This window comes from Camellia sinensis, chromosome 6 (assembly GCF_055761805.1).
Source record: "Camellia sinensis isolate YWXY chromosome 6, ASM5576180v1, whole genome shotgun sequence".
Classification (NCBI taxonomy): Eukaryota; Viridiplantae; Streptophyta; class Magnoliopsida; order Ericales; family Theaceae; genus Camellia; species Camellia sinensis.
The window spans coordinates 66,414,752-66,558,930 of record NC_138966.1 but is presented as its reverse complement, the minus strand read 5'-3'; positions in this window follow the sequence as shown (position 1 = coordinate 66,558,930).

Genomic DNA, 144,179 nt, shown 5'->3' with positions numbered 1-144,179 from the left:
GATGAATACGGTTCATCCCTTGTCTCGCCGATGTTACGATATTTGATGATGAATACGGTTCATCCCTTGTCTCGCTGATGTTACGATATTTGATGATGAATACGGTTCATCCCTTGTCTCGCCGATGTTACGATATTTGATGATGAATACGGTTCATCCCTTGTCTCGCTGATGTTACGATATTTGATGATGAATACGGTTCATCACTTGCCTTGCTAAAGTTTTGGTGTGTTTCGTTTTGAAGGACCTCGGCTTTATTCATGTAAAACCTTTATTTTTAGTACCATTCACTGAGTTTTGTACTCACCCCTCTATATATATGTAGGTGATGAGCAGGACGGCGGCGACGCCTAGTTCGTTGGGATACTTGTTTTGGATTCGTGTATTTGTCGGCCTTACTTTGTATTTACGTCGGCGATGCCCTGTTTTGCATGTCGGCGAATTCTTGAAAATCATGCTTCTTGACTTGTATTAGCTGTATTTTGTATATGTCGGCTCGAGAAGCCTTTTGATCAAGATGTAACATGTATTTTTGTACCTTGTTGTATTTAGATTGTGAAGTTAATTGGAAATGTTTGGCACTGCTTTAATCTACGCACAGCTCTTATGGACCGCTTGTAATTGATTTATCGCTTCCGCATTTGTGAGCCCCCTATATTCGTACTCTGATTGTGTTAAGTTTTGAAAGGTTGGCCTTCGGTAATTACGGATTACTGGCCATCACGGCACCAAACTACTAGGGGCGGTTTGGGGTCGTGACAGAGTGGTATCAGAGCACAAGTTCCTCGGTATACGTTATTCACACACTTTGAGTCCTGAAGAGCATAGGATTTCCCTTAGAAAGATGTTAGAGTTGCATCATGGTATTTGTTATTTGAACGAAATGTGCATTGTCTTGATGTGTTTATTTGTTGCTTGCCTATGTGGTTATTTGCTTAATTGTTTTAAAATCATACTTTGCACACTCATAGTATCATGAGGAGAGGTAGACCACCACTTGGCCGAGATCAGCCCGAAGATAGAATGGACAGATTGGAAAGATTAGTTGAAGGTTTGGCCCGCGAGTTGAGGCAAACCAGACAGCAGTTCACTAGTGCTACGTCGACTCAAGCCGAGCAGACCAACGGCCGAAATGTAGTTCCACCTCCACCTCCGCCAGTGCCGCAAGTTCCCCAGCAACCCGCCTTATATGGGGATGGCACGATAGCTTTGATCAGAGAGTTCAAGAAAATGAGACCACCGAGATTTTCTGGGGGTATAGAGCCGATGAAGGCTGAGGCATGGGTTTTAGAAATGGAGAAGTTGTTCGAGATCTTCCCTAGCACCGACGCTCAGAAAGTGACGTTGGCAGCATTCACATTGGATGATGATGCTCGCAGATGGTGGATGATGGTTAGAGGGAGCAATCCAGATTTGACCTGGACCCGATTCTTAGAATTGTTTTACAAGAAACATTTTCCCCTAAGTGTTCGAAACCGCAAGGCTACCGAATTTCATACTCTGACGCAAGGCAACAGAACAGTGGCGGAATATGACCGCGCTTTTACTGAACTGGTAAGGTTTGTACCTCACATGACCAACGACGAATATATGAAGGCCAGGAAGTTCGAGTGTGGGCTTCGTGGACCGATTCAAGACAGGGTGAGTTTACTCGATATGCCGACTTATGCCGAAGTATTGGACAAAGCCATTCACGCCGAAGCTAATTTGAACCGATACCAGAGCTCGGGAGAAAACCAGCGAAAGAGACAGAACTACGACAATCGCCGAGGACAGCTGAACACTAAGAAGAGAACGAACATGGACAGTACTGGTAACCTAAGGCAGGAAGGGAGTGTTAAACCGACGTGTTCGGATTGTGGGAAACAGCATTTCGGGATCTGCCGACGAACGTCTGGAGCCTGTTATGAATGTGGCGAGATGGGCCATTATGTGAGGGATTGCCCCAAAACAAAGACTGATAACAACAAGAAAGGAGAAAATACCTCGGGTTCCGTTCAGAAAGGAAATGCTGGGAGAGTACAGATGAGACAGGGCAGAGTGTTTGCATTAGTACCAGGAGACACTCAGAATACTGAGGCAGTGGTGTCAGGTATTTTACTAATTTGCTCCCAAGATGCTTATGTGTTAATTGATTCGGGTTCTACTCATTCGTTTATATCTACCAAGTTTGCTGAGAAAATTAATAGAGAACTAGAGCCCCTTGATTATGTGTTGTCTGTATCTACTCCATCTGGGAGATCTATGTTTGTTGCATCCATTTACAGAGCATGTGTTGTTGTGATTGAGAATGTTGAATTGCTAGTAGATCTGATGCCTCTAGACATAGCTCATTTTGATATTATACTGGGAATGGATTGGTTAGTCGCGAACAATGCATCTATTAATTGTGTTTCGAAAGGTGTCACCTTGAGACCCCCAAACCTAACCGAGGTTACTTTCCAGGGTAAAGGGGTAGTGCCCCCACCATACTTGATTTCGTCCATTAAGGCCTGTAAGTTGATTCAGAAAGGGTGTCGAGGTTACTTGTGTAGTATACTGAGTGATCAGAATGGAAATGTTAACTTAGCCGACATCCCGATTGTTAGTGATTTCCCCGACATCTTTCCGGATGAATTGCCTGGCCACTTGACCGATAGAGAAATAGAGTTTACGGTCGATATTATATCGGGAACGCAGCCGATCTCCAAACCACCTTATAGAATGGCCCCCGCTGAACTTAGAGAATTGAAACTGCAATTGCAAGAGTTGTTAGATAAGGGATTTATTAGGCCGAGCACTTCACCATGGGGAGCACCTGTTCTATTTGTTAAAAAGAAGGATGGCACACTTCGTTTGTGTATCGACTATAGAGAACTTAATAAGGTCACCATTAAGAACAAGTACCCGTTACCTAGAATTGATGATTTGCTTGACCAGTTACAAGGAGCGCGAGTCTTTTCTAAGATCGACCTTAGGTCTGGTTACCATCAGCTTAAGGTTAAAGCCGAAGATGTCGAGAAGACTGCCTTTCGAACAAGATATGGCCACTACGAGTTTTTAGTAATGCCTTTTGGAGTGACTAATGCCCCTGCTGCATTTATGGATTTGATGAACAGAGTCTTCAAGCCGTATTTAGATGAGTTTGTAGTTGTCTTCATTGACGATATCTTGATCTATTCCAAGAGTAAGACTGAACACGAAAATCACTTGAGACTTGCCTTGCAGATTTTGAGAGAACGGAGATTGTATGCTAAGTTTAACAAGTGTGAGTTTTGGCTTCCTACTATCTCATTCTTAGGTCATGTGATTAGTGAAGAGGGTATCTCAGTTGATCCTAGCAAAATCGAAGCCGTAGTGAATTGGCCGAGACCGACTAATGTGTCCGAGATTCGTAGTTTTCTGGGTTTGGCAGGTTATTACAGAAAGTTTGTGAAAGATTTCTCCAGGATTGCAATTCCATTGACGCAACTGACTCAGAAGGGAACACTGTATGAATGGACTAAAGATCGGGAGTCAGCCTTCCAGGAACTGAAGACGAGGTTAGTTACAGCGCCAGTGCTCGTACTCCCAACAGGTAACGAAGAGTTTCATGTCTATAGTGATGCATCGCATAAGGGTTTGGGTTGTGTATTAATGCAGAAGGGTAAAGTTATAGCTTATGCATCTCGTCAGTTGAAACCTCATGAGAAAAACTATCCTACCCATGACTTAGAATTGGCGGCCGTGGTATTTGCTTTAAAGATTTGGCGTCACTATTTGTATGGAGCTACTTGTCAGGTTTTCACAGATCATAAGAGCTTAAAATATCTATTCACTCAGAAGGAACTGAATTTGAGGCAGAGAAGGTGGCTTGAGTTGTTAAAAGACTACGATATGCAAATTCAATATCACCCCGGTAAAGCCAACAGTGTAGCCGACGCTTTGAGCAGGAAGTCAGATGGAAATTTGGCGTGTTTAACCGTGATGTCAGCAGAACCGACTATCGTTAATGAAGTAAAGACAAGACAGATGGAGGATAACTTCCTCAAGAAAACTGCCGAGGAGATTGACACGAAGCCGAGACCAGGGTATACCATCGAAAACCAAGTACTCAAGTTTGAAGGAAGGTTATGTGTGGCCGACATTCCAGAGCTGAAGAAAAAGATTTTGCAGGAAGCTCATGGTTCCAAGTTTGCTGTCCACCCAGGGAACACCAAGATGTATCAAGATATGAAACAGACCTTCTGGTGGCCAAATATGAAGAGAGAAATAGCCGAGTTTGTGTCCCAGTGTTTACATTGTCAGCAAGTGAAGGCAGAACATCAAAGACCAGCAGGACTTCTTCAACCTTTGCCGATTCCTGAGTGGAAATGGGAGCACATCTCCATGGATTTTGTGATTGGGTTGCCGAGAACACCAAAGAGTATGGATTCAATTTGGGTTGTTGTGGATAGATTAACTAAGTCAGCACACTTTCTACCCGTTAAGGCTACCTTCAACGCCAATCAACTTGCCTTGCTATATGTGAACGAGATTATCAGACTTCATGGAGTGCCGATATCAATTGTTTCAGACCGAGATCCTAAATTTGTTTCTAGATTTTGGCAGAGTCTTCAGAGAGCTTTCGGAGCCGAGCTGAGGTTTAGTACAGCCTTTCATCCCCAGACAGATGGGCAGACAGAGAGGACAATTCAGACACTCGAAGATATGCTGAGACTTTGTGTATTGGATTTCCAAGAAAGTTGGGGAACACATTTGCCTTTAGTGGAATTCGCTTACAATAACAGTTACCAAGCTAGCATTGGCATGGCGCCGTATGAAGCCTTGTATGGAAGAAAATGTAGGTCGCCGATATGTTGGACCGAAGTCGGGGACAGAACTTTGCTTGGTCTCGAATTGATTCAAGTGACAACAGAAAAGATTAAACTTATCCAACAGAGGATTAAAACTGCCCAGAGCCGACAAAAGAGCTACGCCGATCAGAGAAGGAATGAGGTAGAGTTCGAAGTTGGGAATCATGTATTCCTGAAAGTCTCACCAATGAAAGGAGTTTCCAGATTTGGAAAGAAAGGTAAGTTAGCACCCCGCTATATTGGACCATTTGAAATTCTTGAGAGAATTAATTCCGTTGCCTACAGACTTGCTTTGCCGCCAGATTTGAGCCAAGTCCACAATGTGTTTCATGTTTCGATGTTGAGAAAGTACATCCGAGATCCACTGCATGTAATTGATCATTCTGAAATCGCAGTTAATGAGAATCTGGGCTACGAAGAAAGGCCAATGAGAATTATCGACCGACAAGTGAAGCAATTGAGGAACAGATCGATACCGATGGTAAAGGTCGAATGGAAGGAGCATTATGGCACAGAAGCCACGTGGGAAAAGGAAGAGGACATGAGAGTCCGTTATCCGGAGTTGTTCTGGGAACAAGGTAATCTAAGTTTGGGGACCAAACTTCTTTAAGGGGGGTAGGATGTGACAACCCTCACCTTGCTCTTGCCATATTTGCGTACATTCTTGCATGTTCTTGCCGCTTATGTTAATTTAAAGGTTTTATCTTGGCTTCATTTGCTTAAGTTGCTTGCATGATTTTGTTCCTTGCTTAGTGTGTGTGTGTAGCCGAGATCATCCTGAGCTTAGTCCGCCTTTGACCCTTTGTACTTAGAACCATCTTGAGATCTTGTTCAACCCCATCTTCACCTCGGGCATTCATTGCCGAGATGTTTTGCACTTGAACCTTGTCCGCAGGCAGGTATGGCCTAGGCCGAGATGTGGCGCACCCCGGCCAAGGTGTGGCACAGCTTAGTCAAGCGTCGTCCTCCCTAGCCGATGTTTTTCCATCCCGTTGTTGGATCCTTGTTTTGAGCCGATGTCATCTTGTTGCCGATGTGTCTTACCCGAGCTTGCTGCATAAGCTTTGTCAGAGGCTTGTCTTGTCCATCAATCACCTTTTTGGAGCTGAACCAACCCGGTAATGCCACGTGTCCGAGCTGTTTGTTAAGGCAGCCGACAGACCTTGAAACAAATCATTTCTTGTCTCAAATCTTTGTTTTAGAGAGAGAAGCTCTAGAGAGGAGGAAGAAGAGTTCTTGAGTGAGAGTAGTCTTCCAAGCTTGATCTTTGTGGCTTGAACCGTTAGATCCGAGTTTTGAGGTTAGAATCTTGATCTCCTTTGGTTGTTCTTGCTGAATATCTAGCTGCATTGCATGATCGGATCTGTTTTGCATGTCATGCATCGTTTTGAAGTTGGTTTTAGAAAGAGAAAATGGTTTTTCATGTGTTCTTGAACAAAGTCCCATTTTGATCGAAGAGTTTGGAACGAAAACCATGTTTTGTGTTTGTTCTTGCATGACCTTCTTGAATGGGTACTTAGGTCCATATATTTTGAACTCTTGGCATGAAACTCAGATTTTTGTAACAAGTTGTGAGCTTGCATCCATCTTTCAATGATCATGTTCTTCATATTCTTCAAAGGAAAAGGAAAACCCAGATTTTTCCTGATCTTGTTTAGCGGGACCTCGGCTTAGCCCGGGACTGTACCCAGTGTGTTTTCGAGAAACGGGAGCAGTGTGTAAGCTCCCAGCTTGTTTTGTTTTGTCTTTGACTTGGATCTGGCAAGAATGCCGAGATCATTTGCACGTATTTAGAGCTTGCTTTGAGAATGTGACTTGCCATGTGATTGTAGGTCCTTGATATTGCTTTGAGTTCGCACCTGAAGAACTAGGTGAGTGGTATTATTGATAAAGCTATGTTATACTCGTTTTGATAAATCTTGCTTGCTTGTTTGACGAAAGTATTTGATAGCATGAATAAATAGCTCTTGTTTGATGAGTCAAGTATACTCCTTGTTTTGATGCCATCTTTGGAAAGGATACGGTCCTTGTTAAATCGGGCTACGGGCCTAAGTAACACAAGTCCCTTGTGCTGGAGGACTCTAAACTTTCGCAGTACTATGTGTAAAGGATACGGTCCTTGTTAAATCGGGCTACGGGCCTAAGTAACACAAGTCCCTTGTGCTGGAGGACTCTAAACTTTCGCGGTACCAAGTGCACAAGTCCCTTGTATTGGAGGACTCTAATCTTTCGCAATACTTTTGACCAAACGATTACGGATCGTACAGCTTTTGTTATTTGATGATGAATACGGTTCATCCCTTGTCTCGCCGATGTTACGATATTTGATGATGAATACGGTTCATCCCTTGCTTGCCGATGTTATGATATTTGATGATGAATACGGTTCATCCCTTGCTTCGCCGATGTTATGATACTCGTGATATTTGATGATGAATACGGTTCATCCCTTGCTTCGCCGATGTTATGATACTCGTGATATTTGATGATGAATACGGTTCATCCCTTGCTTTGCCGATGTTATGATATTTGATGATGAATACGGTTCATCCCTTGTCTCGCCGATGTTACGATATTTGATGATGAATACGGTTCATCCCTTGTCTCGCCGATGTTACGATATTTGATGATGAATACGGTTCATCCCTTGTCTCGCTGATGTTACGATATTTGATGATGAATACGGTTCATCCCTTGTCTCGCCGATGTTACGATATTTGATGATGAATACGGTTCATCCCTTGTCTCGCTGATGTTACGATATTTGATGATGAATACGGTTCATCACTTGCCTTGCTAAAGTTTTGGTGTGTTTCGTTTTGAAGGACCTCGGCTTTATTCATGTAAAACCTTTATTTTTAGTACCATTCACTGAGTTTTGTACTCACCCCTCTATATATATGTAGGTGATGAGCAGGACGGCGGCGACGCCTAGTTCGTTGGGATACTTGTTTTGGATTCGTGTATTTGTCGGCCTTACTTTGTATTTACGTCGGCGATGCCCTGTTTTGCATGTCGGCGAATTCTTGAAAATCATGCTTCTTGACTTGTATTAGCTGTATTTTGTATATGTCGGCTCGAGAAGCCTTTTGATCAAGATGTAACATGTATTTTTGTACCTTGTTGTATTTAGATTGTGAAGTTAATTGGAAATGTTTGGCACTGCTTTAATCTACGCACAGCTCTTATGGACCGCTTGTAATTGATTTATCGCTTCCGCATTTGTGAGCCCCCTATATTCGTACTCTGATTGTGTTAAGTTTTGAAAGGTTGGCCTTCGGTAATTACGGATTACTGGCCATCACGGCACCAAACTACTAGGGGCGGTTTGGGGTCGTGACACCAACGACCGAAATGTAGTTCCGCCTCCACCTCCTCCAGTGCCGCAAGTTCCCCCACAGCCTGCCTTATATGGGGATGGCACGATAGCTTTGATTCGGGAGTTCAAGAAAATGAGACCACCGAGATTCTCTGGGGGTATAGAGCCGATGAAGGCTGAGGCATGGGTTTTAGAAATGGAAAAGTTGTTCGAGATCTTCCCTAGCACCGACGCTCAGAAAGTGACGTTGGCAGCATTCACATTAGATGACGACGCCCGCAGGTGGTGGATGATGGTTAGAGGGAGCAATCCAGATTTGACCTGGACCCGATTCTTAGAGTTGTTCTACAAGAAACATTTTCCCCTAAGTGTTCGAAACCGCAAGGCTACCGAATTTCATACTCTGACGCAGGGCAACAGAACAGTGGCGGAATATGACCGCGCTTTTACTGAATTGGTGAGGTTTGTACCTCACATGGCCAACGATGAATATATGAAGGCCAGGAAGTTCGAGTGTGGGCTTCGTGGACCGATTCAAGACCGGGTTAATTTGCTCGATATGCCGACTTATGCCGAAGTATTGGACAAAGCCATTCAGGCCGAAGCTAATTTGAATCGATACCAGAGCTCGTGAGAGAACCAACGAAAAAGGCAGAACTATGACAATCGCCGAGGACAGCTGGGCACCAAGAAGAGAACGAACATGGGCAGTACTAGTGACCTAAAGACAGGAATGGAGTGCTAAGCCGACGTGTTCGGACTGTGGGAAGCAACATTTCGGGATCTGTCGTCGGACGTCTGGAGCCTGCTATGAATGTGGCGAGATGGGCCATTATGTGAGAGATTGCCCCAAGACAAAGGCTGATAACAACAAGAAAGGTGAGAATACCTCGGGTTCCGTTCAGAAGGGAAATACTGGGAAAGGACAGATGAGACAGGGCAGAGTGTTTGCGTTAGTACCAGGAGACACTCAGAATGCTGAGACAGTAGTGTCAGGTATACTTCTAATTTGCTCCCAAGATGCTTATGTGTTGATTGATTCGGGTTCTACGCATTCGTTTATATCTACTAAGTTTGCCGAGAAAATTGATAGAGAACTAGAACCCCTTGGTTTCATATTATCTGTGTCTACTCCATCTGGGAGACCTATGATTGTTGTGTCCATTTATAGAGCGTGTGTTGTTGTGGTTGAGAATGTTGAACTGTTGGTAGATTTAATGCCTCTGAACATGATTCATTTTGATGTTATACTGGGAATGGATTGGTTAGTCGCAAATGATGCATCTATTAATTGTGTTTCGAAAAGTGTCACATTGAGACCCTCAAACCTAACCGAGGTTATTTTCCAGGGTAAAGGGATAGTGCCCCCACCTTACTTAATTTCGTCCATTAAGGCCTATAAGTTAATTCAGAAAGGGTGTCGAGGCTACTTGTGTAGTATACTGGGTGATTAGAATGGAAATGTTAATCTAGCCGACATCCCAGTGGTTAATGAATTCCCCGACGTCTTTCTAGACGAATTGCCTGGCCACCTAACCGATAGAGAAATAGAGTTCACTGTTGACATCATGTCGGGAACACAGCCGATCTCCAAAACACCTTATAGGATGGCCCCAGCTGAACTTAGAGAATTGAAACTGCAGTTACAAGAATTGTTGGACAAGGGATTTATTAGGCCGAGCACTTCACCATGGGGAGCACCTGTTTTATTTGTTAAGAAAAAGGATGGCACACTTCGCCTTTGCATCGATTATAGAGAACTTAATAAAGTCACTATCAAGAATAAGTACCCATTACCTAGGATTGATGATCTGCTTGACCAATTACAAGGAGCACGAGTCTTTTCTAAGATCGACCTTAAGTCTGGTTACCATCAGCTTAAAGTTAAAGCCGAAGATTGCTTTTCGGACAAGATATGGCCACTACGAGTTTTTAGTGATGCCTTTTGGAGTGACCAATGCCCCTGCTGCATTTATGGATTTAATGAACAGAGTCTTCAAGCCATGTTTAGATGAATTTGTAGTTGTTTTCATTGATGATATATTGATCTATTCCAAGAGTGAAGTTGAACATGAAAATCATTTGAGACTTGCCTTACAGATTTTGAGAAAACGGAAATTGTATGCTAAGTTTAACAAGTGCGAGTTTTGGCTTTCTACTATCTCATTCTTGGGTCATATGATTAATGAAGAAGGTATCTCAGTTGATCCTAGCAAAGTTGAAGCCGTAGTAAATTGGCCGAGGCCGACTAATGTATCTGAGATTCGTAGTTTTCTGGGTTTGGCAGGTTATTACAGAAAGTTTGTGAGAGATTTCTCAAGGATTGCAATTCCGTTGACGCAACTGACTAAGAAGGGGACACTGTATGAATGGACTAAAGATCGGGAGTCAGCCTTCCAGGAACTGAAGACGAGGTTAGTTACAGCACCAGTACTCGTACTTCCATCAGGTAATGAAGAGTTTCACGTCTATAGTGATGCATCGCATAAGGGTTTGGGTTGTGTGTTAATGCAAAAGGGTAAGGTTATGGCTTATGCATCTCGTCAGTTGAAACCTCATGAAAAGAACTATCCTACCCATGATTTAGAATTAGCGGCCGTGGTGTTTGCCTTGAAGATTTGGCGTCACTATTTGTATGGAGCTTTTTGTCAGGTTTTTACAGATCATAAGAGTTTAAAGTACCTATTCACACAGAAGGAATTGAATTTGAGACAGAGAAGGTGGCTTGAGTTGTTGAAGGACTATGATATGCAAATTTAATATCACCCGGGTAAAGCTAATAGTGTAGCCGACGCTTTGAGCAGAAAGTCAGATGGGAATTTGGCGTGTTTGACCATGATAACAATGGAGCCGACTATTGTTGATGAAGTAAAGACAAGACAGATGGAGGATAACTTCTTCAAGAAAATAACCGAGGAAATTGACACGAAGCCGAGATCAGGGTATACTATCGAAGAGCAAGTACTCAAGTTTGAGGGAAGGTTATGTGTGGCCGACATCCCAGAGTTGAAGAGGAAAATTTTGCAGGAAGCTCACGGTTCTAAGTTTGCTGTCCATCCAGGGAACACCAAAATGTATCAAGATGTGAAGCAGACCTTCTGGTGGCCAAATATGAAAAGAGAGATAGCCGAATTCATGTCCCAGTGTTTACATTGTCAGCAAGTGAAAGCAGAACATCAAAGACCAGCAGGACTTCTTCAACCTTTGCCGATTCCTGAGTGGAAATGAGAGCATATCTCCATGGATTTTGTGACTGGTTTGCTGAAGACACCGAAAGGTATGGATTCGATTTGGGTTGTTATTGATAGATTAACTAAGTCAGCACACTTTCTACCTGTTAAGACTACATTCAACGCCGATCAACTTGCCTTGTTATATGTGAACAAGATTGTCACGCCCCCAAACCGCCCCCAGTGGTTTGATGCCGTGATGGCCAGTAACCCGAGGTTACCGAAGGCCGGCTTACAAAAGATCACACACAATCAGAGTATGAAATAAGGGGCTCGCAAGTGCGGAAGCAATATATATACAAAAGTTTGAGTAGTCCATGAGAGCCGTGCATAAGTTCAATGGAATGACATACATTTTTTTCAACAAGTCTTAAAACTTAAATACAATAAGGAAATGAGTTACAAAAATACATCTTAACCAAAAGGCTTCTCAAGCCGACATATACAGTTTACACATGACACAAAGCTAAGAAGCATGATCTTCAAGACGTCACAAAATGCAAATCCAAAACACGTCGGCACAGCACTCAAAACACATCGGCAACACATCTAGGCCTCAATGCCTTCTTGCTCATCACCTACATATATATAGAGAGGGTGAGCTTGGATACTCAGTGAATGATATTAGAAATAAAGGTTTTGCATGATTAATATCCGAGATTCCTTCAAAAAGCATACATAGCGTATTTTACAAGCAACAAGAAAAATCAAGTTCGTTGCCGGTCTTTCAAATTCCTTGGATGTTAATAACATCTACATATTACAAGTGCGATGACATATCAAGACAAGAGTGCAGTTGCATTATAGTCCCCTGCAACTAAGGACTTTCAAAACAAGAGTGCAGTTGCATTATAGTCCCCTGCAACTAAGGACTTTCAAAACAAGAGTGCAGTTGCATTATAGTCCCCTGCAACTAAGGACTTTCAAGACAAGAGTGCAGTTGCATTATAGTCCCCTGCAACTAAGGACTTTCAAGACATGTCATCAAAACAAGATAGTGTTCGATATACAAATAGGGATAGTCATTCATGCTAAATCAAATACTTTTCGTCAAACAAAGCAAAACGAGATTTATCGAAACAAGTATAACATAGCTTTATTTAAAACACCACTCACATAGCTCTTCAAACGTCGGGATCGAGACAGTCCAAGTCCTACAAACACATGGCAAGGCCTATTGAATGCACTTTCAAACAAGCTTCATATGTATACAAATGATTTCGAAAAACATGCTGGGCACTAACCAGGTCTAGGCCGAGGTTCCACACCTCCTTGCCGAGGTGTGTCCCCGAGGGCCACATGCAAGAGAAAGAGGTCGGGAAATTCTAGGTTTCCCTCTGTTGATGAACATGAAGAACATGAGTACGAAAACATGAAGAACATGAATGTTCATTTACAACCTGTTAGTGACGAAATCTGGGATTTTCATGCTACGAGTTCGAAAACATGGACCTGGGCACCCGTACTTGAAGTTCTTGCGGAAATAAACACAACAACATGATTTTCTATGCAAGCTTTCGGATCAAAACAAGACTTTTTCTTCAAGAACGTATGAACATCATTTTCTCTTTCTAAAATTGGTTTCAAATCAATGCATGACATGCAGAATGGGTTCGATCATGCAATGCAACTAGATAAACACAAGGAACAACAAAAGTAAGTCAAGGATCTAACCTCAGTACACGAATCTAACGCTTCGATCTCTCGGAATCAAGCTTGAAGACTTACTTCTCACTCTAAAACTCCTTCTTCCTCCTAGAGCTTCTCTCTCTAAAAGGCAAGGTTAAGATACCAAATGATGAGTGTTCTCACTCAGTTCTGGGCTTAATCCCTCTGCTGGGACACGTGGTAGCGACTGGTTGGGTTTTCCCTGCAAAGGTGGCTGACAGACCAGACAAGGCATGGGGAAAGGGTGTTCAACAAGTAAAGCAGTATGGGCTCTCTGACGAGGCAAGGACGTCGGCTAATAACAAGGCGTATCTAACAAGCTACAGGGAATGGTACTCCGGCAAGGGGTGACATCGGCTAACAAAGGGCTTTGGTAACTAAGGTGACAGTGACCTCGGCTAGGAAAGACGACACTTGACTAAGCTGTGCCACATCTTGGCCTAGATGTGCCACACCTCGGTCTAGGTCGCACCACTCCAGGACGAGATCACTTGGGCGTAAAGGTAACATCTCGGCCAGTGCGTCAAAGCAAGGATGATGGTCAACAAAAGGGGTTCCAAGATACTTCTAGGCTGAGGATGACCTCGGCTCAGAATGGTCTAGGCGTAACATAACCTAGGCTTGGAATAACGTCGGCTAATCACAACTTGGGCAAGGCGTGGCCTAGGTTTCACATCAAGGAAGGGGCACGGCAAGCACACAACACTTAGACAATTCACAAAGGTATCGAAACAAGGCATGGATCTCACTCACTTAAGCAGAACAAGTCACAAACATTCACATGCAACTTAACAAGCCATTATCATACAGATGCTTATGAACATGATTAAGACATAAAATGTGGGTTCTTACAGAGATTGTCAGACTTCATGGAGTGCCGATGTCAATTGTGTCAGACCGGGATCCTAAATTTGTTTCTAGATTTTGGCGGAGTTTACAGAGGGCTTTTGGAGCCGAGCTGAGATTTAGTACAGCTTTTCATCCCCAGACAGATGGGCAGACTGAGAGGACAATTCAGACGCTTGAAGATATGCTTAGACTTTGTGTATTGGACTTCCTAGGGAGTTGGGGAACACATTTGCCCTTAGTAGAATTCGCTTACAATAACAGTTATCAAGCTAGCATTGGCATGGCGCCGTATGAGGCCTTGTACGGAAGAAAATGTAGGTCACCGATATGTTGGACCGAAGTTGGAGACAGAGCTCTGCTTGGTCCCGAATTGATTCAAGTGACAACAGAGAAGATTAAACTTATCCAACAGAGGATTAAAACTGCCCAGAGCCGACAAAAGAGCTACGCCGATCAGAGAAGGAATGAGTTAGAATTCGAAGTTGGAAACCATGTATTCCTGAAAGTTTCACCAATGAAAGGAGTTTCCAGATTTGGAAAGAAAGGTAAATCGGCACCACGATATATTGGACCGTTTGAAATTCTTGAGAGAATTAACCCCGTTGCCTACAAACTTGCTTTGCCGCCAGATCTGAGCCAAGTCCACAATGTGTTTCATGTTTCAATGTTGAGAAAGTACATCCGAGATCCGCTGCATATAATTGATCATTCCGAGATCACGGTTAATGAGGATTTGGGCTACGAGGAGAAGCCAGTGAGGATTATTGACAGACAAGTGAGGCAGTTGAGAAACAAATCAATACCGATGGTAAAGGTCGAATGGAAGGAACATTATGGCATAGAAGCCACGTGGGAAAAGGAAGAGGATATGAGAATCCGTTATCCGGAGTTGTTCAAGGAACAAGGTAATCTAAGTTTGGGGACCAAACTTCTTAAAGGGGGGTAGGATGTAACAACCATCACCTTACTCTTGTCATACTTGCATACATTCCTGCATGATCTTGCCTTGTTATGTTAATTGGAAGGATTTGTTTGCCTTGTTTTGTTTGTATTGCTTGCGTAGTTTTGCTCCTTGTTCGGTATGTGTGTGTGTGTGTGGCCGAGGTCATCTTGAGCTTAGTTTGCCTTTGAACCCTTGTACTTAGAACTGTTTGGAGACCTTGGTCGACCCCCACCTTCACCTCGGGCATTTATTGCCGAGATGTTTTGCATTTAGTGAACCTTGTCCTCAGGCAGGTATGGCCTAGGCCGAGATGTGGCACACCCCGGCCAAGGTGTGGCACAGCTTAGTCAAGTGTCGTCCTCCCTAGCCGATGTTTTGTTATCCTGTTGCCGGATCCTTGATTTGAGCCGATGTCATTTATTGCCGATGTGTCTTACCCGAGCTTGCTGCATACGCTTTGTCAGAGACTTGTCTTATCTATCAATCACCTTTTTGTGTTGAACCAACCCGGCAGCGCCACGTGTCCGAGCTGATTGTTAAGACAGCCGGCAGACTTAGAAACAAATCATTTTGGTCTCAAATCTTTGCCTTTTAGAGAGAGAAGCTCTAGAGAGAAGGAGGAGAAGTTCTTGAGTGAGAACTAGCGTTCCAAGCTTGATCTCCGTGGTTTGAACCGTTGGATTCGAGTTTTGAGGTTAGAACCTTGATCTACCTTGATTGTTGATATTGATCATCAAGCTGCATTGCATGATCGGATCTGTTTTGCATGTCATGCATCGATTTGAAGTTGGTTTTGAAAAGAGAAAATGGTTTTCGTGTGTTCTTGAAGAAAAGTCTCGTTTTGATCCGAAAGTTTGGAACTAAAGCCATGTTTTTGTGTTTGTTCTTGCATGACTTTCTTGTGTGGGTACCCAGGTCCATGTTTTGAACTCTTGGCATGAAACCTCAGATCTTTGTAACAAGTTTTGATCTTGCATCCATCTTTCTCATGATCATGTTCATCATGATCTGCATGTTCTTCAAAGGGAAAACCCAGGTTTTCCCGACTTTGCTTTTGAATAAGGCCAGCGGGACCACACCTCGGGAAGGATGTGTGGGACCTCGGCAAAGACCTGGTTGGTACCCAGTGTGTTTTCATGAGACGGGAGCAGTGTTTAAACTCCCAGCATGTTTTGTTTTGTTGTTGACTTGGATCTGGTGAGAATGCCGAGATCATTTGCATGCATATTAGGCTTGTTTCGAGAATGTGATTTGCCATGTGATTTGTAGGACCTTGATCTTCGCTTTGAGCCTACACCCGAGGAAAACTATGTGAGTGGTATTTCTAGTAAAGCTATGTTACACTTGTTTTGATGAATCTTGCTTTGTTTTGTTTTGACGAAAGTATTTGCTAAGCATGAATGAATAGCTCTGTTTTGATGTATCAAGTATAAGCTTCGTTTGATGTTAACCTTGGAAAGTCCCTTGTGCTGGAGGACTCTAAACTTTCGCAGCACTAAGCATAAGAGGATACGGTCCTTGTTAAATCGGGCTACGGGCCTAAGTAACACAAGTCCCTTGTGCTGGAGGACTCTAAACTTTCGCAGCCCTAAGTACAAAAGGATACGGTCCTTTCTTGAAAAGACTATATTGTTAAATCGGGCTACGGGCCTAAGTAACACAAGTCCCTTGTGCTGGAGGACTCTAAACTTTCGCAGCCCTAAGTACAAAAGGATACGGTCCTTTCTTGAAAAGACTATGTTGTTAAATCGGGCTACGGGCCTAAGTAACACAAGTCCCTTGTGCTGGAGGACTCTAAACTTTCGCAGCCCTAAGTATAAAAGGATACGGTCCTTTCTTGAAAAGACTATATGGTTAAATCGGGCTACGGGCCTAACACAAGTCCCTTGTGCTGGAGGACTATAAACTTTCGCAGTACCCTTGACTAAACGATTACGGATCGTACAACCCTTGTTTTGATGAGCTTGATGTGTTTTGCCGATGTCAGTAAGCATCCTTGAGACTTGTATGACTTGACAGATGAATACGGTTCATCCTTTGTTTGTTCGGAAAGCTTGAGACTTGTAAGATTCGATTGATGAATACGGTTCATCCCTTGTTTCGCCGATGTCAGTAAGCATCCCTTGATACTTGTAATATTTGATTGATGAATACGGTTCATCCCTTGTCTTGATGAAGTTTGATGCGTTGGTTTTGAAAGACTCCGGCTATATTCATGCAAACCTTTATTATTAGTACCATTCACTGAGTATCCAAGCTCACCCTCTCTATACATATGTAGGTGATGAGCAGGACGTCAGCGACGCCTAGACTGTTTTGAAAGCTTATTTGGACTCATGATTATGTCGGCTTTGTTTTGTATTTACGTCAGCAATGTCATTTATCTTTATGTCGGCAATTCTTGAAAATCATGCTTCTTGGCTTGTATTAACTGTATTTTGTATATGTCGGCTCAAGAAGCCTTTTGATCAAGATGTAACCCGTCTTTTACTTTGTTGTATTCAAGTTGTAAAGTTAATTGGAAATGTTTGACATTGCATTTGATCTATGCACAGCTCTTAAGGACCACTTGTATTTTAGATTATTGCTTCCGCATTTGTGAGCCCCGTTTATTATACTCTGATTGTGTTTTGTTTTGAAAGTTGGCCTTCGGTAATTACGGATTACTGGCCATCACGGCACCAAACTACTAGGGGCGGTTTGGGGTCGTGACAGTAAGTCACTTAGTAAATTCTCAGAAAATTCCTAATTAAATTCCCAAGAAATTCTTAGAAAATTATTCAGTAAATTCTCAATTAATTGCTCAGTAAATTCCTTGTAAATTCTCAGTAAATTATTTAGAAAATTTAAAGTAAATTTTTCATAATTTCACGGTAAATTACTCAATATAATCTCAATAAATAACTTATTGAATTCTCAGTAAATTACTCAGAAAATTCTCATTAAATTACTTAGTAAATTCTCTCTAAATTCCTAATTAAATTCTGAAGAAATTCCTAGAAATTTATTCAGTAAATTCTCAATTGATTACTCAGTAAATTCCTTGTAAATCCTCAGTAAATTATTTAGAAAATTCGAAGCAAATTTTTCACAATTTCACGGTAAATTACACAATAAAATCTAAGTAAATTACTCACTGAATTCTCAGTAAATTACTCAGAACATTACCCAATAAATCGCTAAGTAAATTACTCAGTAAATTTTGACAAAATCACTCAATAAATTCCCAGTAAATTACTCGGTAAATTACTCAGTAACTTCTCATTAAATTACTCAGAAAATTCTCAGAAATTAAAAAGTAAATTACTTAGAAAATTCTCAATAAATTCCCAGTAAATTCTCTGTAAATTACTTAGTAAATTCTCTGTAAATTACTAATTAAATTCCCAAGAAATTCTCCGTAAATTATTCAGTAAGTTCTCAATTAATTACTCAGTAAATTCCTAGTAAGTCCCCAGTAAATTACTTAGAAAATTCGAAGTAAATTTTTCATAATTTGACGGTAAATTACTCAATAAAATTTCAGTAAATTACTCAGAACATTACCCAGTAAATTGCCAAGTAAATTACTCAGTAAATTCTCTTTAAATTACGCAAAAAATTCTCAGTAAATTATAAAGTAAATTACTTAGAAAATTTCCAATAAATTCCCAGTAAATGCTTAGTAAATTACTTAGTAAATTCTCAATAAATTCCTAATTAAATTCCCAAGAAATTCTTAGAAAATTATTCAGTAAATTTTCAATTAATTACTCAGTAAATTCCTTATAAATCCTCAGTAAATTATTTAGAAAATTCGAAGTAAATTTTTCATAATTTCACGGTAAATTACTCAATAAAATCTATATAAATCACTCATTGAATTCTCAGTAAATTACTCAGAACATTACCTAGTAAATTGCTAAGTAAATTACTCAGTAAATTCCCAGTAAATCACTCAGTAAATTCCTAGTAAATTACTCAGTAAATTCTCATTAAATTACTTAGTAAATTCTCAGTAAATTCCTAATTAAATTCCCAAGAAATTTTCAGAAAATTATTCCGCAAATTCTCAATTAAGTACTCAGTAAATTCCTTGTAAATCCTCAGTAAATTATTTAGAAAATTCGAAGTAAATTTTTCATAATTTGACGGTAAATTACTCAATAAAATCTCAGTAAATTACTCATTAAATTCTTAGTAAATTACTCAAAACATTACCCATTAAATTGCTAAGTAAATTACTCCGTAAATTCCGAGTAAATCACTACGTAAATTTCCAGTAAATTACTCGGCAAATTACGCAGTAAATTCTCATTAAATTACTCAGAAAATTCTCAGTAAATTAAAATGTAAATTACTTACAAAATTCTCAATAAATTCCCTGTAAATTCTCAGTAATTACTTAGTAAATCCTCAGTAAATTACTAGTTAAATTCCCAAGAAATTCTCAGTAAATTATTCAGTAAATTCTCAATTAATTACTTAGTAAATTCCTAGTAAATCTTCAGCAAATTATTTAGAAAATTTGAAGTAAATTTTTCATAATTTCATGGTAAATTACTTAATAAAATCTCAGTAAATTTCTCATTGAATTCTCAGTAAATTACTCAATAAATTACCCAGTAAATTGCCAAGTAAATTACTTAGTAAATTTTCATTAAATTACTCAGAAAATTCTCAGTAAATGATAAAGTAAATTACTTAGAAAATTCTCAATAAATTCCCAGTAAATTCTCAGTAAGTCACTGAGTAAATTCTCAGAAAATTCCTAATTAAATTCCCAAGAAATTCTTAGAAAATTATTCAGTAAATTCTCAATTAATTACTCAGTAAATTCCTTGTAAATCCTCCATAAGTTATTTAGAAAATTCAAAGTAAATTTTTCATAATTTCATGGTAAATTACTCAATATAATCTCAATAAATAACTCAATGAATTCTCAGTAAATTACTAAGAACATTACCCAGTAAATTGCTAAGTCAATTACTCAGTAAATTCCGAGTAAATCACTCAGTAAATTACTCAGAAAATTCTCATTAAATTACTTAGTAAATTCTCAGTAAATTCCTAATTAAATTCTGAAGAAATTCGTAGAAAATTATTCAGTAAATTCCTTGTAAATGCTCAGTAAATTATTTAGAAAATTCGAAGCAAATTTTTCATAATTTCACGGTAAATTACACAATAAAATCTCAGCAAATTACTCACTGAATTCTTAGTAAATTACTCAGAACATTACCCAGTAAATCGCTAAGTAAATTACTCAGTAAATTCTGAATAAATCACTCAGTAAATTACTCGATAAATTACTGAGTAACTTCTCATTAAATTACTCAGAAAATTCTCAGTAAATTAAAAAGTAAATTACTTAGAAAATTCTCAATAAATTCCCAGTAAATTCTCAGTAAAATGCTTAGTAAATTCTCTGTAAATTACTAATTAAATTCCCAAGAAATTCTCAGTAAATTTGTAACGACCCTCATTTTGACTTGGTCTTACTTGCATACATTTATGGACGATAATATGTGCATTTGCAAATCTTGTCTTGTTTTGCTTAAATGATTGCTTGCATACTTTGTTCTTGCCTGGTGTGTTGCCGAGGTCGTCTTAAGCCTAGACACCTTTGAGACCTTTATCACTTAGAACTATCTTGGAACCCCTTTGGTTGACCCCCATCTTCTGTCACGACCCCAAACCGCCCCTAGTAGTTTGGTGCCGTGATGGCCAGTAATCTGTAATTACCGAAGGCCAACTTTCAAAAACTTAACACAATCAGAGTATAGATATAGGGGGCTCACAAATGCGGAAGCAATAAATCAAATACAAGTGGTCCATAAGAGCTGTGCATAGATCAAATGAAATGTCATTCATCCTACAATTAAGTTCACAAGTTGAATACAGCAAGGTAAAAGACGGATTACATCTTGATCAAAAGGCTTCTCGAGCCAACATATACAAAATACAGCAAATACAAGCCAAGAAGCATGATTTTCAAGATTCGCCGACATAAACGCAAAATAAAGCCGACATAAGCACGGATCCAAACAAGCTTTCAAAACAGTCTAGGCGTCGCCGACGTCCTGCTCATCACCTACATATATATAGAGAGGGTGAGCTTGGATACTCAGTGAATGGTACTAGAAATAAAGGTTTTGCATGAATATAGCCGAAGTCTTTCAAAACAAAACTCGTCAAAACTTTATCGAACGAGGGATGAACCGTATTCATTAATCAAGTATTACAACATCGGCGAAGCAAGAGATGAACCGTATTCATCAATCAAGTATTACAACATCGGCGAAGCAAGGGATGAACCGTATTCATCAATCAAGTATTACAACATCGGCGAAGCAAGGGATGAACCGTATTCATCAATCAAGTATTACAAGTATCAAGGGCTGTACGGTCCGTAATCGTTTAGTCAAAGGTACTGCTAAAGTTTATAGTCCTCCAGCACAAGGGACTTGTGTTACTTAGGCCCGTAGCCCGATTTAACACGGACCGTATCCTTTTACACTTAGTACTGCGAAAGTTTAAAGTCCTTCAGTACAAGGGACTTGTGTTACTTAGGCCCGTAGCCCGATTTAACAAGGACCGTATCCTTTTTACACTTAGTACTGCGAAAGTTTAAAGTCCTTCAGTACAAGGGACTTGTGTTACTTAGGCCCGTAGCCCGATTTAACAAGGACCGTATCCTTTTCAAAGATGGCATCAAAACAAGGATTATACTTGTCATATCAAAACAAGAGCTATTCATTCATGCTTAACAAAACACTTTTGCCAAAACAAAGCAAGCAAGATTTATCAAAACAAGTATAACATAGCTTTATCAATAATACCACTCACATAGTTCTCCTCGGGTGTAGGCTCAAAGCGAAGATCAAGGTCCTACAAATCACATGGTAGTCACATCTCAAAACAAGTTTCATAAGCGTGCAAATGATCTCAGCATTCTTGCCAGATACAAGTTGATAACAAAGCAAAACAAGCTGGGAGTCTAAACACTGCTCCCGTCTTATGGAAACACACTGGGCACCGTCTAGGATTAGGCCGAGGTCCCATCAAACAAAGTCGAAAAAAACCTAGGTTTCCCTTTGGAGAATATGAAGAACATGATCATTTGGAAGATGGATGCAAGTTCACAACTTGTTACAAAAATCTGAGTTTTATGCCAAGAGTTCAAAACATGGACCTGGGTACTCACGCAAGAAGGTCATGCAAGATCAAACACAAAACATGATTTTCGTTCCAAACTTTCGGATCAAAATGAGACTTTCTTCAAGAACACATGAAAAACCATTTTCTCTTTTCAAAACCAACTTCAAAACGGTGCATGACATGCAAAACAGATTCGATCATGCAATGCAGCTAGATGAACAACAACAATAATCAAAGTAGATCAAGATTCAAACCTCAAAACTCGGATCCCACGGTTCAAACCACGAAGATCAAGCTTGGAAGACTTACTCTCACTCAAGAACTTCTCTTCCTTCACTCTAGAGCTTCTCTCTCTAAGGGTAAAGATTTGAGGCATGAAAATGATGTGTTTCAAGGTCTGTCGGCTGTCTTAACAATCAGCTCGGACACGTGGCGCTACCGGGTTGGTTCAGCTCAAAAAGGTGATTGATTGATAAGACAAGTCTCTGACAAAGCGTATGCAGCAAGCTCGGTACAACACATCGGCAATGAACGATATCGGCTCGAATCAAGGATAAGGCAACGGGGTAACAAAACATCGGCTAGGGAGGACGACGCTTGACTAAGCTGTGCCACACCTTGGCCGGGGTGTGCCACATCTCGGCCTAGGCCATACCTGCCCAAGGACAAGGTTCACTAAGTGCGAAACATCTCGGCAATAAATGCCCGAGGTGAAGATGGGGGTCGACCAAGGTCTCAAAACAGTTCTAAGTACAAGGGTCAGGGTTGATCTAAACTCAGGATGACTTCGGCTACACGCCGAGCAAAGAACAAAATCATGCAAGCAGTACAAACAAAACAAGGCAAGCAAATCCTTCAGATTAACATAACAAGGCAAGATCATGCAGGAATGTAGGCAAATATGACAAGAGTAAGGTGAGGGTTGTTACATCCTCCCCCCCTTAAAGAAGTTTGGTCCCCAAACTTAAGTTACCTTGCTCTATGAACAACTCCGGATAACGGATTCTCACATCCTCTTCCTTTTCCCACGTGGCTTCTGTGCCATAATGTTCCTTCCATTCAACCTTTACCATCGGTATTGATTTGTTTCTCAACTGCCTCACTTGTCTGTCAATAATCCTCATTGGTTTCTCCTCGTAGCCCAAATCCTCATTAACTGTGACTTCGGAATGATCAATTACATGTAGTGGATCTCGGATGTACTTCCTCAACATCGAAGCATGAAACACATTGTGGACTTGGCTCAAATCTGGCGGCAAAGCAAGTCTGTAGGCAACGGGGTTAATTCTCTCAAGAATTTCAAATGGTCCAATATACCGTGGTGCCAATTTACCTTTCCTTCCAAATCTGGAAACCCCTTTCATTGGTGAGACTTTCAGGAATACATGATTCCCAACTTCGAATTCTAACTCATTCCTTCTCTGGTCGGCGTAGCTCTTTTGTCGGCTCTGGGCAGTTTTAATCCTCTGTTGGATAAGTTTAATCTTTTCTGTTGTCACTTGAACCAATTCGGGACCAAGTAGAGCTCCGTCTCCAACTTCGGTCCAACATATCGGCGACCTACATCTTTTTCCGTACAAAGCTTCATACGGCGCCATGCCAATGCTAACTTGATAACTGTTATTGTAAGCGAATTCCACTAAGGGCAAATGTGTTCCCTAACTTCCTTGGAAGTCCAATACACAAAGTCTAAGCATATCTTCAAGCGTCTGAATTGTCCTCTCAGTCTGCCCATCTGTCTGGGGATGAAAAGCTGTACTAAATCTCAGCTCGGCTCCAAAAGCCCTCTGTAAACTCTGCCAAAATCTAGAAACAAATTTAGGATCTCGGTCTGACACGATTGATATTGGTACTCCATGAAGTCTGACTATCTCGTTCACATATAACAAGGCAAGTTGATTGGCGTTGAATGTAGTCTTAACTGGTAGAAAGTGTGCTGACTTAGTTAATCTGTCAATAACAACCCAAATCGAATCCATACCTTTCGGTGTCTTCGGTAAACCAACCACAAAATCCATGGAGATGCGTTCCCATTTCCACTCAGGAATCGGCAAAGGTTGAAGAAGTCCTGCTGGTCTTTGATGTTCTGCTTTCACTTGTTGACAATGTAAACACTGGGACACGAATTCGGCTATCTCTCTCTTCATATTTGGCCACCAGAAGGTCTGCTTCACATCTTGATACATTTTGGTGTTCCCTGGATGGACGGCAAACTTAGAACCGTGAGCTTCCTGCAAAATTTTCCTTTTTAACTCTGGGATGTCGGCCACACATAACCTTCCTTCAAACTTGAGTACTTGGTTTTCGATGGTATACCCTGGTCTCGGCTTTGTGCCATTTTCCTCGGCTATTTTCTTGAGGAAGTTATCCTCCATCTGTCTTGTCTTTACCTCATCAACAATAGTCGGCTCCACTGTTATCATGGTCAAACACGCCAAACTTCCATCTGACTTTCTGCTCAGGGCGTCGGCTACACTGTTAGCTTTATCTGGGTGATATTGAATTCGCATATCGTAGTCTTTCAACAACTCAAGCTACCTTCTTTGTCTCAAATTCAATTCCTTCTGTGTGAGTAGGTACTTTAGACTCTTATGATCTGTAAAAATCTGACAAGTAGCTCCATACAAATAGTGGCGCCAAATCTTCAAAGCAAATACTACGGCCGCTAATTCTAAATCGTGGGTAGGATAGTTTTTCTCATGAGGTTTCAACTGACGGGATGCATATGCTATAACCCTACCCTTTTGCATTAATACACAACCCAGACCCTTATGCGATGCATCACTATAGACATGAAATTCCTCATTACCTGATGGTAGTACAAGTACTGGTGCTGTAACTAACCTCGTCTTTAGTTCCTGGAAAGCTGACTCCCGATCTTCAATCCATTCATACAGTGTTCCCTTCTTAGTCAATTGCGTCAATGGAATTGCAATCTTTGAGAAATCTTTGACAAACTTTCTGTAATATCCTGCCAAACCCAGAAAACTACGAATCTCGGATACATTAGTCGGCCTCGGCCAATTTACTACGGCTTCAACTTTGCTAGGATCCACTGAGATACCTTCTTCATTAATCACATGACCCAAGAATGAGATAGTAGAAAGCCAAAACTCACACTTGTTAAACTTAGCATACAATTTCCGTGTTCTCAAAATCTGTAAGGCAAGTCTCAAATGATTTTCATGTTCAACATCACTCTTGGAATAGATCAATATATCATCAATGAAAACAACTACAAATTCATCTAAATACGGTTTGAAGATTCTGTTCATTAAATCCATAAATGCAGCAGGGGCATTGGTTACTCCAAAAGGCATTACTAAAAACTCGTAGTGGCCATATCTTGTTCGAAAGGCAGTTTTCTCAACATCTTCGGCCTTAACTTTAAGCTGATGGTAACCAGACCTAAGGTCGATCTTGGAAAAGACTCGTGCTCCTTGTAATTGGTCAAGCAGATCATCAATCCTAGGTAATGGGTACTTGTTCTTGATGGTGACCTTATTAAGTTCTCTATAGTCAATGCAAAGACGGAGTGTGCCATCCTTTTTCTTAACAAATAAAACAGGTGCTCCCCATGGTGAAGTGCTCGGTCTAATGAATCCTTTATCTAACAATTCTTGCAATTGCAGTTTCAATTCTCTAAGTTCGGCTGTGGCCATCCTATAAGGTGTCTTGGAGATCGGCTGTGTTCCCGACATGATGTCAACAGTAAACTCTATTTCTCTATCGGTCAAGTGGCCAGGCAATTCGTCTGGGAAGACGTCGGGGAATTCATTAACGATCGGGATGTCGGCTAGGTTAACATTTCCATTCTGATCACCCAATATACTACACAAGTAACCTCGGCACCCCTTCCGAATTAACTTATAGGCCTTAATGGACGAAATCAAGTACGGTGGGGGCACTACCCCTCTACCCTGGAAAATAACCTCGGCTAGGTTTGGGGGTCTCAGTGTGACACTTTTCGAAACACAATTAATAGATGCATCGTTTGCGACTAACCAGTCCATTCCCAGTATAATATCAAAATGAGCTATGCCTAGAGGCATTAGATCTATTAACAATTCCACATTCTCAATCACAACAACACATGCTCTGTAAATGGATGCAACAATCATAGATCTCCCAGATGGAGTAGATACAGACAACACATAATCAAGGGGCTCTAGTTCTCTATTAATTTTCTCGGCAAACTTAGTAGATATAAACGAATGAGTAGAACCCGAATCAATCAACACATAAGCATCTTGGGAGCAAATTAGAAGTGTACTTGACACCACTGTCTCAGCATTCTGAGTGTCTCCTGGTACTAACGCAAATACTCTGCCCTGCCTCATCTGTCATTTCCCAGTGTTTCCCTTCTGAACAGAACCCGAGGTATTCTCACCCTTCTTGTTGTTATCAGCTTTTGCCTTAGGGCAATCTCTTACATAATGGCCCATCTCGCCACATTCATAGCAGGCTCCAGACGTTCGTCGACAGATCCTGAAATGTTGCTTTCCACAATCCGAACACATCGGTTTAGCACTCCCTTCCGGCCTTAGGTTACTAGTACTGCCCATGTTCGTCTTCTTCTTGGTGCCCAACTGTCCTCGGCGGTTGTCATAGTTCTGTCTCTTTCGGTGGTTCTCTCCCGGGCTCTGGTATCGATTTAGGTTAGCTTCGGCCTGAATGGCTTTGTCCAATACTTCGGCATAAGTCGGCAAATCGAGCAAATTAACCCAGTCTTGAATCGGTCCACGAAGCCCACACTTGAACTTCCTGGCCTTCATATAATCATCGTTGGCCATGTGAGGTACAAACCTTACCAATTCGGTAAAAGCGCGGTCATATTCCGCCACTGTTCTGTTGCCTTGCGTCAGGGTATGAAATTCGGTAGCCTTGCGGTTTCGAACACTTAAGGCAAAATGTTTCTTGTAGAACAACTCTAAGAATCGAGTCCAGGTAAGATCTGGGTGGCTCTCCCTAACCATCATCCACCACCTGCGAGCATCATCATCTAATGTAAATGCTGCCAACGTCACTTTCTGGGCGTCGGTGCTAGGGAAGATCTCGAACAATTTTTCCATTTCTAAAACCCATGCCTCAGCCTTCATCGGCTCTATACCCCCTGAGAATCTCGGTGGTTTCATTTTCTTAAACTCCCTGATCAAAGCTATCGTACCATCCCCATATAAGGCTGGTTGCGGGGGAACTTGCGGCACTGGAGGGGGTGGAGGCGGAACCACATTTCGGCCATTGGTCTGCTCGGCCTGAGTCGACGTAGCACTGGCGAACTGCTGTCTGGTTTGCCTCAACTCACGGGCCAAACCTTCAACTAATCTTTCCAGTCTATCCATTCTGTCTTCGGGCTGATCCTGGCCAATCGGAGGTCTACCTCTCCTCATGATGCTATGAGTATGCAAAGTGTGACTTTAAAACAAATAAGCAAATAACCACGTAGGCAAGTAGCAAATAAGTATATCAAGACAATGCACACGTCACTCAAACAATAAGTACCATGATGCAGCCCTAACATCTTTCTAGGGGAAATCCTATGCTCTTTAGGACTCAAGTGTGTGAATAGCGTATACCGAGGAACTTGTGCTTTGATACCATTCTGTCACGACCCCAAACCGCCCCTAGTAGTTTGGTGCCGTGATGGCCAGTAATCCGTAATTACCGAAGGCCAACTTTCAAAAACTTAACACAATCAGAGTATAGATATAGGGGGCTCACAAATGCAGAAGCAATAAATCAAATACAAGTGGTCCATAAGAGTTGTGCATAGATCAAATGAAATGTCATTCATCCTACAATTAAGTTCACAAGTTGAATACAGCAAGGTAAAAGACGGATTACATCTTGATCAAAAGGCTTCTCGAGCCGACATATACAAAATACAGCAAATACAAGCCAAGAAGCATGATTTTCAAGATTCGCCGACATAAATGCAAAATAAAGCCGACATAAGCACGGATCCAAACAAGCTTTCAAAACAGTCTAGGCGTCGCCGACGTCCTGCTCATCACCTACATATATATAGAGAGGGTGAGCTTGGATACTCAGTGAATGGTACTAGAAATAAAGGTTTTGCATGAATATAGCCGAAGTCTTTCAAAACAAAACTCGTCAAAACTTTATCGAACAAGGGATGAACCGTATTCATCAATCAAGTATTACAACATCGGCGAAGCAAGGGATGAACCGTATTCATCAATCAAGTATTACAACATCGGCGAAGCAAGGGATGAACCGTATTCATCAATCAAGTATTACAACATCGGCGAAGCAAGGGATGAACCGTATTCATCAATCAAGTATTACAAGTATCAAGGGCTGTACGGTCCGTAATCGTTTAGTCAAAGGTACTGCGAAAGTTTATAGTCCTCCAGCACAAGGGACTTGTGTTACTTAGGCCCGTAGCCCGATTTAACAAGGACCGTATCCTTTTACACTTAGTACTGCGAAAGTTTAAAGTCCTTCAGTACAAGGGACTTGTGTTACTTAGGCCCGTAGCCCGATTTAACAAGGACCGTATCCTTTTTACACTTAGTACTGCGAAAGTTTAAAGTCCTTCAATACAAGGGACTTGTGTTACTTAGGCCCGTAGCCCGATTTAACAAGGACCGTATCCTTTTCAAAGATGGCATCAAAACAAGGATTATACTTGTCATATCAAAACAAGAGCTATTCATTCATGCTTAACAAAACACTTTTGCCAAAACAAAGCAAGCAAGATTTATCAAAACAAGTATAACATAGCTTTATCAATAATACCACTCACATAGTTCTCCTCGGGTGTAGGCTCAAAGCGAAGATCAAGGTCCTACAAATCACATGGTAGTCACATCTCAAAACAAGTTTCATAAGCGTGCAAATGATCTCGGCATTCTTGCCAGATACAAGTTGATAACAAAGCAAAACAAGCTGGGAGTCTAAACACTGCTCCCGTCTTATGGAAACACACTGGGCACCGTCTAGGATTAGGCCGAGGTCCCATCAAACAAAGTCGAAAAAAACCTGGGTTTCCCTTTGGAGAATATGAAGAACATGATCATTTGGAAGATGGATGCAAGTTCACAACTTGTTACAAAAATCTGAGTTTTATGCCAAGAGTTCAAAACATGGACCTGGGTACTCACGCAAGAAGGTCATGCAAGATCAAACACAAAACATGATTTTCGTTCCAAACTTTCGGATCAAAATGAGACTTTCTTCAAGAACACATGAAAAACCATTTTCTCTTTTCAAAACCAACTTCAAAACGGTGCATGACATGCAAAATAGATTCGATCATGCAATGCAGCTAGATGATCAACAACAATAATCAAAGTAGATCAAGATTCAAACCTCAAAACTCGGATCCCACGTTTCAAACCATGAAGATCAAGCTTGGAAGACTTACTCTCACTCAAGAACTTCTCTTCCTTCACTCTAGAGCTTCTCTCTCTAAGGGTAAAGATTTGAGGCATGAAAATGATGTGTTTCAAGGTCTGCCGGCTGTCTTAACAATCAGCTCGGACACGTGGCGCTACCGGGTTGGTTCAGCTCAAAAAGGTGATTGATTGATAAGACAAGTCTCTGACAAAGTGTATGCAGCAAGCTTGGTACAACACATCGGCAATGAACGATATCGGCTCAAATCAAGGATAAGGCAACGGGGTAACAAAACATCGGCTAGGGAGGACGACGCTTGACTAAGCTGTGCCACACCTTGGCCGGGGTGTGCCATATCTCGGCCTAGGCCATACTTGCCCAAGGACAAGGTTCACTAAGTGCGAAACATCTCGGCAATAAATGCCCGAGGTGAAGATGGGGGTCGACCAAGGTCTCAAAACAGTTCTAAGTACAAGGGTCAGGGTTGATCTAAACTCAGGATTACATCTTCACTCTGGCATATTGGCCGAGATGTCACCATCTAGGCCGAGGTTCGCGTCGCCTAGGCCGAGATGTGCATCATCTAGGCCGAGATGTTAATATCTAGGCGTTCTAGATCCTTGATCCTTGCATTAGTGATTTTGTTCCTGGAATGGTATGACCTAGACCGAGGTGTGGCACATCTAGGCCAAGGTGTGGCACAGTTTAGTCAAGAGTCATCCTTCCAAGCTGATGTCCTTGCCCCTTGATTGCCGGGGTCTTGTTGTTAGCCGATGTCGTTACTTGCCGGTGTGTTCTTGCCGCCTAGCTTGTTGAGTACACTTTGTCTTGGTCTTGTCTTGTCATGTCAATCACCTTTTTGGATAGAACCAATCAGCCGATGCCACGTGTCCTGGCAGAGGGATTAAGTCAGTGATTGTCGTGAGGAGCATATCTTTTCGTATCAAATCTTGCCATTAGAGAGAGAAACTCTAGGAAGGAGAAGGAGAAGTTTGAGCAAGAGAGAGTGAACTTCCAAGCTTGATCGTTGGAGCTTGAGCCGTTATATTCAAGGTTTGAGGTTAGAATCTTAACCTACTCTTGTTGTTCTTATTGATCATCTAGCTGCATTGCACGATCAAACCCGTTCTGCATGTCATGCATTGATTTAAAGTTGGTTTTAGAAAGAGAAAATGGTTTTCATGTGTCACGACCCCAAACCGCCCCTAGTAGTTTGGTGCCGTGATGGCCAGTAATCCGTAATTACCGAAGGCCAACTTTTCAAAACTTAACACATTCAGAGTATGAATATAGGGGGCTCACAAATGCGGAAGCAATAAATTAAATACAAGTGGTCCATAAGAGCTGTGCGTAGATCAAAGCAATGCCATACATTCCAATTAACTTCACAACTTAAATACAACAAGGTAAAATTACATGTTACATCTTGATCAAAAGGCTTCTCGAGCCGACATATACAAAATACAGCTAATACAAGTCAAGAAGCATGATTTTCAAGATTTGCCGACATGCAAGGTAGGCATCGCCGACGTAAATGCAAAGCAAGCCGACATAAGTACAAAACCAAAACAAGCATCCAAACGATCTAGGCGTCGCCGCCGTCCTGCTCATCACCTACATATATATAGAGGGGTGAGTACAAAACTCAGTGAATGGTACTAAAAATAAAGGTTTTACATGAATAAAGCCGAGGTCCTTCAAAACGAAACACATCAAACTTAGCAAGGTAAGGGATGAACCGTATTCATCAATCAAACATTACAAGTATCCAAAGGTGTTTACTGACATAGGCAAAACAAGGGATGAACCGTATTCATCATACAAGTATCGTAACATCGGCAAAGCAAGGGATGAACCGTATTCATCATACAAGTATCGTAACATCGGCAAAGCGAGGGATGAACCGTATTCATCATACAAGTATCGTAACATCGGCAAAGCGAGGGATGAACCGTATTCATCATACAAGTATCGTAACATCGGCAAAGCGAGGGATGAACCGTATTCATCATACAAGTATCGTAACATCGGCAAAGCAAGGGATGAACCGTATTCATCATACAAGTATCATAACATCGGCAAAGCAAAGGATGAACCGTATTCATCATACAAGTATCAAGGGCTGTACGATCCGTAATCGTTTGGTCAAAAGTATTGCGAAAGTTTAGAGTCCTCCAATACAAGGGACTTGTGCACTTGGTACCGCGAAAGTTTAGAGTCCTCCAGTACAAGGGACTTGTGTTACTTAGGCCCGTAGCCCGATTTAACAAGGACCGTATCCTTTTATACTTAGTACTGCGAAAGTTTAAAGTCCTCCAGCACAAGGGACTTGTGTTACTTAGGCCCGTAGCCCGATTTAACAAGGACCGTATCCTTTTCAAAGGTGGCATCAACAAGGAGTATACTTGGCACATCAAACAAGAGCTATTTATTCATGCTAACAAAATACTTTGTCAAACAAGGCAAGCAAGGTTTATCAAAACAAGTATAACATAGCTTTATCAATAATACCACTCACCTAGTTCTTCAGGTGCAAACTCAAAGCAATATCAAGGACCTACAATCACATGGCAAGTCACATTCTCAAAGCAAGCTCTATATATACATGCAAATGATCTCGGCATTCATGCCAGATCTAAGTCAAGGACAAAACAAAACAAGCTGGGAGCTTACACACTACTCCCGTTTCTCGAAAACACACTGGGTACAGTCCCGGGCTAAGCCGAGGTCCGGCTAAACAAGGTCAGGAAAAATCTGGGTTTTCCTTTTCCTTTGAAGAATATGAAGAACATGATCATTTGAAAGATGGATGCAAGTTCACAACTTGTTACAAAAATCTGAGTTTTCATGCCAAGAGTTCAAAATATATGGACCTGGGTACCTATCAAAGAAAGGCATGCAAGAGCAAACACAAAACATGATTTTCGTTCCAAACTCCTCGATCAAAAGAGACCTTTTTCAAGAACACAGAAAGCCGTTTTCTCTTTCCAAAGCCAATCTTCAAAACGATGCATGACATGCAAAACAAATCCGATCATGCAATGCAGCTAGATATTCAGCAAGAACAATCAAAGGGGATCAAGATTCTAACCTCAAAACTCGGATCTAATGGTTCAAGCCACAAAGATCAAGCTTGGAAGACAACTCTCACTCAAGAACTCTTCTTCCTCCTTTCTAGAGCTTCTCTCTCTAAAACGAAGATTTGAGACAAGAAATGATTTGTTTCAAGGTCTGTCGGCTGCCTTAACAAACAGCTCGGACACGTGGCATTATCGGGTTGGTTCAGCTCCAAAAAGGTGATTGATAGACAAGACAGCCTCTGACAAAACGTATGCAGCAAGCTCGGGTAAGACACATCGGCAAAGAGATGACATCGGCTCAAAACAAGGATCCAGCAACGGGATAGAAAAACATCGGCTAGGGAGGACGACACTTGACTAAGCTGTGCCACACCTTGGCCGGGGTGCGCCACATCTCGGCCTAGGCCATACCTGCCTGCGGACAAGGTTCAAGTGCGAAACATCTCGGCAAAGAATGCCCGAGGTGAAGATGGGGTTAAACAAGACCTCAAGATAGTTCTAAGTACAAAGGGTCAAAGGCGAACTAAGCTCAAGATGATCTCGGCTACGCAAACGCACTAAGCAAGGAACAAAATCATGCAAGCAACTTAAGCGAACCAAGGCAAGATAAAACCTTTAAATTAACATGACAAGCAAGACCATGCAAGAATGTATGCAAGTATGGCAAGAGTAAGGTGAGGGTCGTTACATCATGTGTTCTTGAAGAAAAGCCTCGTTTGATCCGAAAGTTTGCATTAAGGCTCATGTTTTTGTGTTTGTTTTGATAAGATCCTTGAGTATGGGTACCCAGGTCCATGTTTTTGAATTCGTAGCATGAAATCTCCGCTTTTGTAATATCAAGTTTTGATCTTGCATTCATCTCCCTCATGTTCATGTCCTTCATGTTCTTCATGCTCATGTTCTTTATGTTTATCAAGAAGGAAACCCAGATTTTCCCGACTTCGCTTTTGAATGTGGCCATCGAGGCCACACCTCGGCAAGGAGGTGTGGGACTTCGGCCTAGACCTAGTGGTTGCCCAGCTTGTTTTTCCAAAGATAAGAAACTGTGTTTTGACTTGGTTTGACTTAGTTTTTGAAGAATGCCGAGGTCATTTGCATGCGTGCTAGACTTGTTTTAAGTAGTGCATTCAATAGACTTTGCCATGTGTTTGTAGGACTGGGACTTGCCTCGACCCCGATGTTTGACGAACAATGTGAGTGGTATTTATAATAAAGCTATGTTATATGTTTTGATAAAGACTTTGCTTTGCTTTGTTTTGAAAGTGTTTGTTAAGCATGAATAATTGTCCCTGTTTTGTATATCAAGTATGATCTTGTGGTGATGACCCTCTTTGAAAGTCCCTTGTGCTGGAGGACTCTAAACTTCCGCAGCACATCTCGTTTTGAAAGTCCCTTGTGCTGGAGGACTCTAAACTTTCGCAGCACATCTCGTTTGAAAGTCCCTTGTGCTGGAGGACTCTAAACTTTCGCAGCACATCTCGTTTTGGAAGTCCCTTGTGCTGGAGGACGCTAAACTTTCGCAGCACATCTTGTCTTAAAAGTCCCTTGTGCCGGAGGACTCTAAACTTTCGCAGCACTCTCGTGTTAAAAGGCTACGGGCCTTTGTAACATAGGTCCCTTGTGCTAGAGGACTCTAAATTTTTGTAGCACCCTTGCTTGAGATGCCTCTCTTGCTTTGTCTTGTTTTGCCACGGACGGTTTACCGCGTGGATATATTTGCTGAAATGTTATTATTTGTAATATGTGATGCTAGTAAGTATTCCTTGAAGCTTTGAAGATTTGTTAGATGGACAAGGTCCATTCCTTGTTATATATAAAGCTTTGTCTTGTATTGTTTTGAAAGGATTTTGGCTATTATTCATGCAAACCCCTTTATTATTCATACCATTCACTGAGTATCCAAGCTCACCCTCTCTATATATATGTAGGTGATGAACAAGAAGGCGGTGACGCCTAGATGTGATTCTGGAGCTTATTTTGGGTTTTTGATTATGTCGGCTTAACCTGTATTTACGTCGGCAGTCTTGAAAATTATGCTTCTCGATTTGTACTACTTGTATGTTGCATACGTCGGCTTAAGAAGCCTTTTGATCAAGATGTGAGTTTTGTATGATTGTTATGTTGGAAAAGAAGATGTCGGCAATCTGGCGGACTGTGTTCTTAGACCTGTAATTCGTACAATTCATTTATGTCGGCTTGTGGAGCCCTTTGCTAATATGTAATATGTATTTTTGTACTTCATTCTATTTGTATTCAAGTTTTAAAGCTATGTAAAGATGTATGTCATTCCATTTGACTTATGCACTGCTCTTATTGACCACTTGTATTTTAAATTATTGCTTCCGAAATTATGAGCCCCATATATTTATACTCTGATCGTGTGTGAATTTTGAAAGTTGGCCTTCGGTAATCCCGGATTACTGGCCATCACGGCACCAAACTACTAGGGGCGGTTTGGGGTCGTGACAAAATTATTCAGTAAGTTCTCAATTAATTACTCAGTAAATTCCTAGTAAATCCTTAGTAAATTATTTAGAAAATTCGAAGTAAATTTTTCATAATTTCACGGTAAATTACTCAATAAAATCTCAATAAATTACTCATTGAATTCTCAGTAAATTACTCAGAACATTACTTAGTAATTGCTAAGTAAATTACTCAGTAAATTCGGAGTAAATCACTCAGTAAATTCCCAGTAAATTACTCAATAAAATCTCATTAATTACTCATTGAATTCTCAGTAAATTACTCAGAACATTACCCAGTATATTGCTAAGTAAATTACTCAGTAAATTCTGAGTAAATCACTCAGTAAATTCCTAGTAAATTCTCAGTAAATTCCTAATTAAATTCCCAAGAAATTCTCTGCAAATTATTCAGCAAATTCTCAATTAAGTACTCTGTAAATTTTTTGTAAATCCTCAGTAAATTATTTAGAAAATTCGAAGTAAATTTTTCATAATTTCACGGTAAATTACTCAATAAAATCTCAATAAATTACTCATTGAATTCTCAGTAAATTACACAAAATATTACTCAGTAAATTGCTAAGTAAATTACTCAGTAAATTCTGAGTAAATCATTCAGTAAATTCCCAGTAAATTACTCAGTAAATTCTCATTAAATTACTTACTAAATTCTCAGTAAATTCCTAATTAAATTCCCAAGAAATTCTCAAAAAATTATTCAGCAAATTCTCAATTAAGCACTCAGTAAATTCCTTGTAAATCCTCAGTAAATTATTTAGAAAATTCAAAGTAAATTTTTCATAATTTCACGGTAAATTACTCAATAAAATCGCAGTAAATTACTCATTGAATTCTCAGTAAATTACTCAAAACATTACCCAGTAAATTGCTAAGTAAATTACTCAGTAAATTCTGAGTAAATCACTCTGTAAATTCCCAGTAAATTACTCAGTAAATTACGCAGTAAATTGTCATTAAATTACTCGGAAAATTCTCAGTAAATTAAAATGTAAATTACTTACAAAATTCTCAACAAATTCCCTGTAAATTCTCAGTAAATTACTTAGTAAATCCTCAGTAAATTACTAGTTAAATTCCCAAGAAATTCTCGGTAAATTATTCAGTAGATTCTCAATTAATTACTCAGTAAATTCCTAGTAAATCCTCAGCAAATTATTTAGAAAATTCGAAGTAAATTTTTCATAATTTCACAATAAATTACTCAATAAAATCTCAGTAAATTTCTCATTGAATTCCAGTAAATTACTCAGAACATTACCCACTAAATTGCCAAGTAAATTACTCAGAAAATTCTCATTAAATCAGAAAATTCTCAGTAAATTATAAAGTAAATTACTTAGAAAATTCTCAATAAATTCCCAGTAAATTCTCAGTAAGTCACTTAGTAGATTTTCAGAAAATTCCTAATTAAATTCCCAAGAAATTCTTAGAAAATTATTCAGTAAATTCTCAATTAATTACTCAGTAAATTCCTTGTAAATCCTCAGTAAATTATTTAGAAAATTCGAAGTCAATTTTTCATAATTTCACGGTAAATTACTCAATATAATCTCAATAAATAAATTACTTAGTAAATTCTCAGTAAATTCCTAATTAAATTCTGAAGAAATTCCTAGAAAATTATTTAGTAAATTCTCAATTAATTACTCAGTAAATTCCTTGTAAATCCTCAGTAAATTATTTAGAAAATTTGAAGCCAATTTTTCATAATTTCACGGTAAATTACACAATAAAATCTCAGTAAATTACTCACTGAATTCTCAGTAAATTAGTCAGAACATTACCAGTAAATCGCTAAGTAAATTACGCAGTAAATTCTGAGTAAATCACTCAGTAAATTCCAAGTAAATTACTCGGTAAATTACTCAGTAACTTCTCATTAAATTACTCAGAAAATTCTCAGTAAATTAAAAAGTAAATTACTTAGAAAATTCTCAATAAATTCTCAATAAATTCTCAGTAAATTACTTAGTAAATTCTCTGTAAATTACTAATTAAATTCCCAAGAAATTCTCAGTAAATTATTCAGTAAGTTCTCAATTAATTACTCAGTAAATTCCTTGTAAATTCTCAGTAAATTATTTAGAAAATTTGAAGTAAATTTTTCATAATTTCACGGTAAATTACTCAATAAAATCTCAGTAAATTACTCAGAACATTACCTAGTAAATTGCCAAGTAAATTACTCAGTAAATTCTCATTAAATTAGACAGAAAATTGTCAGTAAATTATAAAGTAAATTACTTAGAAAATTCCCAATAAATTCCCAGTAAATTCTCAGTAAATTACTTAGTAAACTCTCAGTAAATTCCTAATTAAATTCCCAAGAAATTCTCAGAAAATTATTCAGTAAAATCTCAATTAATTACTCAGTAAATTCCTTAAAAATCCTCAGTAAATTATTTAGAAAATTCGAAGTAAATTTTTCATAATTTCACGGTAAACTACTCAATAAAATCTCAATAAATTACTCATTGAATTCTCAGTAAATTACTCAGAACATTACTTAGTAAATTGCTAAGTAAATTACTCAATAAATTCTGAGTAAATCACTCAGTAAATTCCTAGTAAATTACTCAGTAAATTCTCATCAAATTACTTAGTAAATTCTCAGTAAATTCCTTATTAAATTCCCAAGAAATTCTCAAAAAATTATTCAGCAAATTCTCAATTAAGTACTCAGTAAATTCCTTGTAAATCCTTAGTAAATTATTTAGAAAAGTCGAAGTAAATTTTTCATAATTTCACGGTAAATTACTCAATAAAATCTCAGTAAATTACACAGAACATTACCCAGTAAATTGCTTAGTAAATTACTCAGTAAATTCTGAGTAAATCACTCAATAACTTCCCAGTAAATTACTCAGTAAATTCCTAATTAAATTCCCAAGAAATTCTCAACAAATTATTCAGCAAATTCTCAATTAAGTACTCTGTAAATTTCTTGTAAATCCTCAGTAAATTATTTAGAAAATTCGAAGTAAATTTTTCATAATTTAACGGTAAATTACTAAATAAAATCTCAGTAAATTACTCATTGAATTCTCAATATATTACTCAGAACATTACCCAGTAAATTACTAAGCAAATTACTCAGTAAATTCCGAGTAAATCACTCAGTAAATTCCCAGTAAATTACTCGGTAAATTACTCAGTAAATTCACATTAAATTACTCAGTAAATTCTCAGTAAATTACTAATTAAATTCACAAGAAATTCTCAGTAAATTATTCAGTAAATTCTCAATTAATTACTCAGTAAATCCTCAGTAAATTATTTAAAAAATTTGAAGTAAATTTTTCATAATTTCACGGTAAATTACTCAATATAATCTCAATAAATTACTCAGAACATTACCTAGTAAATTGCTAAGTAAATTATTCAGTAAATTCTGAGTAAATCACTCAGTAAATTCCCAATAAATTATATAGTAAATTCTCATTAAATTACTTAGTAAATTCTCAGTAAATTCCTAATTAAATTCCCAAGAAATTCTCAGAAAATTATTCAGTAAATTATCAATTAATTACTCTGTAAATTCCTTGTAAATCCCCAGTAAATTATTTAGAAAATTCGAAGCAAATTTTTCATAATTTCACGGTAAATTGCACAATAAAATCTCAGTAAATTACTCATTGAATTCTCAGTAAATTACTCAGAACATTACCCAGTAAATTGCTAAGTAAGTTACTCAGTAAATTCCGAGTCAATCACTCAGTAAATTCCCAGTAAATTACTCTGTAAATTCTCATTGAATTACTCAATAAATTCTCAGCAAATTATAAAGTAAATTACTTAGAAAATTCTCAATAAACTTTAAGTAAATTCTCAGTAAATTACTAATTAAATTTCCAAGATATTCTCAGTAAATTATTCAGTAAATTCTCAATTAATTACTCAGCAAATTCCTAGTAAATCCTCAGTAAATTATTTAGAACATTCGAAGTAAATTTTTCATAATTCACGGTAAATTACTCAATAAAATCTCAGTAAATTACTCATTGAATTCTCTGTAAATTACTCAGAACATTAACCAGTTAATTGCCAAGTAAATTACTCTGTAAATTCTCATTAAATTACTCAGAAAATTCTCAGTAAATTATAAAGTAAATTACTTAGAAAATTCTCAATAAATTACCAGTAAATTCTCAGTAAATTACTTAGTAAATTCTCAAGAAATTCTCAGAAAATTATTCAGTAAATTCTCAATTTATTACTCAGTAAATTCCTTGTAAATCCTCAGTAAATTATTTAGAAAATTCAAAGTAAATTTTTCATAATTTCACGATAAATTACTTAATATAATCTCAATAAATTACTCATTGAATTCTCAGTAAATTACTCAGAACATTACCCAGTAAATTGCAAAGTAAATTACTCAGTAACTTCTAAGAAAATCACTCAGTAAATTCCCAGTAAATTACTCGGTAAATTACTCTGAAAATTCTCTTTAAATTACTCAAAAAATTCTCAGAAAATTAAAAAGGAAATTACATCGAAAATTCTCAATAAATTTCCAGTAAATTCTCAGGAAATTACTTAGTAAATTCTCTGTAAATTACTAATTAAATTCTCAAGAAATTCTATGTAAATTATTCAGTAAATTCTCAATTAATTACTCAGTAAATTCCTAGTACATCCTCAGTAAATTATTTAGAAAAATCGAATGAAATTTTTCATAATTTCACTGTAAATTACTCAATAAAATCTAAGTAAATTACTTAGAACATTACCCAGTAAATTGCTAAGTAAATTACTCGGTAAATTCTCATTAAATTATACAGTATATTACGCAGAAAATTCTCAATAAATTCCTAGTAAATTCTCAGTAAATTACTTAGTAAATTCTCAATAAATTCCTAATTAAATTCCGAACAAATTCCAAGTAAATTACTCAGTAAATTCTTAATTAATTACTCAGTAAATTCCTTGTAAATTCTCAGTAAATTATTTAGAAAATTCAAAGCAAATTTTTCATAATTTCACGGTAAAATCTCAGTAAATTACTCATTGAATTCTCAGTAAATTACTCAGAGCATTACCCAGTAAATTCTGAGTAAATCACTCAGTAACTTCTCATTAAATTACTCAGAAAATTCTTAGTAAATTAAAAAGTAAATTACTTAGAAAATTCTCAATAAATTCCCAATAAATTACTTAGTAAATTCTCAGTAAATTACTAATTAAATTCCCAAGAAATTGTCAGTAAATTATTCAGTAAATTCTCAATTAATTACTCAGTAAATTCCTAGTAAATCGTCAGTAAATTATTTAGAAAATTTAAAGTAAATTTTTCATAATTTCACGGTAAATTATTTAGAAAATTTGAAGTAAATTACTCAATGAATTCTCAGTAAATTACTCAGAACATTACCCAGTAAATTGCCAAGTAAATTACTCAGTAAATTCTCATTAAATTACACAGAAAATTCTCAGTAAATTATAAAGTAAATTACTTAGGAAATTCCCAAAAAATTTCAAGTAAATTCTCAGTAAATTACTTAGTAAATTCTCAGTAAATTCCTAATTAAATTCCCAAGAAATTCTCAGAAAATTATTCAATAAATTCTCAATTAATTACTCAGTAAATTCCTTGTAAATCCTCAGTAAATTATTTAGAAAATTCGAACTAAATTCTTCAGAATTTCACGGTAAATTACTCTATAAAATCTCAATAAATTACTCATTGAATTCTCAGTAAATTCTGAGTAAATCACTTAGTAAATTCCCAGTAAATTACTCAGTAAATTCTCAGTAAATTCCTAATTAAATTCCCAAGAAATTCTCAACAAATTATTTATCAAATTCTCAATTAAGTACTCAGTAAATTCCTTGTAAATCCTCAGTAAATTATTTAGAAAATTCGAAGTAAATTTTTCATAATTTCACGGTAAATTACTCCATAAAATCTTAGTAAATTACTCATTGAATTCTCAATATATTACTCAGAACATTACCCAGTAAATTGCTAAGTAAATTACTTAGTAAATTCTGAGTAAATCACTCAGTAAATTCCCAGTAAATTACTCGGTAAATTACTCAGTAAATTCTCATTAAGTTACTCAGTAAATTCTCAGTAATTTAATGAGAATTTACTGAGTATATATTGAGAATTTTCTAAGTAATTTACTTTATAATTTACTGAGAATTTTCTGGGAATTTACAGACTAATTTAATGAGAATTTACTAAGTAATTTACCGAGTAATTTACTGGGAATTTACTGAGTGATTTACTCGAAATTTACTGAATAATTTACTTCGCAATTTACTGGGTAATGTTCTGAGTAATTCACTGAGAATTCAATGAGTAATTTACAAAGATTTTATTGAGTAATTTACTGTGAAATTATGAAAATTTTACTTCGATTTTTCTAAATAATTTACTGAGGATTTACTAAGAATTTACTGAGTAATTAATTGAGAATTTACTGAATAATTTACTGAGAATTTCTTGGGAATTTAATTAGTAATTTACTGAGAATTTACAAAGTAATTTACTAAGAATTTACTGGGAATTTATTGAGAATTTTCTAAGTAATTTACTTTATAATTTACTGAGAATTTTCTGGGAATTTATTGAGTAATTTAATGAGAATTTACTGAGTGATTTACTCGGAATTTACTGAGTAATTTACTTAGCAATTTACTGGGTAATGTTCTGAGTAATTTACAGAGAATTTAATGAGTAATTTATTGGGATTTTATTGAGTAATTTACCGTGAAATTACGAAAAATTTACATCAAATTTTCTATATAATTCACTGAGGATTTACTAGAAATTTACTGAGTAATTAATTAAGAATTTACTGAATAATTTACTGAGAATTTCTTGGGAATTTAATTACTAATTTTCTGAGAATTTTCTGAGAATTTACTGAGTAATTTACTGGGAATTTACTGAGTGATTTACTCAGAATTTAATGAATAATTTACTTAGCAATTTACTGGGTAATGTTCTGAGTAATTTACTGAGAATTCAATGAGTAATTTACCGTGAAATTATGAAAGATTTACTTTGAATTTTCTTAATAATTTACTGAGGATTTACTAGGAATTTACTCAGTAATTAATTGAGAATTTTCTGAATAATTTACTGAGAATTTACTAAGTAATTTACTGAAAATTTACTGGGAATTTATTGAGAATTTTTTGAGTAATTCACTTCATAATTTACTGAGAATTTTCTGGGAATTTACTGAGTATTTTAATGAGAATTTACTGAGAAATTTACCGAGTAATTTACTGGGAATTTACTGAATGATTTACTCAGAATTTGCTTAGTAATTTACTTAGTAATTTACTAGGTAATATTCTAATTAATTTACTGAGAATTCAATGAGTAATTTACTGAGATTTTATTGGGTAATTTACCGTGAAATTATAAAAAATTTACTTCGAATTTTCTAAATAATTACTAAGGATTTACTAGGAATTTACTCAATAATTAATTGAGAATTTACTAAATAATTTATTGAGAATTTCTTGCGAATTTAATTAGTAATTTACTGCGAATTTACTAGGAATATATTGAGAATTTTCTAAGTGATTTACTTTATAATTTACTGAGAATTTTCTGGGAATTTACTGAGTAATTGTCACAACCCCAAACCGCCCCTACTAGTTTGGTGCCGTGATGGCCAGTAATCCGAAATTACCGAAGGCCAACTTTCAAAATCCACGCGCAACAGAGTATAAATATATATGGGGCTCACAAGTGCGGAAACAATAATTTAGAATTGCAAGTGGTCCGTAAGAGCAGTGCGTAAGCTACATGGAAAAGCATACAACTTTGCATAATATTACAACTTGGATACAAATACAATAAAGTACAAAATACGTATTACATCTTGATCAAAAGGCTTCTCCAGCCGACATGTGTAAATTACAAGCATTATGAGCCGAGAAGCATAATTTTCAAGACTGCCGACATGAATACAAGTTAGGCCGACATAACAAAAACCCAAAACAAGCTTGCAAGTCACACCTAGGCGTCACCGCCTTCCTACTCATCACCTACATATATATAGAGAGAGGGTGAGCTTGGATACTCAATGAATGGTACAAGTAATAAAGGGTTTGCATGTATGACATCCGAGATCTTTAGCAAAACAATGCATAATCATAGCTTGTGACAAACGTGGGATAAATCGAGTTCATCTAACAAATCTATCGAGCTTCATCAATCGAAGTCTTTCAAGTTTCGTGGGTGACATTAACAAAGATTGTGCTATAAATGCTTATAGTCCCCTAGCACGTACGGACTTTCAAGAATTGTGCTACCAATGCTTATAGTCCCCTAGCATGTACGGACTTTCAAGAATTGTGCTACAAACGCTTATAGTCCCCTAGCACGTACGGACTTTCAAGAATTGTGCTACAAATGCTTATAGTCCCCTAGCACGTACGGACTTTCAAGAATTGTCAAGATCGAAGCTAATACTTGATACACAAATAGGGATAGTCATTCATGCTTAGCAAATACTTTTCAAAACAAAACAAAACTTTATCAAAACTTTATAACGTAGCTTTATCAAAAATACCACTCACCTAGTTCTTCGATGTCGGGGTCAAGCGAGAGTCCAAGTCCTACAAACACATGGCAAGGTCTATTGAATGCACTTTCAAACAAGCTTTACATGGATGCAAATGTTTTCGGCATTCCTTCAAAACTAAGCTAAGTCAAAACAAAACACTGTTTCTCATCTCGGGAAAACATGCTGGGCGATTACCAGGTCTAGGCTGAGGTCCCACACCTCCTTGCTGAGGTGTTGCCTCGATGGCCACATTCAAGGAAATGAGATCGGGAGAATATGGGTTTCCCTCTCTTGAAGAACATGACGAACATGAAGAACATGGACATGAGGAAGATGAATGCAAAGATCAAAACTTGCTATTACAAAAGCTGAGATTTCATGCTATGAATTCAAAAACATGGACCTGGGTACCCATACTCGAAGATCCTATGAAAACAAACACAAAAGCATGAATCTTAATGCAAACTTTCAGATCAAATAAGGCTTTTATTCAAGAACACATGAATACTACTTTCTCTTTCTAAAACCAAACCTTCAATCAATGCATGGCTTGCAAATCAGGTTCGATCATGCAATGCAGCTAGATGATTATCAAGAACTACAAGAGTAGGTCAAGAATCTAACCTTAATACACGAATCTAACGGTTAGATCTCCAAGAATCCAGCTCCAAGATCCACTCCTTCACTCTAAAACTCTTCCTAGAGCTTCTCTCTCTCAAGGCAAAGATATGATACAAAATGATAGGTTCTACTCACTGCTGGCTGATTTAACACTCAGCTCGGACAAGTGGCAACGGCTGGTTGGTTCTCCCCGAAAAGGTGGCTGACAGACCAGAAAAGGTATGGCGAAAGGGTGTTTAACAAGTAAAGCGGCATGGCACTTTGACAAGGTACTGACATCGGGTGAAGACATCGGCTCCGGTAGGTGAGGTATCTATGATCCCGGCTAGGACGGACAACACTTGGCCTAGCTGTGCCACACCTCGGCCTAGATGTGCCACACCTCGTCTAGGTTGCACCAATCCGGAACAAGATCACTTGGGTTCAAGGATAACATCTCGACCTAGATGATACACCTCTCGGCCTTGATGATACACCTCAGCCTAGAAAATGACATCTCGGCCAATATGCTAGGACGAAGGTAGAGGTCAACCAAAGTGGTTTCAAGGTGGTTCTGGCTTTAAGGTGACCTCAGCTAGACCCACCAGAAAGGAACAAGACTCAACAAGTAAATTTCACATAAGTACAAACCAAGACAAAAATCTCATTCTAGTTAAGATAAGTCAAGAAAATTCACTACTGCAACTTAGCAAATCAAGATTATACAAATGCTCATGCCCGAGGCTAAGGTGAGGAATGAGGTTCACTACAGTCTACCCTCCTTAGAGAAGTTTGGTCCCCAAACTTTAGCTATCTTGCTCTACAAATAACTTCAGATAACGGATTTTTATTTCCTCTTCCTTTTCCCATGTAGCCTCCTTGCCATAATGCCCCTCCCATTCGATCTTTACCATTGGTATCGATTTGTTTCTTAACTGCCGCTCTTGCCTGTCAATAATTCTCATCGGCTTTTCCTCGTAGCCTAAATCTTCATTAACCACCATCTCAAAATAATCAATCACATGCAGTGGATCTCGGATATATTTCCTCAACATCGAAACATGAAACACGTTGTGGACTTGGCTTAATTCTGGCGGCAGGGCAAGCCTGTAGGCAACAGGGTTGACCTTCTCAAGAATTTCAAATGGCCCAGTATATCGAGGTGCTAATTTACCCTTCTTCCCAAATCTTGAAACCCCTGTCGTCGGCGAGATCTTCAAAAATACATGATCCCCAGTCTCAAATTCTAATTCCCTCCTTCTCTGGTTGGCATAACTCTTCTGTCAGCTCTGTGCGGTTTGAATCCTTTGTTGAATGAGCTTAATCTTCTCGGTTGTAACTCGAACCAGTTCGGGACCAATCAGGGCTTTATCTCCCACTTCAGTCCAACATATCGGCGACCTGCACTTCCTTCCATACAAAGCTTCGTACGGTGCCATACCAATGCTGGCTTGATAACTGTTGTTGTAAGCGAATTCTACTAACGGTAGATGTACTTCCCAATTTACCTTGAAATCTGACACACATAGTCTGAGCATATCTTCGAGTGTCTGAATCGTTCTTTCTGTTTGCCCATCAGTCTGGGGATGAAATGCTGTGCTAAACTTCAACTCGATTCCTAACGCCCTTTGCAAATTCTGCCAAAATCTAGAAACAAACTTCAAATCTCGGTCTGACACTATGGACATCAGCACTCCATGGAGCTTCACAATCTCATTCATATACAGTCCAGCAAGTCGGTCGGCATTGAATGTAGTCTTGACAGGCAAAAAGTGTGCTGACTTAGTAAATCTGTCAACTATAACCCAAATTGAGTCCGTACCTTTTTGCGTCCTCGGCAAACCAATCACAAAATCCATGGAGATGTGTTCCCATTTCCACTCAGGGATTGACAAGGGTTGAAGAAGTCCTGCTGGCCTCTGGTGTTCTACTTTCACTTGCTGACAACATAGACATTGGGATACAAACTCAGCTATTTCTCTTTTCATATTTGACCACCAGAAAGTCCGCTTCACATCTTGGTGCTTCCCGGATGAACGGCAAATTTGGAGCTCTGGGACGTCGGCCACGCACAATCTCCCTCCAAACTTAAGCACTCGATTTTCAATGGTGTACCCTGGCCTTAGCTTGGTGTCGAATTCATCAATTACCTTCTTGAGGAACTCATCCTCTATCTGTCTGGTCTTCACTTCCTCAATTATGGTCGGCTCTACGGAAATCATTGCCAGGCACGCCAAACTTCCAACTAAGTTCCTGCTCAACGCGTCGGCTACGGAGTTTGCCTTACCCGGATGGTACTGAATCTGCATGTCGTAGTCCTTTAATAGTTCAAGCCATCTTCTCTGTCTCATATTCAATTCCTTTTGAGTGAACAAGTACTTCAGACTTTTGTGGTCTGTGAAAACTTGGCAAGAAGTTCCATACAAGTAATGACGCCATATCTTTAAAGCAAAGACCACGGCCGCCAGTTCCAAATCATGGGTAGGATAATTCTTTTCATTGGGTTTTAACTAACAAGATGCGTATGCTATAACCTTACCTCTTTGCATTAACACACAACCCAATCCCTTATGTGAAGCATCACTATAAATCTGAAATTCTTCCTTGTCTGACGGTAAAGCAAGTATCGGCGCTGTAACCAACCTCGTCTTTAACTCTTGGAAAGCGGACTCCCTATCCTCGGTCCATTCATACGCCACTCCTTTCTGAGTTAGTTGTGTCAGCGGTACTGTAATCCTTGAAAAATCCTTCACAAATTTCCTGTAATAGCCGGCCAAACCCAGAAAACTACGAATCTCGGATACATTAGTCGGTGTCGGCCAATTCACAACGGCTTCAATCTTACTTGGATCGATTGAAATACCTTCTTCGTTAATCACATGCCCTAGGAACGAGATACTAGAGAGCCAAAATTCACACTTGCTAAGCTTGGCATATAATTTCTTGTCTCTTAGGACGTGTAAGGCTAGCCCCAAGTGCTTCTCATGTTCAACTTCATTCTTGGAATAGATCAATATGTTGTCGATGAAAACAACCACGAACTCGTCTAGGTACGGCTTGAAGACCCTATTCATTAAATCCATGAATGCCGCAGGAGCATTGGTCACTCCGAAAGGCATTACCAAAAATTCGTAGTGGCCATACCTTGTCCGGAAAGCAGTCTTCTCGACATCCTCGGCCTTAACCTTCAGCTGGTGGTAGCCCGACCTGAGGTCAATCTTAGAAAAGACTCGTGCCCCTTGCAGTTGGTCAAGCAAATCATCGATCCTCGGTAACGGATACTTGTTCTTAATGGTTACCTTGTTCAGTCCTCGGTAGTCGATACAAAGACGAAGTGTGCCATCCTTTTTCTTAACAAATAGAACGGGTGCTCCCCATGGTAAAGTACTCGGCCTAATAAATCCCTTACTCAACAATTCTTGTAATTGCAGTTTCAGTTCTTTAAGTTCGGCTGGGGCCATTCTGTAGGGTGTTTTGGAGATAGGTTGGGTTCCCGGCGTAATATCAACCGTAAATTCTATTTCTCTATCGACAAAGCAGCCAGGCAAGTCATTTGGAAAGACGTCGGGGAATTCCTTGACAACTGGGATGTCGGCTAGCTCAACGCTTCCATTCAGACTACTTAGTATGCTACACAGGTAACCTCGACATCCTTTTTGGATCAACTTATAGGCTTTCATAGATGAGATTAAGTAAGGTGGGGGTACTACTCCTTTACCCTGGAAAATAACCTCGGCTTGGTTTGGGGGTCTCAATGTGACATTCTTTGAAACACAATTAATAGATGCGTGATTCGCTACTAACCAGTCCATCCCTAATATGACATCAAAGTGGGTCATGCTTAACGGCATCAAATCAACTAATAATTCTACACCCTCAATCACAACAATACACGCCCTATAAATGGATGCAACAATCATAGTCCGCCCAGATGGAGTAGCCATATGTAACATATAATCAAGGGGTTCTTGTTCTCTATTTAATTTCTCGGCAAACTTAACAGATATGAATGAATGTGTAGATCCCAAGTCAATTAATATGTATGCATCTTGAGAGCAAATTGAGAGTGTACCTGACACCACTGTCTCAGCATTTGTAGCGTCTCCTGGTACCAACGCAAAAACTCTGCCCTGTCTCATTTGAGCCCTCCCGATGTTATTTCTTTGCGCAGAGGCCGAGGTGTTCCCATCTTTCTTACCATCGTTAGTTCTTGTCTTCGGGCAGTCTTTCACGCGATGACCCATTTCGCCACATTCAAAACAGGCTCCTGATGCCCAACGACAAACTCCAGAATGTGGCTTCCCACAACTTGCACACGTCGGCTTAGCGCTACTTTCCTGGTTCGAGTTGCTGGAGCTGCCCATATTCGCCTTTTTCTTGGCGCTAAACGGAACTCAGCGGCTATCATTGTCCTGCCTCTTCCTCTGGTTCTCCCCTGAATTCTGATACCGATTTAGGTTAGCTTTTGCAAGGATGGCTTTGTCCAACACCCCGGCGTAAGTCGGCATGTTGAGCATGTTAACTTGATCCTGAATTAGTCCGCGCAGTCCACTTTCGAATTTTCTAGCTTTTCTGTATTCATCATCGACCATGTGAGGCGCATATCTCGCCAACTCGGTAAAAGTGCGGTCGTATTCTGCGACTGTCTTGTTACCTTGTGTTAGAGTCTGAAATTCCGTGGTCTTGTGATCTCGGACACTAAGGGGAAAATGCTTGTTGTAGAATAGCTCCAAAAATCTGGCCCAAGTCAGACCTGGGTTGCTTTCCCGGGTCATCATCCACCACCTTCGTGCATCGTCGTCTAGGGTGAATGTTGCTAATGACACCTTCTGGGCGTCGGTGCTGGGAAAAATCTCTAACAGCTTCTCCATTTCCAAGACCCACGCTTCGGCCTTCATCTGTTCAATACCCCCAGAGAACCTCGGCGGCTTCATCTTTTTGAACTCCCTGATCAAGGCTATGGTGCCGTCCCCATATAAAGCTTGTTGTGGAGGCACTTGCGGCACTGGAGGAGGCGGAGGTGGGACTGCATGCCGGCCATTTGTCTGCTCGGCCTGGGTAGAAGTAGTACTAGCGTCTTGTGGCCGAGTTTGCCTTAACTCACAGACCAGACCTTCGACCAGTGTGACAACCCTCACCTTGCTCTTGCCATATTTGCGTACATTCTTGCATGGTCTTGCCGCTTATGTTAATTTAAAGGTTTTATCTTGGCTTGATTTGCTTAAGTTGCTTGCATGATTTTGTTCCTTGCTTAGTGTGTGTGTGTAGCCGAGATCATCCTGAGCTTAGTCCGCCTTTGACCCTTTGTACTTAGAACCATCTTGAGATCTTGTTCAACCCCATCTTCACCTCGGGCATTCATTGCCGAGATGTTTTGCACTTGAACCTTGTCCGCAGGCAGGTATGGCCTAGGCCGAGATGTGGCGCACCCCGGCCAAGGTGTGGCACAGCTTAGTCAAGCGTCGTCCTCCCTAACCGATGTTTTTCCATCCCGTTGTTGGATCCTTGTTTTGAGCCGATGTCATCTTGTTGCCGATGTGTCTTACCCGAGCTTGCTGCATAAGCTTTGTCAGAGGCTTGTCTTGTCCATCAATCACCTTTTTGGAGCTGAACCAACCCGGTAATGCCACGTGTCCGAGCTGTTTGATAAGGCAGCCGACAGACCTTGAAACAAATCATTTCTTGTCTCAAATCTTTGTTTTAGAGAGAGAAGCTCTAGAGAGGAGGAAGAAGAGTTCTTGAGTGAGAGTAGTCTTCCAAGCTTGATCTTTGTGGCTTGAACCGTTAGATCCGAGTTTTGAGGTTAGAATCTTGATCTCCTTTGGTTGTTCTTGCTGAATATCTAGCTGCATTGCATGATCGGATCTGTTTTGCATGTCATGCATCGTTTTGAAGTTGGTTTTAGAAAGAGAAAATGGTTTTTCATGTGTTCTTGAACAAAGTCCCATTTTGATCGAAGAGTTTGGAACGAAAACCATGTTTTGTGTTTGTTCTTGCATGCCTTCCTTGAATGGGTACCCTGGTCCATATATTTTGAACTCTTGGCATGAAAACTTAGATTTTTGTAACAAGTTGTGAGCTTGCATCCATTTTTCAAATGGTCATGTTCTTCATGTTCTTCAAAGGAAAACCCAGGTTTTTCCTGACTTTGTTTAACGGGACCTCGGCTTAATCCTGGTCAGTACCCGGTGTGTTTTATGAACGGGAGCAGTGGTTAAGCTCCCAGCTTGTTTTGTTTTGTCTTTGACTTAGATCTGGCATGAATGCCGAGATCATTTGCATGTATATAGAGCCTGCTTTGAGAATGTGACTTGCCATGTGATTGTAGGTCCTTGATATTTGCTTTGAGTCTACACCTGAAGAACTAGGTGAGTGGTATTATTGATAAAGCTATGTTATACTCGTTTTGATAAATCTTGCTTGCTTGTTTGACGAAAGTATTTGATAGCATGAATAAATAGCTCTTGTTTGATGAGTCAAGTATACTCCTTGTTTTGATGCCATCTTTGGAAAGGATACGGTCCTTGTTAAATCGGGCTACGGGCCTAAGTAACACAAGTCCCTTGTGCTGGAGGACTCTAAACTTTCGCAGTACTATGTGTAAAGGATACGGTCCTTGTTAAATCGGGCTACGGGCCTAAGTAACACAAGTCCCTTGTACTGGAGGACTCTAAACTTTCGCGGTACCAAGTGCACAAGTCCCTTGTATTGGAGGACTCTAAACTTTCGCAATACTTTTGACCAAGCGATTACGGATCGTACAGCTTTTGATATTTGATGATGAATACGGTTCATCCCTTGTCTCGCCGATGTTACGATATTTGATGATGAATACGGTTCATCCCTTGTCTCGCTGATGTTACGATATTTGATGATGAATACGGTTCATCACTTGCCTTGCTAAAGTTTTGGTGTGTTTCGTTTTGAAGGACCTCGGCTTTATTCATGTAAAACCTTTATTTTTAGTACCATTCACTGAGTTTTGTACTCACCCCTCTATATATATGTAGGTGATGAGCAGGACGGCGGCGACGCCTAGTTCGTTGGACTACTTGTTTTGGATTCGTGTATTTGTCGGCCTTACTTTGTATTTACGTCGGCGATGCCCTGTTTTGCATGTCGGCGAATTCTTGAAAATCATGCTTCTTGACTTGTATTAGCTGTATTTTGTATATGTCGGCTCGAGAAGCCTTTTGATCAAGATGTAACATGTATTTTTTGTACCTTGTTGTATTTAGATTGTGAAGTTAATTGGAAATGTTTGGCACTGCTTTAATCTACGCACAGCTCTTATGGACCGCTTGTAATTGATTTATCGCTTCCGCATTTGTGAGCCCCCTATATTCGTACTCTGATTGTGTTAAGTTTTGAAAGGTTGGCCTTCGGTAATTACGGATTACTGGCCATCACGGCACCAAACTACTAGGGGCGGTTTGGGGTCGTGACAGAGTGGTATCAGAGCACAAGTTCCTCGGTATACGTTATTCACACACTTTGAGTCCTGAAGAGCATAGGATTTCCCTTAGAAAGATGTTAGAGTTGCATCATGGTATTTGTTATTTGAACGAAATGTGCATTGTCTTGATGTGTTTATTTGTTGCTTGCCTATGTGGTTATTTGCTTAATTGTTTTAAAGTCATACCTTGCATACTCATAGTATCATGAGGAGAGGTAGACCACCACTTGGCCGAGATCAGCCCGAAGATAGAATGGACAGATTGGAAAGATTAGTTGAAGGTTTGGCCCGCGAGTTGAGGCAAACCAGACAGCAGTTCGCTAGTGCTACGTCGACTCAGGCCGAGCAGACCAACGGCCGAAATGTAGCTCCACCTCCACCTCCTCCCGTGCCGCAGATTCCCCCGCAACCAGCCTTGTATGGGGATGGGACGATAGCTTTGATCAGGGAGTTCAAGAAGATGAGACCACCGAGATTCTCTGGGGGTATAGAGCCGATGAAGGCTGAGGCATGGGTTTTGGAGATAGAAAAGTTGTTCGAGATCTTCCCTAGCACCGACGCTCAGAAAGTGACGTTGGCAGCATTCACATTAGATGATGACGCCCGCAGGTGGTGGATGATGGTTAGAGGGAGCAATCCAGATTTGACCTGGATCCGATTCTTAGAATTGTTTTACAAGAAACATTTTCCCCTAAGTGTTCGAAACCGCAAGGCTACCGAATTTCATACTCTGACGCAAGGCAACAGAACAGTGGCGGAATATGACCGCGCTTTTACTGAACTGGTAAGGTTTGTACCTCACATGACCAACGACGAATATATGAAGGCCAGGAAGTTCGAGTGTGGGCTTCGTGGACCGATTCAAGACAGGGTGAGTTTACTCGATATGCCGACTTATGCCGAAGTATTGGACAAAGCCATTCACGCCGAAGCTAATTTGAACCGATACCAGAGCTCGGGAGAAAACCAGCGAAAGAGACAGAACTACGACAATCGCCGAGGACAGCTGAACACCAAGAAGAGAACGAACATGGACAGTACTGGTAACCTAAGGCAGGAAGGGAGTGTTAAACCGACGTGTTCGGATTGTGGGAAACAGCATTTCGGGATCTGCCGACGAACGTCTGGAGCCTGTTATGAATGTGGCGAGATGGGCCATTATGTGAGGGATTGCCCCAAAACAAAGACTGATAACAACAAGAAAGGAGAAAATACCTCGGGTTCCGTTCAGAAAGGAAATGCTGGGAGAGTACAGATGAGACAGGGCAGAGTGTTTGCATTAGTACCAGGAGACACTCAGAATGCTGAGGCAGTGGTGTCAGGTATTTTACTAATTTGCTCCCAAGATGCTTATGTGTTAATTGATTCGGGTTCTACTCATTCGTTTATATCTACCAAGTTTGCTGAGAAAATTAATAGAGAACTAGAGCCCCTTGATTATGTGTTGTCTGTATCTACTCCATCTGGGAGATCTATGTTTGTTGCATCCATTTACAGAGCATGTGTTGTTGTGATTGAGAATGTTGAATTGCTAGTAGATCTGATGCCTCTAGACCTAGCTCATTTTGATATTATACTGGGAATGGACTGGTTAGTTGCAAACAATGCATCTATTAATTGTGTTTCGAAAGGTGTCACCTTGAGACCCCCAAACCTAACCGAGGTTACTTTCCAGGGTAAAGGGGTAGTGCCCCCACCATACTTGATTTCGTCCATTAAGGCCTGTAAGTTGATTCAGAAAGGGTGTCGAGGTTACTTGTGTAGTATACTGAGTGATCAGAATGGAAATGTTAACTTAGCCGACATCCCGATTGTTAGTGATTTCCCCGACATCTTTCCGGATGAATTGCCTGGCCACTTGACCGATAGAGAAATAGAGTTTACGGTCGATATTATATCGGGAACGCAGCCGATCTCCAAACCACCTTATAGAATGGCCCCCGCTGAACTTAGAGAATTGAAACTGCAATTGCAAGAGTTGTTAGATAAGGGATTTATTAGGCCGAGCACTTCACCATGGGGAGCACCTGTTCTATTTGTTAAAAAGAAGGATGGCACACTCCGTTTGTGTATCGACTATAGAGAACTTAATAAGGTCACCATTAAGAACAAGTACCCGTTACCTAGAATTGATGATCTGCTTGACCAATTACAAGGAGCGCGAGTCTTTTCTAAGATCGACCTTAGGTCTGGTTACCATCAGCTTAAGGTTAAAGCCGAAGATGTCGAGAAGACTGCCTTTCGAACAAGATATGGCCACTACGAGTTTTTAGTAATGCCTTTTGGAGTGACTAATGCCCCTGCTGCATTTATGGATTTGATGAACAGAGTCTTCAAGCCGTATTTAGATGAGTTTGTAGTTGTCTTCATTGACGATATCTTGATCTATTCCAAGAGTAAGACTGAACACGAAAATCACTTGAGACTGGCCTTGCAGATTTTGAGAGAACGGAGATTGTATGCTAAGTTTAACAAGTGTGAGTTTTGGCTTCCTACTATCTCATTCTTAGGTCATGTGATTAGTGAAGAGGGCATCTCAGTTGATCCTAGCAAAATCGAAGCCGTAGTGAATTGGCCGAGACCGACTAATGTGTCCGAGATTCGTAGTTTTCTGGGTTTGGCAGGTTATTACAGAAAGTTTGTGAAAGATTTCTCCAGGATTGCAATTCCATTGACGCAACTGACTCAGAAGGGAACACTGTATGAATGGACTAAAGATCGGGAGTCAGCCTTCCAGGAACTGAAGATGAGGTTAGTTACAGCGCCAGTGCTCGTACTCCCAACAGGTAACGAAGAGTTTCATGTCTATAGTGATGCATCGCATAAGGGTTTGGGTTGTGTATTAATGCAGAAGGGTAAAGTTATAGCTTATGCATCTCGTCAGTTGAAGCCTCATGAGAAAAACTATCCTACCCATGACTTAGAATTGGCGGCCGTGGTATTTGCTTTAAAGATTTGGCGTCACTATTTGTATGGAGCTACTTGTCAGGTTTTCACAGATCATAAGAGCTTAAAATATCTATTCACTCAGAAGGAACTGAATTTGAGGCAGAGAAGGTGGCTTGAGTTGTTAAAAGACTACGATATGCAAATTCAATATCACCCCGGTAAAGCCAACAGTGTAGCCGACGCTTTGAGCAGGAAGTCAGATGGAAATTTGGCGTGTTTAACCGTGATGTCAGCAGAACCGACTATCGTTAATGAAGTAAAGACAAGACAGATGGAGGATAACTTCCTCAAGAAAATTGCCGAGGAGATTGACACGAAGCCGAGACCAGGGTATACCATCGAAAACCAAGTACTCAAGTTTGAAGGAAGGTTATGTGTGGCCGACATTCCAGAGCTGAAGAAAAAGATTTTGCAGGAAGCTCATGGTTCCAAGTTTGCTGTCCACCCAGGGAACACCAAGATGTATCAAGATATGAAACAGACCTTCTGGTGGCCAAATATGAAGAGAGAAATAGCCGAATTTGTGTCCCAGTGTTTACATTGTCAGCAAGTGAAGGCAGAACATCAAAGACCAGCAGGACTTCTTCAACCTTTGCCGATTCCTGAGTGGAAATGGGAGCACATCTCCATGGATTTTGTGATTGGGTTGCCGAGAACACCAAAGAGTATGGATTCAATTTGGGTTGTTGTGGATAGGTTAACTAAGTCAGCACACTTTCTACCCGTTAAGGCTACCTTCAACGCCAATCAACTTGCCTTGCTATATGTGAACGAGATTATCAGACTTCATGGAGTGCCGATATCAATTGTTTCAGACCGAGATCCTAAATTTGTTTCTAGATTTTGGCAGAGTCTTCAGAGAGCTTTCGGAGCCGAGCTGAGGTTTAGTACAGCCTTTCATCCCCAGACAGATGGGCAGACAGAGAGGACAATTCAGACACTCGAAGATATGCTGAGACTTTGTGTATTGGATTTCCAAGAAAATTGGGGAACACATTTGCCTTTAGTGGAATTCGCTTACAATAACAGTTACCAAGCTAGCATTGGCATGGCGCCGTATGAAGCCTTGTATGGAAGAAAATGTAGGTCGCCGATATGTTGGACCGAAGTCGGGGACAGAACTTTGCTTGGTCCCGAATTGATTCAAGTGACAACAGAAAAGATTAAACTTATCCAACAGAGGATTAAAACTGCCCAGAGCCGACAAAAGAGCTACGCCGATCAGAGAAGGAATGAGGTAGAGTTCGAAGTTGGGAATCATGTATTCCTGAAAGTCTCACCAATGAAAGGAGTTTCCAGATTTGGAAAGAAAGGTAAGTTAGCACCCCGCTACATTGGGCCATTTGAAATTCTTGAGAGAATTAATTCCGTTGCCTACAGACTTGCTTTGCCGCCAGATTTGAGCCAAGTCCACAATGTGTTTCATGTTTCGATGTTGAGAAAGTACATCCGAGATCCACTGCATGTAATTGATCATTCTGAAATCGCAGTTAATGAGAATCTGGGCTATGAAGAAAGGCCAATGAGAATTATCGACCGACAAGTGAAGCAATTGAGGAACAGATCGATACCGATGGTAAAGGTCGAATGGAAGGAGCATTATGGCACAGAAGCCACGTGGGGAAAAGGAAGAGGACATGAGAGTCCGTTATCCGGAGTTGTTCTGGGAACAAGGTAATCTAAGTTTGGGGACCAAACTTCTTTAAGGGGGGTAGGATGTGACAACCCTCACCTTGCTCTTGCCATATTTGCGTACATTCTTGCATGGTCTTGCCGCTTATGTTAATTTAAAGGTTTTATCTTGGCTTGATTTGCTTAAGTTGCTTGCATGATTTTGTTCCTTGCTTAGTGTGTGTGTGTAGCCGAGATCATCCTGAGCTTAGTCCGCCTTTGACCCTTTGTACTTAGAACCATCTTGAGATCTTGTTCAACCCCATCTTCACCTCGGGCATTCATTGCCGAGATGTTTTGCACTTGAACCTTGTCCGCAGGCAGGTATGGCCTAGGCCGAGATGTGGCGCACCCCGGCCAAGGTGTGGCACAGCTTAGTCAAGCGTCGTCCTCCCTAACCGATGTTTTTCCATCCCGTTGTTGGATCCTTGTTTTGAGCCGATGTCATCTTGTTGCCGATGTGTCTTACCCGAGCTTGCTGCATAAGCTTTGTCAGAGGCTTGTCTTGTCCATCAATCACCTTTTTGGAGCTGAACCAACCCGGTAATGCCACGTGTCCGAGCTGTTTGATAAGGCAGCCGACAGACCTTGAAACAAATCATTTCTTGTCTCAAATCTTTGTTTTAGAGAGAGAAGCTCTAGAGAGGAGGAAGAAGAGTTCTTGAGTGAGAGTAGTCTTCCAAGCTTGATCTTTGTGGCTTGAACCGTTAGATCCGAGTTTTGAGGTTAGAATCTTGATCTCCTTTGGTTGTTCTTGCTGAATATCTAGCTGCATTGCATGATCGGATCTGTTTTGCATGTCATGCATCGTTTTGAAGTTGGTTTTAGAAAGAGAAAATGGTTTTTCATGTGTTCTTGAACAAAGTCCCATTTTGATCGAAGAGTTTGGAACGAAAACCATGTTTTGTGTTTGTTCTTGCATGCCTTCCTTGAATGGGTACCCTGGTCCATATATTTTGAACTCTTGGCATGAAAACTTAGATTTTTGTAACAAGTTGTGAGCTTGCATCCATTTTTCAAATGGTCATGTTCTTCATGTTCTTCAAAGGAAAACCCAGGTTTTTCCTGACTTTGTTTAACGGGACCTCGGCTTAATCCTGGTCAGTACCCGGTGTGTTTTATGAACGGGAGCAGTGGTTAAGCTCCCAGCTTGTTTTGTTTTGTCTTTGACTTAGATCTGGCATGAATGCCGAGATCATTTGCATGTATATAGAGCCTGCTTTGAGAATGTGACTTGCCATGTGATTGTAGGTCCTTGATATTTGCTTTGAGTCTACACCTGAAGAACTAGGTGAGTGGTATTATTGATAAAGCTATGTTATACTCGTTTTGATAAATCTTGCTTGCTTGTTTGACGAAAGTATTTGATAGCATGAATAAATAGCTCTTGTTTGATGAGTCAAGTATACTCCTTGTTTTGATGCCATCTTTGGAAAGGATACGGTCCTTGTTAAATCGGGCTACGGGCCTAAGTAACACAAGTCCCTTGTGCTGGAGGACTCTAAACTTTCGCAGTACTATGTGTAAAGGATACGGTCCTTGTTAAATCGGGCTACGGGCCTAAGTAACACAAGTCCCTTGTACTGGAGGACTCTAAACTTTCGCGGTACCAAGTGCACAAGTCCCTTGTATTGGAGGACTCTAAACTTTCGCAATACTTTTGACCAAGCGATTACGGATCGTACAGCTTTTGATATTTGATGATGAATACGGTTCATCCCTTGTCTCGCCGATGTTACGATATTTGATGATGAATACGGTTCATCCCTTGTCTCGCTGATGTTACGATATTTGATGATGAATACGGTTCATCACTTGCCTTGCTAAAGTTTTGGTGTGTTTCGTTTTGAAGGACCTCGGCTTTATTCATGTAAAACCTTTATTTTTAGTACCATTCACTGAGTTTTGTACTCACCCCTCTATATATATGTAGGTGATGAGCAGGACGGCGGCGACGCCTAGTTCGTTGGACTACTTGTTTTGGATTCGTGTATTTGTCGGCCTTACTTTGTATTTACGTCGGCGATGCCCTGTTTTGCATGTCGGCGAATTCTTGAAAATCATGCTTCTTGACTTGTATTAGCTGTATTTTGTATATGTCGGCTCGAGAAGCCTTTTGATCAAGATGTAACATGTATTTTTTGTACCTTGTTGTATTTAGATTGTGAAGTTAATTGGAAATGTTTGGCACTGCTTTAATCTACGCACAGCTCTTATGGACCGCTTGTAATTGATTTATCGCTTCCGCATTTGTGAGCCCCCTATATTCGTACTCTGATTGTGTTAAGTTTTGAAAGGTTGGCCTTCGGTAATTACGGATTACTGGCCATCACGGCACCAAACTACTAGGGGCGGTTTGGGGTCGTGACAACCAGTCTCTGCAATCTATCCAATCTGTCCTCGGGATGATCTCGGCCAACGGGTGGTCTACCCCTTCTCATGATGCTAGGAGTGTGCAAAATGTGACTTTAAGACAAGATGATCAAACAATATGCATGCAATAGCAAATAGTCACGCCGAAATGATGCACACTTTGTCAAGTAGCAAGCATAATGATGCAATCCTAACATCAGTCCCACGGAAAGCCCTATGCTCTTTAGGACTCGAAGTGTGAGTAACGTACTATAAGAAACTTGTGCTCTGATACCAATCTGTCACGACCCCAAACCACCCCTACTAGTTTGGTGCCGTGATGGCCAGTAATCCAAAATTACCGAAGGCCAACTTTCAAAATCCATGCGCAACGGAGTATAAATATATATGGGGCTCACAAGTGCGGAAACAATAATTTAGAATTGCAAGTGGTCCGTAAGAGCAGTGCGTAAGCTACATGGAAAAGCATACAACTTTGCATAATATTACAACTTGGATACAAATACAATAAAGTACAAAATACGTATTACATCTTGATCAAAAGGCTTCTCCAGCCGACATGTGTAAATTACAAGCATTATGAGCTGAGAAACATAATTTTCAAGACTGCCGACATGAATACAAGTTAGGCCGACATAACAAAAACCCAAAACAAGCTTGCGAGTCACACCTAGGCGTCACCGCCTTCCTACTCATCACCTACATATATATATAGAGAGGGTGAGCTTGGATACTCAGTGAATGGTACAAGTAATAAAGGATTTGCATGTATGACATCCGAGATCTTTAACAAAACAATGCATAATCATAGCTTGTGACAAACGTGGGATAAATCGAGTTCATCTAACAAATCTATCGAGCTTCATCAATCGAAGTCTTTCAAGTTTCGTGGGTGACATTAACAAAGATTGTGCTACAAATTCTTATAGTCCCCTAGCACGTACGGACTTTCAAGAATTGTGCTACCAATGCTTATAGTCCCCTAGCACGTACGGACTTTCAAGAATTGTGCTACAAATGCTTATAGTCCTCTAGCACGTACGGACTTTCAAGAATTGTGCTACAAATGCTTATAGTCCCCTAGCACGTACGGACTTTCAAGAATTGTCAAGATCGAAGCTAATACTTGATACACAAATAGGGATAGTCATTCATGCTTAGCAAATACTTTTCAAAACAAAGCAAAACTTTATCAAAACTTTATAACGTAGCTTTATCAAAAATACCACTCACCTAGTTCTTCGATGTCGGGGTCAAGCGAGAGTCCAAGTCCTACAAACACATGGCAAGGTCTATTGAATGCACTTTCAAACAAGCTTTACATGGGTGCAAATGTTTTTGGCATTCCTTCAAAACTAAGCTAAGTCAAAACAAAACACTGTTTCTCATCTCAGGAAAACATGCTGGGCGATTACCAGGTCTAGGCCGAGGTCCCACACCTCCTTGCCGAGGTGTTGCCTCGATGGCCACATTCAAGGAAATGAGATCGGGAGAATCTGGGTTTCCCTCTCTTGAAGAACATGACGAACATGAAGAACATGGACATGAGGAAGATGAATGCAAAGATCAAAACTTGCTATTACAAAAGTTGAGATTTCATGCTATGAATTCAAAAACATGGACCTGGGTACCCATACTCGAAGATCCTATGAAAACAAACACAAAAGCATGAATCTTAATGCAAACTTTCGGATCAAACAAGGCTTTTATTCAAGAACACATGAATACTACTTTCTCTTTCTAAAACCAAACCTTCAATCAATGCATGGCTTGCAAATCAGGTTCAATCATGCAATGCAGCTAGATGATTATCAAGAACTACAAGACTAGGTCAAGAATCTAACCTTAATACACAAATCTAATGATTAGATCTCCAAGAATCTAGCTCCAAGATCCACTCCTTCACTCTAAAACTCTTCCTAGAGCTTCTCTCTCTCAAGGCAAAGATATGATACAAAATGATAGGTTCTACTCACTGCTGGCTGATTTAACACTCAGCTCGGACACGTGGCAACGGCTGGTTGGTTCTCCCCGAAAAGGTGGCTGACAGACCAGACAAGGTATGGCGAAAGGGTGTTTAACAAGTAAAGCGGCATGGCACTCTAACAAGTTACTGACATCGGGTGAAGACATCGGCTCCGGTAGGTGAGGTATCTATGATCCTGGCTAGGACGGACAACACTTGGCCTAGCTGTGCCACACCTCGGCCTAGATGTGCCACACCTCGGTCTAGGTCGCACCAATCTGGAACAAGATCACTTGGGTTCAAGGATAACATCTCGACCTAGATGATACACCTCTCGGCCTTGATGATACACCTCGGCCTAGAAAATGACATCTCGGCCAATATGCCAGGACGAAGGTAGAGATCAGCCAAAGTGGTTTCAAGGTGGTTCTGGCTTTAAGGTCACCTCGGCTAGACCCACCAGAAAGGAACAAGACTCAACAAGTAAATTTCACATAAGTACAAACCAAGACAAAAATCTCATTCTAGTTAAGACAAGTCAAGAAAATTCACTACTGCAACTTAGCAAATCAAGATTATACAAATGCTCATGCCCGAGGCTAAGGTGAGGAATGAGGGTCACTACAGTAATTTAATGAGAATTTACTGAATAATTTACCAAGTAATTTACTGGGAATTTACTGAGTAATTTAGTTAGCAATTTACTAGGTAATGTTCTGAGTAATTTACTGAGAATTTAATGAGTAATTTACTGAGATTTTAATTGGGTAATTTACCGTGAAATTATGAAAAATTTACTTCGAATTTTCTAAATAATTTACTGATGATTTACTAGGAATTTACTGAGTAATTAACTGAAAATTTACTGAATAATTTACTGAGAATTTCTTGGGAATTTAATTAGTAATTTACTAAGAATTTACTAAGTAATTTACTAGGAATTTACTGGCAATTTATTGAGAATTTTCTAAGTAATTTACCTTGTAATTTACTGAGAATTTTTTGGGAATTTACTGAGTAATTTAATGAGAATTTACTAAGTAATTTACCGAGTAATTTACTGGGAATTTACTGAGTGATTTACTCGGAATTTACTGAGTAATTTACTGAGAATTCAATGAGTAATTTACTGAGATTTTATTGAGTAATTTGCCGTGAAATTATGAAAAATTTACTTCGATTTTCTAAATAATTTACTGAGAATTTACTAAGAATTTACTAAGTAATTAATTGAGAATTTGCTGAATAATTTACTGAGAATTTCTTGGAAATTTCTTTAGTAATTTACTGAGAATTTACTAAGTAATTTACTGAGAATTTACTGGGAATTTATTGAGAATTTTCTAAGTAATTTACTTTATAATTTACTAAGAATTTTTTGGAAATTTATTGAGTAATTTAATGAGAATTTACTGAGTGATTTACTCAGAATTTACTGAGTAATTTACCTAGCAATTTACTAGGTAATGTTCTGAGTAATTTTCTGAGAATTTAATGAGTAATTTATTGGGATTTTAATGAGTAATTTACCATGAAATTATGAAAAATTTACATCGAATTTTCTAAATAATTTATTGAGGATTTACTAGGAATTTACTGTGTAATTAATTGAGAATTTACTGAATAATTTACTGAGAATTTCTTGGGAATTTAATTAGTAATTTATTGAGAATTTACTAAGTAATTTACTGAGAATTTTCTGGGAATTTACTGAGTAATTTAATGAGAATTTGCTGAGTAATTTACCGAGTAATTTACTTAGAATTTACTGAGTGATTTACTCAGAATTTACTGGATAATTTACTTAGCAATTTACTGGGTAATGTTCTCTGTAATTTAATGAGAATTTAATAAGTAATTTACTAAGGTTTTATTGTGTAATTTATCGTGAAATTATGAAAGATTTACTTCAAATTTTCTCAATAATTTACTGAGGATTTACTAGGAATTTACTCAGTAAGTAATTGAGAATTTACTGAATAATTTACTGAATAATTTACTGAGAATTCTCTGGGAATTTACTGAGTAATTTACCAAGTAATTTACTGGGAATTTACTAAATGATTTACTCAAAATTTACTTAGTAATTTACTTAGCAATTTACTAGGTAATGTTCTGATTAATTTACTGAGAATTCAATGAGTAATTTACTGAGATTTTATTGGGTAATTTACCGTGAAATTATGAAAAATTTACTTCGAATTTTCTAAATAATTACTGAGGATTTACTAGGAATTTACTTAGTAATTAATTGAGAATTTACTGAATAATTTATTGAGAATTTCTTGGGAATTTAATTATTAATTTACTGCGAATTTACTGGGCATATATTGAGAATTTTCTAAGTGATTTACTTTATAATTTACTGAGAATTTACTGAGTAATTTAATGAGAATTTACTAAGTAATTTACCGAGTAATTTACTGGGAATTTACTGAGTGATTTACTCGGAATTTACTGAGTAATTTAGTTAGCAATTTACTAGGTAATGTTCTGATTAATTTACTGAGAATTGAATGAGTAATTTACCGAGATTTAGTTGAGTAATTTACCGTGTAATTATGAAAAATTTACTTCGAATTTTCTAAATAATTTACTGAGGATTTACTAGGAATTTACCCAGTAATTAATTGAGAATTTACTGAATAATTTACTAAGAATTTCTTGGAAATTTAATTAGTAATTTACTGAGAATTTACTAAGTAATTTACTGAAAATTTACTGGGAATTTTTTGAGTAATTCACTTCATAATTTATTGAGAATTTTCTGGGAATTTACTGAGTAATTTAATGAGAATTTACTGAATAATTTACCAAGTAATTTACTAGGAATTTACTGAGTAATTTACTCTGAATTTACTGAGTAATTTAGTTAGCAATTTACTAGGTATTGTTCTGAGTAATTTACTGAGAATTCAATAAGTAATTTACTGAGATTTAATTGAGTAATTTACTGTGAAATTATGAAAAATTTACTTCGAATTTTCTAAATAATTTATTGAGGATTTACTAGGAATTTACTAAGTAATTAATAGAGAATTTACTGAATAATTTACTGAGAATTTCTTGGGAATTTAATTAGTAATTTACTAAGAATTTACTAAATAATTTACTGAGAATTTACTAGGAATTATTGAGAATTTTCTAAGTAACTTACTTTATAATTTACTCAGAATTTTTTCAGAATTTACTGAGTAATTTAATGAGAATTTACTAAGTAATTTACCGAGTGATTTACTCAGAATTTACTGAGTAATTTATTTAGCAATTTACTGGGTAATGTTCTGAGTAATTTACTGAGAATTCAATGAGGAATTTACAGAGATTTTATTGAGTAATTTACCGTGAAATTATGAAAAATTTACTTCGATTTTTCTAAATAATTTACTGAGGATTTACTAAAAAATTACTGAGTAATTAATTGAGAATTTATTGGGAATTTATTCAGAATTTTCTAAGTAATTTACTTTATAATTTACTGAGAATTTTCTGGAAATTTACGGAGTGATTTAATCGAAATTTACTGAGTAGTTTACTTAGCAATTTGCTGGGCAATGTTCTGAGTAATTTACAGAGAATTTAATGAGTAATTTATCGGGATTTTATTGAGTAATTTACCGTGAAATTACGAAAAATTTACATCGAATTTTCTAAATAATTCACAGAGGATTTACTAGAAATTTACTGAATAATTTACTGATAATTTCTTGGGAATTTAATTACTAATTTTCTGAGAATTTACTAAGTAATTTACTGGGAATTTATTGAGAATTTTCTAAGTAATTTATTTTATAATTTACTGAGAATTTTCAAAGAATTTTCTGAGTAATTTAATGAGAATTTACTGAGTAATTTACCGAGTAATTTACTTAGAATTTACTGAGTGATTTACTCGGAATTTACTGAATAATTTACATAGCAATTGACTGGGTAATGTTCTGAGTAATTTACTAAGAATTTATTGAGTAATTTACCGTGAAATTATGAAAGATTTACTTCGAATTTTCTCAATAATTTACTGAGGATTTACTAGGAATTTACTAAGTAATTAATTGAGAATTTACTGAATAGTTTACTAAGAATTTCTTAAGAATTTAATTAGTAATTTACTGAGAATTTACTAAGTAATTTACTAAAAATTTACTGAGAATTTATTGATAATTTTTTGAGTAATTCACTTCATAATTTACTGAGAATTTTCTGGGAATTTGCTGAGTAATTTAATGAGAATTTACTGAGTAATTTACCGAGTAATTTACTGGGAATTTACTGAATGATTTACTCGAAATTTACTTAGTAATTTACTTAGCAATTTACTAGGTAATGTTCTGATTAATTTACTGAGAATTCAATGAGTAATTTACTGAGATTTTATTGGGTAATTTACCGTGAAATTATGAAAAATTTACTTCAAATTTTCTAAATAATTACTGAGGATTTACTAGGAATTTACTTAGTAATTAATTGAGAATTTACTGAATAATTTGTTGAGAATTTCTTGGGAATTTAATTAGTAATTTACTGCGAATTTACTGGGAATATATTGAGAATTTTCTAAGTGATTTACTTTATAATTTACTGAGAATTTTCGGGGGATTTATCGAGTAATTTAATGAGAATTTACTGAGTAATTTACCGAGTTATTTACTGGGAATTTACTTAGTGATTTACTCAAAATTTAGTGAGTAATTTAGTTAGCAATTTACTAGGTAATGTTCTGAGTAATTTACTGAGATTTAATTGAGTAATTTACAGTGAAATTATGAAAAATTTACTTCGAATTTTCTAAATAATTTACTGGGAATTTACTGAGTAATTAACTGAGAATTTACTGAATAATTTACTGAGAATTTCTTGGGAATTTAATTAGTAATTTACTAAGAATTTACTAAGTAATTTACTGAGAATTTACTGGGAATTTATTGAGAATTTTCTAAGTAATTTACTTTATAATTTACTGAGAATTTTTTGGGAATTTACTGAGTAATTTAATGAGAATTTACTAAGTAATTTACTGGGAATTTACTGAGTGATTTACTCGGAATTTACTGAGTAATTTACTTAGCAATTTACTTGGTAATGTTCTGAGTAATTTGCCGAGAAATTATGAAAACTTTACTTCGATTTTCTAAATAATTTACTTAGGATTTACTAAGAATTTATTAAGTAATTAATTGAGAATTCACTGAATAATTTACTGAGAATTTCTTAGAATTTTAATTAGTAATTTACTTAGAATTTAATGGGAAGTTATTGAGAATTTTCTAAGTAATTTACTTTATAATTTACTAAGAATTTTTTGGGAATTTATTGAGTAATTTAATGAGAATATACTGAGTGATTTACTCAGAATTTACAGAGTAATTTACTTAGCAATTTACTAGGTAATGTTCTGAGTAATTTTCTGAGAATTTAATGAGTAATTTATTGAGATTTTAATGAGTAATTTACCGTGAAATTATGAAAAATTTACATCAAATTTTGTAAATAATTTATTGTGGATTTACTAGGAATTTTCTGAATAATTTTCTGAGAATTTCTTGGGAATTTAATCAGTAATTTACTGAGAATTTACTAAGTAATTTACTGAGTAATTTAATGAGAATTTGCTGAGTAATTTACCGAGTAATTTACTTAGAATTTACTGAGTGATTTACTTAGAATTTACTGAATAATTTACTGGGTAATGTTCTTTGTAATTTACTGAGAATTTAAGGTGTAATTTACTAAGATTTCATTGATTAATTTACCGTGAAATTATGAAAGATTTACTTCGAATTTTCTCAATAATTTATTGAGGATTTACTAGGAATTTACTCAGTAAGTAATTGAGAATTTACTGAATAATTTATTGAGAATTTTTGGAATTTAATTAGTAATTTACTGAGAATTTACTAAGTAATTTACTGAAAATTTAATGGGAATTTATTGAGAATTTTTTGAGTAATTCACTTCATAATTTACTGAGAAATTTCTGGGAATTTACTTAGTAATTTACTTAGCAATTTACTAGGTAATGTTCTGATTAATTTACTGAGAATTCAATGAGTAACTTACTAAGATTTTGTTGGGTAATTTACTGTGAAATTATGAAAAATTTATTTCAAATTTTCTAAATAATTACTGAGGATTTACTAGGAATTTACTTAGTAATTAATTGAGTATTTACTGAATAATTTATTGAGAATTTCTTGGGAATTTAATTATTAATTTGCTGCGAATTTAATGGGAATATATTGAGAATTTTCTAAGTGATTTACTTTATAATTTACTGAGAATTTTCTGGGAATTTACTGAGTAATTTAATGAGAACTTACTGAGTAATTTACCGAGTTATTTAATGGGAATTTACTAAGTGATTTACTCCGAATTTAGTGAGTAATTTAGTTAGCAATTTACTAGGTAATGTTCTGAGTAATTTACTGCGAATTCAATGAGTAATTTACTGATATTTAATTTAGTAATTTACCGTGAAATTATGAAAAATTTACTTCGAATTTTCTAAATAATTTACTGATGATTTACTAGGAATTTACTGAGAATTTACTGAATAATTTACTGAGAATTTCTTGGGAATTTAATTAGTAATTTACTAAGAATTTACTAAGTAATTTACTGAGAATTTACTGGCAATTTATTGAGAATTTTCTAAGTAATTTACTTTATAATTTACTGAGAATTTTTTGGGAATTTACTGAGTAATTTAATGAGAATTTACTAACTAATTTACCGAGTAATTTACTGGGAATTTACTGAGTGATTTACTCAGAATTTACTAAGTAATTTACTTAGCAATTTTATGGGGTAATGTTCTTAGTAATTTACTGAGAATTCAATGAGTAATTTACTACGATTTTATTGAGTAATTTGCCGAGAAATTATGAAAAATTTACTTCAATTTTCTAAATAATTTACTTAGGATTTACTAAGAATTTACTAAGTAATTAATTGAGAATTTACTGAATAATTTACTGAGAATTTCTTGGAAATTTATTTAGTAATTTACTGAGAATTTACTGGGAAGTTATTGAGAATTTTCTAAGTAATTTACTTTATAATTTACGAAGAATTTTTTGGGAATTTATTGAGTAATTTAATGAGAATTTACTGAGTAATTTACCTAGCAATTTACTGGGTAATGTTCTGAGTAATTTCCTGAAAATTTAATGAGTAATTTATTGGGATTTTAATCAGTAATTTACCGTGAAATTATGAAATATTTACATCAAATTTTCTAAATAATTTACTAAGGATTTACTAGGAATTTACTAAGTAATTAATTGAGAATTTACTGAGAATTTCTTGGGAATTTAATTAGTAATTTACTAAGAATTTACTAAGTAATTTACTGAGAATTTATTGAGAATTTTCTAAGTAATTTACTTTATAATTTACGGAGAATTTTCTGGAAATTTACTGAGTAATTTAATGAGAATTTGCTGAGTAATTTACTGAGTAATTTACTTAGAATTTACGGAATAATTTACTTAGCAATTTACTGGGTAATGTTCTGTGTAATTTACTGAGAATTTAATGTGTAATTTACTAAGATTTTATTAAGTAATTTACCGTGAAATTATGAAAGATTTACTTCTAATTTTCTCAAAAATTTACTGAGGATTTACTAGGAATTTACTCAGTAAGTAATTGAGAATTTACTGAATAATTTACTGAGAATTTCTTGGAATTTAATTAGTAATTTACTGAGAATTTACTAAGTAATTTACTGAAAATTTAATGGGAATTTATTGAGAATTTTTTGAGTAATTCACTTCATAATTTACTGAGAATTTTCTGGGAATTTACTGAGTAATTTAATGAGAATTTACTGAGTAATTTACCGAGTAATTTACTGGGAATTTACTGAATGATTTACTCGGAATTTACTTAGTAATTTATTTAGCAATTTACTAGGTAATGTTATGATTAATTTACTGAGAATTCAATGAGTATTTTACTGAGATTTTATTGGGTAATTTACCGTGAAATTATGAAAAATTTACTTCGAATTTTGTAAATAATTACTGAGGATTTACTAGGAATTTACTCAGTAATTAATTGAGAATTTACTGAATAATTTGTTGAGAATTTCTTGGGAATTTAATTAGTAATTTGCTGCGAATTTACTGGGAATATGTTAAGCATTTTCTAAGTGATTTACTTTTTAATTTACTAAGTAATTTAATGAGAACTTACTAAGTAATTTACCGAGTTATTTACTGGGAATTTATTGAGTGATTTACTCAGAATTTAGTGAGTAATTTAGTTAGCAATTTACTAGGTAATGTTCTGAGTAATTTACTGAGAATTCAATGAGTAATTTACTGAGATTTAATTGAGTAATTTACCGTGAAATTATGAAAAATTTACTTCAAATTTCCTAAATAATTTACTGATGATTTACTAGGAATTTACTGAGTAATTAACTGAGAATTTACTGAATAATTTGCTGAGAATTTCTTGGGAATTTAATTAGTAATTTACTAAGAATTTACTAAGTAATTTACCGAAAATTTACTGGCAATTTATTGAGAATTTTCTAAGTAATTTACTTTATAATTTACTGAGAATTTACTGAGTAATTTAATAAGAATTTACTATGTAATTTACCGAGTAATTTACTGGGAATTTACTGAGTGATTTACTCGGAATTTACTGAGTAATTTACTTAGCAATTTACTGGATAATGTTCTGAGCAATTTACCGAGAATTCAATGAGTAATTTACGGAGATTTTATTGAGTAATTTACCGTGAAATTATGAAAAATTTACTTCGATTTTTTTAAATACTTTACTGAGGATTTACTAAGAATTTCTTGGGAATTTAACTAGTAATTTACTTAGAATTTACTAAGTAATTTACTAAGAATTTGTTGGGAATTTATTGAGAATTTTCCAAGTAATTTACTTTATAATTTACTAAGAATTTTCTGGGAATTTATTGAGTAATTTAATGAGAATTTACGAAGTGATTTACTCGAAATTTACTGAGTAATTTACTTAGCAATTTATTGGGTAATGTTCTGAGTAATTTACAGAGAATTTAATGAGTAATTTATTTGGATTTTATTGAGTAATTTACCGTGAAATTATGAAAAATTTACATCAAATTTTCTAAATAATTCACTGAGGATTTACTTGAAATTTACTGAGTAATTAATTGAGAATCTACTGAATAATTTACTGAGAATTTCTTAGGAATTTAATTAGTAATTTACTGAAAATTTACTAAGTAATTTACTGGGAATTTATTTAGAATTTTCTATGTAATTTACTTTATAATTTACTGAGAATTTTTTAAAAATTTACTGAGTAATTTAATGAGAATTTACTAAGTAATTTACTGAGTAATTTACTTAGAATTTACTGAGTGATTTACTCGGAATTTACTGAATAATTTATTTAGCAATTTACTGGGTAATGTTCTGAGTAATTTACTGAGAATTCAATGAGTAATTTACTAAGATTTTATTGAGTAATTTACCGTGAAATTATGAAAGATTACTTCGAATTTTCTCAAAAATTTACTGAGGATTTACTAGGAATTTACTCAGTAAGTAATTGAGAATTTACTGAATAATTTACTGAGAATTTCTTGGAATTTAATTAGTAATTTACTGAGAATTTACTAAGTAATTTACTGAAAATTTAATGGGAATTTATTGAGAATTTTTTGAGTAATTCACTTCATAATTTACTGAGAATTTTCTGGGAATTTACTGAGTAATTTAATGAGAATTTACTGAGTAATTTACCGAGTAATTTACTGGGAATTTACTGAATGATTTACTCGGAATTTACTTAGTAATTTATTTAGCAATTTACTAGGTAATGTTATGATTAATTTACTGAGAATTCAATGAGTATTTTACTGAGATTTTATTGGGTAATTTACCGTGAAATTATGAAAAATTTACTTCGAATTTTGTAAATAATTACTGAGGATTTACTAGGAATTTACTCAGTAATTAATTGAGAATTTACTGAATAATTTGTTGAGAATTTCTTGGGAATTTAATTAGTAATTTGCTGCGAATTTACTGGGAATATGTTGAGCATTTTCTAAGTGATTTACTTTTTAATTTACTAAGTAATTTAATGAGAACTTACTAAGTAATTTACCGAGTTATTTACTGGGAATTTATTGAGTGATTTACTCAGAATTTAGTGAGTAATTTAGTTAGCAATTTACTAGGTAATGTTCTGAGTAATTTACTGAGAATTCAATGAGTAATTTACTGAGATTTAATTGAGTAATTTACCGTGAAATTATGAAAAATTTACTTCAAATTTCCTAAATAATTTACTGATGATTTACTAGGAATTTACTGAGTAATTAACTGAGAATTTACTGAATAATTTGCTGAGAATTTCTTGGGAATTTAATTAGTAATTTACTAAGAATTTACTAAGTAATTTACCGAAAATTTACTGGCAATTTATTGAGAATTTTCTAAGTAATTTACTTTATAATTTACTGAGAATTTACTGAGTAATTTAATAAGAATTTACTATGTAATTTACCGAGTAATTTACTGGGAATTTACTGAGTGATTTACTCGGAATTTACTGAGTAATTTACTTAGCAATTTACTGGATAATGTTCTGAGCAATTTACCGAGAATTCAATGAGTAATTTACGGAGATTTTATTAAGTAATTTACCGTGAAATTATGAAAAATTTACTTCGATTTTTTTAAATACTTTACTGAGGATTTACTAAGAATTTCTTGGGAATTTAACTAGTAATTTACTTAGAATTTACTAAGTAATTTACTAAGAATTTACTGGGAATTTATTGAGAATTTTCCAAGTAATTTACTTTATAATTTACTAAGAATTTTCTGGGAATTTATTGAGTAATTTAATGAGAATTTACGAAGTGATTTACTCGGAATTTACTGAGTAATTTACTTAGCAATTTATTGGGTAATGTTCTGAGTAATTTACAGAGAATTTAATGAGTAATTTATTTGGATTTTATTGAGTAATTTACCGTGAAATTATGAAAAATTTACATCAAATTTTCTAAATAATTCACTGAGGATTTACTTGAAATTTACTGAGTAATTAATTGAGAATCTACTGAATAATTTACTGAGAATTTCTTAGGAATTTAATTAGTAATTTACTGAAAATTACTAAGTAATTTACTGGGAATTTATTGAGAATTTTCTATGTAATTTACTTTATAATTTACTGAGAATTTTTTAAAAATTTACTGAGTAATTTAATGAGAATTTACTAAGTAATTTACCGAGTAATTTACTTAGAATTTACTGAGTGATTTACTCGGAATTTACTGAATAATTTATTTAGCAATTTACTGGGTAATGTTCTGAGTAATTTACTGAGAATTCAATGAGTAATTTACTAAGATTTTATTGAGTAATTTACCGTGAAATTATGAAAGATTACTTCGAATTTTCTCAATAATTTACTGAGGATTTACTAGGAATTTACTAAATAATTAATTGAGAATTTACTGAATAATTTACTGAGAATTTCTTGGGAATTTAATTAGTAATTTACGGAGAATTTACAAAGTAATTTACTGAAAATTTACTTGGAATTTATTGAGAATTTTTTGAGTAATTCACTTCGTAATTTACTGAGAATTTTCTTGGAATTTACTGAGTAATTTAATGAGAATTTACTAAGTAATTTACCGAGTAATTTACTAGGAATTTACTGAATGATTTACTCGAAATTTACTTAGTAATTTACTGAGCAATTTACTAGGTAATGTTCTGATTAATTTACTGAGAATTCAATGAGTAATTTACTTAGATTTTATTGGGTAATTTACCGTGAAATTATGAAAAATTTACTTCGAATTTTCTAAATAATTACTGAGGATTTACTAGCATTTTACTTAGTAATTAATTGAGAATTTATTGAATAATTTATTGACGATTTTCTTGGGAATTTAATTAGTAATTTACTGAGAATTTACTGGGAATATATTGAGAATTTTCTAAATGATTTACTTTATAATTTACTGAGAATTTTCTGCGAATTTACTGAGTAATTTAATGAGAATTTACTGAGTAATTTACCAAGTTATTTACTGGGAATTTACTGAGTGATTTACTCAGAATCTACAAAGTAATTTAGTTAGCAATTTACTAGGTAATGTTCGGAGTAATTTACTGAGAATTCAATGAGTAATTTACTGAGATTTAATTGAGTAATTTACCGTGAAATTATGAAAAATTTACTTTGAATTTTCTAAATAATTTACTGATGATTTACTAGGAATTTACTGAGTAATTAACTGAGAATTTAGTGAATAATTTACTGAGAATTTCTTGGGAATTTAATTAGTAATTTACTAAGAATTTACTAAGTAATTTACTGAGAATTTACTGGAAATTTATTGAGAATTTTCTCAGTAATTTACTTTATAATTTACTCAGAATTTTTTGTGAATTTACTGAGTAATTTAATGCGAATTTACTAAGTAATTTACCGAGTAATTTACTGGAAATTTACTGAGTGATTTACTCGAAATTTACTGAGTAATTTACTTGGCAATTTACTGGGTAATGTTCTGAGAAATTTACAGAAAATTCCATGAGTAATTTACTGAGATTTTATTGAGTAATTTGCCGTGAAATTATGAAAAATATACTTCGATTTTTCTAAATAATTTACTGAGGATTTACTAAGAATTTACTAAGTAATTAATTGAGAATTTACTGAATAATTTACTGAGAATTTCTTGAGAATTTAATTAGTAACTTACTAAGAATTTTCTAAGTAATTTACTTTATAATTTACTAAGAATTTTCTGGAAATTTATTGAGTAATTTAATGAGAATTTACTGAGTAATTTACCGAGTAATTTACTGGGAATTTACTGAGTGATTTACTTGGAATTTACTGAGTAATTTACTGGGTAATGTTCTGAGTAATTTACTGACAATTCAATGAGTAATTTACTGAGATTTAATTGAGTAATTTACCGTGAAATTATAAAAAACTTACTTCGAATTTTCTAAATAATTTACTGATGATTTACTAGGAATTTACTCAGTAATTAACTGAGAATTTACAGAATAATTTACTGAGAATTTCTTGGGAATTTAATTAGTAATTTGGTAAGAATTTACTAAGTAATTTACTGAGAATTTACTGGGAATTTATTGAGAGTTTTCTAAGTAATTTACTTTATAATTTACTTAGAATTTTTTGGGAATTTACTAAGTAATTTAATGAGAATTTACTAAGTAATTTACTGAGTAATTTACTGAGAATTCTCTGAGTAATTTATTGAGATTTTATTAGGTAATTTACCGTAAAATTATGAAAAATTTACTTCGAATTTTCTAAATAATTACTGTGGATTTACTAGGAATTTACTCAGTATTTAATTGAGAATTTACTGAATAATTTATTGAGAATTTCTTGGGAATTTAATTAGTAATTTACAGCGAATTTACTGGGAATATATTGAGTATTTTCTAAGTGATTTACTTTATAATTTATTGAGAATTTTCTACGAATTTACTGAGTAATTTAATGAGAATTTACTGAGTAATTTACCGAGTAATTTACTGGGAATTTACTGAGTGATTTACTCAGAATTTAGTGAGTAATTTAGTTAGTAATTTACTAGGTAATGTTTTGAGTAATTTCCTGAGAATTCAATGGGTAATTTACTGAGATTTAATTGAGTAATTTACCGTGAAATTATGAAAAAATTACTTCAAATTTTCTAAATAATTTACTGATGATTTACTGGGAGTTTACTGAGTAATTAACTGACAATTTAGTGAATAATTTACTGAGAATTTCTTGGGAATTTAATTAGTAATTTACTAAGAATTTACTAAGTAATTTACTGAGAATTTACTGGGAATTTCTTGAGAATTTTCTAACTAATTTACTTTATAATTTACTCAGAATTTTAAGGGAATTTACTGAGTAATTTAATGCGAATTTACTAAGTAATTTACCGAGTAATTTACTGGAAATTTACTGAGTGATTTACTTGGAATTTACTGAGTGATTTACTTAGCAATTTACTGGGTAATGTTTTGAGTAATTTACTGAGAATTCAATGAGTAATTTACTGAGATTTAATTGAGTAATTTACCGTGAAATTATGAACAATTTACTTTGAATTTTCTAAATAATTTACTGATGATTTACTAGGAATTTACTGATTAATTAACTGAGAATTCAGTGAATAATTTACTGAGAATTTCTTGGGAATTTAATTAGTAATTCACTAAGAATTTACTAAGTAATTTACTAAGAATTTACTGGGAATTTATTGAGAATTTTCTCAGTAATTTACTTTATAATTTACTCAGAATTTTTTGGGAATTTACTGAGTAATTTAATCAGAATTTACTAAGTAATTTACCGAGTAATTTATTGGGAATTTACTGGGTGATTTACTCAGAATTTACTGAGTAATTTACTTAGCAATTTACTGGGTAATGTTCTGAGTAATTTACTGAGAATTCAATGAATAATTTACTGAGATTTTGTAGAGTAATTTGCCGTGAAATTATGAAAAATTTACTTTGATTTTTCTAAATAATTTACTGAGGATTTACTAAGAATTTATTAAGTAATTAATTGAGAATTTACTGAATAATTTACTGAGAATTTCTTGAGAATTTAATTAGTAATTTACTGAGAATTTTCTAAGTAATTTACTTTATAATTTACCAGGAATTTTCTGGGAATTTATTGAGTAATTTATTGAGTGATTTACTCGAAATTTACTGAGTAATTTACTTAACAATTTACTAGGTAATGTTCTGAGTAATTTTCTGAGAATTCAGTGAGTAATTTACTAAGATTTTATTGAGTAATTTGTCGTGAAATTATGAAAAATCTACTTCGATTTTTCAAAATAATTTACTGAGGATTTACTAAGAATTTACTAAGTAATTAATTGAGAATTTACTGAATAATTTACTGAGAATTTGTTGGGAATTTAATTAGTAATTTACTGAGAATTTACTAAGTAATTTACAGAGAATTTACTACGAATTTATTGAGTATTTTCTAAGTAATTTACTTTATAATTTACTAAGAATTTTTTGGGAATTTATTGAGTAATTTATTGAGAATTTACTGTGTGATTTACTCGGAATTTACTGTGTAATTTACTTAGCAATTTACTGGGTAATGTTCTGCGTAATTTTCTGAGAATTCAATGATTAATTTACTGAGATTTTACTGAGTAATTTGCCGTTAATTTATGAAAAATTTACTTCGATTTTTTTAAATAATTTACTGAGGATTTACCAAGAATTTACTAAGTAATTAATTGAGAATTTACTGAATAATTTACTAAGAATTTCTTGGGAATTTAATTAGTAATTTACTGAGAATTTACAAAGTAATTTACTGAGAATTTACTGGGAATTTATTGAGAATTTTCTAAGTAATTTACTTTATAAATTACTAAGAATTTTCAGGGAATTTATTGAGTAATTTAATGAGAATTTATTGAGTGATTTACTCAGAATTTACTGAGTAATTTACTTAGCAATTTACTGGCTAATGTTCTGAGTAATTTACTGAGAATTTAATGAGTAATTTACTGAAATTTTACTGAGTAATTTGCCGTTAATTTATGAAAAATTTACTTCGATTTTTCTAAATAATTTACTGAGGATTTACTAAGAATTTACTAAGTAATTAATTGAGAATTTACTGAATAATTTACTGAGAATTTCTTGGGAATTTAATTAGTAATTTACTGAGAATTTACAAAGTAATTTACTGAGAATTTACTGGGAATTTATTGAGAATTTTCTAAGTAATTTACTTTATAAATTACAAAGAATTTTCTAGGAATTTACTGAGTTATTTAATGAGAATTTACTGAGTGATTTACTTGAAATTTATTGAGTAATTTACTTAGCAATTTACTGGGTAATGTTCTGAGTAATTTACTGAGAATTCAATGAGTAATTTGCTGAGATTTAAATGAGTAATTTGTCGTGAAATTATGAAAAATTTACTTCGACTTTTCTAAATAATTTACTGAGGATTTACTAAGAATTTACTAAGTAATTAATTGAGATTTTACTGAATAATTTATTGAGAATTTCTTGGGAATTTAATTAGTAATTTACTGAGAATTTACTAAGTAATTAACTGAGAATTTATTGAGAATTTTCTAAATAATTTACTTTATAAATTACTTAGAATTTTTTGGGAATTTATTGAGTAATTTAATGAGAATTTACTAAGTGATTTACTCGGAATTTACTGAGTAATTTACTTAGCAATTTACTGGGTAATGTTCTGTGTAATTTTCTGAGAATTTAATGTGTAATTTATTGGGATTTTTATGAGTAATTTACCGTGAAATTATGAAAAATTTACATCAAATTTTCTAAATAATTTACTGAGGATTTACTAGAAATTTACTGAGTAATTAATTGAGAATTTACAAAATAATTTACTAATAATTTCTTGGGAATTTAATTAGTAATTTACTGAGAACTTACTAAGTAATTTACTGGGAATTTATTGAGAATTTTCTAAGTAATTTACTGAGAATTTTCTTGGAATTTACTGAGTAATTTAATGAGAATTTACTGAGTAATTTACCGACTAATTTACTTAGAATTTACTAAGTGATTTACTCGAAATTTAATGAGTAATTTACTTAGCAATTTACTGGGTAATGTTCTGAGCAATTTTCTGAGATTTGATGACTAATTGATTGGGATTCTCATGAGTAATTTACCGTGAAATTATGAAAAATTTACATCGAATTTTCTAAATAATTTACGGAAGATTTACAAGGAATTTACTCAATAATTAATTGAGAATTTACTGAATAATTTACTAAGAATTTATTGGGAATTTAATTAGTAATTTACTGAGAATTTACTAAGTAATTTACTGAGAATTTACTGGGAATTTATTGAGAATTTTCTAAGTAATTTACTTTATAAATTACTAAGAATTTTCTAGGAATTTATTGAGTAATTTAACGAGAATTTATTGAGTGATTTACTCGAAATTTACTGAGTAATTTACTTAGCAATTTACTGAGTAATGTTGTAAGTAATTTTCTGAGAATTTAATGAGTAATTTATTGGGTTTTTAATGAGTAATTTACCATGAAATTATGAAAAATTTACATTGAATTTTCTAAATAATTTACTGAGGATTTACTAGGAATTTACCTAGTAATTAATTGAGAATTTACTGAATAATTTACTAAGAATTTCTTGGGAATTTAATTAGTAATTTCCTGAGAATTTAGTAAGTAATTTACTGAGAATTTACTACGAATTTATTGAGTATTTTCTAAGTAATTTACTTTATAATTTACTAAGAATTTTTTGGGAATTTATTGAGTAATTTATTGAGAATTTACTGTGTGATTTACTCGGAATTTACTGTGTAATTTACTTAGCAATTTACTGGGTAATGTTCTGCGTAATTTTCTGAGAATTCAATGATTAATTTACTGAGATTTTACTGAGTAATTTGCCGTTAATTTATGAAAAATTTACTTCGATTTTTTTAAATAATTTACTGAGGATTTACCAAGAATTTACTAAGTAATTAATTGAGAATTTACTGAATAATTTACTAAGAATTTCTTGGGAATTTAATTAGTAATTTACTGAGAATTTACAAAGTAATTTACTGAGAATTTACTGGGAATTTATTGAGAATTTTCTAAGTAATTTACTTTATAAATTACTAAGAATTTTCAGGGAATTTATTGAGTAATTTAATGAGAATTTATTGAGTGATTTACTCAGAATTTACTGAGTAATTTACTTAGCAATTTACTGGCTAATGTTCTGAGTAATTTACTGAGAATTTAATGAGTAATTTACTGAAATTTTACTGAGTAATTTGCCGTTAATTTATGAAAAATTTACTTCGATTTTTCTAAATAATTTACTGAGGATTTACTAAGAATTTACTAAGTAATTAATTGAGAATTTACTGAATAATTTACTGAGAATTTCTTGGGAATTTAATTAGTAATTTACTGAGAATTTACAAAGTAATTTACTGAGAATTTACTGGGAATTTATTGAGAATTTTCTAAGTAATTTACTTTATAAATTACAAAGAATTTTCTAGGAATTTACTGAGTTATTTAATGAGAATTTACTAAGTGATTTACTTGAAATTTATTGAGTAATTTACTTAGCAATTTACTGGGTAATGTTCTGAGTAATTTACTGAGAATTCAATGAGTAATTTGCTGAGATTTAAATGAGTAATTTGTCGTGAAATTATGAAAAATTTACTTCGACTTTTCTAAATAATTTACTGAGGATTTACTAAGAATTTACTAAGTAATTAATTGAGATTTTACTGAATAATTTATTGAGAATTTCTTGGGAATTTAATTAGTAATTTACTGAGAATTTACTAAGTAATTAACTGAGAATTTATTGAGAATTTTCTAAATAATTTACTTTATAAATTACTTAGAATTTTTTGGGAATTTATTGAGTAATTTAATGAGAATTTACTAAGTGATTTACTCGGAATTTACTGAGTAATTTACTTAGCAATTTACTGGGTAATGTTCTGTGTAATTTTCTGAGAATTTAATGTGTAATTTATTGGGATTTTTATGAGTAATTTACCGTGAAATTATGAAAAATTTACATCAAATTTTCTAAATAATTTACTGAGGATTTACTAGAAATTTACTGAGTAATTAATTGAGAATTTACAAAATAATTTACTAATAATTTCTTGGGAATTTAATGAGTAATTTACTGAGATTTTACTGAGTAATTTGCCGTTAATTTATGAAAAATTTACTTCGATTTTTCTAAATAATTTACTGAGGATTTACTAAGAATTTACTAAGTAATTAATTGAGAATTTACTGAATAATTTACTGAGAATTTCTTGGGAATTTAATTAGTAATTTACTGAGAATTTACAAAGTAATTTACTGAGAATTTACTGGGAATTTATTGAGAATTTTCTAAGTAATTTACTTTATAAATTACAAAGAATTTTCTAGGAATTTACTGAGTTATTTAATGAGAATTTACTGAGTGATTTACTTGAAATTTATTGAGTAATTTACTTAGCAATTTACTGGGTAATGTTCTGAGTAATTTACTGAGAATTCAATGAGTAATTTGCTGAGATTTAAATGAGTAATTTGTCGTGAAATTATGAAAAATTTACTTCGACTTTTCTAAATAATTTACTGAGGATTTACTAAGAATTTACTAAGTAATTAATTGAGATTTTACTGAATAATTTATTGAGAATTTCTTGGGAATTTAATTAGTAATTTACTGAGAATTTACTAAGTAATTAACTGAGAATTTATTGAGAATTTTCTAAATAATTTACTTTATAAATTACTTAGAATTTTTTGGGAATTTATTGAGTAATTTAATGAGAATTTACTAAGTGATTTACTCGGAATTTACTGAGTAATTTACTTAGCAATTTACTGGGTAATGTTCTGTGTAATTTTCTGAGAATTTAATGTGTAATTTATTGGGATTTTTATGAGTAATTTACCGTGAAATTATGAAAAATTTACATCAAATTTTCTAAATAATTTACTGAGGATTTACTAGAAATTTACTGAGTAATTAATTGAGAATTTACAAAATAATTTACTAATAATTTCTTGGGAATTTAATTAGTAATTTACTGAGAACTTACTAAGTAATTTACTGGGAATTTATTGAGAATTTTCTAAGTAATTTACTGAGAATTTTCTTGGAATTTACTGAGTAATTTAATGAGAATTTACTGAGTAATTTACCGACTAATTTACTTAGAATTTACTAAGTGATTTACTCGAAATTTAATGAGTAATTTACTTAGCAATTTACTGGGTAATGTTCTGAGCAATTTTCTGAGATTTGATGACTAATTGATTGGGATTCTCATGAGTAATTTACCGTGAAATTATGAAAAATTTACATCGAATTTTCTAAATAATTTACGGAAGATTTACAAGGAATTTACTCAATAATTAATTGAGAATTTACTGAATAATTTACTAAGAATTTCTTGGGAATTTAATTAGTAATTTACTGAGAATTTACTAAGTAATTTACTGAGAATTTACTGGGAATTTATTGAGAATTTTCTAAGTAATTTACTTTATAAATTACTAAGAATTTTCTAGGAATTTATTGAGTAATTTAACGAGAATTTATTGAGTGATTTACTCGAAATTTACTGAGTAATTTACTTAGCAATTTACTGAGTAATGTTGTAAGTAATTTTCTGAGAATTTAATGAGTAATTTATTGGGTTTTTAATGAGTGATTTACCATGAAATTATGAAAAATTTACATTGAATTTTCTAAATAATTTACTGAGGATTTACTAGGAATTTACCTAGTAATTAATTGAGAATTTACTGAATAATTTACTAAGAATTTCTTGGGAATTTAATTAGTAATTTCCTGAGAATTTAGTAAGTAATTTACTGAGAATTTACTACGAATTTATTGAGTATTTTCTAAGTAATTTACTTTATAATTTACTAAGAATTTTTTGGGAATTTATTGAGTAATTTATTGAGAATTTACTGTGTGATTTACTCGGAATTTACTGTGTAATTTACTTAGCAATTTACTGGGTAATGTTCTGCGTAATTTTCTGAGAATTCAATGATTAATTTACTGAGATTTTACTGAGTAATTTGCCGTTAATTTATGAAAAATTTACTTCGATTTTTTTAAATAATTTACTGAGGATTTACCAAGAATTTACTAAGTAATTAATTGAGAATTTACTGAATAATTTACTAAGAATTTCTTGGGAATTTAATTAGTAATTTACTGAGAATTTACAAAGTAATTTACTGAGAATTTACTGGGAATTTATTGAGAATTTTCTAAGTAATTTACTTTATAAATTACTAAGAATTTTCAGGGAATTTATTGAGTAATTTAATGAGAATTTATTGAGTGATTTACTCAGAATTTACTGAGTAATTTACTTAGCAATTTACTGGCTAATGTTCTGAGTAATTTACTGAGAATTTAATGAGTAATTTACTGAAATTTTACTGAGTAATTTGCCGTTAATTTATGAAAAATTTACTTCGATTTTTCTAAATAATTTACTGAGGATTTACTAAGAATTTACTAAGTAATTAATTGAGAATTTACTGAATAATTTACTGAGAATTTCTTGGGAATTTAATTAGTAATTTACTGAGAATTTACAAAGTAATTTACTGAGAATTTACTGGGAATTTATTGAGAATTTTCTAAGTAATTTACTTTATAAATTACAAAGAATTTTCTAGGAATTTACTGAGTTATTTAATGAGAATTTACTGAGTGATTTACTTGAAATTTATTGAGTAATTTACTTAGCAATTTACTGGGTAATGTTCTGAGTAATTTACTGAGAATTCAATGAGTAATTTGCTGAGATTTAAATGAGTAATTTGTCGTGAAATTATGAAAAATTTACTTCGACTTTTCTAAATAATTTACTGAGGATTTACTAAGAATTTACTAAGTAATTAATTGAGATTTTACTGAATAATTTATTGAGAATTTCTTGGGAATTTAATTAGTAATTTACTGAGAATTTACTAAGTAATTAACTGAGAATTTATTGAGAATTTTCTAAATAATTTACTTTATAAATTACTTAGAATTTTTTGGGAATTTATTGAGTAATTTAATGAGAATTTACTAAGTGATTTACTCGGAATTTACTGAGTAATTTACTTAGCAATTTACTGGGTAATGTTCTGTGTAATTTTCTGAGAATTTAATGTGTAATTTATTGGGATTTTTATGAGTAATTTACCGTGAAATTATGAAAAATTTACATCAAATTTTCTAAATAATTTACTGAGGATTTACTAGAAATTTACTGAGTAATTAATTGAGAATTTACAAAATAATTTACTAATAATTTCTTGGGAATTTAATTAGTAATTTACTGAGAACTTACTAAGTAATTTACTGGGAATTTATTGAGAATTTTCTAAGTAATTTACTGAGAATTTTCTTGGAATTTACTGAGTAATTTAATGAGAATTTACTGAGTAATTTACCGACTAATTTACTTAGAATTTACTAAGTGATTTACTCGAAATTTAATGAGTAATTTACTTAGCAATTTACTGGGTAATGTTCTGAGCAATTTTCTGAGATTTGATGACTAATTGATTGGGATTCTCATGAGTAATTTACCGTGAAATTATGAAAAATTTACATCGAATTTTCTAAATAATTTACGGAAGATTTACAAGGAATTTACTCAATAATTAATTGAGAATTTACTGAATAATTTACTAAGAATTTCTTGGGAATTTAATTAGTAATTTACTGAGAATTTACTAAGTAATTTACTGAGAATTTACTGGGAATTTATTGAGAATTTTCTAAGTAATTTACTTTATAAATTACTAAGAATTTTCTAGGAATTTATTGAGTAATTTAACGAGAATTTATTGAGTGATTTACTCGAAATTTACTGAGTAATTTACTTAGCAATTTACTGAGTAATGTTGTAAGTAATTTTCTGAGAATTTAATGAGTAATTTATTGGGTTTTTAATGAGTGATTTACCATGAAATTATGAAAAATTTACATTGAATTTTCTAAATAATTTACTGAGGATTTACTAGGAATTTACCTAGTAATTAATTGAGAATTTACTGAATAATTTACTAAGAATTTCTTGGGAATTTAATTAGTAATTTCCTGAGAATTTAGTAAGTAATTTACTGAGAATTTACTACGAATTTATTGAGTATTTTCTAAGTAATTTACTTTATAATTTACTAAGAATTTTTTGGGAATTTATTGAGTAATTTATTGAGAATTTACTGTGTGATTTACTCGGAATTTACTGTGTAATTTACTTAGCAATTTACTGGGTAATGTTCTGCGTAATTTTCTGAGAATTCAATGATTAATTTACTGAGATTTTACTGAGTAATTTGCCGTTAATTTATGAAAAATTTACTTCGATTTTTTTAAATAATTTACTGAGGATTTACCAAGAATTTACTAAGTAATTAATTGAGAATTTACTGAATAATTTACTAAGAATTTCTTGGGAATTTAATTAGTAATTTACTGAGAATTTACAAAGTAATTTACTGAGAATTTACTGGGAATTTATTGAGAATTTTCTAAGTAATTTACTTTATAAATTACTAAGAATTTTCAGGGAATTTATTGAGTAATTTAATGAGAATTTATTGAGTGATTTACTCAGAATTTACTGAGTAATTTACTTAGCAATTTACTGGCTAATGTTCTGAGTAATTTACTGAGAATTTAATGAGTAATTTACTGAAATTTTACTGAGTAATTTGCCGTTAATTTATGAAAAATTTACTTCGATTTTTCTAAATAATTTACTGAGGATTTACTAAGAATTTACTAAGTAATTAATTGAGAATTTACTGAATAATTTACTGAGAATTTCTTGGGAATTTAATTAGTAATTTACTGAGAATTTACAAAGTAATTTACTGAGAATTTACTGGGAATTTATTGAGAATTTTCTAAGTAATTTACTTTATAAATTACAAAGAATTTTCTAGGAATTTACTGAGTTATTTAATGAGAATTTACTGAGTGATTTACTTGAAATTTATTGAGTAATTTACTTAGCAATTTACTGGGTAATGTTCTGAGTAATTTACTGAGAATTCAATGAGTAATTTGCTGAGATTTAAATGAGTAATTTGTCGTGAAATTATGAAAAATTTACTTCGACTTTTCTAAATAATTTACTGAGGATTTACTAAGAATTTACTAAGTAATTAATTGAGATTTTACTGAATAATTTATTGAGAATTTCTTGGGAATTTAATTAGTAATTTACTGAGAATTTACTAAGTAATTAACTGAGAATTTATTGAGAATTTTCTAAATAATTTACTTTATAAATTACTTAGAATTTTTTGGGAATTTATTGAGTAATTTAATGAGAATTTACTAAGTGATTTACTCGGAATTTACTGAGTAATTTACTTAGCAATTTACTGGGTAATGTTCTGTGTAATTTTCTGAGAATTTAATGTGTAATTTATTGGGATTTTTATGAGTAATTTACCGTGAAATTATGAAAAATTTACATCAAATTTTCTAAATAATTTACTGAGGATTTACTAGAAATTTACTGAGTAATTAATTGAGAATTTACAAAATAATTTACTAATAATTTCTTGGGAATTTAATTAGTAATTTACTGAGAACTTACTAAGTAATTTACTGGGAATTTATTGAGAATTTTCTAAGTAATTTACTGAGAATTTTCTTGGAATTTACTGAGTAATTTAATGAGAATTTACTGAGTAATTTACCGACTAATTTACTTAGAATTTACTAAGTGATTTACTCGAAATTTAATGAGTAATTTACTTAGCAATTTACTGGGTAATGTTCTGAGCAATTTTCTGAGATTTGATGACTAATTGATTGGGATTCTCATGAGTAATTTACCGTGAAATTATGAAAAATTTACATCGAATTTTCTAAATAATTTACGGAAGATTTACAAGGAATTTACTCAATAATTAATTGAGAATTTACTGAATAATTTACTAAGAATTTCTTGGGAATTTAATTAGTAATTTACTAAGAATTTACTAAGTAATTTACTGAGAATTTACTGGGAATTTATTGAGAATTTTCTAAGTAATTTACTTTATAAATTACTAAGAATTTTCTAGGAATTTATTGAGTAATTTAACGAGAATTTATTGAGTGATTTACTCGAAATTTACTGAGTAATTTACTTAGCAATTTACTGAGTAATGTTGTAAGTAATTTTCTGAGAATTTAATGAGTAATTTATTGGGTTTTTAATGAGTGATTTACCATGAAATTATGAAAAATTTACATTGAATTTTCTAAATAATTTACTGAGGATTTACTAGGAATTTACCTAGTAATTAATTGAGAATTTACTGAATAATTTACTAAGAATTTCTTGGGAATTTAATTAGTAATTTCCTGAGAATTTAGTAAGTAATTTACTGAGAATTTACTACGAATTTATTGAGTATTTTCTAAGTAATTTACTTTATAATTTACTAAGAATTTTTTGGGAATTTATTGAGTAATTTATTGAGAATTTACTGTGTGATTTACTCGGAATTTACTGTGTAATTTACTTAGCAATTTACTGGGTAATGTTCTGCGTAATTTTCTGAGAATTCAATGATTAATTTACTGAGATTTTACTGAGTAATTTGCCGTTAATTTATGAAAAATTTACTTCGATTTTTTTAAATAATTTACTGAGGATTTACCAAGAATTTACTAAGTAATTAATTGAGAATTTACTGAATAATTTACTAAGAATTTCTTGGGAATTTAATTAGTAATTTACTGAGAATTTACAAAGTAATTTACTGAGAATTTACTGGGAATTTATTGAGAATTTTCTAAGTAATTTACTTTATAAATTACTAAGAATTTTCAGGGAATTTATTGAGTAATTTAATGAGAATTTATTGAGTGATTTACTCAGAATTTACTGAGTAATTTACTTAGCAATTTACTGGCTAATGTTCTGAGTAATTTACTGAGAATTTAATGAGTAATTTACTGAAATTTTACTGAGTAATTTGCCGTTAATTTATGAAAAATTTACTTCGATTTTTCTAAATAATTTACTGAGGATTTACTAAGAATTTACTAAGTAATTAATTGAGAATTTACTGAATAATTTACTGAGAATTTCTTGGGAATTTAATTAGTAATTTACTGAGAATTTACAAAGTAATTTACTGAGAATTTACTGGGAATTTATTGAGAATTTTCTAAGTAATTTACTTTATAAATTACAAAGAATTTTCTAGGAATTTACTGAGTTATTTAATGAGAATTTACTAAGTGATTTACTTGAAATTTATTGAGTAATTTACTTAGCAATTTACTGGGTAATGTTCTGAGTAATTTACTGAGAATTCAATGAGTAATTTGCTGAGATTTAAATGAGTAATTTGTCGTGAAATTATGAAAAATTTACTTCGACTTTTCTAAATAATTTACTGAGGATTTACTAAGAATTTACTAAGTAATTAATTGAGATTTTACTGAATAATTTATTGAGAATTTCTTGGGAATTTAATTAGTAATTTACTGAGAATTTACTAAGTAATTAACTGAGAATTTATTGAGAATTTTCTAAATAATTTACTTTATAAATTACTTAGAATTTTTTGGGAATTTATTGAGTAATTTAATGAGAATTTACTAAGTGATTTACTCGGAATTTACTGAGTAATTTACTTAGCAATTTACTGGGTAATGTTCTGTGTAATTTTCTGAGAATTTAATGTGTAATTTATTGGGATTTTTATGAGTAATTTACCGTGAAATTATGAAAAATTTACATCAAATTTTCTAAATAATTTACTGAGGATTTACTAGAAATTTACTGAGTAATTAATTGAGAATTTACAAAATAATTTACTAATAATTTCTTGGGAATTTAATGAGTAATTTACTGAGATTTTACTGAGTAATTTGCCGTTAATTTATGAAAAATTTACTTCGATTTTTCTAAATAATTTACTGAGGATTTACTAAGAATTTACTAAGTAATTAATTGAGAATTTACTGAATAATTTACTGAGAATTTCTTGGGAATTTAATTAGTAATTTACTGAGAATTTACAAAGTAATTTACTGAGAATTTACTGGGAATTTATTGAGAATTTTCTAAGTAATTTACTTTATAAATTACAAAGAATTTTCTAGGAATTTACTGAGTTATTTAATGAGAATTTACTGAGTGATTTACTTGAAATTTATTGAGTAATTTACTTAGCAATTTACTGGGTAATGTTCTGAGTAATTTACTGAGAATTCAATGAGTAATTTGCTGAGATTTAAATGAGTAATTTGTCGTGAAATTATGAAAAATTTACTTCGACTTTTCTAAATAATTTACTGAGGATTTACTAAGAATTTACTAAGTAATTAATTGAGATTTTACTGAATAATTTATTGAGAATTTCTTGGGAATTTAATTAGTAATTTACTGAGAATTTACTAAGTAATTAACTGAGAATTTATTGAGAATTTTCTAAATAATTTACTTTATAAATTACTTAGAATTTTTTGGGAATTTATTGAGTAATTTAATGAGAATTTACTAAGTGATTTACTCGGAATTTACTGAGTAATTTACTTAGCAATTTACTGGGTAATGTTCTGTGTAATTTTCTGAGAATTTAATGTGTAATTTATTGGGATTTTTATGAGTAATTTACCGTGAAATTATGAAAAATTTACATCAAATTTTCTAAATAATTTACTGAGGATTTACTAGAAATTTACTGAGTAATTAATTGAGAATTTACAAAATAATTTACTAATAATTTCTTGGGAATTTAATTAGTAATTTACTGAGAACTTACTAAGTAATTTACTGGGAATTTATTGAGAATTTTCTAAGTAATTTACTGAGAATTTTCTTGGAATTTACTGAGTAATTTAATGAGAATTTACTGAGTAATTTACCGACTAATTTACTTAGAATTTACTAAGTGATTTACTCGAAATTTAATGAGTAATTTACTTAGCAATTTACTGGGTAATGTTCTGAGCAATTTTCTGAGATTTGATGACTAATTGATTGGGATTCTCATGAGTAATTTACCGTGAAATTATGAAAAATTTACATCGAATTTTCTAAATAATTTACGGAAGATTTACAAGGAATTTACTCAATAATTAATTGAGAATTTACTGAATAATTTACTAAGAATTTCTTGGGAATTTAATTAGTAATTTACTGAGAATTTACTAAGTAATTTACTGAGAATTTACTGGGAATTTATTGAGAATTTTCTAAGTAATTTACTTTATAAATTACTAAGAATTTTCTAGGAATTTATTGAGTAATTTAACGAGAATTTATTGAGTGATTTACTCGAAATTTACTGAGTAATTTACTTAGCAATTTACTGAGTAATGTTGTAAGTAATTTTCTGAGAATTTAATGAGTAATTTATTGGGTTTTTAATGAGTGATTTACCATGAAATTATGAAAAATTTACATTGAATTTTCTAAATAATTTACTGAGGATTTACTAGGAATTTACCTAGTAATTAATTGAGAATTTACTGAATAATTTACTAAGAATTTCTTGGGAATTTAATTAGTAATTTCCTGAGAATTTAGTAAGTAATTTACTGAGAATTTACTACGAATTTATTGAGTATTTTCTAAGTAATTTACTTTATAATTTACTAAGAATTTTTTGGGAATTTATTGAGTAATTTATTGAGAATTTACTGTGTGATTTACTCGGAATTTACTGTGTAATTTACTTAGCAATTTACTGGGTAATGTTCTGCGTAATTTTCTGAGAATTCAATGATTAATTTACTGAGATTTTACTGAGTAATTTGCCGTTAATTTATGAAAAATTTACTTCGATTTTTTTAAATAATTTACTGAGGATTTACCAAGAATTTACTAAGTAATTAATTGAGAATTTACTGAATAATTTACTAAGAATTTCTTGGGAATTTAATTAGTAATTTACTGAGAATTTACAAAGTAATTTACTGAGAATTTACTGGGAATTTATTGAGAATTTTCTAAGTAATTTACTTTATAAATTACTAAGAATTTTCAGGGAATTTATTGAGTAATTTAATGAGAATTTATTGAGTGATTTACTCAGAATTTACTGAGTAATTTACTTAGCAATTTACTGGCTAATGTTCTGAGTAATTTACTGAGAATTTAATGAGTAATTTACTGAAATTTTACTGAGTAATTTGCCGTTAATTTATGAAAAATTTACTTCGATTTTTCTAAATAATTTACTGAGGATTTACTAAGAATTTACTAAGTAATTAATTGAGAATTTACTGAATAATTTACTGAGAATTTCTTGGGAATTTAATTAGTAATTTACTGAGAATTTACAAAGTAATTTACTGAGAATTTACTGGGAATTTATTGAGAATTTTCTAAGTAATTTACTTTATAAATTACAAAGAATTTTCTAGGAATTTACTGAGTTATTTAATGAGAATTTACTGAGTGATTTACTTGAAATTTATTGAGTAATTTACTTAGCAATTTACTGGGTAATGTTCTGAGTAATTTACTGAGAATTCAATGAGTAATTTGCTGAGATTTAAATGAGTAATTTGTCGTGAAATTATGAAAAATTTACTTCGACTTTTCTAAATAATTTACTGAGGATTTACTAAGAATTTACTAAGTAATTAATTGAGATTTTACTGAATAATTTATTGAGAATTTCTTGGGAATTTAATTAGTAATTTACTGAGAATTTACTAAGTAATTAACTGAGAATTTATTGAGAATTTTCTAAATAATTTACTTTATAAATTACTTAGAATTTTTTGGGAATTTATTGAGTAATTTAATGAGAATTTACTAAGTGATTTACTCGGAATTTACTGAGTAATTTACTTAGCAATTTACTGGGTAATGTTCTGTGTAATTTTCTGAGAATTTAATGTGTAATTTATTGGGATTTTTATGAGTAATTTACCGTGAAATTATGAAAAATTTACATCAAATTTTCTAAATAATTTACTGAGGATTTACTAGAAATTTACTGAGTAATTAATTGAGAATTTACAAAATAATTTACTAATAATTTCTTGGGAATTTAATTAGTAATTTACTGAGAACTTACTAAGTAATTTACTGGGAATTTATTGAGAATTTTCTAAGTAATTTACTGAGAATTTTCTTGGAATTTACTGAGTAATTTAATGAGAATTTACTGAGTAATTTACCGACTAATTTACTTAGAATTTACTAAGTGATTTACTCGAAATTTAATGAGTAATTTACTTAGCAATTTACTGGGTAATGTTCTGAGCAATTTTCTGAGATTTGATGACTAATTGATTGGGATTCTCATGAGTAATTTACCGTGAAATTATGAAAAATTTACATCGAATTTTCTAAATAATTTACGGAAGATTTACAAGGAATTTACTCAATAATTAATTGAGAATTTACTGAATAATTTACTAAGAATTTCTTGGGAATTTAATTAGTAATTTACTGAGAATTTACTAAGTAATTTACTGAGAATTTACTGGGAATTTATTGAGAATTTTCTAAGTAATTTACTTTATAAATTACTAAGAATTTTCTAGGAATTTATTGAGTAATTTAACGAGAATTTATTGAGTGATTTACTCGAAATTTACTGAGTAATTTACTTAGCAATTTACTGAGTAATGTTGTAAGTAATTTTCTGAGAATTTAATGAGTAATTTATTGGGTTTTTAATGAGTGATTTACCATGAAATTATGAAAAATTTACATTGAATTTTCTAAATAATTTACTGAGGATTTACTAGGAATTTACCTAGTAATTAATTGAGAATTTACTGAATAATTTACTAAGAATTTCTTGGGAATTTAATTAGTAATTTCCTGAGAATTTAGTAAGTAATTTACTGAGAATTTACTACGAATTTATTGAGTATTTTCTAAGTAATTTACTTTATAATTTACTAAGAATTTTTTGGGAATTTATTGAGTAATTTATTGAGAATTTACTGTGTGATTTACTCGGAATTTACTGTGTAATTTACTTAGCAATTTACTGGGTAATGTTCTGCGTAATTTTCTGAGAATTCAATGATTAATTTACTGAGATTTTACTGAGTAATTTGCCGTTAATTTATGAAAAATTTACTTCGATTTTTTTAAATAATTTACTGAGGATTTACCAAGAATTTACTAAGTAATTAATTGAGAATTTACTGAATAATTTACTAAGAATTTCTTGGGAATTTAATTAGTAATTTACTGAGAATTTACAAAGTAATTTACTGAGAATTTACTGGGAATTTATTGAGAATTTTCTAAGTAATTTACTTTATAAATTACTAAGAATTTTCAGGGAATTTATTGAGTAATTTAATGAGAATTTATTGAGTGATTTACTCAGAATTTACTGAGTAATTTACTTAGCAATTTACTGGCTAATGTTCTGAGTAATTTACTGAGAATTTAATGAGTAATTTACTGAAATTTTACTGAGTAATTTGCCGTTAATTTATGAAAAATTTACTTCGATTTTTCTAAATAATTTACTGAGGATTTACTAAGAATTTACTAAGTAATTAATTGAGAATTTACTGAATAATTTACTGAGAATTTCTTGGGAATTTAATTAGTAATTTACTGAGAATTTACAAAGTAATTTACTGAGAATTTACTGGGAATTTATTGAGAATTTTCTAAGTAATTTACTTTATAAATTACAAAGAATTTTCTAGGAATTTACTGAGTTATTTAATGAGAATTTACTGAGTGATTTACTTGAAATTTATTGAGTAATTTACTTAGCAATTTACTGGGTAATGTTCTGAGTAATTTACTGAGAATTCAATGAGTAATTTGCTGAGATTTAAATGAGTAATTTGTCGTGAAATTATGAAAAATTTACTTCGACTTTTCTAAATAATTTACTGAGGATTTACTAAGAATTTACTAAGTAATTAATTGAGATTTTACTGAATAATTTATTGAGAATTTCTTGGGAATTTAATTAGTAATTTACTGAGAATTTACTAAGTAATTAACTGAGAATTTATTGAGAATTTTCTAAATAATTTACTTTATAAATTACTTAGAATTTTTTGGGAATTTATTGAGTAATTTAATGAGAATTTACTAAGTGATTTACTCGGAATTTACTGAGTAATTTACTTAGCAATTTACTGGGTAATGTTCTGTGTAATTTTCTGAGAATTTAATGTGTAATTTATTGGGATTTTTATGAGTAATTTACCGTGAAATTATGAAAAATTTACATCAAATTTTCTAAATAATTTACTGAGGATTTACTAGAAATTTACTGAGTAATTAATTGAGAATTTACAAAATAATTTACTAATAATTTCTTGGGAATTTAATTAGTAATTTACTGAGAACTTACTAAGTAATTTACTGGGAATTTATTGAGAATTTTCTAAGTAATTTACTGAGAATTTTCTTGGAATTTACTGAGTAATTTAATGAGAATTTACTGAGTAATTTACCGACTAATTTACTTAGAATTTACTAAGTGATTTACTCGAAATTTAATGAGTAATTTACTTAGCAATTTACTGGGTAATGTTCTGAGCAATTTTCTGAGATTTGATGACTAATTGATTGGGATTCTCATGAGTAATTTACCGTGAAATTATGAAAAATTTACATCGAATTTTCTAAATAATTTACGGAAGATTTACAAGGAATTTACTCAATAATTAATTGAGAATTTACTGAATAATTTACTAAGAATTTCTTGGGAATTTAATTAGTAATTTACTGAGAATTTACTAAGTAATTTACTGAGAATTTACTGGGAATTTATTGAGAATTTTCTAAGTAATTTACTTTATAAATTACTAAGATTTTTCTAGGAATTTATTGAGTAATTTAACGAGAATTTATTGAGTGATTTACTCGAAATTTACTGAGTAATTTACTTAGCAATTTACTGAGTAATGTTGTAAGTAATTTTCTGAGAATTTAATGAGTAATTTATTGGGTTTTTAATGAGTGATTTACCATGAAATTATGAAAAATTTACATTGAATTTTCTAAATAATTTACTGAGGATTTACTAGGAATTTACCTAGTAATTAATTGAGAATTTACTGAATAATTTACTAAGAATTTCTTGGGAATTTAATTAGTAATTTCCTGAGAATTTAGTAAGTAATTTACTGAGAATTTACTACGAATTTATTGAGTATTTTCTAAGTAATTTACTTTATAATTTACTAAGAATTTTTTGGGAATTTATTGAGTAATTTATTGAGAATTTACTGTGTGATTTACTCGGAATTTACTGTGTAATTTACTTAGCAATTTACTGGGTAATGTTCTGCGTAATTTTCTGAGAATTCAATGATTAATTTACTGAGATTTTACTGAGTAATTTGCCGTTAATTTATGAAAAATTTACTTCGATTTTTTTAAATAATTTACTGAGGATTTACCAAGAATTTACTAAGTAATTAATTGAGAATTTACTGAATAATTTACTAAGAATTTCTTGGGAATTTAATTAGTAATTTACTGAGAATTTACAAAGTAATTTACTGAGAATTTACTGGGAATTTATTGAGAATTTTCTAAGTAATTTACTTTATAAATTACTAAGAATTTTCAGGGAATTTATTGAGTAATTTAATGAGAATTTATTGAGTGATTTACTCAGAATTTACTGAGTAATTTACTTAGCAATTTACTGGCTAATGTTCTGAGTAATTTACTGAGAATTTAATGAGTAATTTACTGAAATTTTACTGAGTAATTTGCCGTTAATTTATGAAAAATTTACTTCGATTTTTCTAAATAATTTACTGAGGATTTACTAAGAATTTACTAAGTAATTAATTGAGAATTTACTGAATAATTTACTGAGAATTTCTTGGGAATTTAATTAGTAATTTACTGAGAATTTACAAAGTAATTTACTGAGAATTTACTGGGAATTTATTGAGAATTTTCTAAGTAATTTACTTTATAAATTACAAAGAATTTTCTAGGAATTTACTGAGTTATTTAATGAGAATTTACTGAGTGATTTACTTGAAATTTATTGAGTAATTTACTTAGCAATTTACTGGGTAATGTTCTGAGTAATTTACTGAGAATTCAATGAGTAATTTGCTGAGATTTAAATGAGTAATTTGTCGTGAAATTATGAAAAATTTACTTCGACTTTTCTAAATAATTTACTGAGGATTTACTAAGAATTTACTAAGTAATTAATTGAGATTTTACTGAATAATTTATTGAGAATTTCTTGGGAATTTAATTAGTAATTTACTGAGAATTTACTAAGTAATTAACTGAGAATTTATTGAGAATTTTCTAAATAATTTACTTTATAAATTACTTAGAATTTTTTGGGAATTTATTGAGTAATTTAATGAGAATTTACTAAGTGATTTACTCGGAATTTACTGAGTAATTTACTTAGCAATTTACTGGGTAATGTTCTGTGTAATTTTCTGAGAATTTAATGTGTAATTTATTGGGATTTTTATGAGTAATTTACCGTGAAATTATGAAAAATTTACATCAAATTTTCTAAATAATTTACTGAGGATTTACTAGAAATTTACTGAGTAATTAATTGAGAATTTACAAAATAATTTACTAATAATTTCTTGGGAATTTAATTAGTAATTTACTGAGAACTTACTAAGTAATTTACTGGGAATTTATTGAGAATTTTCTAAGTAATTTACTGAGAATTTTCTTGGAATTTACTGAGTAATTTAATGAGAATTTACTGAGTAATTTACCGACTAATTTACTTAGAATTTACTAAGTGATTTACTCGAAATTTAATGAGTAATTTACTTAGCAATTTACTGGGTAATGTTCTGAGCAATTTTCTGAGATTTGATGACTAATTGATTGGGATTCTCATGAGTAATTTACCGTGAAATTATGAAAAATTTACATCGAATTTTCTAAATAATTTACGGAAGATTTACAAGGAATTTACTCAATAATTAATTGAGAATTTACTGAATAATTTACTAAGAATTTCTTGGGAATTTAATTAGTAATTTACTGAGAATTTACTAAGTAATTTACTGAGAATTTACTGGGAATTTATTGAGAATTTTCTAAGTAATTTACTTTATAAATTACTAAGAATTTTCTAGGAATTTATTGAGTAATTTAACGAGAATTTATTGAGTGATTTACTCGAAATTTACTGAGTAATTTACTTAGCAATTTACTGAGTAATGTTGTAAGTAATTTTCTGAGAATTTAATGAGTAATTTATTGGGTTTTTAATGAGTGATTTACCATGAAATTATGAAAAATTTACATTGAATTTTCTAAATAATTTACTGAGGATTTACTAGGAATTTACCTAGTAATTAATTGAGAATTTACTGAATAATTTACTAAGAATTTCTTGGGAATTTAATTAGTAATTTCCTGAGAATTTAGTAAGTAATTTACTGAGAATTTACTACGAATTTATTGAGTATTTTCTAAGTAATTTACTTTATAATTTACTAAGAATTTTTTGGGAATTTATTGAGTAATTTATTGAGAATTTACTGTGTGATTTACTCGGAATTTACTGTGTAATTTACTTAGCAATTTACTGGGTAATGTTCTGCGTAATTTTCTGAGAATTCAATGATTAATTTACTGAGATTTTACTGAGTAATTTGCCGTTAATTTATGAAAAATTTACTTCGATTTTTTTAAATAATTTACTGAGGATTTACCAAGAATTTACTAAGTAATTAATTGAGAATTTACTGAATAATTTACTAAGAATTTCTTGGGAATTTAATTAGTAATTTACTGAGAATTTACAAAGTAATTTACTGAGAATTTACTGGGAATTTATTGAGAATTTTCTAAGTAATTTACTTTATAAATTACTAAGAATTTTCAGGGAATTTATTGAGTAATTTAATGAGAATTTATTGAGTGATTTACTCAGAATTTACTGAGTAATTTACTTAGCAATTTACTGGCTAATGTTCTGAGTAATTTACTGAGAATTTAATGAGTAATTTACTGAAATTTTACTGAGTAATTTGCCGTTAATTTATGAAAAATTTACTTCGATTTTTCTAAATAATTTACTGAGGATTTACTAAGAATTTACTAAGTAATTAATTGAGAATTTACTGAATAATTTACTGAGAATTTCTTGGGAATTTAATTAGTAATTTACTGAGAATTTACAAAGTAATTTACTGAGAATTTACTGGGAATTTATTGAGAATTTTCTAAGTAATTTACTTTATAAATTACAAAGAATTTTCTAGGAATTTACTGAGTTATTTAATGAGAATTTACTGAGTGATTTACTTGAAATTTATTGAGTAATTTACTTAGCAATTTACTGGGTAATGTTCTGAGTAATTTACTGAGAATTCAATGAGTAATTTGCTGAGATTTAAATGAGTAATTTGTCGTGAAATTATGAAAAATTTACTTCGACTTTTCTAAATAATTTACTGAGGATTTACTAAGAATTTACTAAGTAATTAATTGAGATTTTACTGAATAATTTATTGAGAATTTCTTGGGAATTTAATTAGTAATTTACTGAGAATTTACTAAGTAATTAACTGAGAATTTATTGAGAATTTTCTAAATAATTTACTTTATAAATTACTTAGAATTTTTTGGGAATTTATTGAGTAATTTAATGAGAATTTACTAAGTGATTTACTCGGAATTTACTGAGTAATTTACTTAGCAATTTACTGGGTAATGTTCTGTGTAATTTTCTGAGAATTTAATGTGTAATTTATTGGGATTTTTATGAGTAATTTACCGTGAAATTATGAAAAATTTACATCAAATTTTCTAAATAATTTACTGAGGATTTACTAGAAATTTACTGAGTAATTAATTGAGAATTTACAAAATAATTTACTAATAATTTCTTGGGAATTTAATTAGTAATTTACTGAGAACTTACTAAGTAATTTACTGGGAATTTATTGAGAATTTTCTAAGTAATTTACTGAGAATTTTCTTGGAATTTACTGAGTAATTTAATGAGAATTTACTGAGTAATTTACCGACTAATTTACTTAGAATTTACTAAGTGATTTACTCGAAATTTAATGAGTAATTTACTTAGCAATTTACTGGGTAATGTTCTGAGCAATTTTCTGAGATTTGATGACTAATTGATTGGGATTCTCATGAGTAATTTACCGTGAAATTATGAAAAATTTACATCGAATTTTCTAAATAATTTACGGAAGATTTACAAGGAATTTACTCAATAATTAATTGAGAATTTACTGAATAATTTACTAAGAATTTCTTGGGAATTTAATTAGTAATTTACTGAGAATTTACTAAGTAATTTACTGAGAATTTACTGGGAATTTATTGAGAATTTTCTAAGTAATTTACTTTATAAATTACTAAGAATTTTCTAGGAATTTATTGAGTAATTTAACGAGAATTTATTGAGTGATTTACTCGAAATTTACTGAGTAATTTACTTAGCAATTTACTGAGTAATGTTGTAAGTAATTTTCTGAGAATTTAATGAGTAATTTATTGGGTTTTTAATGAGTGATTTACCATGAAATTATGAAAAATTTACATTGAATTTTCTAAATAATTTACTGAGGATTTACTAGGAATTTACCTAGTAATTAATTGAGAATTTACTGAATAATTTACTAAGAATTTCTTGGGAATTTAATTAGTAATTTCCTGAGAATTTAGTAAGTAATTTACTGAGAATTTACTACGAATTTATTGAGTATTTTCTAAGTAATTTACTTTATAATTTACTAAGAATTTTTTGGGAATTTATTGAGTAATTTATTGAGAATTTACTGTGTGATTTACTCGGAATTTACTGTGTAATTTACTTAGCAATTTACTGGGTAATGTTCTGCGTAATTTTCTGAGAATTCAATGATTAATTTACTGAGATTTTACTGAGTAATTTGCCGTTAATTTATGAAAAATTTACTTCGATTTTTTTAAATAATTTACTGAGGATTTACCAAGAATTTACTAAGTAATTAATTGAGAATTTACTGAATAATTTACTAAGAATTTCTTGGGAATTTAATTAGTAATTTACTGAGAATTTACAAAGTAATTTACTGAGAATTTACTGGGAATTTATTGAGAATTTTCTAAGTAATTTACTTTATAAATTACTAAGAATTTTCAGGGAATTTATTGAGTAATTTAATGAGAATTTATTGAGTGATTTACTCAGAATTTACTGAGTAATTTACTTAGCAATTTACTGGCTAATGTTCTGAGTAATTTACTGAGAATTTAATGAGTAATTTACTGAAATTTTACTGAGTAATTTGCCGTTAATTTATGAAAAATTTACTTCGATTTTTCTAAATAATTTACTGAGGATTTACTAAGAATTTACTAAGTAATTAATTGAGAATTTACTGAATAATTTACTGAGAATTTCTTGGGAATTTAATTAGTAATTTACTGAGAATTTACAAAGTAATTTACTGAGAATTTACTGGGAATTTATTGAGAATTTTCTAAGTAATTTACTTTATAAATTACAAAGAATTTTCTAGGAATTTACTGAGTTATTTAATGAGAATTTACTGAGTGATTTACTTGAAATTTATTGAGTAATTTACTTAGCAATTTACTGGGTAATGTTCTGAGTAATTTACTGAGAATTCAATGAGTAATTTGCTGAGATTTAAATGAGTAATTTGTCGTGAAATTATGAAAAATTTACTTCGACTTTTCTAAATAATTTACTGAGGATTTACTAAGAATTTACTAAGTAATTAATTGAGATTTTACTGAATAATTTATTGAGAATTTCTTGGGAATTTAATTAGTAATTTACTGAGAATTTACTAAGTAATTAACTGAGAATTTATTGAGAATTTTCTAAATAATTTACTTTATAAATTACTTAGAATTTTTTGGGAATTTATTGAGTAATTTAATGAGAATTTACTAAGTGATTTACTCGGAATTTACTGAGTAATTTACTTAGCAATTTACTGGGTAATGTTCTGTGTAATTTTCTGAGAATTTAATGTGTAATTTATTGGGATTTTTATGAGTAATTTACCGTGAAATTATGAAAAATTTACATCAAATTTTCTAAATAATTTACTGAGGATTTACTAGAAATTTACTGAGTAATTAATTGAGAATTTACAAAATAATTTACTAATAATTTCTTGGGAATTTAATTAGTAATTTACTGAGAACTTACTAAGTAATTTACTGGGAATTTATTGAGAATTTTCTAAGTAATTTACTGAGAATTTTCTTGGAATTTACTGAGTAATTTAATGAGAATTTACTGAGTAATTTACCGACTAATTTACTTAGAATTTACTAAGTGATTTACTCGAAATTTAATGAGTAATTTACTTAGCAATTTACTGGGTAATGTTCTGAGCAATTTTCTGAGATTTGATGACTAATTGATTGGGATTCTCATGAGTAATTTACCGTGAAATTATGAAAAATTTACATCGAATTTTCTAAATAATTTACGGAAGATTTACAAGGAATTTACTCAATAATTAATTGAGAATTTACTGAATAATTGTCACGCCCCCAAACCGCCCCTAGTAGTTTGGTGCCGTGATGGCCAGTAATCCGTGATTACCGAAGGCCAACTTCCAAAATTCACACACAATCAGAGTATAGATATAGGGGGCTCACAAGTGCGGAAGCAATAATCTAAAATACAAGTGGTCCATAAGAGCAGTGCATAAGTCAAATGAAATGGCATACATCTTTATATAGCTTTACAACTTGAATACATAAAGAAATGAAGTACAAAAATACACATCACATCTTAGCAAAAGAGCTTCTCAAGCCGACATGTTCAAATACAAAAGCTTCAAGATTGCCGACGTCCTCACGCCGACACAACATGCATACAAAACACACATCTTGCAACACACACACATCTCGGCGTAGCCGACTTCTTGCTTGTTACCTACATATATACATAGGGAGGGTGAGCTTGGATACTCAGTGAATGATATAAGTAATAAAGGGGTAAATGAATGATTTCCAAGGTCCTTGTCAAAACAATACATATATCATAGCTTGTTCAAAACATGGGATGAATCAAGTTCATCAATCAAATCTTGGTCTTTCAAATCTTGCTTGGGATGTTAATAACATCTACATAATACATGGGGTGATGACATTTCGGACAAGACAAGGGAATAATCGACCCGGAATCGATTAGACAAATCCACCCGTTCATAGACCGTCGGTGGGGCCATCCGTTCATAGACCGTCGATGACAGAGATCTCTCAAACATGGTGCTACATGGGCTTAGAGTCCCCTAGCATGGGAGGACTTTCCAAGAATGTCATCAAAACAAAGTAATACTTGATATAAAAAATAGGGATAATCATTCATGCTTGATCAAATACTTTTCAAAACAAGCAAAGCGAAGCTTTAACAAAACGTTATAACATAGCTTTATTAGAAATACCACTCACATAGTTCTTGGGGCGTCGGGATCAAGGCAAAGGTCCAAGTCCTACAAACACGTGGCAAAGTCTATTGAACGCACTCTTAAAACAAGCTTCACATGAATGCAAATGATCTAGGGAAAACATGCTGAAAGCACCTAGGAAAACATGCCGAAAACATCTAGGGAAAACATGCTGAAAATACCTAGGGAAAACATGCTGAAAACACCTAGGGAAAACATGCTGGAAACACCTAGGGAAAACATGCTGGAAACATCTAGGGAAAACATGCTGGGTACCAACCAGGTCCTGGAATGGATGCACAGAGATGATCTAGGCTAAAACGACCTAGCTGGGTGAACTCAAGAGGTCTTGGCCGAGGTCCCACACCTCTTGGCCGAGGTGTGGTTACCTAGGCTTCAGTATGCAGCTGTCTGCCGAGGTGTTACAAGGTGCCGGCATGGGTGTACCATGGTCGGCCTAGGTGTGCAGTGGATAGCCTAGGTGTGCATGCAAGATAAACTAACGTGCAAGTGATCATGCAAGGTAGGCCAAGGTGAGATACGATGCTTGGCCTAGGTGTGTGATCTAGGCAAGAGTGGTGTCGGTGATCACACCTAGGGAAATGAAGCCTGGAAATCTGGGTTTCCTCCTTGAAGAACATGAAGAACATGAGCATGAAGAACATGAAGAACATGAATGCTAAAATCATAACTTGTTATTACAAGATCTGGGATTTCATGACATGAGTTCGAAAACATGGACCTGGGTACCCATACTTTGAAAATCATGCAAGAACAAACACAAAAACATGGATCTAGGCATGAGCTTTCGGATCAAAACATGACTTTTCTTGAAGAACACATGAAAACCATTTTCTCTTTCTAAAACCAAACTTCAAAGCAATGCATGGCTTACAAATCATATTCAATCATGCAATGCAATATCATAAACATATAGAACAACAAGAGCGGATCAAGAATCTAACCTTAGAACACGGATCTAACGGTTCGATCTCAAAGAATCAAGCTTGGAAATCCACTCTCTCTCAAGAACTCTTCTCCCTCTTCTGGAGCTTCTCTCTCTACTCTTCAAAACAAGATACAACAAATGAGGGGTTTCTCTCTCTGCTGGCTAACTTAACTCTCAGCTCGGACACGTGGCAACGGTTGGTTGGTTCTCTTCAAAAAGGTGATAGATTGACAAGACAAGGCCCTGACAAGGCGTATCTAGCAAGCTACTCGGAATGGCACTCCGGCAAGTATTGACATCGGCTAACCACAAGACTTCGGCAACTAGGGTGACAATGACCTCGGCTAGGAAAGACAACACTTGACTAAGCTGTGCCACACCTCGGCCTAGATGTGCCACACCTCGGTCTAGGTCATTCCAGTCCCAGAACAAGATCACTAGGTGCAAGGATTAAGGATCTCGGATGCCTAGGTGATAACATCTCGGCCAATATGCCTAGGTGATGGTGGAGGTCACAAAAGCGGTTCCAAGATGGTCCAAGGTGTAAGAGGTTCAAAGGTGTGACCTAGGCTTAAGATGACCTAGGCTTGGCATGACCTAGGCTTAGCATGACCTAGGCTTAGCATGACCTAGGCTTAACATGACCTAGGCTTGGCATGACCTAGGCTTGGCATGACCTAGGCTTGACATGACCTAGGCTTAACATGACCTAGGCTTGACATGACCTAGGCTTGGCATGACCTAGGCTTGGCATGACCTAGGCTTAACATGACCTAGGCTTGACATGACCTAGGCTTAACATGACCTAGGCTTGACATGACCTAAGCTTGGCATGACCTAGGCTTAACATGACCTAGGCTTGGCATGACCTAGGCTTAACATGACCTAGGCTTGACATGACCTAAGCTTGGCATGACCTAGGCTTAACATGACCTAGGCTTGGCATGACCTAGGCTTAACATGACCTAGGCTTGACATGACCTAAGCTTGGCATGACCTAGGCTTAACATGACCTAGGCTTGGCATAACCTAGGCTTGACATGACCTAGGCTTAACATGACCTAGGCTTAACATAGCAAGGAAGGAACAAAGCATGCATACAACAATTAGGGAAAACATGATAGCATCAAGACAAGACAAGAACCTTTACCTAGGCAAAACAAGTCCAAGTCTACAAATGCAAGCTTAACAAGACGAAATCATGCAAATGTACATGAACATGACTAAGACATGAATGTGGGTTATTACAGTCTACCCTCCTTAAAGAAGTTTGGTCCCCAAACTTAACTTACCTTGTCCCCAAAATAATTCCGAAAGTCGGATTCTTAGAATAAAATGAACAGATGAACGTGTGTGCAAGTGAACATGATCATGCCGATGTAACAAAATGCTCATGCCGAGATAATGCACACCTTGTCAAGTAGCAAGCAACATGATGCAATCTTAACATTCTTCTAAGGGACATCCTATGCTCTTTAGGACTCAAAGTGTGTGAATAACGTACTACAAGGATCTTGTGCTCTGATACCATTCTGTCACGCCCCCAAACCGCCCCTAGTAGTTTGGTGCCGTGATGGCCAGTAATCCGTGATTACCGAAGGCCAACTTCCAAAATTCACACACAATCAGAGTATAGATATAGGGGGCTCACAAGTGCGGAAGCAATAATCTAAAATACAAGTGGTCCATAAGAGCAGTGCATAAGTCAAATGAAATGGCATACATCTTTATATAGCTTTACAACTTGAATACATAAAGAAATGAAGTACAAAAATACACATCACATCTTAGCAAAAGAGCTTCTCAAGCCGACATGTTCAAATACAAAAGCTTCAAGATTGCCGACGTCCTCACGCCGACACAACATGCATACAAAACACACATCTTGCAACACACACACATCTCGGCGTAGCCGACTTCTTGCTTGTTACCTACATATATACATAGGGAGGGTGAGCTTGGATACTCAGTGAATGATATAAGTAATAAAGGGGTAAATGAATGATTTCCAAGGTCCTTGTCAAAACAATACATATATCATAGCTTGTTCAAAACATGGGATGAATCAAGTTCATCAATCAAATCTTGGTCTTTCAAATCTTGCTTGGGATGTTAATAACATCTACATAATACATGGGGTGATGACATTTCGGACAAGACAAGGGAATAATCGACCCGGAATCGATTAGACAAATCCACCCGTTCATAGACCGTCGGTGGGGCCATCCGTTCATAGACCGTCGATGACAGAGATCTCTCAAACATGGTGCTACATGGGCTTAGAGTCCCCTAGCATGGGAGGACTTTCCAAGAATGTCATCAAAACAAAGTAATACTTGATATAAAAAATAGGGATAATCATTCATGCTTGATCAAATACTTTTCAAAACAAGCAAAGCGAAGCTTTAACAAAACGTTATAACATAGCTTTATTAGAAATACCACTCACATAGTTCTTGGGGCGTCGGGATCAAGGCAAAGGTCCAAGTCCTACAAACACGTGGCAAAGTCTATTGAACGCACTCTTAAAACAAGCTTCACATGAATGCAAATGATCTAGGGAAAACATGCTGAAAGCACCTAGGAAAACATGCCGAAAACATCTAGGGAAAACATGCTGAAAATACCTAGGGAAAACATGCTGAAAACACCTAGGGAAAACATGCTGGAAACACCTAGGGAAAACATGCTGGAAACATCTAGGGAAAACATGCTGGGTACCAACCAGGTCCTGGAATGGATGCACAGAGATGATCTAGGCTAAAACGACCTAGCTGGGTGAACTCAAGAGGTCTTGGCCGAGGTCCCACACCTCTTGGCCGAGGTGTGGTTACCTAGGCTTCAGTATGCAGCTGTCTGCCGAGGTGTTACAAGGTGCCGGCATGGGTGTACCATGGTCGGCCTAGGTGTGCAGTGGATAGCCTAGGTGTGCATGCAAGATAAACTAACGTGCAAGTGATCATGCAAGGTAGGCCAAGGTGAGATACGATGCTTGGCCTAGGTGTGTGATCTAGGCAAGAGTGGTGTCGGTGATCACACCTAGGGAAATGAAGCCTGGAAATCTGGGTTTCCTCCTTGAAGAACATGAAGAACATGAGCATGAAGAACATGAAGAACATGAATGCTAAAATCATAACTTGTTATTACAAGATCTGGGATTTCATGACATGAGTTCGAAAACATGGACCTGGGTACCCATACTTTGAAAATCATGCAAGAACAAACACAAAAACATGGATCTAGGCATGAGCTTTCGGATCAAAACATGACTTTTCTTGAAGAACACATGAAAACCATTTTCTCTTTCTAAAACCAAACTTCAAAGCAATGCATGGCTTACAAATCATATTCAATCATGCAATGCAATATCATAAACATATAGAACAACAAGAGCGGATCAAGAATCTAACCTTAGAACACGGATCTAACGGTTCGATCTCAAAGAATCAAGCTTGGAAATCCACTCTCTCTCAAGAACTCTTCTCCCTCTTCTGGAGCTTCTCTCTCTACTCTTCAAAACAAGATACAACAAATGAGGGGTTTCTCTCTCTGCCGGCTAACTTAACTCTCAGCTCGGACACGTGGCAACGGTTGGTTGGTTCTCTTCAAAAAGGTGATAGATTGACAAGACAAGGCCCTGACAAGGCGTATCTAGCAAGCTACTCGGAATGGCACTCCGGCAAGTATTGACATCGGCTAACCACAAGACTTCGGCAACTAGGGTGACAATGACCTCGGCTAGGAAAGACAACACTTGACTAAGCTGTGCCACACCTCGGCCTAGATGTGCCACACCTCGGTCTAGGTCATTCCAGTCCCAGAACAAGATCACTAGGTGCAAGGATTAAGGATCTCGGATGCCTAGGTGATAACATCTCGGCCAATATGCCTAGGTGATGGTGGAGGTCACAAAAGCGGTTCCAAGATGGTCCAAGGTGTAAGAGGTTCAAAGGTGTGACCTAGGCTTAAGATGACCTAGGCTTGGCATGACCTAGGCTTAGCATGACCTAGGCTTAGCATGACCTAGGCTTAACATGACCTAGGCTTGGCATGACCTAGGCTTGGCATGACCTAGGCTTGACATGACCTAGGCTTAACATGACCTAGGCTTGACATGACCTAGGCTTGGCATGACCTAGGCTTGGCATGACCTAGGCTTAACATGACCTAGGCTTGACATGACCTAGGCTTAACATGACCTAGGCTTGACATGACCTAAGCTTGGCATGACCTAGGCTTAACATGACCTAGGCTTGGCATGACCTAGGCTTAACATGACCTAGGCTTGACATGACCTAAGCTTGGCATGACCTAGGCTTAACATGACCTAGGCTTGGCATGACCTAGGCTTAACATGACCTAGGCTTGACATGACCTAAGCTTGGCATGACCTAGGCTTAACATGACCTAGGCTTGGCATAACCTAGGCTTGACATGACCTAGGCTTAACATGACCTAGGCTTAACATAGCAAGGAAGGAACAAAGCATGCATACAACAATTAGGGAAAACATGATAGCATCAAGACAAGACAAGAACCTTTACCTAGGCAAAACAAGTCCAAGTCTACAAATGCAAGCTTAACAAGACGAAATCATGCAAATGTACATGAACATGACTAAGACATGAATGTGGGTTATTACAATAATTTACTAAGAATTTCTTGGGAATTTAATTAGTAATTTACTGAGAATTTACTAAGTAATTTACTGAGAATTTACTGGGAATTTATTGAGAATTTTCTAAGTAATTTACTTTATAAATTACTAAGAATTTTCTAGGAATTTATTGAGTAATTTAACGAGAATTTATTGAGTGATTTACTCGAAATTTACTGAGTAATTTACTTAGCAATTTACTGAGTAATGTTGTAAGTAATTTTCTGAGAATTTAATGAGTAATTTATTGGGTTTTTAATGAGTAATTTACCATGAAATTATGAAAAATTTACATTGAATTTTCTAAATAATTTACTGAGGATTTACTAGGAATTTACCTAGTAATTAATTGAGAATTTACTGAATAATTTACTAAGAATTTCTTGGGAATTTAATTAGTAATTTCCTGAGAATTTAGTAAGTAATTTACTGAGAATTTACTGGGAATTTATTGAGAATTTTCTATGTAATTTACTTTATAAATTACTAAGAATTTTCTAGGAATTTATTGAGTAATTTAATTAGAATTTACTAACTGATTTAATCGGAATTTACTGAGTAATTTACTTGGCAATTTACTGGGTAATGTTCTGAGTAATTTACTGAGAATTCAATGTGTAATTTACTGAGATTTAAATGAGTAATTTGCCGTGAAATTATGAAAAATTTACTTCGATTTTTCTAAATAATTTACTGAGGATTTACTAAGAATTTACTAAGTTATTAATTGAGATTTTACTGAATAATTTATTGAGAATTTCTTGGGAATTTAATTAGTAATTTACTGTGAATTTGCTAAGTAATTAACTGAGAATTTATTGAGAATTTTCTAAGTAATTTAAATTACTTAGAATTTTCTGGGAATTTATTGAGTAATTTAATGAGAATTTACTGAGTGATTTACTCGGAATTTACTAAGTAATTTACTTAGCAATTTACTGGGTAATGTTCTGAGTAATTTTCTGAGAATTTAATGAGTAATTTATTGGGATTTTTATGAGTAATTTACCGTGAAATTATGAAAAATTTACATCGAATTTTCTAAATAATTTACTTAGGATTTACTAGGAATTTACTGAGTAATTAATTGAGAATTTACAAAACAATTTACTAATAATTTCTTGGGAATTTAATTAGTAATTTACTGAGAACTTACTAAGTAATTTACTGGGAATTTATTGAGAATTTTATAAGTAATTTACTTTATAATTTACTGAGAATTTTCTTGGAATTTACTGAGTAATTTAATGAGAATTTACTGAGTAATTTACCGAGTAATTTACTTACAATTTACTAAGTGATTTACTCGAAATTTACTGAGTAATTTACGTAGCAATTTACTGGGTAATGTTCTGAGTAATTTTCTGAGAATTTGATGACTAATTTATTGGGATTTTAATGAGTAATTTACCGTGAAATTATGAAAAATTTACATCGAGTTTTCTAAATAATTTACTGAAGATTTACAAGGAATTTACTCAATAATTAATTGAGAATTTATTGAATAATTTACTAAGAATTTCTTTGCAATTTAATTAGTAATTTACTGAGAGAATTTACTAAGTAATTTACTGGGAATTTATTGAGAATTTTCGAAGTTATTTACTTTATAATTTACTAAGAATTTTCTGGAAATTTATTGAGTAATTTAATGAGAATTTACTGAGTGATTTACTCGGAATGTGCTGAGTAATTTGCTTAGCAATTTACTAGGTAATGTTCTGAATAATTTTCTGAGAATTTAATGAGTAATTTATTGGGATTTTAAAGAGTAATTTACCGTGAAATTATGAAAAATTTACATCGAATTTTTTAAATAATTTACTGAGGATATACTAGGAATTTACTAAGTAATTAATTGAGAATTTACTGAATAATTTACTAAGAATTTCTTGGCAATTTAATTAGTAATTTACTGAGAATTTACTAAGTAATTTACTGAGAATTTACTGGGAATTTATTGAGAATTTTCTAAGTAATTTACTTTATAAATTACTAAGAATTTTCTGAGAATTTATTGAGTAATTTAATGAGAATTTATGAGTGATTTACTCGGAATTTACTGAGTAATTTACTTAGCAATTTACTGGCCAATGTTTTGAGTAATTTACTGAGAATTCAATGAGTAATTTACTGGGATTTTATTGAGTAATTTACCGTGAAATTATGAAAAATTTGCATCAAATTTTCGAAATAATTCAATGAGGATTTACTAAGAATTTACTAAGTAATTAATTGAGAATTTACTAAATAATTTACTGAGAATTTATTGGCAATTTAATAAGTAATTTACTGAGAATTTACTAAGTAATTTACTGAGAATTTACTGATAATTTATTCAGAATTTTCTAAGTAATTTACTTTATAATTCACTAAGAATTTTCTGGGAATTTATTGAGTAATTTAATGAGAATTTACTTAGCAATTTACTGGGTAATGTTCTGAATAATTTTTTGAGAATTTAATGAGTAATTTATTGGGATTTTAATGAGTAATTTACCGTGAAATTAGGAAAAATTACATCGAATTTTTTAAATAATTTACTGAGGATTTACTAGGAATTTACTCAGTAATTAATTGAGAATTTACTAAATAATTTACTAAGAATTTCTTGGGAATTTAATTAGTAATTTACTGAGAATTTACTGGGCATTTATTGAGAATTTTCTAAGTAATTTACTTTATAAATTACTAAGAATTTTCTAGGAATTTATTGAGTAATTTAATGAGAATTTATGAGTGATTTACTCAGAATTTACTGAGTAATTTACTTAGCAATTTACTAGGTAATGTTCTGAGTAATTTTCTGAGAATTTAATGAGTAATTTATTGGTATTTTAATGAGTAATTTACCGTGAAATTATGAAAAATTTGCATCGAATTTTCTAAATAATTTACTGAGGATTTACTAGGAATTTACTCAGTAATTAATTAAAAATTTACTGAATAATTTACTATGAATTTCTTGGGAATTTAATTAGTAATTTTTTGAGAATTTACTAAGTAATTTACTGAGAATTTAAAGGGAATTTATTGAGAATTTTCTAAGTAGTTTACTTTATAATTTACTAAGAATTTTCTGGCAATTTATTGAGTAATTTAATGAGAATTTACTGAGTGATTTACCCGGAATTTAATGAGTTATTTACTTTGCAATTTACTGGGTAATGTTCTGAGTAATTTTCTGAGAATTTAATGAGTAATTTATTGGGATTTTAATGAGTAATTTACCGTGAAATTATGAAAAATTTAGGTCGAATTTTCTAAATAATTTACTGAGGATTTACTAGGAATTTACTCAGTAATTAATTGAGAATTTACTGAATAATTTACTAAGAATTTCTTGAGAATTTAATTAGTAATTTATTGAGAATTTACTAAGTAATTTACTGAGAATTTACTGGAAATTTATTGAGAAATTTCTAAGTAATTTACTTTATAATTTACTAAGAATTTTCGGGGAATTTATTGAGTAATTTAATGAGAATTTTCTGAGTAATTTATTTAGCAATTTACTGGGTAATGTTCTGAGTAATTTACTAAGAATTCAATGAGTAATTTACTGAGATTTTACTAAGTAATTTGCCGTGAAATTATGAAAAATTTCTTCGATTTTTCTAAATAATTTACTGAGGATTTACTAAGAATTTACTAAGTAATTAATGGAGAATTTACGGAATAATTTACTGAGAATTTCTTGGGAATTTAATTAGTAATTTACTGAGAATTTACTAAGAATTTCTTGGGAATTTAATTAGTAATTTACTGAATAATTTACTAAGAATTTCTTGGGAATTTAATTAGTAATTTACTGAGAATTTACTAAGTAATTTACTGATAATTTACTGGGAATTTATTGAGAATTTTCTAAGTAATTTACTTTATAAATTACAAAGAATTTTCTGGGAATTTACTGAGTAATTTAATAAGAATTTACTGAGTGATTTACTCGGAATTTATTGAGTAATTTACTTAGCAATTTACTGGGTAATGTTCTGAGTAATTTTCTTAGAATTTAATGAGTAATTTATTGGGATTTTAATGACTCATTTACCGTGAAATTATGAAAAATTTACATCGCATTTTCTAAATAATTTACTGAGGATTTACCAGGAATTTACTCAGTAACTAATTGAGAATTTATTGAATAATTTACTAATAATTTCTTGGGAATTTAATTAGTAATTTACTGAGAATTTACTAAGCAATTTACTGAGAATTTACTGGGAATTTATTGAGAATTTTCTAATTAATTTACTTTATAATTTATTAAGAATTTTTTGGCAATTTATTGAGTAATTTAATGAGAATTACGTGAGTGATTTACTCGGAATTTACTGGCTAATGTTCTGAGTAATTTACTGAGAATTCAATGAGTAATTTATTGGGATATTAATGAGTAATTTACGGTGAAATTATGAAAAATTTACATCGAATTTTCTAAATAATTTACTGAGGATTTACTAGGAATTTACTCAGTAATTAATTGAGAATTTACTGAAGAATTTACTAAGAATTTCTTGGGAATTTAATTAGTAATTTACGGAGAATTTACTAAGTAATTTACTGAGAATTTACTGGGAATTTATTGAGAATTTTCTAAGTAATTTACTAAGAATTTTCTGGGAATTTATTGAGTAATTTAATGAGAATTTCCTGAGTGATTTACTCGGAATTTACTGAGTAATTTACTTAGCAATTTGCTGGGTAATGTTCTGAGTAATTTTCTGAGAATTTAATGAGTAATTTATTGGGATTTTAATGAGTAATTTGCCGTGATATTATGAAAAATTTACATCGAATTTTCTACATAATTTACTGAGGATTTACAAGCAATTTACTCAGCAATTAATGGAGAATTTACTGAATAATTTACTAAGAATTTCTTGGGAATTTAATTAGTAATTTACTGAGAATTTACTGGGAATTTATTGAGAATTTTCTAAGTAATTTACTTTATAATTTACTAAGAATTTTGCTGGCAATTTAATGAGTAATTTAATGAGAATTTTGTAGGAACCCACATTTTATGTCCTCATCATGTTCATGAGCATCGGTATGATTATGACTTGTTAAGCTTGCATGTGTATGTTCGTGACTTGTTTCGCTTGAGCGGATGTGATCCATGTCTTGTTTTGAAGCCTTGTGATTTGTCTAAGTGTAGTGTGCTTGCCTTGTTCCTTCCTTGGTGTGAAACTTAGGTCACGCCTTGCCTGAGTTATACTAGCCGATGTTATTCCAAGCCTAGGTTACGTTACGCCTAGATCATTCCAAGCCGAGGTCATCCTCAGTCTAGAAGTATCTTGGAACCCCTTGTTGACCTCCGTCCTTGCCTTGACACATTAGCCGAGATGTTACCTTGCACCCAAGTGATCTCGTCTTGGAGTGGTATGACCTAGACCGAGGTGTGGCGCATCTAGGCCAAGATGTGGCACAGCTTAGTCAAGTGTTGTCCTACCTAGCCGAGGTCATTGTCACCCCTTGCCGGAGTGCCATTCCGTGTAGCTTGTTGAATACGCCTTGTTATTAGCCGATGTCATTGCCTCGTCAGAGAGCCCATACCGCTTTACTTGTTGAACACCCTTCCACCATGCTTTGTCTGGTCTGTCAGCCACCTTTTCAGGAAGAACCCAACCAGTCGCCGCCACGTGTCTCAGTAGAGGGTTAACCCCAGAACCGGGTAAAGAAAACTATCATTTGGTATCATAACCTTGCCTTGTAGAGAGAGAAACTCTAGGAGGAAGAAAGAGTTTTAGAGTGAGGAAGTAGATCTTCAAGCTTGATTCCTAGAGATCGAACCGTTAGATCCGTGTTCTAAGGTTAGATTCTTGATCTGCTCATGATGTTCTCTATGTTCATGTTATTGCATTGCATGATCGGATACGATTTGTAAGCCATGCATCGTTTTGAAGTTCGATTTTAGAAAGAGAAAATGACATTCATATGTTCTTCAAGAAAGTCTTGTTTTGATCCGAAAGCTTACATAAAGAATCATGTTTTTGTGTTTATTTCCGCAAGAATTCCAAGTACGGGTACCCAGGTCCATGTTTTCAAACTCATAGCACGAAAATCCCAGATTCGTGATGACAGATTATGATTGAGCATTCATATTTTTCATGTTTTCACAACTCATGTTTTTCATGTTCATCAGCAGAGGGAAACCCAGAGTTTCCCGACCTCTTTTCCTTGCATGCGGCCCTCGGGAACACACCTCGGCGAGGAGGTGTGGAACCTCGGCCTAGACCTGGTTGGTGCCCAGCATGTTTTCCGAAACCATTTGTGTACATACGAAACTTGTTGAAGGTGCATTCAATAGGCTTTGCCATGTGTTTGTAGGACTTGGGCTTGTCTCGACCCCGACGTTTGAAGAAACTATGTGAGTGGTATTTTTAATAAAGCTATGTTACACTTGCTTTCATAAATCTCGTCTTGCCTTGTTTTGAAAAGTACTTGATCTAGCATGAATGACTATCCCTACTTGTATATTAAACACTATCTTGTTTTGATGACATTTCTTGAAAGTCCTTAGCTGCAGGGGACTATAATGCAACTGCACTCTTGTCTTGAAAGTCCTTAGCTGCAGGGGACTATAATGCAACTGCACTCTTGTCTTGAAAGTCCTTAGCTGCAGGGGACTATAATGCAACTGCACTCTTGTCTTGAAAGTCCTTAGCTGCAGGGGACTATAATGCAACTGCACTCTTGTCTTGAAAGTCCTTAGTTGCAGGGGACTATAATGCAACTGCACTCTTGTCTTGGAATTGTCATCACCCCCTTGTATTAAGTAGATGTAATAACATCCAAAGAACTTGAAAGGCCGGCAATGAACTTGATTTCCCCCTTGATTGTAGAGTATGCTATGTATTGTTTTGAAAGAAATCTTGGATATTAATCATGCAAAACCTTTATTTCTAATATCATTCACTGAGTATCCAAGCTCACCCTCTCTATATATATGTAGGTGATGAGCAAGAAGGCAATGAGCCCTAGACGTGTATCCGATGTGTTTTTGGGTGCCTTGCCGACGTGTTTTGGATTAGCATTTTGTACCATCTTGAAGATTATGCTTCTTAGCCTATATTTCTTGTGTACTTGCATATGTCGGCTTGAGAAGCCTTTTGGTCAGGATGTATTTTGTATCTCATTCCCTTATTGTATCTATGTTGTAAGACTTTGTAAAAATGTATGTCATTTCATTGGACTTAAGCACGGCTCTCATGGACTATTTAGATTCTGTATATATATAATAGGTTGCTTCCGCACTTGTAAGCCCCATATTTTATACTCTGATTGTGTGTGATTTTGTAAGTCGGCCTTCGGTAATCTCGGATTACTGGCCATCACGGCACCAAACTACTAGGGGCGGTTTGGGGGCGTGACAGAATGGTATCAGAGCACGCGTTCCTTATAGTACGTTAATCACCCACCTTGAGTCCTAAAGAGCATAGGGTTTTCCTTGGAATGATGTTAGGATTGCATCATATTACTTGCTACTTGACTACGTGTGCATCATTTCGGCATAGACATTTGTTACTTGTATACGAATTATCTGTTCAGTTATTTTAAAGTCTCATCTTGCATCCTCCTAGCATCATGAGGAGAGGTAGACCTCCAGTTGGCCGAGATCGTTCAGAAGATAGATTAGAGAGATTGGAAAGGTTAGTCGAAGGCTTGGTTCGTGAGCAGAGACAACCTAGGCCACAGGATACTGGTACGACTTCCACGCAGGCTGAGCAGACGAATGGCCGTTATACAGCTCCACCCCCTCCAGTGCCACAAGTGCCTCTACAGCAGGCTTTGTATGGGAACGACACGATAACCCTGATCAGAGAGTTCAAGAAAATGAAACCGCCGAGATTTCAAGGAGGTATAGAACCAATGAAAGCTGAGGCATGGGTTTTAGAGATGGAGAAGTTGTTTGAGATCTTCCCCAGTACAGACGCCCAGAAGGTATCCCTGGCAGCATTCACATTAGACGACGATGCTCGTAGGTGGTGGATGATGGTCCGAGAAAGCAATCCGGGTTTGACTTGGGCAAAATTTTTGGAATTGTTCTACAACAAGCATTTCCCCCTTAGCGTCCGAGACCGAAAGACCACGGAGTTTCAGAATCTGATGCAAGGGAACAAGACAGTCGCAGAATACGATCGTGCCTTTACTGAACTGGCGAGATATGCACCTCATATGGTTGACGACGAATACCGAAAGGCGAGGAAGTTCGAAAGTGGGTTACGTGGACCGATACAAGACCGGGTCAATATGCTCAATATGCCGACATACGCTGGAGTACTGGACAAGGCCATCCTGGCTGAAGCTAATTTAAACCGATACCAGAGTTCGGGTGAGGGTCAGAGGAAGAGACAGAATTATGATAATCGCCGAGTTCCGTTCAATGCCAAGAAGAGAATGAGCACAGACAGTTCCAACAACTCAAATCAGGAAGGTAACGCCAAGCCGGTGTGCGCGAGTTGTGGAAAGCTACATTTCGGGGTTTGTCGTTGGGCAACAGGAGCTTGCTATGAGTGCGGCGAGATAGGTCATTGTGTGAAGGACTGCCCGAAGGCAGGGACTGACAATGGAAAGAGGAATGGAAGCACCTCGGGCTCTGCACAAAACAACAACGTCGGGAGAATACAGGCAAGGCAGGGCAGAGTTTTTGCATTGGTGCCCGGAGACGCCCAGAATGCCGAGGCGGTAGTGTCAGGTATCCTTTCAATTTGTTCTCAAGATGCATACGTATTGATTGATTCGGGTTCTACGCATTCATTTGTGTCCACTATATTCGCCGAGAAGTTGAGTAGAGAATTAGAACCCCTTGATTACGTATTATCTGTGTCTACTCCATCTGGGAGAAATATGATTGTTACATCCATTTATAGGAAGTGTATTGTTATGATTGAGAATGTAGAGTTGTTAATTGATTTGATGCCATTAAGCATAACCCATTTCGATGTCATATTGGGAATGGATTGGTTAGTAGCGAACCATGCATTCATTAATTGTGTTACTAAGAGCGTTACATTGAAGACCCCAAGCCAAGCTGAGGTCATTTTCCAAGGTAAAGGAGTAGTACCCCCACCTTACTTAATCTCATCCATGAAGGCCTACAAGTTGATCCAAAAAGGATGTCAGGGTTATTTATGCAGTATACTAAGTGATTTGAATGGAAGTGTTGAGTTAGCCGACATACCCGTTGTTGAGGAATTCCCCGATGTCTTTCCGAATGAGTTGCCTGGCCACCTTGTCGATAGGGAAATAGAGTTTACCGTAGACATCCTGTCAGGAACACAACCCATCTCCAAAACACCCTACAGAATGGCCCCAGCCGAACTTAGAGAACTGAAATCGCAATTACAAGAATTGTTGGACAAAGGATTTGTTAGGCCGAGCACTTCACCGTGGGGAGCACCCGTTCTATTTGTTAAGAAAAAGGATGGCACACTTCGTCTTTGCATTGACTACAGAGAACTTAATAAGGTGACCATTAAGAACAAGTACCCATTGCCTAGAATCGATGATTTGCTTGATCAACTACGAGGAGCACGAGTCTTTTCCAAGATTGACCTTAGGTCAGGCTACCACCAGTTGAAGGTTAAAGCCGAGGACATCGAGAAAACTGCTTTTCGGACAAGATATGGCCACTACGAATTTTTGGTAATACCCTTCGGAGTAACCAATGCCCCAGCAGCATTCATGGACTTGATGAACAGAGTCTTTAAGCCGTACCTAGATGAGTTTGTCATTATTTTTATCGACGACATATTGATCTATTCCGGGAGTACGAGCGAGCACGAGAATCATCTGAGACTTGCCCTGCAGACCTTGAGAGATAAAAAGTTGTACGCCAAGTTAAGTAAATGCGAGTTTTGGCTTTCCAGCATTTCATTTCTAGGGCATGTGATTAATGAAGACGGTATATCAGTTGACCCCAGTAAGATTGAAGCCATTGTGAATTGGCCGACGCCGACCAACGTGTCCGAGGTTCGTAGTTTTCTGGGTTTGGCAGGTTATTACAGAAAGTTTGTGAAGGATTTCTCGAGGATTGCAGTGCCTTTGACACAACTAACTAAGAAGGGAGCAGCTTATGAATGGACCAATGAAAGAGAATCAGCCTTCCAGGAGCTGAAGACGAGGTTAGTTACAGCACCAGTTTTGGTACTACCATCGGCTAATGAGGAATTTCAGATTTACAGTGATGCTTCACATAAGGGTTTGGGTTGCGTGCTAATGCAAGAAGGTAAAGTCATAGCGTACGCGTCTCGTCAGTTGAAGCCCAATGAAAAGAATTATCCTACCCATGATCTGGAGCTAGCTGCCGTGGTTTTTGCTTTAAAGATATGGCGTCATTACTTGTATGGAACATCTTGCCAAGTTTTCACCGACCACAAGAGTCTGAAGTACTTGTTCACTCAGAAAGAGTTAAATATGAGGCAGAGAAGATGGCTCGAGCTACTGAAGGATTATGACATGCAGATTCAGTATCACCCGGGTAAGGCAAATTCCGTAGCCGACGCATTGAGCAGGAAGTTAGTTGGAAGTTTGGCGTGTCTGACAGCGGTTTCGGTGGAACCGACCATTATTGAGGAAGCGAAGACCAGACAGAGGGAGGATAAATTCCTCAAGAAGGTAATTGATGAATTCGTCACCAAGCCGAGGCCGGGATACACCATGGAGAATCAAGTGCTTAAGTTTGAAGGAAGATTGTGCGTGGCCGACGTACCAGAGTTAAAAAGGAAGATTTTGCAAGAGGCCCATAGTTCCAAGTTTGCCATTCATCCAGGGAGCACCAAGATGTATCAGGACGTAAAGCGGACCTTTTGGTGGCCAAACATGAAAAGAGAGATAGCCGAGTTTGTATTTCAGTGTCTGTGTTGTCAGCAAGTGAAGGCAGAACACCAGAGACCGGCAGGACTTCTTCAACCCTTGTCAATTCCTGAGTGGAAATGGGAGCACATCTCCATGGATTTCGTAGTGGGTTTGCCGAGGACGCAAAGAGGTATGGATTCCATTTGGGTTATAGTCGACAGGTTTACTAAGTCAGCTCACTTCTTGCCTGTCAAGACTACATTCAATGCCGACCGACTTGCCGAATTGTACATGAATGAGATCGTTAGGCTTCATGGAGTGCCGATGTCCATTGTGTCAGACCGAGATCCGAAGTTCGTTTCTAGATTTTGGCAGAGTCTACAAGGAGCCTTGGGAACAGAGTTGAGATTTAGCACAGCCTTTCACCCCCAGACCGACGGGCAGACAGAAAGAACGATTTAGACACTCGAAGACATGCTCAGACTGTGCGTGTTGGATTTCCAGGGAAGTTGGGAATCGCATTTGCCATTAGTAGAGTTCGCGTACAACAACAGTTATCAAGCCAGCATAGGCATGGCGCCGTATGAAGCTTTGTATGGAAGGGAGTGCAGATCGCCGATATGTTGGACTGAAGTAGGAGACAAAGCTCTAATTGGCCCCGAGTTGGTTCAGATGACAACCGAAAAGATCAAACTCATTCAGCAGAGGATTAAAACTGTACAAAGTCGACAGAAGTGTTATGCCGACCAAAGAAGGAGGGAGTTAGAATTTGAAATTGGGGATCACGTATTTCTGAAGGTCTCACCGATGACAGGAGTTTCGAGATTTGGGAAGAAGGGTAAACTTGCACCCCGATATATTGGGCCGTTTGAAATTCTTGAGAATTGAGCCAAGTCCACAGCGTGTTCCATGTTTCAATGCTGAGAAAATATATCCGAGACCCACTGCATGTAATAGATTACTCCGGCGTTGTAGTTAATGAAGACCTGGGCTACGAAGAGAAGTCGATGAGAATTATCGACAGACAAGTGAGACAGTTGAGAAACAAGTCGATATCAATGGTGAAAATCGAATGGGAGGAGCATTATGGCGAGGAGGCCACATGGGAAAAGGAAGAGGAGATGAAAATCCGTTACCCGGAGTTATTCGTAGGACAAGGTAACTTAAGTTTGGGGACCAAACTTCTTTAAGGAAGGTAGACTGTAGGAACCCACATTTTATGTCCTCATCATGTTCATGAGCATCGGTATGATTATGACTTGTTAAGCTTGCATGTGTATGTTTGTGACTTGTTTCGCTTGAGCGAATGTGATCCATGTCTTGTTTTGAAGCCTTGTAATTTGTCTAAGTGTAGTATGCTTGTCTTGTTCCTTCCTTGATGTGAAACTTAGGTCACGCCTTGCCTGAGTTATACTAGCCGATGTTATTCCAAGCCTAGGTTACGTTACGCCTAGATCATTCCAAGCCGAGGTCATCCTCAGTCTAGAAGTATCTTGGAACCCCTTGTTGACCTCTGTCCTTTCCTTGACACATTAGCCGAGATGTTACCTTGCACCCCAGTGATCTCGTCCTGGAGTGGTATGACCTAGGCCGAGGTGTGGCGCATCTAGGCCAAGATGTGGCACAGCTTAGTCAAGTGTTGTCCTTCCTAGCCGGGGGCATTGTCACCTTAGTTGCCGAAGTCCTTTTGTTAGCCGATGTCACCCACTGCCGGAGTTCCATTCCGTGTAGCTTGTTGAGTACGCCTTGTTATTAGCCGATGTCATTGCCTCGTCAGAGAGCCCATACCGCTTTACTTGTTGAACACCCTTCCACCATGCTTTGTCTGGCCTGTCAGCCACCTTTTCAAGGAAAACCCAACCAGTCGCCGCCACGTGTCTCAGTAGAAGGTTAACCCCAGAACCGGGTAAAGAAAACTATCATTTGGTATCATAAACTTGCCTTGTAGAGAGAGAAGCTCTAGGAGGAAGAAAGAGTTTTAGAGTGAGGAAGTAGATCTTCAAGCTTGATTCCTAGAGATCGAACCGTTAGATCCGTGTTCTAAGGTTAGATTCTTGATCTGCTCATGATGTTCTCTATGTTCATGTTATTGCATTGCATGATCGGATATGATTTGTAAGCCATGCATTGTTTTGAAGTTCGATTTTAGAAAGAGAAAATGACATTCATGTGTTCTTCAAGAAAGTCTTGTTTTGATCCGAAAGCTTGCATATAGAATCATGTTTTTGTGTTTATTTCCGCAAGAATTCCAAGTACGGGTACCCAGGTCCATGTTTTCAAACTCGTAGCATGAAAATCCCAGATTTGTGATAACAGATTGTGATCGAACATTCATATTTTTCATGTTTTCACACTCATGTTCTCCATGTTCATCAGCAGAGGGAAACCCAGAGTTTCCCGACCTCTCTTCCTTGCATGTGGCCCTCGGAAACACACCTCGGCGAGGAGGTGTGGAACCTCGGCCTAGACCTGGTTGGTGCCCAGCATGTTTTCCGAAATCATTTGTGTACATACGAAACTTGTTGAAGGTGCATTCAATAGGCTTTGCCATGTGTTTGTAGGACTTGGGCTTGTCTCGACTCTGGCGTTTGAAGGAACTATGTGAGTGGTATTTCTAATAAAGCTATGTTACACTTGCTTTCACAAATCTCGTTTTGCCTTGTTTTGAAAAGTACTTGATCTAGCATGAATGACTGTCCCTACTTGTATATTAAGCACTATCTTGTTTTGATGAGATTTCTTGAAAGTCCTTAGTTGCAGGGGACTATAATGCAACTGCACTCTTGTCTTGAAAGTCCTTAGTTGCAGGGGACTATAATGCAACTGCACTCTTGTCTTGAAAGTCCTTAGTTGCAGGGGACTATAATGCAACTGCACTCTTGTCTTGAAAGTCCTTAGTTGCAGGGGACTATAATGCAACTACACTCTTGTCTTGGAATTGTCATCACCCCCTTGTATTAAGTAGATGTAATAACATCCAAAGAACTTGAAAGGCCGGCAATGAACTTGATTTCCCTCTTGATTGTAAAGTATGCTATGTATTGTTTTGAAAGAAATCTTGGATATCAATCATGCAAAACCTTTATTTCTAATATCATTCACTGAGTATCCAAGCTCACCCTCTCTATATATATGTAGGTGATGAGCAAGAAGGCAATGAGGCCTAGACGTGTACCCGATGTGTTTTTGGGTGCATTGCCGACATGTTTTGGATTAGCATTTTGTACCATCTTGAAGATTATGCTTCTTAGTCTATATTTCATGTGTACTTGTATATGTCGGCTTGAGAAGCCTTTTGGTCAAGATGTATTTTGTATCTCATTCCCTTATTGTATCTAGGTTGTAAGACTTTGTAAAAATGTATGTCATTTCATTGGACTTAAGCACGGCTCTCATGGACTATTAGATTCAGTACATGTATATATGTTGCTTCCGCACTTGTAAGCCCCATATTTTATACTCTGATTGTGTATGATTCTTGTAAGTCGGCCTTCGGTAATCTCGGATTACTGGCCATCACGGCACCAAACTACTAGGGGCGGTTTGGGGGCGTGACAAATTTACTGGGTAATGTTCTGAGTAATTTACTGAGATTTTACTAAGTAATTTGCCGTGAAATTATGAAATATTTACTTTGATTTTTCTAAATAATTTACTGAGGATTTACTAAGAATTCACTAATTAATTAATTGAGAATTTACTGAATAATTTACTGAAAATTTCATGGGAATTTAATTAGTAATTTACTGAGAATTTACTGGGAATTTGTTGAGAATTTTTGAAGTAATTTACTTTATAATTTACTAAAAATTTTTTAGAAATTTATTGAGTAATTTAATGAGAATTTACTGAGTGATTTATTCGGAATTTACTGAGTAATTTACTTAGCAATTTACTGGCTAATGTTCTCAGTAATTTACTGAGAATTCAATGAGTAATTTACTGAGATTTTACTGAGTAATTTGCCGTGAAATTACGAAAAATTTACTTCAATTTTTCTAAATAATTTACTGAGGATTTACTAAGAATTTACTAAGTAATTAATTGAGAATTTACTGAAAATTTCTTGGGAATTTAATTAGTAATTTACTGAGAGTTTACTAAGTAATTTACTGGGAATTTATTGAGAATTTTCTAAGTAATTTACTTTATAATTTTCTGGGAATTTACTAAGTAATTTAATGAGAATTTACGGAGTAATTCACCAAGTAATTTACTTAGAATTTAGTAAGTGATTTACTCGAAATTTATTGAGTAATTTACTTAGCAGTTTACTGGGTAATGTTCTGAGTAATTTTCTGAGAATTTAATGAGTAATTTATTAGGATTTTAATTAGTGTTTTACCATGAAATTATGAAAAATTTACATCGAATTTTCTAAATAATTTACAGAGGATTTACTAGGAATTTGCTTAGTAATTAATTGAGAATTTACTAAATAATTTACTAAGAATTTCTTGGGAATTTAATTAGTAATTTACTGAGAATTTACTAAGTAATTTAGTGAGAATTTACTAGGAATTTATTGAGAATTTTTGAAGTAATTTACTTTATAATTTACTAAGAATTTTCTTGAAATTTATTGAGTAATTTAATGAGAATTTACTGAGTGATTTACTCGAAATTTACTGAGTAATTTACTTACCAATTTACTGGCTAATGTTCTGAGTAATTTACTGAGAATTCAATGAGTAATTTACTGAGATTTTACTGAGTAATTTGCCGTGAAATTATGAAAAATTTACTTCGATTTTTCTAAATAATTTACTGAGCATTTACTAAGAATTCACTAAGTAATTAATTGAGAATTTTCTGAATAATTTACAGAAAATTTCTTGGGTATTTAATTAGAAATTTACTGAGAATTTACTAAGAATTTACTGGGAATTTATTGAGAATTTTCCAAGTTATTTACTTTACAAATTACTAAGAATTTTCTAGGAATTTATTGAGTAATTTAATGAGAATTTACTGAGTGATTTACTCGAAATTTACTGAGTAATTTACTTAGCAATTTACTGGGTAATGTTCTGAGTAATTTTCTGAGAATTTAATGAGTAATTTATTGGGATTTTATTGAGTAATTTACCGTAAAATGATGAAAAATTTACATCCAATTTTCTAAATAATTTACAGAGGATTTACTAGGAATTTACTCAATAATTAATTGAGAATTTACTGAATAATTTACTAAGAATTTCTTGGGAATTTAATTTTTAATTTACTGAGAATTTACTAAGCAATTTACTGAGAATTTACTGGGAATTTATTGAGAATTTTCTCAGTAATTTACTTTATAATTGACTAAGAATTTTATGGGAATTTATTGAGTAATTTAATGAGAATTTACTGAGTGATTTACTAGGAATTTCCTGAGTAATTTACTTAGCAATTTACTGGCTAATGTTCTTAGTAATTTACTGAGAATTCAATGAGTAATTTACTGAGATTTTACTGAGTAATTTGCCGTGAAATTATGAAAAGTTTACTTCGATTTTTCTAAATAATTTACTAAGGATTTACTAAGAATTTACAAAGTAATTAATTGAGAATTTACTGAATAATTTACTGAGAATTTCTTGGGAATTTAATTAGTGATTTACTGAGAATTTACTAAGAATTTCTTAGGAATTTAATTAGTAATTTACTGAGAATTTACTGGGAATTTATTGAGAATTTTCTAAGTAATTTACTTTATAAATGACTAAGAATTTTCTGGGAATTTATTGAGTAATTTTATGAGAATTTACTGAGTAATTTACTTAGCAATTTACTGGGTAATGTTCTGAGTAATTTTCTGAGAATTTAATGAGTAATTTATTGGCATTTTAATGAGTAATTTACCGTGAAATTTTGAAAAATTTACATCGAATTTTCTAAATAATTTACTGAGGATTTACTAGGAATTTACTGTGTAATTGATTGAGAATTTACTAAATAATTTTCTAAGAATTTCTTGGAAATTTAATTAGTAATTTACTGAGAACTTACTAAGTAATTTATTGGGAATTTATTGAGAATTTTCTAAGTGATTTACTTTATAATTTACTGAGAATTTTCTGGGAATTTACTGAGTCATTTAATGAGAATTTACTAAGTAATTTACCGAGTAATTTACTTAGAATTTACTAAGTGATTTACTCGAAATTTACTGAGTAATTTGTTTAGCAATTTACAGGGTAATGTTCTGAGTAATTTTTTGAGAATTTAATGAGTAATTTATTGGGATTTTAATGAGTAATTTACCGTGAAATTATGAAAAATTTACTTCGATTTTTCTAAATAATTTACTGAGGATTTACTAAGAATTTACAAAGTAATTAATTGAGAATTTACTGAATAATTTACTGAGAATTTACTAAGAATTTTTTGGGAATTTAATTAGTAATTTACTGAGAATTTACTAAGTAATTTACTGAGAATTTACTGGGAATTTATTGAGAATTTTCTAAGTAATTTACTTTATAAATTACTAAGAATTTTTTGGGAATTCATTGTGTAATTTAATGAGAATTTACTGATTGATTTACTCAGAATTTACTGAGTAATTTACCTAGCAATTCACTGGGTAATGTTCTGAGTAATTTTCTGAGAATTCAATGAGTAATTTAATGGGATTTTAATGAGTAATTTACCGTGAAATTATGAAAAATTTACATCGAATTTTCTAAGTAATTTACTGAGGATTTACTAGGAATTTACTGAGTAATTAATTGAGAATTTACTGAATAATTTACTAAGAATTTCTTGGAAATTTATTTAGTAATTTACTGAGAATTTACTAAGTAAGACCATCTCCAACGGTGAACCAAACCCAGCATCAGATTTAAATTTTGATGAAAAACCCACTTTTTCACGCTCCAACGGTTTCACCAAATCGATATCAAATCCAGAATTCAACAAAAATGGTACCAAACTGAGTGCAGGCGAAGCATTTCACCAAAGCACTGTTCCTAACCGTTGGGATGAGAGGGACGGGTCGACCATCCGGTTGACCAACCGGTTAACCAACCGGTCGCCCCGGAGAAAGTTCAGACAGTTCACAAAAAGGTTCAAACCATTAAAAAAAAAAAAAAAAAAAAATTTGCCTAGGTGGTCGACCACCCGGTCGACCGGCCGGTTGACCACCCGGTCGACCACCAAAAGTTCAAAAAATTCAAAAAAAAAGGTTCAAACAGGTAAAAAAAAAAAAAAAAAAAAATTTTTTTGCTGTTACCGGTTGCCCAGCGCAAATTTGATGAAATGGATTTGATGTTGAACCGTTGGAGCGCGAAGTATCAAATTAAGGAAATGACCCATTTTCGACTCAGATTTGGTGAAACATTTGCTACACCGTTGGAGATGCTCTAATTTACTGAGAATTTACTGGGAATTTATTTAGAATTTTCGAAGTAATATACTTTATAATTTACTAAGAATTTTCTGGGAATTTAATGAGTAATTTAATGAGAATTTACTTAGTAATTTACTTTGCAATTTACTGGGTAATGTTCTGAGTAATTTACTGAGAATTCAATGAGTACTTTACTGAGATTAACGGAGTAATTTGCCGTGAAATTATGAAATATTTACTTCAATTTTTCTAAATAATTTACTGAGGATTTACTAAGAATTCACTAAGTAATTAATTGAGAATTTACTGAATAATTTACTGTAAATTTCTTGGGAATTTAATTAGTAATTTACTGAGAATTTACTAAGTAATTTACTAAGAATTTACTGGGAATTTATTGAGAATTTTCTAAGTAATTTACTTTACAAATTACTAAGAATTTTCTGGGAATTTATTGAGTAATTTAATGAGAATTTACTGAGTGATTTACTCGAAATTTACTGAGTAATTTACTTAGCAATTTTCTGGGTAATGTTCTGAGAATTTAATGAGTAATTTACCGTGAAATTATGAAAAAATTTCATCGAATTTTCAAAATAATTTACAGAGGATTACTAGGAATTTACTCAGTAATTAATTGAGAATTTACTGAATAATTTACTAAGAATTTCTTGGGAATATAATTAGTAATTTACTGAGAATTTACTAAGTAATTTACGGGGAATTTACTGGGAATTTATTGAGAATTTTCTAAGTAATTTACTTTATAATTTACTAAGATTTTTCTGGGAATTTATTGAGTAATTTAATGAGAATTTACTGAGTGATTTACTAGGAATTTACTAAGTAATTTACTTAGCAATTTACTGGCTAATGTTCTGAGTAATTTACTGAGAATTCAATGAGTAATTTACTGAGATTTTACTGAGTAATTTGCCGTGAAATTATGAAAAATTTACTTCGATTTTTCTAAATAATTTACTGAGGATTTACTAAGAATTTACAAAGTAATTAATTAAGAATTTACTGAATAATTTACTGGGAATTTCTTGGGAATTTAATTAGTGATTGACTGAGAATTAACTAAGAATTTCTTGGGAATTTAATTAGTAATTTACTGAGAATTTACTAAGTAATTTACTGAGAATTTACTGCGAATTTATTGAGAATTTTCTAAGTAATTTAGTTTATAAATTACTAAGAATTTTCTGGAAATTTATTGAGTAATTTAATTAGAATTTACTGAGTGATTTACTCGGAATTTACTGAGTGATTTACTCGCAATTTACTGGGTAATGTTCTGAGTAATTTTCTGAGAATTTAATGAGTAATTTATTGGCATTTTAATGAGTAATTTACCGTGAAATTATGGAAAATTTACATCAAATTTTCTAAATAATTTACTGAGGATTTACTAGGAATTTACTGAGTAATTAATTGAGAATTTACTAAATAATTTACTGAGAATTTCTTGGGAATTTAATTACTAATTTACTGAGAACTTACTAAGTAATTTACTGGGAATTTATTGAGAATTTTCTAAGTGATTTAGTTTATAATTTACTGAGTAATTTAATGAGAATTTACCGAGTAATTTACTTAGATTTTACTAAGTGATTTACTCGAAATTTGCTGAGTAATTTACTTAGCAATTTACGGGGTAATGTTCTGAGGAATTTTCTGAGAATTTAATGAGTAATTTATTGGGATTTTAATGAGTAATTTACCGTGAAATTATGAAAAATTTACATCGAATTTTCTAAATAATTTACTGAGGATTTACTAGGAATTTACTCAGTAATTAATTCAGAATTTACTGAATAATTTACTAAGAATTTCTTGGGAATTTAATTAGTAATTTACTGAGAAGTTACTAAGTAATTTACTGGGAATTTACTGGGAATTTATTGACAATTTTCGAAGTAATATACTTTATAAATTACTAAGAATTTTCTGGGAATTTATTGAGTAATTTAATGAGAATTTATTGTGTGATTTACTCAGAATTTACTGAGTAATTAACTTAGCAATTTACTGGCTAATGTTCTGAGTAATTTACTGAGAATTCAATGAGTAATTTACTGAGATTTTACTGAGTAATTTGCCGTGAAATTATGAAAAATTTACTTCGATTTTTCTAAATAATTTACTGAGGATTTACTAAGAATTTACTAAGTAATTAATTGAGAATTTACTGAATAATTTACTGAGAATTTCTTGGGAATTTAATTAGTAATTTACAGAGAGTTTACTAAGTAATTTACTGAGAATTTACTGGGAATTTATTGAGAATTTTCTATGTAATTTATTTTATAAATAATTTAGAATTTTCTGGGAATTTATTGATTAATTTAATGAGAATTTACTAAATGATTTACTCAAAATTTACTGAGTAATTTACTTAGCAATTTACTGGGTAATGTTCTGAGTAATTTTCTGAGAATTTAATGAGTAATTTATTAGAATTTTAATGTGTAATTTACCGTGACATTTTGAAAAATTTACATCGAATTTTCTAAACATTTTACTGAGGATTTACTAGGAATTTACTCAGTAATTAATTGAGAATTTACTGAATAATTTACTAAGAATTTCTTGGGAATATAATTAGTAATTTATAGAGAATTTACTAAGTAATTTACTGAGAATTTACTGAGAATTTATTGAGAATTTTCTAAGTAATTTACTTTATAATTTACTAAGAATTTTCTGGGAATTTATTGAGTAATTTAATGAGAATTTACTGGGTGATTTACTCGGAATTTACTGAGTAATTTACTTACCAATTTACTGGGTAATGTTCTGAGTAATTTACTGAGAATTCAATGTGTAATTTATTGATATTTTACTGAGTAATTTGCCGTGAAATTATGAAAAATTTACTTCGATTTTTCTAAATAATTTACTAAGGATTTACTAAGAATTCGCTAAGTAATTAATTGAGAATTTTCTGAATAATTTACCGAAAATTTCTTGGGTATTTAATTAGAAATTTACTGAGAATTTACTAAGTAATTTACTGAGAATTTACTGGGAATTTATTGAGAATTTTCGAAGTAATATACTTTATAATTTACTAAGAATTTTCTGGGAATTTATTGAGTAATTTAATGAGAATTTACTGAGTGATTTACTCAGAATTTACTGAGTAATTTACTTAGCAATTACTGGGTAATGTTCTGAGTAATTTACTGAGTAATTTGCCGTGAAATTATGAATAATTTACTTAGATTTTTCTAAATAATTTACTGAGGATTTACTAAGAATTTACTAAGAAATTAATTGAGAATTTACTGAATAATTTACTGAGAATTTCTTGGGAATTTAATTAGTAATTTACTGAAAATTTACTAAGTAATTTACTTTATAAATTACTAAGAATTTTCTGGGAATTTATTGAGTAATTTAATGAGAATTTACTGAGTGATTTACTCAAAATTTACTGAGTAATTTACTTAGCAATTTACTAAGTAATGTTCTAAGTAATTTTCTGAGAATTTAATGAGTAATTTATTGGGATTTTATTGAGTAATTTACCTTGAAATTATGAAAAATTTACATCGACTTTTCTAAATAATTTACTGAGGATTTTCTAGGAATGTACTCAGTAATTAATTGAGAATTTACTGAATAATTTTCTAAGAATTTCTCGGGAATTTAATTAGTAATTTACTGAGAATTTACTAAGTAATTTACTGAGAATTTATTGGAAATTTATTGAGAATTTTCTAAGTAATTTACTTTATAATTTACTAAGAATTTTCTGGGAATTTATTGAGTAATTTAATGAGAATTTACTGAGTGATTTACTCAGAATTTACTGAGTAATTTACTGAGTAATTTACTGGGTAATGTTCCGAGTAATTTTCTGAGAATTCAATGAGTAATTTACTGAGATTTTACTGAGTAATTTGCCGTGAAATTATGAAAAATTTACTTCGATTTTTCTAAATAATTTACTGAGGATTTACTAAGAATTTACTAAGTAATTAATTGAGAATTTACTGAATAATTTACTGAGAATTTCTCGGGAATTTAATCAGTAATTTACTGAGAATTTACTAAGTAATTTACTGAGAATTTACTGGGAATTTATTGAGAATTTTCGAAGTAATTTACTTTATAATTTACTAAGAATTTTCTAGGAATTTATTGAGTAATTTAATTGTAACAACCCTCACCTTACTCTTGTCATACTTGCATACATTCTTGCATGATCTTGCCTTGTTGTGTTAATTGGAAGGATTTCTGCTTGCCTTGTTTTGTTTGTATTGCTTGCGTAGTTTTGTTCCTTGTTCGGTGTGTGTGTGTGGCCGAAGTCATCTTGAGCTTAGTTCGCCTTTGAACCTTTGTACTTAGAACTGTTTTGAGACCTTGGTCGACCCCCACCTTCACCTCGGGCATTTATTGCCGAGATGTTTTGCACTCAGTGAACCTTGTCCGCAGGCAGGTATGGCCTAGGCCGAGATGTGGCACACCCCGGCCAAGGTGTGGCACAGCTTAGTCAAGTGTCGTCCTCCCTAGCCGATGTTTTGTTATCCTGTTGCCGGATCCTTGATTTGAGCCGATGTCATTACTTGCCGATGTGTTTTACCGAGCTTGCTGCATACGCTTTGTCAGAGACTTGTCTTATCTATCAATCACCTTTTTGAGTTGAACCAACCCGGCAGCGTCACGTGTCCGAGCTGATTGTTAAGACAGCCGGCAGACCCAGAAACAAATCATTTTCTTGTCTCAAATCTTTGCCCTTAGAGAGAGAAGCTCTAGAGAGAAGGAAGAGAAGTTCTTGAGTGAGAGTAAGTCTTCCAAGCTTGATCTTCGTGGTTTGAACCGTTGGATTCGAGTTTTGAGGTTTGAATCTTGATCTACTTTGATTATTGTTTTTGATCATCTAGCTGCATTGCATGATCGAATCTGTTTTGCATGTCATGCACCGTTTTGAAGTTGGTTTTGAAAAGAGAAAATGGTTTTCATATGTTCTTGAAGAGAATCTCGTTTTGATCCGAAAGTTTGGAACGAAAATCATGTTTTTGTGTTTGTTCTTGCATAACCTTCTTGTATGGGTACCCAGGTCCATATTTCGAACTCATGGCACGAAATCTCAGATTTTGTAACAAGTTTTAATCTTACATTCATCTTTCTCATGATCATATTCGTCATATTCTTCATGTTATTCAAAGGGAAACCCAGGTTTTCCTGACTTTGCTTTTGATTGAGGCCAACGGGACCACACCTCGGCAAGGATGTGTGGGACCTCGGCAAAGACCTGGTTGGTACCTAGTGTGTTCTCATGAGACGGGAGCAGCGCGTAAACTCCCAGCACGTTTTGTTTTATTTTTGACTTGGATCTGGTGAGGATGCCGAGATCATCTGCATGCATATAAAGCTTGTTTTGAGAATGTGATTTGCCATGTGATTGTAGGTCCTTGATATTTGCTTTGAGCCTACACCCATGGAAAACTATGTGAGTGGTATTATTGATAAAGCTATGTTATACTTGTTTTGATAAACCTTGCTTGCTTTGTTTTGACAAAAGTGTTTTGTTAAGCATGAATGAATAGCTCTTGTTTTGATGTGTCAAGTATAATCCTTGTTTTGATGCCATCTTTGAAAAGGATACGGTCCTCTCTTGGAAAGTCCCTTGTGCTGGAGGACTCTAAACTTTCGCAGTACTAAGTATAAAAGGATACGGTCCTTGTTAAATCGGGCTACGGGCCTAAGTAACACAAGTCCCTTGTGCTGGAGGACTCTAAACTTTCGCAGTACTAAGTGTAAAAAGGGATACGGTCCTTTCTTGAAAAGATTACTACGTTAAATCGGGCTACGGGCCTAAGTAACACCAGTCCCTTGTGCTGGAGGACTATAAACTTTCGCAGTACCTTTGACTAAACGATTACGGATCGTACAGCCCTTGATTCTTGTAATATTTGATTGATGAATACGGTTCATCCCCTGCTTCGCCGATGTTGTAATATTTGATTGATGAATACGGTTCATCCCCTGCTTCGCCGATGTTGTAATATTTGATTGATGAATACGGTTCATCCTTTGCTTCGCCGATGTTGTAATACCTGATTGATGGATATGGTTCATCCCTCGTTTTGCCGATGTCACTAAGCATCCCTTGTGACTTGTGATATTTGATTGATGAATACGGTTCATCCCTTGTCTTGATAAAGTTTGATTCGTTTGTTTTGAAAGACTCCGGCTTTATTCATGCAAACCTTTATTTTAGTACCATTCACTGAGTATCCAAGCTCACCCTCTCTATATATATATGTAGGTGATGAGCAGGACGTCGGCGACGCCTAGACTATTTTGAAAGCTTGTTTTGGATCCGTGCTTATGTCGGCTTTATTTTGTATTCATGTCGGCGAGTCTTGAAAATCATGCTTCTTGGCTTGTAATTGTTGTATTTTGTATATGTCGGCTCAAGAAGCCTTTTGATCAAGATGTAATACGTATTTTGTTTGGTTGTATTCAAGTTGTAAGATGAATGACATTGCATTTGATCTACGCACAGCTCTTATGGACCACTTGTATTTCATTTATTGCTTCCGCATTTGTGAGCCCCGTTCATTATACTCTGATTGTGTTAAGTTTTTGAAAGTTGGCCTTCGGTAATTACGGATTACTGGCCATCACGGCACCAAACTACTAGGGGTGGTTTGGGGTCGTGACATTAATGAGAATTTACTGAGTGATTTACTCGGAATTTACAGAGTAATTTACTTAGCAATTACTGGGTAATGTTCTGAGTAATTTACTGAGATTTTACTGAGTAATTTGCCGTGAAATTATGAAAAATTTACTTCGATTTTTCTAAATAATTTATTGAGGATTTACTAAGAATTTACTAAGAAATTAATTGAGAATTTACTGAATAATTTACTGAGAATTTCTTGGGAATTTAATTAGTAATTTACTGAAAATTTACTAAGTAATTTACTTTATAAATTACTAAGAATTTTCTGGGAATTTATTGAGTAATTTAATGAGAATTTACTGAGTGATTTACTCGAAATTTACTGAGTAATTTACTTAGCAATTTACTGAGTAATGTTCTAAGTAATTTTCTGAGAATTTAATGAGTAATTTATTGGGATTTTAATTAGTAATTTACTTTGAAATTATGAAAAATTTACATCGACTTTTCTAAATAATTTACTGAGGATTTACTAGGAATTTACTCAGTAATTAATTGAGAATTTACTGAATAATTTACTAAGAATTTCTTGGGAATTTAATTAGTAATTTACTGAGAATTTACTAAGTAATTTACTGAGAATTTATTGGAAATTTATAGAGAATTTTCTAAGTAATTTACTTTATAATTTACTAAGAATTTTCTGGGAATTTATTGAGTAATTTAATGAGAATTTACTGAGTAATTTACTCGGAATTTACTGAGTAATTTACTTAGCAATTTACTGGGTAATGTTCCGAGTAATTTTCTGATAATTCAATGAGTAATTTACTGAGATTTTACTGAGTAATTTGCCGTGAAATTATGAAAAAATTACTTCGATTTCTCTAAATAATTTACTGAGTATTTACTAAGAATTTACTAAGTAATTAATTGAGAATTTACTGAATAATTTACTGAGAATTTCTCGGGAATTTAATTAGTAATTTACTGAGAATTTACTAAGTAATTTATTGAGAATTTACTGGGAATTTATTGAGAATTTTCGAAGTAATTTACTTTATAATTTACTAAGAATTTTCTGGGAATTTATTGAGTAATTTAATGAGAATTTACTGAGTGATTTACTCGGAATTTACTGAGTAATTTACTTAGCAATTACTGGGTAATGTTCTGAGTAATTTACTGAGATTTTACTGAGTAATTTGCCGTGAAATTATGAAAAATTTACATCGATTTTTCTAAATAATTTACTGAGGATTTACTAAGAATTTACTAAGTAATTAATTGAGAATTTACTGAATAATTTACTGAGATTTTCTCGGGAATTTAATTAGTAATTTACTGAGAATTTACTAAGTAATTTATTGAGAATTTACTGGGAATTTATTGAGAATTTTCGAAGTAATTTACTTTATAATTTACTAAGAATTTTCTGGGAATTTATTGAGTAATTTAATGAGAATTTACTGAGTGATTTACTCAGAATTTACTGAGTAATTTACTTAGCAATTACTGGATAATGTTCTGAGTAATTTACTGAGAATTTAATGAGTAATTTATTGGGATTTTATTGAGTAATTTACCGTGAAATTATGAAAAATTTACATTGAATTTTCTAAATATTTCACTGAGGATTTACTAGGAATTTACTCAGTAATTAATTGAGAATTTACTGAATAATTTGCTAAGAATTTCTTGGGAATTTCATTAGTAATTTATTGAGAATTTACTAAGTAATTTACTGAGAATTTACTGGGAATTTATTGAGAATTTTCTATGTAATTGACATTATAATTTACTAAGAATTTTCTGGGAATTTATTGAGTAATTTAATGAGAATTTACTGAGTGATTTACTCAGAATTTACTGAGTAATTTACTTAGCAATTTACTGGCTAATGTTCTGAGTAATTTACTGAGAATTTAATGAGTAATTTATTGGGATTTTAAGGACTAATTTACCGTGAAATTCAGAAAAATTTACATCGAATTTTCTAAATAATTTACTGAGGATTTCCTAGGAATTTACTCAATAATTAATTGAAAATTTACTGAATAATTTTCTGAGAATTTCGTGGGAATTTAATTAGTAATTTACTAAGAATTTACTAAGTAATTTACTGAGAATTTACTGGGAGTTTATTGAGAATTTTCTATGTAATTTCCTTTATAATTCACTAAGAATTTTCTGGCAATTTATTGAGTAATTTAATGAGAATTTACTAAGCGACTTACTCAGAATTTACTGGCTAATGTTCTGGGTAATTTACTGAGAATTCAATAAGTAATTTATTGGGATTTTAATGAGTAATTTACCCTGAAATTATGAAAAATTTACATTGAATTTTCTAAATAATTTACTAAGGATTTACTAGGAATTTACTCAGTAATGAATTGAGAATTTACTGAATAATTGCGAAGAATTTCTTGGAAATTTCATTAGTAATTTACTGAGAATTTACTAAGTAATTTACTGAGAATTTACTGGGAATTTATTGAGAATTTTTGAAGTAATTTACTTTATAATTTACTAAGAATTTTCTGGGAATTTATTGAGTAATTTAATGAGAATTTACAGAGTGATTTCCTCGGAATTTACTAAGTAATTTACTTAGCAATTTACTGGCTAATGTTCTGCGTAATTTTCTGAGAATTCAATGAGTAATTTACTGAGATTTTACTGAGTAATTTGCCGCGAAATTATGAAAAATTTACTTCGATTTTTCTAAATAATTTACTGAGGGTTTACTATGAATTTACTAAGTAATTAATTGAGAATTTACTGAATAATTTACTGAGAATTTCTCGGGAATTTAATTCGTAATTTACTGAGAATTTCCTAAGTAATTTACTGAGAATTTACTAGGAATTTATTGAGAATTTTCGAAGTAATTTACTTTATAATTTACTGAGAATTTTCTGGGAATTTATTGAGTAATTTAATGAGAATTTACTGCGTGATTTACTCAGAATTTACGGAGAATTTAATGAGTAATTTATTGGGAATTTATTCAGTAATTTACCGTCAAATTATGAAAAATTTACATCGAACTTTCTAAATATTTCACTGATGATTTACTTGGAATTTACTCAGTAACTAATTGAGAATTTACTGAATAATTTGCTAAGAATTTCTTGGGAATCTCATTTGTAATTTACTGAGAATTTACTAAGTAATTTACTGGGAATTTATTGAGAATTTTCTAAGTAATTACTTTATAATTTACTAAGAATTTTCTGGGAATTTATTGAGTAATTTAATGAGAATTTGCAGAGTGATTTACTAGGAATTTACTGAGTAATTTACTTCGCAATTTACTGGCTAATGTTCTGAGTAATTTACTGAGAATTCAATGAGTAATTTACTGTGATTTTACGGAGTAATTTGCCGTGAAATTATGAAAAATTTACTTCGATTTTTCTAAATAATTTACTGAGGATTTACTAAGAATTTACTAAGTAATTAATTGAGAATTTACTGAATAATTTACTGAGAATTTCTTGGGAATTTAATTAGTAATTTACTGAGAATTTTCTACGTAATTTACTGATAACTTACTGGGAATTTTCTAAGTAATTTACTTTATAAATTACTAAGAATTTTCTGGGAATTTATTGAGTAATTTAATGAGAATTTACTGAGTGATTTACTCGGAATTTACTGAGTAATTTACTTAGCAATTACTGGATAATGTTCTGAGTAATTTTCTGAGAATTTAATGAATAATTTATTGGGATTTTATTGAGTAATTTACCGTGAAATTATGAAAAATTTACATCGAATTTTCTAAATATTTCACTGAGGATTTACTTGGAATTTACTCAGTAATTAATTGAGAATTTACTGGATAATATGCTAAGAATTTCTTGGGAATTTCATTTGTAATTTACTGAGAATTTACTAAGTAATTTACTGAAAATTTACTGGGAACTTAGTGAGATTTTTCTAAGTAATTTACTTTATAATTTACTAAGAATTTTCTGGGAATTTATTGAGTAATTTAATGAGAATTTACTGAGTGATTTACTCGGAATTTACTGAGTAATTTACTTAGCAATTACTGGGTAATGTTCTGAGTAATTTACTGAGAATTCAATGAGTAATTTACTGAGATTTTACTGAGTAATTTGCCATGAAATTATGAAAAATTTACTTCGATTTTTCTAAATAATTTACTGAGGATTTACTAAGAATTTACTAAGTAATTAATTGAGAATTTACTGAATAATTTACTGAGAATTTCTTGGGAATTTAATTAGTAATTTACTGAGAATTTACAAAGTAATTTATTGAATATTTACTGGGATTTTATTGAGAATCTTCTAAGAAATTTACTTTATAAATTACTAAGAATTTTCTGGGAATTTATTGAGTAATTTAATGAGAATTTACTGAGTGATTTACTCGGAATTTACTGAGTAATTTACTTAGCAATTACTAGATAATGTTCTGAGTAATTTACTGAGAATTTAATGAGTAATTTACTGAGATTTTATTGAGTAATTTTCCGTGAAATTATGAAAAAATTACATCGAATTTTCTTAATATTTCACTGAGGATTTACTTGGAATTTACTCAGTAATTAATTGAGAATTTACTGAATAATTTGCTAAGAATTTCTCGGGAATTTCATTAGTAATTTACTGAGAACTTACTAAGTAATTTACTGAGAATTTACTGGGAATTTATTGAGAATTTTCTAAGTAATTTACTTTATAATTTACTAAGAATTTTCTGGGAATTTATTGAGTAATTTAATGAGAATTTACTGAGTGATTTACTCGGAATTTACTGAGTAATTTACTTAGCAATTTACTGGCTAATGTTCTGAGTAATTTACTGAGAATTCAATGAGTAATTTACTGTGGTTTTACTGAGTAATTTATCGTGAAATTATGAAAAATTTACTTCAATTTTTCCAAATAATTTACTGAGGAATTACTGAGAATTTACTATGTAATTAATTGAGAATTTACTGAATAATTTACTGAGAATTTCTGGGGAATTTAATTAGTAATTTACTGAGAATTTACAAAGTAATTTGCTGAGAATTTACTTGGAATTTATTGAGAAGTTTCTAAGTAATTTACTTTATAAATTACTAAGAATTTTCTGGGAATTTATTGAGTAATTTAATGAGAATTTACTGAGTGATTTACTCGAATTTACTGAGTAATTTACTTAGCAATTTATTAGGTAATGTTCTGAGTAATTTACTGAGAATTCAATGAGTAATTTACTGAGATTTTACTGAGTAATTTGCCGTGAAATTATGAAATATTTACTTCGATTTTTCTAAATAATTTACTGAGGATTTACTAAGAATTTACTAAGTAATTAATTGAGAATTTACTGAATAATTTACTGAGAATTTCTTGGGAATTTAATTAGTAATTTATTGAGAATTTACAAAGTAATTTACTGAGAATTTACTGGGAATTTATTGAGAATTTTCTAAGTAATTTACTTTATAATTTACGAAGAATTTTCTGGGAAACTATTAAGTAATTTAATGAGAATTTACTGCGTGATTTACTCGGAATTTATTGAGTAATTTACTTAGCAATTTACTGGCTAATATTCTGAGTAATTTACTGAGAATTCAATGAGTAATTTACTGAGATTTTACTGAGTAATTTGCCGTGAAATTATGAAGAATTTACTTCTATTTTTCTAAATAATTTACTGAGGATTTACTAAGAATTTACTAAGTAATTAATTGAGAATTTACTGAATAATTAATGAGAATTTCTTGGGAATTTAATTAGTAATTTACTGAGAATTTACTAAGAAATTTACTGAGAATTTACTGGGAATTTATTGAGATTTTTCTAAGTAATTTACTTTATAAATTGCTAAGAATTTCCTGGAAATTTATTGAGTAATTTAAAATCGAATTTACTGAGTGATTTACTCGGAATTTACTGAGTAATTTACTTAGCAATTTGCTGGGTAATGTTCTGTGTAATTTTCTGAGAATTTAATGAGTAATTTATTGGGATTTTAATGAGTAATTTTCCATGAAGTTATAAAAAATTTACATCGAATTTTCTAAATAATTTACTGAGGATTTACTAGGAACTCAGTAATTAATTGAGAATTTACTGAATAATTTATTGAGAATTTCTTGGGAATTTAATTAGTAATTTACTGTGAATTTACTGGGAATACATTGAGAATTTTCTAAGTGATTTACTTTATAATTTACAGAGAATTTTCTGGGAATTTACTAAGTAATTTAATGAGAATTTACTGAGTAATTTGCCGAGTAATGTACTGGGAATTTACTGAGTGAGTTACTCGAAATTTACTGAGTAATTTAGTTAGCAATTTTCTGGGAAATGTTCTGAGTAATTTACTGAGATTTGATTCAGTAATTTACCGTGAAATTATGAAAAATTTACTTCATATTTTCTAAATGATTACTGAGGATTTACTAGGAATTTACTGAGTAATTAATTGAGAATTTACTGAATAATTTATTGAGAATTTCCTGGGAATTTAATTAGTAACTTACGGCGAATTTACTGGGAATATATTGAGAATTTTCTAAGTGATTTACTTTATAATTGACTGAGAATTTTCTGCGAATTTACTGAGTGATTTACTCGGAATTTACAGAGTTATTTCGTTAGCAATTTACTAGGTAATGTTCTGAGTAATTTACTGAGAATTCAATTAGTAATTTACTGAGATTTAATTGAGAAATTTACCGTGAAATTATGAAAAATTTACTTCAAATTTTCTAAATAATTTACTGAGGATTTACTAGGAATTTACTGAGTAATTAATTGAGAATTTACTAAATAATTTACTGAGAATTTCTTGGGAATTTAATTAGTAATTTACCAAGAATTTACTAAGTAATTTACTGACAATTTACTTGGAATTTATTGAGAATTTTCTAAGTATTTTACTTTATAATTTACTGAAATTTTTTTTGGTATTTACTGAGCAATTTAATGAGAATTTATTAAGTAATTTACCGAGAAATTTACTAGGAAATTACTGAGTGATTTACTTAGAATTTACTTAGCAGTTTACTGGGTAATGTTCTGAGTAATTGACTGAGAATTCAATGAGTGATTTACTGTGATTTTATTGTGTAATTTGTCGTGAGATTATGAAAAATTTACTTCGATTTTTCTAAATAATTTACTAAGGATTTACTAAGTAATTAATTGAGAATTTACTGAATAATTTATTGAGAATTTCTTGGGAATTTAATTAGTAATTTACTGAGAATTTACTAAGTAATTTACTGAGAATTTACTGGGAATTTGTTGAGAATTTTCTAAGTAATTTACTTTATAATTTACCGAGAATTTTTTGGGAATTTATTGAGTAATTTAATGAGAATTTACAGAGTGATTTACTCGAAATTTACTGAGTAATTTACTTAGCAATCACTGGATAATGCTCTGAGTAATTTACTAAGAATTTAATGAGTAATTTATTGGGATTTTATTGAGTAATTTACCGTGAAATTATGAAAAATTTACATCGAATTTTCTAAATAATTCACTGAGGATTTACTAGGAATTTACTTAGTAATTAATTGAGAATTTACTGAATAATTTACTGAGAATTTCTTGGAAATTTAATTAGTAATTTATTGAGAATTTACTAAGTAATTTACTGGGAGTTTATTGAGAATTTTCTAAGTAATTTACTTTATAATTTACTGAGAATTTTTTGAGAATTTACTGAGTAATTTAATGAGAATTTACTGAGTAATTTACCGTGTAATTTACTAGGAATTTACTGAGTGATTTACTCAAAATTTACTAAATAATTTACTTAGCAATTTACTGGGTAATGTTCTGAGTAATTTACTGAGAATTCAATGAGTAATTTATTGAGATTTTATTGAGTAATTTGCCGTGAAATTATGAAAAATTTACTTCGATTTTTCTAAATAATTTACTGAGGATTTACTAAGAATTTACTCAGTAATTAATTGAGAATTTACTGAATAATTTACTGAGAATTTCTTGGGAATTTAATTAGTAATTTACAGAGAATTTACTAAGTAATTTACTGAGAATTTACTGGGAATTTATTGAGAATTTTCTAAGTAATTTTCTTTATAAATTACTAAGAATTTTTTGGGAATTTATTTAGTAATTTACTGAGAATTTACAGAGTGATTTACTCGGAATTTACTGAGTAATTTACTTAGCAATTTACTGGGTAATGTTCTGAGTAATTTATTGGGATTTTAATGAGTAATTTACCATGAAATTATGAAAAATTTACATCAAATTTTCTAAATAATTTACTGAGGATTTACTAGGAATTTACTGAGTAATAAATTGAGAATTTACTAAATAATTTACTGAGAATTTCTTGGGCATTTAATTAGTAATTTAATGAGAATTTACTAAGAAATTTACTGGGAATTTATTGTGAATTTTCTAAGTAATATACTTTATAATTTACTGAGAATTTTCTGAGAATTTGCTGAGTAATTTAATGCGAATTTACTGAGTGATTTACTCAGAATTTACTGAATAATTTACTTAGCAATTTACTGGGTAATGTTTTGAGTAATTTACTGAGAATTCAATGAGTAATTTACTAAGATTTTATTGAGTAATTTTCCGTGAAATTATGAAAGACTTACTTCGAATTTTCTCAATAATTTATAGAGGATTTACTAGGAATTTGCTCTGTAATTAATTGAGAATTTACTGAGAATTTCTTGGGAATTTAATTAGTAATTTACTGAGAATTTACTAAGTAATTTACTGAAAATTTACTGGAATTTATTGAGAATTTTCTAAGTAATTTACTTCATAATTTACCGAGAATTTTCTTGGAATTTACTGAATAATTTAATGAAAATGTACTGAGTAATTTATCGAGTAATTTACTGGGAATTTACTTAGTAATTTACTAGGTAATGTTCTGATTAATTTACAGAGAATTCAATGAGTATTTTACTGAAATTTTATTGAGAAATTTACCGTGAAATTATGCAAAATTTACTTCGAATTTTCTAAATAATTACTGAGGATTAACTAGGAATTTACTCAGTAATTAAGTGAGACTTTACTGAATAATTTATTGGGAATTTCTTGGGAATTTAATTTGTAATTTACTGCGAATTTATTGGGAATATATTGAGAATTTTCTAAGTGATTTACTTTATAATTTACAGAGAATTTTTTGGGAATTTACTGAGTAATTTACCGATTAATTTACTGAGAATTTACTGAGTGATTTACTCGGAATTTACTGAGTAATTTAGTTAGCAATTTACTGGGTAATGTTCTGAGTAATTTACTGAGATTTAATTGAGTAATTTACCATGAAATTATGAAAAATTTACTAGGAATTTACTGAGTAATTAATTTAGAATTTACTAAATAATTTACTGAGAATTTCTTGGGAATTTAATTAGTAATTTACTAAGAATTTACTAAGTAATTTATTGAGAATTTTCTAAGTAATTTACTCTATAATTTACTCAGAATTTTTTGGGAATTTACTGAGTAATTTAATGAGAATTTACTAAGTAATTTACCGAGTAATTTACTCAGAATTTACTGAGTGATTTACTCGGAATTTACTGAGTAATTTACTTAAGAATTTACTGGGTAATGTTCTGAGTAATTTATTGAGAATTCAATGAGTAATTTACTCAGATTTTATTGAGTAATTTGCCGTGAGATTATGAAAAATTTACTTCGATTTTTCTAAATAATTTACTGAGGATTTATTAAGAATTTACTGACTAATTAAATGGGAATTTACTGAATAATTTACTGAGAATTTCTTAGGAATTTAATTAGTAATTTACTGAGAATTTTCTTAGTAATTTACTGAGAATTTACTGGTAATTTATTGAGAATTTTCTAAGTAATTTACTTTATAATTTACTGAGAATTTTCTAGGAATTTATTGAGTAATTTAATGAGAATTTACTGAGTGATTTACTAGGAATTTACTGAGTAATTTACTGAGCAATTTTCTGGGCAATGTTCTGAGTAATTTACTTAGAATTCAATGAGTAATTTACTGAGATTTTATTGAGTAATTTGCCGTGAAATTATGAAAAATTTACTTCGATTTTTCTAAATAATTTACTGAGGATTTACTAAGAATTTCCTAAGTAATTAATTGAGAATTTACTGAATAATTTACTGAGAATTTCTTGGGAATTTAATTAGTAATTTACTGGGAATTTATTAAGTAATTTACTGAGAATTTACTGGGAATTTATTGAGAATTTTCTAAGTAATTTACTTTATAATTTACAAAGAATTTTCTAGAAATTTAATGAGAATTTACTGAGTAATTTACCGAGTAATTTACTGGGACTTTACTGAATGATTTACTCGGAATTTACTTACTAATTTACTTCACAATTTACTAGGTAATGTTCTAATTAATTTACTGAGAATTCAATGAGTACTTTACTGAGATTTTATTGAGTAATTTACCGTGAAATTATGAAAAATTTACTTCGAATTTTCTAAATGATTACTGAGGGTTTACTAGGAATTTACTCAGTAATTAATTGAGAATTTACTGAATAATTTATTGAGAGTTTCTTGGGAATTTAATTAGTAATTTACTTTGAATTTACTGGGAATATATTGAGAATTTTCTAAGTGATTTACTTTATAATTTATTGATAATTTTTTGGAAATTTACTGAGTAATTTAATGAGAATTTACTGAGTAATTTACCGAGTAATTTACTGGGAATTTACTGAGTGATTTAGTTAGCAATTTACTGGGTAATGTTCTAAGTAATTTACAGAGAATTCAATGAGTAATTTACTAAGATTTAATTGAGTAATTTCCGTGAAATTATGAAAAATTTACTTCGAATTTTCTAAATAATTTACTGAGGATTTACTATGAATTTACTGAGTAATTAATTGAGAATTTACTGAATAATTTATTGAGAATTTCTTGGGAATTTAATTAGTAATTTACTAAGAATTTACTAAGTAATTTACTGAGAATTTACTGGGAATTTGTTGAGAATTTTCTAAGTAATTTACTTTATGATTTACTCATAATTTTTTGAGAATTTACTAAGTAATTTAATGAGAATTTACCAAGTAATTTATCGAGTAATTTACTGAATGATTTACTCAGAATTTACTGAGTAATTTACTTTGCAATTTACTGGGTAATATTCTGAGTAATTTACTGAGAATTCAATGGGTAATTTACTAAGATTTTATTGACTAATTTACCGTGAAATTATGAAAGATTTACTTCGAATTTTCTCAACAATTTACTGAGGATTTACTTGGAATTTATTGAGAATTTAATTAGTAATTTACTGAGAATTTAATTGAGAATTTACTGAATAATTTACTAAGAATTTCTTGGGAATTTAATTAGTAATTCACTGAGAATTTAGTAAGTAATTTACTGAAAATTTACTGGAAATTTATTGAGAATTTTTTGAGTAATTCACTTCATAATTTACTGAGAATTTTCTGAGAATTTACTGCGTAATTTAATGGGAATTTACTAAGTAATTTACCGAGTAATTCACTGGGAATTTACTGAATGATTTACTCGAAATTTACTTGGTTATTTACTTAGCAATTTACTAGGTAATGTTCTGATTAATTTACTGAGAATTCAATAAGTAAATTACGGAGATTTTATTGGGTAATTTACCGTGAAATTATGAAAAATTTACTTCAAATTTTCTAGAAATTTACTGAGGATTTACAAGGAATTTACTCAGTAATTAATTGAGAATTTACTGAATAATTTATTGAGAATTTCTTGGGAATTTAATTAGTAATTTACTGGGAATTTACTTGGAATACATTGAGAATTTTCTAAGTGATTTACTTTATAATTTAATGGAAATTTTCTGGGAATTTACTGAGTAATTTAATGAGAATTTACTAAGTAATTTACCGAGTAATTTACTGAGAATTTACTGAGTGATTTACACGGAATTTACTGAGTAATTTAATTAGCAATTTACTTGGTAATGTTCTGAGTAATTTACCTAGAATTCAATGAGTAATTTACTGAGGTTTAATTGAGTAATTTACCGTGAAATTATGAAAAATTTACGTCAAATTTTCTATATAATTTAGTGGTGATTTACTAGGAATTTACTGAGTAATTAACTGAGAATTTACTAAATAATTTACTAAGAATTTCTTGGGAATTTAATTAGGAATTTACTAAGTAATTTACTGAGAGTTTACTGGGAATTTTTTGAGAATTTTCTAAGCATTTTACTTTATAATTTACTGAGAATTTTTTCAGAATTTACTGAGTAATTTAATTAGAATTTACTAAGTAATTTACCGCGTAATTTAATGGGAATTTATTGAGTGATTCACTCGAAAATTACTGTGTAATTTACTTAGCAATTTACTGGGTAATGTTCTGAGTAATTTACGGAGAATTCAATGAGTAATTTACTGAGATTTTATTGAGTAATTTGCCGTGAAATTATGAAAAATTTACTTCGATTTTTCTATATAATTTACCAAGGATTTACTAAGAATTTACTAAGTAATTAATTGAGAATTTACTGAATAATTTACTGAGAATTTCTTGCGAATTTAATTAGTAATTTACTGAGAATTTACCGGGAATTTATTGAGAATTTTCAAAGTAATTTTGTTTATAATTTACTAAGAATTTTCTGGGAATTAATTGAGTAATTTAATGAGAATTTACTAAGTGATTTACTCAGAATTTACTGAGTAATTTACTTAGCAATTACTGGATACTGTTCTGAGTAATTTACTGAGAATTGAATGAGTAATTTATTGGGATTTTATTGAGTAGTTTACCGTGAAATTATGAAAAATTTACATCGAATTTTCTAAATAATTCACTGAGGATTTACTAGGAATTTACCTTGTAATTTACTGAGAATTTACTAAGCAATTTAATGGGAGTTTATTGAGAATTTTCTAAGTAATTTCTTTTATAATTTACTAGGAATTTTCTGGGAATTTACTAAGTGATTTACTCGAAATTTACTGAATAATTTACTTAGCAATTTACTGGGTAATGTTTTGAGTAATTTACTGAGAATTCAATGAGTAATTTACTGAGATTTTATTGAGTAATTTACCGTGGAATTATGAAAAATTTACATCGATTTTTCACAATAATTTACAGAGGATTTACTAGAAATTTACTGAGTAATTTAATGAGAATTTACGAAGTAATTTACCGAGTAATTTACTTAGAATTTACTGTGTGATTTACTCGGAATTTACTGAATAATTTACTTAGCAATTTACTGGGTAATGTTCTGAGTAATTTATTAAGAATTCCATGAGTAATTTACTAAGATTTTATTGAGTAATTTGCCGTGAAATTATGAAAGATGTACTTCGAATTTTCTCAGTAATTTACTGAGGGTTTGCTAGGA